We start from the raw sequence: 144,179 nt of genomic DNA on the forward strand, positions 1-144,179 counted from the left end.
CAATGGGGGTGGCAAGTCTTTTGGTATCTCCGGAGTAGCCTTAGGTAATCCTTCGGCCAGAAGGGGATACATACCTTTCATAAGGGCATTTCTTTGTCTATCGGCTTGTTCTGCTTTTACTCGTGTACCTTCTTCAATTAACAGATTTTCTCGAACTTTATTTGAATTCTCCTTACTTCTCTCTTCCTGTCTTAGTGCTTTTTCGGTACGTCTATGCGATTCTTTACGCCATAACTCAACAGCGTCTTTCTGTGACTGTCTAGCTTTCCTTTTCCATAACTCTTCTTCCACTTTCATAATGCACTCTGCATCCCAGGTCCCAGCTGCGGGCCACCTCTGACTTTCTGGTAATTCTTTGGTGTAATCCACCCATAGATCAAGAAATAATATGGCGTCTAAGCCATGTTTGTGATACATGAAGTGCCCTGGAGTGTCCCTAGGAGGAATAGGAACAGCTTCTTCGAGTACCCCTTTTCTAGTTGTGATCTGTCTTAATTTCGAAAAGAGCGGCATATTGACAACTGATCTGATACTTAATCTTGAACACACTTAATACAAAAAGCACAATAATGAACAATCATTCATACCACAATATGCAGAACGTTTTAACACATTAAACATTTAACATTTAAATGAACAACAATGATGATCGTCTGAAAAACTAATCACCAAGCATAATTCTCGACAATAACTAGATACTTCGGAATACTTGATATACTGCTAAACAGTACATATACACTGCTGAAACAGTGCAGACCGGATTTGTGTACCCAAACCCGTCTTGACCGGCACAACCTATGTGCACGTCAGAACGCCTCCCCAGCAATGGTACTCACCGGGTAGCTCGGAACGGAAGGCCTCAGAACGGAACTGAACTGGACTCGACTCGAAAAACTTCGGAAACTGCGGACATCGGACCCTCTGGACGTCGGGACTTCGAAACCTGGTGGGCCTCTGTATACCTCGGATCTTGCTCTCTCAGCTAGGCTCTGGTCGGGATACTTCGCACTTCTCACCGCCTCGTCTGGGTTGATCGCAGCCTCAGTCGCCCCCGCTTGACCGGAGGGAGATACAGGAAATCCTGCTGGTACGCGTTATTGTCCGTCCAGCTGTGGCAGGAGACCGGGCCTGCAACGCACCACCGGCGCGTGAGATGAGAAAGTGTCCCTATTCGGGCGCCAATCATGTGGTAAATAATTTAATTACCGGAACTGAATTTGGTACGGAATCTTAGAAAACATAGCTCAGTAAAATAAGAGGCAGAATCCGTGGTATAAGGGGTTCGGAACGGGCTTTATTCCAATGGACGCAATTCGAATCGGGGCCTCCAAGTTCCATCACCACGGGGGTTCAGGAAGTGAAGTACAACACTTTATTGACAAGTCATCATTTTTATAGAACGTACATTACAATGAAACAAATGCAGGAGGCGTAACAATTGATAAGGAAGATAACATCTTACATGCGTAATGAAAAGAGGCGTAATGGGGAGTAACAAAGAAACGTTATTGGTTGTGATGTCACATATAGGTGGACCTATGAAATGATTACGCAATGTCAGCAGAAATACTTGGCAGAGATGCGCGCGCAGCAGCATGACGTGTAATTGACGTGCAACTAGGGGGTGAAGGGGACTTGACATTTAGCCCTACATGTGGAGACAAGAAGTCTGGGGGGTCAAGTCAACCTAATTCCAAATCATATCTAACATCCTATGTTTAAAGAACTATGTTATCCACAAAGGAAGGACTCTTGGACAAAATCTATTCTATACTGACTGTGTGTGCGTGCACAAGCGTCTAAGTGTCTATATGAGATGCAAGGGGCAGAAACTTTTCCATGGTAACAGGGCTATGAATTACTTGCATGAAGACAGAGAGGCTAGGCCCTTTGCTCAGTAGCTGAAGGAAATGTTTACCTAAACTACTAGACAGGAATGCATCGGCTGAGGAGCGAAGCAGATAACTCGAAGGTGAAATACAGTTTTTGGCAGGCAGGCAAACCGGCCGAGGCAGGCACCGTTAGCCGCACAGGGAGTAGGACAAAGTTCATGGATACAGATGCGAGCTCAAGCTGAAGCTGTCAGAGGCAGCAAGCAAGAAAAAGGCTTGATGGCAGAATCAGGGCCTACTCGCCTGAACTGCAAAATGGAGTAACTGAGCCATATAAAGTCGGTGGCCTTTTGTACTTAGGAATCGAATATCCAGCCCATTCATGGCGGATCTGAAAGAGGACATGTTGACGGTGGACGCACATGTGTTTGCGTCTTCATAACTGGAACTGGAGGGAACATACATGTACTTGTAACATGCATATAGAACCGTTGGGGTCCAAGATAGGGGACATAACTGATCATAAAAATCCATATTTCTACAATTGCACCATCAGGATTCAGGCAAGCCGGGCCGACGAAGGCTGTGATGCCAGAAACCGGTCCCCGGAAGCTTGTTTCCTTCCCAGTATAAGAATTGGCTTGGTAGTTTGGTTTGCCCTGTTCCCATAATGCACTGGGACAGGTACAGACTAATTTGCATGTAGCCAGGTTCTGAGCTGGGATGGTGCAGTGAGCTAAAAAACGGTGATGGATTAAAACCATGATCTCTTGACTTGGTAAGAGTATTCTGCATCATTCAGAAACTCTGTCCATCACCACCCCCTTTTTTCCCAAATCGTTTTTATCCACACTCAGTGTGGGAGGGTATGCTCAGACGTGAGTCCCTTGCTCATTGCACCATCAGGATTCAGGCAAGCCGGGCCGACGAAGGCTGTGATGCCAGAAACCGGTCCCCGGAAGCTTGTTTCCTTCCCAGTATAAGAATTGGCTTGGCAGTTTGGTTTGCCCTGTTCCCATCATGCACTGGGACAGGTACAGACTAATTTGCATGTAGCCAGGTTCTGAGCTGGGATGGTGCAGTGAGCTAAAAAACGGTGATGGATTAAAACCATGATCTCTTGACTTGGTAAGAGTATTCTGCATCATTCAGAAACTCTGTCCATCACCACCCCCTTTTTTCCCAAATCGTTTTTATCCACACTCAGTGTGGGAGGGTATGCTCAGACGTGAGTCCCTTGCTCATTGCACCATCAGGATTCAGGCAAGCCGGGCCGACGAAGGCTGTGATGCCAGAAACCGGTCCCCGGAAGCTTGTTTCCTTCCCAGTATAAGAATTGGCTTGGTAGTTTGGTTTGCCCTGTTCCCATCATGCACTGGGACAGGTACAGACTAATTTGCATGTAGCCAGGTTCTGAGCTGGGATGGTGCAGTGAGCTAAAAAACGGTGATGGATTAAAACCATGATCTCTTGACTTGGTAAGAGTATTCTGCATCATTCAGAAACTCTGTCCATCACCACCCCCTTTTTTCCCAATTCCCATGGAAACTGCCATACTCGCTGACGTAGCAGCCGAGTCTCCACTGCACATGCGGCCCGCCCGTTGTCAGTGGAGACAGAACTCGGGAACGTTCGCTCCTTCCATGGACTCCGTGGAGGGTGCCACGTCCGAGGCCGGCTCCATGCGAGCTTCCGCATCTCTACCTATCACCAGCCGTCTACTGTGAATTGGTGTGGCCAGACCCGGAAACGCCGTTCCGAAGCTCGAGCGCGAGCAGGAATATTAATACCAGGCAAGGTTTAGCTGCGATCAGGAGGGGAGCAGAGCACACAGTGGGTTGAGGGCAGGGACAGGACCTTTGAAGAAGTAAGTTTACAATCTTTTTGCCTGAGGATACAGTATAAGGCACCTCCTACAAGAAATTGCCAAGAGACATTTTAATATTCCTCCTTAAATGCTTGGCAATATCTCTTCTGTTTGTTTACAGTGTTTGACTACAAGGCCTCCCTCTCATGTCCCCGTTGGTAGCAGGTGCCTTGTTAATGTGGGGTGAGTGACGCTTACCACCCCAGGCAAATATTCGAGTTCTGACACGAAGAAGATGTGAATGTTGATGAGAGTGAGAGCAACTCCACTATGGAGTTTGTAAGTGTGAATGAGATCATGTATGTGGAGCCACATTCAATCCACACATCTTATGCTTCATTGGACGAAAAATAAGATTTCTGTGTGAGAGCTACTGGTATGAAATCAACTAGACCATTATACCACATGCTTTTCTGGTGAATCTACCCTGAATGCCACTACCAAGCACCTACACATGTATATTTCTCTTTGGGGTACAACACTCTGAAGTTCCACTGCAACAGCACACCTTTTTCACTGGCTTTACAGCACAAAAGTTACTACTTGTACCTCTGTATTTGTACTTTCTTTCCACAGGTAATTCCTCTTGGAAACAGGGGAAAGTGCATTCCTTGTTCTAATTAACTTCTTTCACATGCAAGTTGCATGCTCACGTCATTCTCGTCTTCGGTGGAAGTGACTTCCTCGCTCCCACCCTGGCGAAAGCCCAGGACCTCATAAAGGTCATTAGGAAGGGCTGAAACATGTTGCTGTTCTAGGTTCATAGGACCATCACATCCTCTAGCCCTACATTTGTTTTTAACCATGCTCTCCCACACTGCTAATAAAGGATACTTTAGGAGTAGGAGAGGTATTTTATCTTTAAAGTATGCCCCCATACAAACAGTCTTCATAAGTGCTCCCTGAAACATGATGGAGCCCACCCCGGCCTTTAGGAGTTGGGGTGAACCCGATGATGAAGCATGTCACTGCTAGAGTGAGTGAGGGTTATATTAGGAAAAGGGTCTCTTACCCTCTCAACCCATATTAGTGGGTCGGCTATCAACTGGCGTACTGTCCAACCCAAAAACCAAAGGAAATGATGGACGGAGTGTTGAACATTGCAAGCACTCACCCCCAGTCAACTGATCTGGGTTTAATCCATCACCACTCTTTAGCCCACTCTGCCACCCCAGTTCAGACATGGCCATATGCAAATCAGTCTGACCCTGTGCCTCATGGGAACAGTCCAACCCGAACTGCCAAGCCATGTCTTCCCTGGACCGGAAACAAGCTTCCTAGGACCGGTTTCTGGCATTTCAGCCGTCTTCAGTCCAACCCCCCTTTTTTGCACTTTACCTCTTCTTTAGGAACCATCTTGGTTCCAGAGGGGATACTTTTTGGTTTGTTAAATAAAAGTCTATTCTGGTATTACCAGAGAAAAGTGTTTTTTTCCATAAGAAGACTCCAGTAGATTGTGAAAGGTGGTGGGTTCAAATACGTTGATGAGATTGTCAGGGTCCTCTAAGAGAGATCCAATATCGTATGGTGGGCATGTGACCGCTACAGAATTAGTTTTAAAAGGGGCAATGGTAGAGGTATAAATGCTAACTCCATTGCATCAGTTAGTGATGTGTGAGACAAGAACGCATTTTTTGAGAAGAGAGCTGCTGTTGAAGCAGAGTGATTTAGTTTATCCATATCTTGGTAACGCTGGTGAGGTGTAGTCCATGACCTTAGGTGTAGTCCATGACCTTAGGTGTAGTCCATGTACTTATGGCCAGGACAAGTCGGGGCCTTCAGAAACTGCTAGATACCATTGTTTCTTTCATGTCTGAATTGGGACTCCGCACAAATACATATAAATCTTACACTATGGTCTCTGGCTCGCCACAGAGCAGGATTCCCCCTTTTCACATTGATGGCACAATTCTTGGGCATATCCTATTTTTACATACTTGGGTGTGAGAAGTTGGCCTGATATATGCTGTCCGCTAGTTCTAGTGGGCACCTTGCATCAGTCCAAATTAACCCCTTATTGGTTATAGGTTAAAGACAACCTTTATTGAAAGCTATCCTAGTGGTAGCTATGGAGGGCAGCCTTCAGGCTAAATCTTGAAGGAATGTAAAGCAGCTTGTTTTACCAGTCTATAATCTCTTGAGTCACTAAATGAAAGATATCCACACCAGGTATATATATATAATATATGTATTAATTACTAAACACACCCTTCTAGTCTCTTTATGAGACTAGAGGTCAAAACACATAAGTTACACTTCAATAACCACGGTAAAATAGCACAAATACACGTCAGGCCCTAGGGGCGAGCCAAACCATATACTAAAATAGTGGTATAAGAACCACGACTTAACTAGACACAAGGCCTAGAGTCTGTAGAATCGCTGGGACCCCAAGGAACCACCCAAGGTAGTGACACAGGGGACCCACGGGGGCCGTGTGCAGTGTGTGAACACAGCCGCGAGCTCCCATTAGCTTCTATGGGGAAAGTCGCGGTTAGATTTTTAAAGATTAGGGACACTTAGAAATGAGTCAGGACCAAACCCTTTTTGACTTAGGAAGTTCTTGGGCTAGGACCCATGGGAGCACCGGAGTACTCGTGTTACCTCACCCACGGAAGTCCAGTGCATAGGTGTCTTTTGCTGTCGGGTCGCTTCGTCGATTTCAATGGGAGCTGGTGAAGAAGTGCTGCTGCCGTGAAGATGCGAAGTGTCCGAAGAGATCCAAGCCTGGATCGAAGATGAGAAGAACCTGAAAGCAGAGGGGACAGAGTCTGGGTCACTTGCTAGTGACCAGGAAGGCGATGAGCAGATGCCCACGGATGCCGGGTGATTTCAGGTGAAGGAGGTGAAGCTTGACTCTCCAGCCACGAGGACCAGGAGGCGTCGAGGACAACCAGGAGCTGGATTCTAGCTGTCCCACAAAGGATGTTGAGTGCTGCAGCATCGGTGCCCAGATTGGACACAACAAGCCTTGGCAACAGCAACCCACGCAGAAATGAGAAAGATGCTTCGGTGCAGACCAGTAAGGTCTGTGGGACTCACCACTTGGATGGGCATCAGGGCACGTCTGGAGCAACGAGGAAGCCCTAGGAAATGCAAAGTTACCCCCTCAGGGACCCACCAGTCAACGGACCAGGGATCGCGAAGGGACCTCAAGACAAAACACAAAATGGCGGCCCACGGGTCACTCGGCTGACAATCTTCAATGGATTCAGTGCTCGTAGTGGGGGCTACAAGTCAGCCCAAGCATGACTTCAAGAGACGTCAAGAAGTCAATGCACTTGCAGAAATGCACGGTAACCAGGAGTTCTGGTTCCACACTGCTCACGAGGGCTGTGGGTCTCAGCTTTGCTGGGGACTCGGATCGGCCTCTGAGATGTCTGGAAATCCTCTCTCTGGGCCGCAATACTTCGGAGTCCGGCGGGAGCTTCGATGATGCAGACCGGCAAATTGCTTCATTGGTGCCTGCCAAGCAGGGGAGTCCCTCCTGGACCCCAAGGAAGATTTCTTCAGTCCTCTGGTCTTGAAGGTCCAGGATTCAGCGTCAGAGTTTCGTCCAGGGTAATCTAAAGTACTAAGGACAGGGGTCCCATACTTATACTAAGGTAGGGGGTTGGACATACTCCGGGGACCCACCTATGGGAGGGTTTGGAAAGAGGGGTGGCTACACCCATTTCCTTTGTCCAGTTTCATGCCAGAGCAGGGGCTGGAAGCCCCTGAACCGGTTTGAGCTGGACTATGCACAGGGACACCAAATGTGTCCCCAGTGCAGGACTTCAAAGCACTCAGAGAGTGCTCCCACCCAGCCCCAATACACATACGCCTGTCTGGGAGGTGGTTACACCTCCCTGTGACAGGAAACCTATTGTCCAGGCCTCCCCTGCCGGAGTTTCGGTCAGCAGCATGAGGCCAGACTCGTGTCTGTGGCTGCAGCGTCCATTTTGTGATGCCAGGGCTCTATTAAGTTTCTACCGGCTATACCAGTGTTGTCATGTCTTTCCCTCTAGAAGGGTGGGATCATACTCCCACACCAGTTACTGGAGTGGGGGTATGATTCCAAGGTGTTTGACACCCAACACGACATGTTTCCGTGCAGCCAGTCCAAAGTTAGCATTTACCGTTTGGTTATAATGCACTTAAGACTATATGGTCAGGCTGCACTACAAACAGCATCAGAGAAGGGTCTCCGAATGCTGCAGAGGGGCTCTGCTCATGCAGGGGCACCCTCTCACATAAGAACCAAGCACTCTGCCTTCAGGATTGATAAGGCCTGCCATAGGAGTGACTTATAGGTTTATATGTGTGTATATATATAGTGATATAGGTAACCTATATCACAGTAAGGGGTGCATGCACCACCTTACCCAGGCTGCAGTAGCAGACCTGTGGTGTCATTTTGGGTGGCTTTCCAGGGGTGGCATAATACATGCTTCAGCCCCTGGAATGCCTCTGGGGTACCCATACCCTGGGTACATAGTATACCATATACTAGGGGCTTACAAGGGCACCTCAGATCCAATCTGTAATGTACCTAAAGTATATGGAATCATTTTAGAGAGGAAGCAGCCAGGCTGGGGCCCCTAATAGCAGGGTCCCAGCCAGACTAAAGTCGAAAAACAGTGAAACACCAGCAAAAAGTGGGGGTAAACATGTGAAGCAGATCCTACTCTCCTACATTGGGGGTCCCGTTTCACAAGAGGTCCACGTGGAAGCATTTGAGGGCAGTTAGATCAATGCAATTTGAAGCAGCTACCACCTCTTTGTTTAAATTTGCCTCCAAGTTAGTGTCTATGTCGTGAATGCGGCAGCGACAATCTACAAAGCTAGACCTGTCCCAATTGTTTCACATGGTGCAGCATTTGGGGGTACACCAATCATTCACAATTTCAAACTGGTGGAAAACATATTTTTGTGGAGATCGCTGTCTCTGTTCCTCCCACCGTGTCTGCTATTATCGCATACAAAGAACTAGGTTTGTGCTTCTTGGGAAATTAATTGAGGATGCCTCCCACTTTACGCTGGTTATGTATCTGGTCTAGGTCTTCACCGATGTCATAATCCAAAGGTCGCTTTCAACTCCACTTGCACCTCCGAACCCAGTCTGGATGCTGCCTTCATTTTCCAAAGTCCCCCGCCAGGACGTCCTCATGTTATCGCTGGCCTCAGCTTGCACATGCTGTTTTCCTCCCACCTTGTTCCACCGCCGTAAGAATACCTGACACCAGTACCTACTAGCCGGGTCCCCATTTCTGCAATTGGTTATCCCTGGCACACCAGTTCGGTATTACTGTCCTCTTTATCCATCCACCTGGATTTCCAGCATACGATACCTTGTGTGCACCCCCGGTAGTACCCTTGGTTGCACCAGACACAGCACCTATCATTTTCCTTGTAACCCGGTCCTGAAGATGAGCTGAATTGATCACAGGTCGAAACTCTGTCGAGCTCCCAGCGCAACCTTTGGCGCACTTTTAGTTTTTTAACGTGTTGATGACTTTAATTTTCGATTCCAATTTCATCGGAACTCCTTTAGTATTGCAACCATTTAAGTGATTGTATATCTTCCTTGCGCCATGTTAGCTGTTTCCTTTACCTCACTTGTCACTTGCCTTGTTCACTTATTCACTCAAGCACTACTGTGCACAAGATTCTTTGGGTTACACCCCCATTTAATGTAAATAGTGCTGATACTGTTTTATATATCCTATCTTTTTCAAATAAAGACTATTTCCTTATAACTTCAAATAACCAGTGATGTCTCCTTGTTTCTTCCTTTGCTGCATTTATTGTATAGGCTCTACATAATTGTCTGAAAGAATATTTCCTGTTGGGACGTTGTTGGATGCTTTAAACAAATAACAGCATACTTTTAAACTGCCTAAGCAGATACATGACACTGGTATAGGGAGGTAAGAATCCGCACAAGAAGTTACAATGGAACTGAGGGACACTGGCGGGAAATGCAGACGCAAATCAGACACTTGAGTGAGGAGACATGGACACAAACACTAATGCATGGAGACTTGGATCTAACGACTATGAAAGGAAGATGCAGACAGTCAATGACTGAAACATGGACACAGAGAGGAAGGAAAAGGAAATACATGCACTGTGAGAGCATAATACTAACATGGACAAGAAGAAAGAGATACAGAGACTAAGATCCACGACAACAGAAATGCGAGACATGAGCATTTGATCTGACACGGACTAGTATTGAAGAAGGCAGACTAGGGACCTGAAGTAGGGAGTCACAGATTCTGAGGCAGACAGGCACGGGTACTGGGCGAGGGAGACAGGGCCACTGGACTGAGAGCTGCACACTGGAAGTGGAACACGGCCTAGGACATGGAGGCATGGACATTGGACTGAGAGTTAGAGACCCTTGGACAGGGAGATGTTATGGAATTTATGGGAAGCTGTGTGGTCATGGAGGATGGACAAAGGAGGGTGACTGCAGTGCATCATGTGGGAATATATGACGTTACAACGCAAACAATTACAACGCGTGCTTTTACAACACGGTTTTTACATCGCAACTACCATTACATCGAATGATTTTACAACGCATGCCATTACAATGCATTTTTTAAAACTACCATTACAACGCATTCCATTACAACCCATACCATTACAACACATAATACTTTTAGGGCAACAGTAGGGTAAGTGTTGTGGTAAAAATTACTATTCCCACTCCAGTGAGTGCAACAGTAGGATAAGTGTTGGATAGTGTAGGAGTAAAAATTACTATTCCCACTCTAGTAAGTGCAACAGTAGGGAACGCGTTGGATAGTGTAGAAGTAAAAATTACTATTGCCATCTACCCCAAAACCCATACCCATCCTAAAACTAAAAAATCTCTATTACTTACATTATAATGCTTTGTAATGGCATGCGCTGTAATGGTATGTATTGTAATGGCATGCGTTGTAGTGACATGTGTTGTAATGGCATGCGATGTAAAGGCAGTTGCGTTGGAACAGCTGCATTGTAAAAGCAGTGCCATGTAATGACTGTGTTGTAATGGATGTTTCCCATCAGGTGGTCGTGCTTATGGTGAGGTGGATCAGAAAAGTGAAAAGTGTAATTCAGTGATGCTGAGGAGTAATGAGAAGTTGTGGTGTGGTCAAAGGGATGCAGTGATATCGAGAGAATGGTTCAAAAGGGGATGTGGTGATGGTAGCAGTGGATGGGTGGTTGTGGAAACCACTCTTGCAAGGACAGCTGAATGTGGAAGGTTGAGAAGAGCACCTGACTTTTCAGAAAATTAGAAGTGGGGTTAACAGCGAGGCCCGTAAGACAATGTTATCATCAGGGCCGGACTGGCCGTAGCGGGCACCGGGCAATCCCCCGGTGCGCTGCACAGGTGGGGGCCGGTTTTGGGCCCCTGGGGGCCGTTTTTGTTACTGGGCCGTTCTTGCAGCATAGCTGCAAAATCGGCCCTGTAACAAAATCGGCCGAAAACTGGCCCTGGCACAGAGCTCGGCGGCAGCACTTTGCCAGGGCCGGTTGTGGTTCCCAGTCCGGCCCTGGTTATCATTCTTGTGTAGAACTGTCCCATTCTTTAGGCAAATTGGGTCTGATTTACAGCTTGGAGGCAAGTTACCCTGTTACTAATGTGAAACCCCTATCCACCTTATTACAAGAGCATCATATCCTATTGCATAGGGGCGTAGCTTCCATTGATGCAACAGGTTCAGCGGCACCGAGGCCCAGGGGATTCAAGGGCCCACTGAACCCTGGTTATTAATTTATAATTCAAAAGCAGCCTTAGAGCCCATTCTCCTCGGTGCACTAGGGCCGATGACACCCTGGATTTGCTACTGCTTGGAATAAGGGGAACGAGTTATTAGTCGCATTAGACAGAGTATCTCACCTGCCGAACTCTGAATCAGACCAATGTCATTTCACACTGGTTCTGTTGTTCTGTGTTCTTCATGTTGTCATTTGTTTTATACAGTTAAGGAAAGGCAATGGGGTGTGCCTTTAAGCTGATCCAGGGCCATGTGTGCTGCTGGATTCTAAAGTCTGCATCTGTGTGAATGTTCCATTGGTGTCAGCTGGTGAGCTGGCTGGCGATGATAATGCTATATTTTAAAGTATATCTACAAGGGGATAGCGCCACCAGAACATCACTTTTAGCGACGGTCTGGTGGCGATATGCCCATCTCCATATTTACAAAGCGGCTCTAGGCCACTTTCAGTGCCTTATAAATATGGCCACTTTACACGCATCACTTTGCGTGAAAGGGACCTGCAGTGGGTGTTGCTGTGGGTGTTCCACAGCAACACCCATTGCATTTTGAAGCTGCCTCAGATTTCCAAGGCTTTGTAAATCTGAGGTAGCGCCCAAAACTACCACCATGCAATAGCAATCATTAGAATGGCACAACAAGAAGAAATACTTTTCTTTATCCTTATTTTTGCTTTTTCTATGTGTGGTGCAGAAAGAGCAGAACAGCATTAATGATTGTTTATGTGCAGGAAGCTGTGCCTTCCTGCACATTAACAATCATTAAATAATGACGATTTGCTACTTCTTTGTGTGCTGCAGAATGCAAATCGCCATTATTGATTGTTTATGTGCAGGAAGGGACATCTTCCTGCAAATAAAAAACAATTCCATGCAATGCAAGCACCCTTGCACTATGGTGCAAGGGTGCCTGCGTTGACTCTATGCAGCTAATTTTAGCGCCAGCACTAGGGAAAACACAGGGGTGCCGTATTGTTGTAAATACAGCGCATCCCTGCGCTTTGGAAATGCCAGCAAATTTGGCGCAAAAGTGGCCAAGGCACCCTGGGTGGCCCTGGACTTTCAAAACCGGCTTCAAACGGCCACAGCCCACCAAAAAAATCCCTGGTGGAATAAACGGCCTGTTCCGCCCTTTATAAATCAGACCGCCCTAGCTTCAACAGACCCTGGCACTGACAGACATTCCTCTGACATACCATGGAGTGACATGGCATAGCACGTTTCCCTCTAGAATTGTATACCATTATCCCCGAAGTGACCGAGAATGGAGTGATTTGCAATGACCTGATTCACAAAGGGCTTCTGCACTCATGGCAGAGGCCCCGCAGTCGCGGGAGAGTACCCGCACTCCGGGTGGAATCTTGGCAATAAGAATTCTCATTGAGGAAATTTCGCCCTGAGAGTGGAGATTCCCCGACAACTGTGGGGCCTCCGCCACCAGTGCAAGGCCCTTTGTGAATCACGCCCCAAGTTTTCTGAAACTACCAGTGAAACATGGGCGTTTACCAGTAGCGGCCCGTGCAGGGAGTGCCGTGGGGCGGTGAGGCGGGGCGGGGCAGGGGAGGGACAGGGTGGGGGGTATTAAACTCCGGCTCACGGACGACGTGAGTAATGTAAAGAAGAAAAAAAAAACGAATTTCATTGCTCGCGCTGAAACGCATTTGGCGTTTCAGCGCGCGCAATGAAATTCGTTTTATTTAGTTTTTTCTTTACATTACTCCGGTCGGCCGTGAGCCAGAGTTTACTACCCCCCACCCTAACTCTCCCCCGGCCCACCCCACCGCCCCACAGCACTCCCTGCACTGGCCGCTACTGGCGTTTACTGCATGGTTGATAACCTCTGACCTGTCTTCCTATTTTTTCTTTGCATATTTTTTAAGATAGCATGAACTCGACCAAAGGTATTGGAACGCTTAGCATCAGCACCAGATACATTACACAAGGACACATTCATTTTTGATAGGCACAGGGAGATTTAGTTTTGTGCCCAGAATCACAGGATATCGAATCGATGCCCAGACTCAAACCCGGTTCCGCAGCTCCAAAGTCGGCAACTCTGGCCGTTATGCCACAATTTTTTCCCATTGCAGCCCTACAAGCTCACAGGAATTGTGGGCTCACTGGAACATCCATTTTGTCAGTTAATACTAGCCTGGTGGCGCAGGCCACCAAAACATCGAAAAGGCTACACAGAAATGTGAAGGTTCTTTGCACCATAACCGACCGTGTGACAGAAGGATACGTAAAACAACCTTGCAATTTATTGTATCCCTGTTACTGCAGCTGTGTTTTCGTGAAACCATTTAAATACAAAAAAAAATACTTCTATCCAACTCAGTGTTAGTTATTTTAATGAGATTGGAAGGATGAACGGGCAAGTCGTCCATACAGGAAGGTGAACCTGTGAACGAGAGGTTTATGATACCTAAGAATGAACCCACTGAGCTATCTTGTCTGCATTTGTACTTTGTTTGCTTTCATAGAATGGAAGCTTTCCGGAAAACACATTAGTTTGTCCTTCATGGAGGCGTCTTGAAGAAATGTAATCGTCGTGGTGATTAGATGATAAATCTTGATGTCAGACCCCGCGCTGACTCACGGTGTGATCCGTGTCAATGTCCTCAGGCACTAATTTTATGTGGCGTCGGTTACTATGGCATGAAAGAGAAAGCAGAGAAAACAACATCAAATTCTAACAAAACGAAAACAGGGCAACACTATTTGAAAAGCAGACTACACAAGATAAAGCGAAAACATTAGACCGTCTGACAGCCTGGGGGTTGGGCAGAAGTTAAAATATAGCAAAAATCTGTGTGATGAGGCAGACAGCATAGGGAAGCAACCGTCTGACATCTGGGAGACAGATGCAGGTACCTCCAAACTGCTACCAGAGTGCTACAAAGTGCAGATAGAGCTACTCATCCTGGCATCTACTTTCTTAAATCTTGAGCTGGTTATCGGCTGAGTTTTACTGGATCCCAGATGCCCAGACGATGAACGCAGCAGTTTTCGTAAGTGGAGACACACATTCTAAACTTCGCCCAAGAGCTACAGAGAAGACTGGTTATTAGCTGGGGTACCCCTATCTAGCGGCGGCTGGGACAGGTAAACGCGGTGATGCGGGGCGGGTCGGTTCCGGGGAGGTTTGGGCGGGGTCAACAGATGACGGAATAGGCATAATTAAATACATAAATAATACCTTTTCCGTCGTCTGTTGGCTTTCCCCCTGCCGCGCCCTGCCCTGCCCTACTGGGCTTTCCTGTGCCGTCTGGAGCTGCCCCTATCCGGTCACCGAACCACAAATCCTAGTGAAAGAGACCAGGGGTGTAACTAGACTCACACTCTGCGGAGGGTTAACAATTCACCTATTAGAGGTGGGGCTAACACTTCAAACAGTGAGGCAAAGCTAACCCACGCACTTTGCCCACTCCCCAATTTCCAACATTGTATTCCTTATCATAAATAAGCCAACGTACACTCTTATCTTGTGGTGGTCATTTGTTGGCCGCAGTTTTATTAGGAATACACGTATATATATTGCATTTCTTTGCGTGCCATGCCATAAATCATTATTGGTGATATATGCGTCATGCCTTATTTGCATCTCATAACACACTGCATTTGCATAAAACATATGTACATTGCCCAATAGCAGGTCAGCCTGACAGTTCGTTGTATAGGTTATTTGCAGCTTGCATTGTCTCTTGGCCCTCACGGGGTCGTTGCTATGTTTGGCGTCGGGGGTGTAGCTTCTGTCCTGGAGTTAGGCCACAACTCGCTACCTTGCCCGTCTCTTTTTGTACCCTGCCATCCCGCTGGGGCTGGGCAGCGAGCGCCGTCTCCTTTTGCCACCCCCTTATGGTAGGCCAACTCACCCAGCCGTAAGGCATCCCAAAGTGAGTGGTCCTACACACCGCTCTTAGGCCAACTCACCCAGCCGTAAGGCATCCCAAGGTGAGTGGTCCTATTCCGGCACACCACACTCCAGTGTACCTCCGTACCAACCATTATCCCCATAGTTTCTGCCACGCCGCCAGGGAGGCTCACGTCTTCCTGCGCCTCCCCCCTTCTTTCCGTCCTAGGGTATTTCATCTACCACCTGCCAAAGACATCGCGCCCCACAGGTTGTTCCAAAACTCTCCCATGCCCTCCTCAGACAGGTGCACCCCATCTTTCGCATAGAACCCAGGCCGACCCGTGTGGATGAGCCCGTGCCTAACTGTTTCAAAGCCGTTGGTTCTGCAAAACTTGCTCACAAGCGAGGTTCAGCTTTTGCTGGTAGTTCTCAACCGCCTTTTGTGAATGAGCCCCGTGCCATTCACTTCTGCTGATCACCTCTGACTAGATGATGGCGGTGCACCCGAAAACCTTGGCTGCTTCCGATAGATCTCTCTGTATATCCTGCAGAAGATCTCTCTTCCCTCGCCTGGCCAATTTGTTCCCTCCCAGATGCACGATTAAAATATCCGGGTGCCATGCTGCCTCCGCCTGTAGTTTTGCGAGGGCCACCGGCAGCTGGTCCCATTTCATTCCAGGTTCGCCAAACCACCGTATGCAGGTGTCCACTGGCCGTCCCTCCTGCTTGTGCCCCTTCTGCCGCCACCAGGCTTGCATCCGCGTTATGAATGAGTGGCCCACCACCCACACCAAGCGTGGCCTCCGTCCTGCCGGGGTAAGGATAATATGTCACTCTGCTGCTTGGTTGGGAAAAACGCCCTTCCTCCCCCACCCCGGCAGGCTCTGTGGTTTACAGCAACTGGGGCCTTACTTAGTTCCGGTATGCCCGCGACCACCATCTTCCCACAGCCTGTATTGCGGCCTCGGTCATCCCATGCTGTGCGGCCAGCGTGGCGGCCCCAATCCTGAATGAATGGGACCCGAAACCTGACGGTGGCAGCCCAGCTTTACTGAGTGAGAGGCGCATGATCGCGGTGAACTGGAATCTGCTGGGGTGAGTGCCGTCTCTGTGTTTGAATAGGGGCCCCTCACCGGCTGGTCGCAATGTCATGAAGGCGAGCAGGCAGCATACCGCGCAGCAGTTCTGGTCCTCAATGCACCGCAGCCTCACTACCGCCCCTCTGCCGGTTTGATCTGTCTTAGATCGCCTCAGTAAGATCTCCACCCCCTTGGTTTTGGTGTGACAATGCCTGCCTGTAGGCAGTGTGTTGCTGGACCTGCCCTTGACGGTGCTACTAACTCGCTAATGCGGAAAGCCTCAAAGAAAGCGGTGGAAAATGCTGCCCTAAACAGGAGGTGCTCAAAGTCGTCCTTCGTGATGCCCTGTAGTGTTCCCAACAACGTGCCCAGCTTAGTGTAGTCTATTGGGCACCTGTTGTCCCTCCTTGTGCCTTCTGTGCGCTTCCACCCTTTCATCGCCGCCTTGATGTAGAGCATGGCCACGGGTTCCATTCCGGTCTCTAGCTTGACATAGTATGCCACGGCGGCCAAGTGTTCTTGTGTCCATGACTTAGATTTCTGGGAGTTAAATGCCCAGTGTATGAATTGCTCCACTGCCCTGCGTGTTGCCCCCATATTACCCGGAGACTGTAAGCCCCCAACCCGCATTACCGTGCCGATGTATATTTTGTATCTCCTAGCAGCTTCCGGGGTCAGAGCTTGGCTGACCAGCTCAGATAAAACTACCCCGCCAGGTCCCACAGCTGGCCCGGGCAAGGGGTCATGTCCTGCTCTGCGCAAGGTGCCAACTCCCTGAACTTCTCCATCCGTGCCCTGGAGAGGGCGTCTGCCACTTCGTTGTCCACCCCCAGTACGTGGCGTGCTCTCAGGACTATGTTGCCTTCCAGCTGCAAGGTAACCAATTTGCGCATTAATCATAGTGTATCTGGGCTCCTGGCTGTTCCATTGTTAATTACCTGCACTACCCCTTGTTATCGGACCATAGTGTCAGCTTCATATTCCGCAGTTGCTGTTTCCAGACTGTGAGTGCGACTATGATGGGAAATAGCTTCAAAAAGGTGATGTTGTTGGTTATCCCTGCCCTGTGCCAGCTGCCCGGCCACTGACCTGCACACCATTTTTTTTGCCCAGGATAGCCCCAAAACCTCTGCTGCCGGATGCGTCTGTGTACACCGCGATCTGTTTGCTAGTTACCCAGCCTTCCCTCCAGATCAATAATCCATTGAAGTCTGACAGGAATGTATCCCACATCAATAGGTCTTTCTTGACTGCAGCCCGAGCCTGACGTGGTGATGCTTATGGGTGAGCCCATTTGTCAATTGGGTCAAACTTCTGGCAAATGCCCTGCCTGCTGGGATTAGCCTGGCAGCAAAGATAAGCTTGCCTATGAGTCTCTGGAGGTCCCTCAGTGTAGCCTTCTTGCACCTGCAGAGGATCCTAATTTCTTCCCTGAAATCCTCCACCTTCTCTGGAGGGGTCCTGGACGTCCCGGTCACCGAGTCTAGCTCTATTCCCAGGAATGGGATTTTTGTCACCTGGTCAAATCTACAAAAGCACCCAGGGTGTCGCTGCACACAGCTGACCCAGCGGGGCCAGTAAAAAGGAAATCGTCCAAGTAGTGGAGCTTCCCACCCGGGGGATGCCTAGTATGGAGTGCCTATTCATCAAAGGTGCTAAACAGTTCAAAATAGGCACATGATACTGAGCATCCCATTGGCATTGCTTTGTCGAAATAGAGGTCACCCTCCCATTGGAAACCTAACAGGTGGAAGCTCGAGGGGTGAACTGGGAGTAAGCGAAAGGCAGACTCAATGTCTGACTTTGCCATGAAGGCCCCCCGGCCCATTGCCCCAACTAGGTCGATGGCATAGTCTATCATTGCGTAATTCACTGAGCAGACCTCTTTGCTGATCCCATCGTTTACTGAAGTACCATCTGGGAATGACAGGTGGTGGATTAGCCGGTATTGGCCTTGCTCTATTTTTGGGGACTACCCCTAGCGGTGAGATCACCAGATCCTTGCTCATGTGAGCAGGGAGGGGGCCCTCTATTCTACCCAAAACTCTCTCCGTCTCTATTTTTGCAGTCACTACCCCTGGGTGCTGCATCGCCAATTTTAGGTTTCTGTCGCTGCCCGGTGGGAGGGGGCCTGTGAACGGGATGGGGAAACCTTCTTCGAAACCGTGAACTAGATTCTCAGCGTCTATCTTGTTGTGGTAACTGTTGGCTAGCTTGCGCAACAGGTGCGTGTTGATGGGGGACAGTGCTAGCCTGTAACTTTGGAAACCTGTTGTCCCCCCGCGTCACCCGTGCCTGACTCACTGCTTCTTTTTATCTTTCTTGTCCCCTTTGTGATCCTTCCTACGTTTGCACCCCGCTTCCGGGTGGCCTCCTCCGCAAGAGGAGCAGGTATGCTGGAATTTGCAGGATGCCCCGTATGTACATTTATTTGTTTCAAATTTCCAGCAGATTGCCGGTGTCCTGTTGGTGTGGGGGGCTTTTCACGAGTTGAATTGTTTCGGTTTTTGAAAAGGCCTACCCCTCCCCTTGTGAAAGGACCCCCGAAAGGACTGCTCGTTTCTCTCTGCCCATGACTTGGCCTCCCTAGCCACCATCATTTTGTGAATGAAACCAGAAACATCCTCCTCGTTCCACTCCATTTCCGGGTGTGTTTGCATTTTTAGCCTGAACCCTTTATCATTCTCCAGCCAAGCATCGCCCGGGAATTGTCTCTGCACATTATGTATTATTCATAAAGCCATAGGTGAGCTGCGCAGCGTGGGAATTTCTCCACTATTACGCACGCCATTATCCGGAATGCGTCTAGCCAGTTATCGAAATTCCTCTCCTTACGGTCTTTCCTCCTTCCCCTTGTATCCTCATCCTTTTTATCACAGGTGGTCAAGTCAAGCCCCTCTAACTGTATCTCGAGTAAGGAAAATGTATCAATGAATTCCTTCCTCCAAATTCTTTCCTTGACCGCCAGTGGTATGAGGCTGGCTAGCCCTGTTGCCCTGGTGGTTAGTGATGCTGGGCCGGGTGAGGGCCGTGTATATAATTCGGGTGCCGCTGTGGGGCATATTAACAAGGACAAGCGATAATTATAGCTAAACGCGCATAACGCATTTTTAAATATCGCCGTCTATTGCTGTTTTACTTCGCCATGTTAGCGGCATATCAGCAACGCTTAGCACTTAGGCGAAGTAAAACACAGGGACAGATGGCAATAATCAGGATTACCGAGGAAAATCTAGAGATAATGTCAGAGAAGCTTGCTAATAGGGGAGTGTGGATTTCAGCTGTCAGTCCATCTCCCATTGTGAAGATAGCTAAGTAAAGTTGAAAGCAGACGCTACAATCCGTCAATAACCACAGTTAGCGTGGCTTTTCTTATCGCTGGTGCCGCATTATAAATAGTGTGATGTTGTGTTTGCATCGTCTATTATGCAGACATCGCGAGGAACGCCCACTTTGCATGTCATTAGCGATAATAATCGCTGACATGCAAAGTGGAGTAAAAACGGCTGCCAACTCAAGGAAACACGCGTTAGCGTGTCTATGATAATAGTGAGATATTTTAATCGCCACTATTCGGCTGAAAACGGCCGCTAAAGCGGCAATATTGGACTTGATAATATGGCCCGTAGTATTGGGAGGGATGGTTGCTGGGGTTGTGTTCCCTCATGCCGCTGTGGGTGATCCTATTTCGCCCCTAACCCCCATCGTGACCTGTTCCCCTAAGCGTCGCTGGCACGCCTGGCCTGGGTCTATCAGGTGCCATGGTAACCCTGAGGTCTCCTCCTCTGCTTGGGCTCCCATCACCCCTATTCGCTGCGCGCTTCCCTGCCACCCTTCTGTTTGTGCTCCTGCTGCCCCTGCCTGTAGGCCTAAACCTTGTAATTACAGTGGCACCATATTTTTCAGGCATTCTTGGACAACTGCATTGATATGCTCACCATTCGCCATTGTGTCCGTGGTCCCCCTGTCTGGTCCCACCGCCGTGCTGGCTACAGGTGGCTGGGCCTTCTTCTTAGGAGCCTTCCTTGGAGCCGCCTGCTGAGTCTGCGAGCTTGGCTGGTGCCTTCCTTGGTCTTTTGGCCGCAGGCGCGTTGAAGACCGCCTGGTGCTGGTGGCTTGGCCCTTCCCCAGCATCCTCCAACATGTGAGGTCACAGACAGTCGCTCCCGTGAACCTCTGAAGCTTCCCGGATCTTCCGCAGTAGGTCGTTCAGATCCTCCTGCTGTGTCTTTTGCTCCCCTTCTTTGCCATCCCTTGTGTTGGCCCGGTGGCTTGCTGGTGCTGGTTCCTCTCAATTGGCCTAAGGCGGGGTGCTGCCACTGCGATATGCACCAACAAAAATCTTTTGTGCCCCTTTTTATTTTCCTGTTGTAGTCGCCAAGCTAAGGATTGTGCCCGGGCACGCTTGCTGAGGCCACGTGGGTATTTTATATATGTCCTGGCGAGGTGCTGCCGTCGACTAGTGCACCAACGTTGTCACAGGCCAAGGATTGTGTCCGGGTGTCCTACACTGGGGGCTGAGATGCCCCTTCCCTGTGTGTCTCCTCGTGGCAGGCTTCGTTTGTAGTGTGGCTCCTTTAATTGCCGCCGTGCTCATCGGCGCGGGCGCGCCAGCCACTTCTCCTTCGCTCCTCACGTGATAATGAGAACGTGTTATTCTCTGTGTGAAATGCTCTTCAATGGCAATTCAGCAGAGGGCCCGTCCCACGCACCCCTGGCTCCGACGCGGTCCCGAGCCGCGCCGCTATACAAGGTGAGGAGCCTCATGGGGGAGAACAAAGGTGGTACGGTGCCTCAAACCAAGCCGGCTCTCGTCACGCCGCCCTGGGTCTTCAAGGTGAGGAGCCTCATGGGGGGGGGGGGGGGGGGGGTAACAAAGGCAATGAGGTGCCTCAACCCAAGCCGGCTCTCGTCACGCCCGCTGGGTCTTGGTCCTACTTCGGTCGATGCAGGCGCCTAAACAAACAAGCCGGAAGAGGACACCAACACCGTTCCGGATCTACTCAGGGCGTTTCTTCAATCAGCACGAGGCACGAAAGTCTTGCACAATCCGACTGCCCTGATACTGCGCATCAGTGTCCAGTACCCCCACTGGTACTCTCGTCCGAGGCTGCACTTCACTGCATACGACGAGCCCACGCCAGTCACCCAGCGCTGGGGCTGTCTCCGCTTTTCGCTCGGTCGCCGGGTTCTGCGGTGACGATTCCACGCTGCAGGAACCCGGACGCTTCTCTCTTTGCCTGGGAAAATGTACAGGGGCGGGGGCTAGGGAAGCTTTTGCTGCCGCTTCAGTTAATTCCGTTGGGCCAATTCCTCCAGGCGGTGTTGGGAGCACCGCGTAGTCGGGAACCAGGGTAGGCACCCGGTCTTCCCTTCCTCTTCTACGAGGCTTCTCTTCTCCTGATGCAGCCCGCCGATGTTCCGGCTCCGCATGATCTTCCTCAGGTCAAAGATTCTCGCTGCTGCTGCTCCCCCCACTCTGACCGATAGGAGCTTACCTGGGAGCAGCGCTTATATCCCTCTGCTAGCGCTTTCCCGCCTTGTGCCTTCCCTTCCCCTATTGGGGGGTTTGTATGATGCTCGGGCCCACATTGGCCGGGGGGGGCGGCGCCTCTGTGGTGGTCGCCGCGCTAGGCGCCGTGAACCGGTTTTGTCCGGGGGCTCGACGTGGGTTATGGCGCCGGCCCTTGAGGCCACCTTCGGGGGCGTCCTCTGCTCTATCCCTAAACACAAGAAATAGAGTGATAAATTGTGCACTGTGAGCATACTGATCAAACCTGACAGAGTAACATAAACATGTCTTAGTAGATTTGGTAATGTTTATAGTCTACTAACAAGGATCTTTAAACAAGGCAATGAGTGATTTGACAGCTAAAAAGCAGCTTTCACAGAATTCAATACAAAGCTTGTTAGAACCAGTTTTCTCCAAGTTATTGCTAGACGATGACCCTTTTTTGCCAATTTTCCAAAAATTCCTTCCGTGAAATGACAATTAGCCTATGAATTTTTTTAAATATAAACTTCAGAAAGACCCTCCTGTCTGACTGTTGACCAAAGGTATGCTTTCAATCTGCTCATCGGGACGATGCAACATATGCTTTTTTGAGTCTGCACACTGTCCCGTTGACTTTAGGGCAATAACACCGGTGCGGCTGCACTGGGCGTTGACCTGGAAGGGGGCACTGTCCTTGGTGGGGGGGGGGGGGATTACTAAATTTAGAAATGACTTACAATTTAAAAGCAGCTGCTGCAGAGTTCCTTGTGCCTCCAGTTTTCAGGCAGCATTAAAATGTCAAGATACCTTTAGATTAATGTTCCTGCTAGAGCGAGAGAGCTAGAGTTTTGTCTACTGGCAGTTTTGACTCAGCACAAAGTAATGCAGAGGGTTAATATGCCTGCTGCAAAGAACAGATCTGTATTTTATGAGGATAGCTGAGTTGATTAGTAATGCCAGCCTTTGCCAGTGCTTTAAAACAAATGAAATGCATGTGAGAGAGGGGCTATGGAGAGACGAGAGGCATGTTTGGAGGGTGGTAGTGAGGGAATCCGAGGAGGAGGTCATTGGTGGGGGGCGCCAAAAAAGACTGTTGCACCGGAGGCCGTCAGTGCTAAAGCCAATCCTGCATGTACAGGTGTGGGAATATTGAGCTTAGTGGGGTAACATACCTTACTATGTGTTAGAAAAGGTAGACGGACCGGGAGGGTCGGCCGGGGTCAGGAGGAGAGGTCTCCGGGGAGAGCCGTCTCCAGCGATCGTACAGACAAGTAACTTCCCCCCCACAGACAGATATCACACACGGATAAGGTTCAGTGTTCTTTATAAGCACTTATTTAAGGTACGGTTGAATGGTACAAGGAGGTCTGGACTCAGGGGTCCCCTCGATTAGAGTCTCGCAAGGTAGGGAAGGGGGTAGCGGGACAGTCTATTTACCAATCAGGTAGTTCGGATGAGATGATGACGAGCTCACAATCCTCGAGCTTGGTGGTTAGGTGGTACGGTCCGCGGCAGCGCCAGCAGGTCCCGGTGAGGATGGTCGATACAACGGGCCGCGGCAGCGCCAGCAGGTCCCCGGAAGATGTACGGTCCGCGGCAGCGCCAGCAGGTCCCGGTGAGGATGGTCGTTACAACGGGCCGCGGCAGCGCCAGCAGGTCCCAGGAAGATGGTCAATGTTCGGTCCGCGGCAGCGCCAGCAGGTCCCGGTGAGGATGGTCGTTACAACGGGCCGCGGCAGCGCCAGCAGGTCCCAGGAAGATGGTCAATGTTCGGTCCGCGGCAGCGCCAGCAGGTCCCGGTGAGGATGAAGGTTGCAGAAGGCCGCGGCAGCGCCAGCAGGCAGGACGATGGTTCACAAGAGCGGGCTACGGCAGCGCCAGTAGACCGTCAAGGTTGAGTTCACTCGGTGTCTCTCGACTCCAGGATACAACTGCCTTCCTGCTCCGGAGCTGCCTCAGTTATAGGGCTGGTGCCCTTTGATGTCCGGACCCTCGCACTTGGAGGTCGGAGGGTCCGGGATGAAGGTGTCCAGACACCCAGCAGGGGGTGGAGCCAGTGCCTGGGGGAGCTGGGGGCGATCGGCACCTGGCGGGGGAGAGCCCTTGACACTTCGTTCTCCCATTGACCTGCCAAGTGGTCCGTTCACCTCCTGGGTGGATGGTGGTGCCGGGATGTCGGGGCCGGCCAGGCCCGGGGTTAGGGTTGAGGTGAGGCCACGCGGCCGCGTGGTGCAGGGCCCAAGATGGCGGCTTGACCCGGCCGGGGAAGCCGGTGGGGCTGGACCCCGTGATGAGGAGGGGTCCGAGGGCAGAAGATCCGTCGGGAGACGGGGTACAGGTGCTTTTCGCGGGGGTATGCCAGGTGGGCCGGAGCTCGGGCCCTGTCGTGCGGGGAGGGAGCAAGCCGTCTGTGAGGCCTGTCCAACATGCGTCCCCCCCAGCTGAAGGCGGGGAGAGTCACCCATCTCCTTGGGGACTCTCTTCGTCGAGGCGGAAAAAGCGGGACAGGCCATCCGCGTTGGCGTGGTCTTGGCCTGGTCGGTGCTCCACGGTGAAGTCCATTCCCTGCAGGGAAATGGACCAGCGCAAGAGTTTTGGGTTCTCCCCCCGCATCTGCATCAGCCATTGCAGGGGTCGATGGTCGGTTTGTACCCGGAAGTGGGTACCGAAGAGATAGGGTCGGAGCTTTTTGAGGGCCCACACTACTGCAAATGCCTCCCTCTCGATGGTGCTCCAACGCTGTTCTCGGGCCAGGAGACGTCGACTGATGAAGGCCACCGGCTGGTCATGACCTTCGGGGTTCAACTGAGAGAGGACGGCTCCGATGCCGTGGTCGGAGGCGTCGGTCTGCACCACAAATTCCCGACTGTAATCGGGGGCCTGGAGCACAGGGGCGGTGCACAGGGCGGCCTTCAGCTTCTCGAAGGCCGCTTGACAATCAGGAGTCCAGTTGACCCGCTTCGGTTGGTTCTTGGATGTGAGACCCGTGAGGGGCCCCACGATGCTGCCGTAGTCCTTCACGAACCGCCGGTAGTAGCCGGTGAGCCCCAAGAAGGCTCGGACCTCGGTCTGGGTGACGGGGGGCTGCCAGGACTGGATGGCAGCAATCTTAAGTTGTAGTGGGGCCACCAGCCCGCTTCCCACTTGGTGTCCAAGGTAGGTCACCGACCCTTGGCCAATTTGGCACTTGCCGGCCTTAATGGTGAGGCCGGCCCGCTGGAGGGCTTGTAGGACCTCTTGGAGGTGACGGAGGTGGTCGGACCAGTGGCGGCTGTATACAGCGATATCGTCCAGGTAGGCAGCGCTGAACTCTTCGAGCCCCGCCAAGACCTGGTTCACAAGGCGTTGGAACGTGGCGGGGGCATTCTTCATGCCAAAGGGCATGACCTTGAATTGATAGTGGCCATCGGGGGTAGAGAAGGCTGACCGCTCCTGAGCCCTGGGTGTGAGGCCGATCTGCCAGTAGCCCGCCGTTAGGTCGAAGATACTAAGGTAGCGGGCGGCCCCCAGCCGGTCGATCAGTTCGTCTGCTCGGGGGATGGGATGAGCGTCGGTCCGGGTGACAGCGTTCAAGCCCCGGTAGTCGACGCAGAATCTCAGTTCAGGTGCGGTGCCGGGGGCAGCGGCCTTGGGAACTAATACAACCGGACTGGCCCAGGGACTGTCCGAGGGCTCGATGACCCCGATCGTGAGCATCTTGGCCACTTCCTCCTGTATGCAGGCCCGTACCCGATCTGGTACGCGGTAGGCCCGGTGCCGGACAGGGGGACTGTCCCCGGTGTCTACGTCGTGCAAACACCAAGGGGTGACCCCGGGGGTGAGGGAGAACAGGGCAGCGAACTGCAGCAGGAGGTCCCGACAGTCCTGGCGTTGCTCCGAAGTGAGGGCGTCAGAGAGCCGGACCCCGTCCACGGAGCCGTCCTTCTCCTGAGTCTTCAGGAGATCCGGGAGGGGCTCGGAGTCTTCTTCTGCACCACTGTCTGTAGCCATCAAGAGGCTTAGTTCTGAGCGCACAAAGTGTGGTTTGAGCCGGTTGGTGTGGAGGACCCGAAGGGGATTCCGGGAGGACCCCATGTCGATGAGGTAAGTGACGGGGCTTTTGCGCTCGACCACCTTGAAGGGCCCCGTCCACTTATCTTGCAGGGCACATGGTTCGGTGGGGGACATCACCCATACTTGCTGCCCAGGCTCGAATTCAACGGAGGAGGCATTGTGATCATACCACCTCTTCATGTCCTCCTGGCTGGCCTCGAGGTTCGCCTTGGCCATCTCCCTGAAGCGCCGGGTCTGGTTTCGTAAGGCCAGGATGTATTTGAAGACGTCTGGAGGGGTCGTTAGGGGGGCCATCTCCCAACCTTCCTTGACTAGGCTGAGGGGCCCTCGCACAGGGTGCCCGTACAGGAGTTCGAAGGGGCTAAAACCGAGGGACTTTTGGGGAACTTCCCGGTAGGCGAAGAGGAGGCACGGGAGCAGTACATCCCACTGGCGACGGAGGGGCTCTTCCAATCCCCCAATCATCCCCTTGAGAGTGCGGTTAAACCGCTCCACTAGTCCGTTCCCTTGGGGGTGATAGGGGGTCGTGAATCTGTAGGTGACCCCGCATTGTTGCCAGAGGGACTTCATGTATTTGGATATGAAATTCGTACCTCGGTCGCTGACGACTTCTCGGGGGAAGCCTACCCGGGAGAAGATCCCCATCAGGGCCCGGCCAACCACCGGAGCTGTCACTGTCCGTAGGGGCACCGCCTCGGGGTAGCGGGTGGCATGGTCCACTAGTACCAAGATGAACCTGTGTCCTTGTGCCGTGCGGGGGTCCAGAGGCCCCACAATGTCTATCCCCACCCTCTCGAACGGGGTGGTGACCACAGGGAAGGGTTGCAGAGGGGCCTTCAGCTTCCGACCACTCTTCCCGCTGGCTTGGCATGTGGGGCAAGATCGGCAGTGGTTCTGGACGTCATTCCTCATTTTCGGCCAGAAAAAGTGGGTCACCAGGCGACTGTACGTTTTGTCCTGGCCCAGGTGTCCAGCCAGGGGGACATCGTGGGCCAGGTTGAGCAGAAAGTCTCGGAAGCGGAGCGGTACCACCAGAACTCGACCGGCCCCCAGCTCGGCGATTCTTTGCTCGCTGTAGAGCAGGTCGTTATCCCAGTAGACCCAGTGAGTTCCGGTGGTGTCCCCGGCGTTTTGGGTGCTGGCTTGTTGGCGGAGTCCCTCGAGGGAGGGACAGGTCTTTTGTTCCTGGCGGAACTGTTCTTGGGTGGGCCCCCCTTCTTGACGCCACTGAGCCAGATCCGGAAGGTCCTGGTGTTGCGCGTCCTCTTCGGTAGTCGGGTCCGGGAGGTCGGACTCGCCGTTGTCCTCTACGGGGGCAACCGGGGGCGGAGGTGCTGGCCATCCGGTTTCTTCTGATCGGGGGGCGGCACGGGCGGCCATGGTTTGGGTGGTTATGCAGGCCCAGTCCGGGAGGCCCAGCATCCCCAGGTGCTCTCTTCTCTCGACGGTGGCCCACGGGGAACTCTCGAGGTCATTCCCCAGGAGGCAGTCCACGGGGGCATCGTCCCGGACCGTCACCTTCAGTAGGCCGGAGACCCCTCCCCATTCAAACGGGACGCAGGCCATCTTACACATACTCTCAGAGTTATCTGCCGAGCGGACGGGGCAGAGAATGTTCGGCAGGATCTGCTCGGGCTTCACCAGGTGACAGCGGACGGCCGTCACGCTGGCGCCGGTGTCACGCAAGGCCTCGGCTCTCTGTCCACTAATGGTCACCCACTGACCGTATTTTCTGGTGTTGGCGGGTAGGGGAGCCCGCGGGACCATGTCTCTTCCCCCTAAGCACGCCAGGACCATGGCGGCCGGTTCCCACCCTTGCTGGGCCGGCTCATACTCTTCGGGTCCCTCCGATGATTGCTCTTCCCCTAGGGCAGCGGCAGCTACCTGGCGGGGCTTGGGTGTTTGGTTTAGCGGGCAGCTCGGGTCATTGGCGTAGTGGCCTAGTCGCTGGCACCGGTGGCACGTGACGTTGGCTCGGTACCCAGGCCGCAACGGGGGGTTGCCCCGGCCGGCCGGAGGCGGGGTGCTGGCCACGGGGGTTGCTGGTAAGGCGTCTCTCCCTCGCCCCTGGCCCCCTCCTCCTCCCCGAGGACGGTGCTGGCCTTGGTTGCTTCTGTTCTGGTCGTGTGGCCCTTTCCGGCCCACTCGGGTGCTTTCCCACCGGTCAGCTTCGGCGGCGAGCTGCCGGGGGTCAGTCAGCTTACTGTCGAGTAGGTGCTGCCTGAGCTCGACGAAACAGTTGTTTGACAGGTGCTCCCATACCATAAGGTTGAAGAGTTGTTCGTAGGTGGTGACCTGACTTCCCTTGATCCAACCCTCGAAGGCCCGGCTGAAATAGTTCACGTATTCTACCCAAGTTGTACCTGGGATCCGGGTGCAATCTCTGAACCTCTGGCGGTACATCTCGGGCGTGAGGCCGTAGCGGGTGAGGAGGGCAGCCTTCATGTGGTCGTAGGACGACATTTGGTGATCGGGGAGCTGCAGCAGGGCATCGCGACCCTCGTTGATAAATCTCCCCCAAAGTCCGGCTCCCCAATCACTCCGGTCGATCCGGTGGGAGGTCATTGCGATCTCATAGGCTTTAAACCACTGTTGTATGTCGTCTTCTCGGACATACTCGCGGACAACATCCTTGGGGATATGAACTTTTTTCTCAATTGGCCCCGGGGTGTGTGGTCGCTCGGGCACCCCCAGTTCCTTATTCTGTTTGCGCAGTTCTATTTCCGCTAGTCGGCGCTCGTGCTCGAGCGTTATTTTTTTCTCTTCCAGCTCTCTCTGTCTCTGCTTCTCTTCTCGTTCCTCTCGAAGCCGCATGTGCTCGAGGTTGAGTTTCTGTTCAGCTAACTTGAGTTCCCCATCCATCTTGAGTCGTGCCATCTCCAACTCGTGTAATCTGACTCTGTCTCTTTCTCGGATCTCCTCCTGCGAGAGGCCCGTTCCCCGCTCCTCGGGAGCCGTGGCGTTCCCCTCTGGTGTGATAACGTTTTGGTCTGGTGTGACGCTGCTTTGGTCGGAGGGTCCTGCGACCCCAGTTTCTGTCCATGACTCAAGAGCGCGCTTTAGGTCATCCTTGGTACTCAGGTCGGTGGTAGCAATGCCAAGTTCTATGCAAAATTGTCTCAGTTCGCGGTGGTTGTATTCTTCTAATTTCTCCATTTGGAATTTCTCGGTGGAGCTGCTATCTTTGGTCGACATCGTGCTTATGTCGTGGGGTGAGCTACTCTCTGTACGATTACGCGTTGATTCGGATCGCGCCGCTGGCCACCAATGTTAGAAAAGGTAGACGGACCGGGAGGGTCGGCCGGGGTCAGGAGGAGAGGTCTCCGGGGAGAGCCGTCTCCAGCGATCGTACAGACAAGTAACTTCCCCCCCACAGACAGATATCACACACGGATAAGGTTCAGTGTTCTTTATAAGCACTTATTTAAGGTACGGTTGAATGGTACAAGGAGGTCTGGACTCAGGGGTCCCCTCGATTAGAGTCTCGCAAGGTAGGGAAGGGGGTAGCGGGACAGTCTATTTACCAATCAGGTAGTTCGGATGAGATGATGACGAGCTCACAATCCTCGAGCTTGGTGGTTAGGTGGTACGGTCCGCGGCAGTGCCAGCAGGTCCCGGTGAGGATGGTCGATACAACGGGCTGCGGCAGCGCCAGCAGGTCCCCGGAAGATGTACGGTCCGCGGCAGCGCCAGCAGGTCCCGGTGAGGATGGTCGTTACAACGGGCCGCGGCAGCGCCAGCAGGTCCCAGGAAGATGGTCAATGTTCGGTCCGCGGCAGCGCCAGCAGGTCCCGGTGAGGATGGTCGTTACAACGGGCCGCGGCAGCGCCAGCAGGTCCCAGGAAGATGGTCAATGTTCGGTCCGCGGCAGCGCCAGCAGGTCCCGGTGAGGATGAAGGTTGCAGAAGGCCGCGGCAGCGCCAGCAGGCAGGACGATGGTTCACAAGAGCGGGCTACGGCAGCGCCAGTAGACCGTCAAGGTTGAGTTCACTCGGTGTCTCTCGACTCCAGGATACAACTGCCTTCCTGCTCCGGAGCTGCCTCAGTTATAGGGCTGGTGCCCTTTGATGTCCGGACCCTCGCACTTGGAGGTCGGAGGGTCCGGGATGAAGGTGTCCAGACACCCAGCAGGGGGTGGAGCCAGTGCCTGGGGGAGCTGGGGGCGATCGGCACCTGGCGGGGGAGAGCCCTTGACACTTCGTTCTCCCATTGACCTGCCAAGTGGTCCGTTCACCTCCTGGGTGGATGGTGGTGCCGGGATGTCGGGGCCGGCCAGGCCCGGGGTTAGGGTTGAGGTGAGGCCACGCGGCCGCGTGGTGCAGGGCCCAAGATGGCGGCTTGACCCGGCCGGGGAAGCCGGTGGGGCTGGACCCCGTGATGAGGAGGGGTCCGAGGGCAGAAGATCCGTCGGGAGACGGGGTACAGGTGCTTTTCGCGGGGATATGCCAGGTGGGCCGGAGCTCGGGCCCTGTCGTGCGGGGAGGGAGCAAGCCGTCTGTGAGGCCTGTCCAACACTATGGAATGTCTGTCTTGCAGGTCTCAGCTCTGATTCCTAATGCATCATCCATTCTTCCTGAGATTGAATAAGTGAGTGTCAATCACATGGCAATATTAATACCTGCTAATTACTCAGCCCGGAAACCGTGCTATTGTGAACCAAAATTAAATATTTATGGTTAGCACACAAAGGCGAAAAAGGTAGTTTCCTTAAAACCACTTTGAAGCAAACGATGTTCTAGCATGCAAAGGATGCAAGTATTACTTCAAGCTGTGGAACACATCGAATGTGTGGTCAACGGGAAGTGTGCGGCAAAGAGGTCACTTTAACGGAAAACATGCCTGTTAATAGAATATGTTATAATTAGGGGTGGGCGGAATTTGCGAAAGTGACTTTTGCAAATTATCGTGAAAATGTTAAAAATCTCCGCAAACACGCGGAAATATCGCGAAGATGCGTACGTTTTTTTCCCGCCCATTCGCGGTATTTTCTGCTTGGTCGCGGCTCGCCAACTTACCCATGCGGTTGCTCGCGGGCACGGCCATCTTGTTTTCACTCTTCTCGCGGTGCATGATCGTGAGAAGAAAGAGGTGATCACGCGACCAATGACATTACTGCGGGCGCGAACTGTCGCGAGACAGCGCAAATGGCTACCAACAATCCAACATCTCGTGGAGAACGCGACCGGATCGGGAAAACTTGTCGGCGAACGTGGGGATTCAGGTAAGGCGATGGCGCACGCGCGAGAATGTATTATTTCACAGCGCGAGCAAGAAACAAATTATCGCTAAGCTGCGGAATGCGGAAATGTTGACATTTACGCGCTCTCCGCGGAACGCAAAATGTCAAATTATCGCAATTTCCGCGAGCGGAACGGAAATTTAGCCCAGGCCTAGTTATTATCACAACACCTATGCTTTTAATTCCGTTCTGAAGCCTGCAGCACATAAAGTGTCAAATCCACTAAAGTATCAATGTTATTTTTAAATCCTGTAGAGGCAACATGTATTGTAAAATGCAACATTTGCTCTGACTTTTTCCAAAATTCCTTGACAAAGAATGAGCATTTTCTCCCAAATGTCTATACTAAATATAGCAAGTAGCCTGGCCTACGTGCGGAAAAGGACAGCTTTAAATGGGTCACAAGAAGGACACCAGACAGGCAACATTGTTACCAGTTTCTTGTTGTAACACTGGGTCAAGTAGTGCACAATGTAGTGTTTTCGTTGTGCAGTGCTTTTGCATTGGTAACCTATTATACACAATATCAAAGCTATGCTGCTTTTGACAGACCCAGACTTAGTTTGACAGGAGGAAAAGGTTTCATAAGCACTTTGCTGCCAAACTGCACTAGTTTGAAAAGGAAGGGCACAGTGATGCAATGCTTAAACGAGGAGAGTGCCAGTGTACTGCCTTTCATAGACACCATCCCAGAGAAAATTCATAAAATGCATTTGTTGAAGCAAATTCTACACCTTTCTTACTGTGCACTCTGTGAAGTTGATTACAGAGGAGTTTGCTTTGGGTGACAGAGGTATGCCTTTAGTTCGGCACAAATCATACATTCAGGCGTCACATAGCAGAGCTATCTCTCAGTCTACCCATAGGTCAGGTGCCAGACACCTGAGCTTTCTTTCAGGTGACAATGCTCCAACATAATATTTTCTGCTTGATTTCTCCTAAAGTTGCCATTGGCCCTGTGTTTAGTGCTTGGGGCACCCACTAAATATACTGAAAACCTATACATTCAAGACAAGAGTTGAGCTGTTACTTCTATAGTGCAATCATTAGCGGCCCGTGCAGGGAGTGCCGTGGGGCGGTGAGGCGGGGCGGGGCAGGGGAGGGGCAGGGTGGGGGATAGTAAACTCTGGCTCACGGCCGACGTGAGTAATGTAAAGAAGAAAAAAAAACGAATTTCATTGCGTGCGCTGAAACGCATTTGGCGTTTCAGCGCGCGCAATGAAATTCGTTTTATTTATTTTTTTCTTTACATTACTCCGGTCGGCCGTGAGCCAGAGTTTACTAACGCCCACCCTGCCCCTCCCCCGGCCCACCCCACCGCCCCACAGCACTCCCCGCACTGGCCGCTACTGAGTGCAATGAACGCCCTAAGGCCGAACTGACTAACATCAGGAAACTTATGAAGATAATCAATAAAAGAGATTAATTTTAAGAGCCTTCCTAAACGTATAATAGTTCTCTATTTTGCATAGGCCAAAAAGAGTTCATTCTCAATAGAAAAAAAAAAAAAAAAAGGAAGAGCCCTCTTTAAGCTCTACCAACCAAGGCTTTCTAAATCGAGGGACTGATAGCAAGAGGGAAGATTCAAAATGAAGGGATTACTTATATTTAGAAGCAAACACATAAGCACCATGGGCCCTGTTTCATAACATGCTCTGTGGGCATAGTGGAATGCCTTATAATGGATCCTTCTGGAAACTGACTACTAGTGGAGCTTATGGCGAGCCTTGGAGAACCTCTGAAATTCATAACATTCATGCTGCCATGTTCTAGTCACTTTGAAGCTCCTAAATAGCTGAGTTAGGAATACCAACATAGCAAGCATTGACATAGTTCAATGTGGTACTGATATTAGCATTAACGCAAGGAATAAAAAGAAGGTTTTGTAGACATGGTGGGAAGTGATAACCGTTATTTCATCCCTGGTGATCTATCCCGTCACTTTAAGCAGCACAACATGGCCCCGGTTACATGTAGCACAGTACTAGTAGGGTGCAAACTCCACACAAGTAATTACCAGCACTGTGCCATAACAGTCCATCAGTGCAATTATGAGTAACATCCCAAGGAATGGGGAATTACTGTGAGGCCCTGGATTTACCAGGTAGTATTCTACATGGTAATCCTTTTTCCATGAGGTTTAACACACACATTTAGTACCTGCTCTGAGCTGGTAGTAAAAGTGTGCTGGGGAAAGAAGGGTGAAGGAAGGAGTGGAGAATGTTGGCTGCCTTGTTTGAAGTTTGGGCAGGGGTCATAGGATGGTCTGGACTGCCATGCAGGCTTTTCACACAGTGATGTTATTTGCAGAATTTTCCAGCTGGTAAAATCTGGTTTGCTGTTTTGGCACCCAGTAAATCTGGGTCCATGAACACTGGACGTCTTATAATTCTACAGAATGGAATTCCAAACAGGAATCCCACTCCGCACAATTCCCAATCGGAACCCATGTCTTTTATGGGCACCTTGTAAGCGGTTTGTTAGACTTGGCAGCTTTGGCGTGTTTTCCCCTGACGTTTTGCCTCTATCTCATGTATTTTTGATGCTGTGCTGGATTTCGTTTTTTTTGCTGGCTCAGATGCTTTGGGCACTTAGCCACTGCTGATCAGTGTCAAAGTGCAAGTGCTCTTTGTGAAAATTGTTATTATGATTGGTTCTCCTTGATTGACATATTTTGATTTGCTGGTCAGTTGCTAGTAAAGTGCACTAGGTGTGCCGAGCTGGTAAATCAAATACTACTAGTGGGTCTGCAGCACTTATTGTGCCACCCACATGAGTAGTCCTGACCTGAAAAGATGTCTCAGGCCTGCCACTGCAGTGCCTGTGCGCAATTTGCGAACTGCCATGTCGACTTGGCAAGTGCACCCACTTGCGAGGCCCTAATCTTCCCTTTTCTTACAAATAAGACACGCCTATAGTTAGGCCCAAGGTAGCCCCCTTCACAGGGTGCAGTGTATATGAAAGGTAGGACATGTACTGATGTGTGTAACATGTCCTGATAGTGAAATACTGCCAATTTCGTTTTTCACTATTGAAAGGCTAGCTGGCCCCATAGGACAGAATGGGGAATGCTTTGTAACATTTTACAAGCATATCTTCCCACAGGGATAAGATGAAGAAATAAAGTTTAGGCTCTCTGAACTCAGAATTTAATAACACATATGTTACTAAAGATGGTTTTTAAATTGTATGTTTGAAAATGCCACTTTTAGAAAGTAATTATAAGTAAAGGGTAGACCCAAATAAGTCACTGAGACCTGGGTATGTAACAGTACATTGAGAAAGAGGTCCCAGTGTGTAATCTTTACAGACAATGAACATTTCTACCAAATATAACAAAATAACTCTAATGCATAGCGGATTATTCAGTTCAATGTTTAATCACATTGAACAATCCTCAGTACTGGTTAGTCAGCATATGATTCAAGAAATATATTTACACAAGTGTCCCTCAGCAGTGGGAGAAAAAGGAGGGGAGGTAAGAGTGCATTAAGTGGGGGTCGTAAAGGTGTAAGGGAAAGGTGGTGACATCGTTATTACCACAAAATAAATTACAGCGGCAGTGGCTTGTATTTGCCACAAGGTATTGTGTACATTTTCAACATTGCCATGCTTAAAAGTCCATATAATATCACAGCTGCAAATCACTGTTGGTTAGGGCTGGCATAAAACAGAACAGAAGTCGACGTTTCAACCCCAAAATAGTGTAGGCTGTTGAGAGTCTTACAACAGGGTCTTCCTCAGGACTAGGGAAAAGGGGCACCATACACCACGCTTGCCATGAGGTGGTTAAGTAGGGTGATGACCGGTAGGCTCACAAGGACACAGAGCGGAGGATAGGCACTTGAATTAGGTGGAAGCTGCAAGAGTATTTAATTATTAATAATTATTCAGAAGGCAAGGACCCAGAGGTTCATCTATCGATTCCAATAATTCTGCAGTCCGTCTGGCGTGTCTGTCATAGCTTATCCACATCTGGCAGTGGGTTCACACCAGAAGATGCAGCCCTGGTAGCTGCTATCGGCCAGCCCCTTCCTGCTGAATGTGGCTCTGCCAGGTTAACTCTCCACAGAGGTCTTCAAATAGTGCAGGCCGATCATGTTCGTTAAACCATATCATACCATTTCAGAAATAGTTTAGGAATCGGGTTAGCTGGCCAAGTTAAGGTAAGGACCTCAGTTCACTCAGCATAAATCTGTGGCAACAGTCAGCACTGCTGTCAGAAACATATTCAGCTGAAGCTCTTCCTCTATGGTGGAGGAGCACCGCCCCACTGGCTCAGAGCTAGCAGCTGAAAAATAAAACAATATTTTATGATTGTTTTTTTTTTCAGCTTCTGGCTGAGCCAGCATGTGCAGGGAGGGGTGGGGCTAGGCCTTGGGAGGGAGGAGGAGTGGTAGGTGCACTTTAAGTGTGCAAGTCAGTTTGGCCAGCCGGGTTGGAGAAACAGCACAGACTCCAAGTGCCTGAGCGAGCATTAACACAGCCCGCTCAGGCCAATCCCCACACTGCTCTCATGATTGAGATCTAGGGCGTGTTGAATTTTAATCTATCTTTGCTTCTTGTCAGCTGGATATTATAACCATCGCAAGGTACCAGCTCCATTGAATCTGTATTTCGTTGCAATATCATGACTAGCAGATAAAGCACCAATGCACATTGTGCTTGAGGAATGTACTTCTGTGTTAATTGCAGAACCACACACGGCATTCCAAAATGGATTGTATTAGGTAAAAGTCACCAAGAGATTATGCCCTATTCTGGAAATCTCTTTTACGTCAGGTGGTAGCCTTGTCTCGTTTGTGTGGATTCATATTTCTGTGTGATTTTGTTTAGGGACCGACCCAGCAAATATGTACCTAACTGCCAAGTGCCCGTATTTCCGACCCAACATATAATTTGTGACGTATTACCCATATAACCTTGGCAAAAACTATAATATTTAACTTGTGCTCTTCTATACTAATAGACTATGGCCTCCTACAACCTTTGCAAATTTCAGTTATGCATAAGCTGCATTACAGTAGTGTATCATTTTCATAATGTTTACCTATATTTACCACTGTATGTGTTGTCTCGGTATATATAATACAGAGGTAATAATTGCTCTTGTTCTCTCCATATGTTTCTGACACATGCATTTTCACAAATTCCATAGGACCAAGAGCTTCTGCTCATGATTTTACTGTGTGTGAACCACAAAACAGGCCATGGTATTCTGGTCATGGGCATTGAGGAGTATCTTCAGCTGGAGAAATGAGCTGAAGAACAGTTGCCAGTTAGCAGTAGGTAGCTCATTAACTGCTGTTGGCTGCCCCAACTAAGGTTGTGATCAGCCTAACACAGGTATGAGGGACTGCTACTACATGTCTTTCTGACTTGAAGATAAGTTCCTTGTAGAAAGTATCTATCTACCTATGCAAAGTTTGTCATGTTTCCTCTGTTTACTTTTCTTCTGTTCACCCTTTCTAATGCCATAACCATATTCGCTATAATCATACTAGATATATTCTGTACAATTATAATAAATAATTAGGATCTCTAGATACAAGATTGTGTGTATATACTGATTTAGAGAAATAGATAGAGGTGAACACGTACAGTTTCCCTGAAAGGTCTCTAAATTGACCATGGTCCTTGAAACCCCTGTCCATTTACTCAAGGCTGCAACCTGTGTGGCCAACGAAGACCTATCGGATGTGAGCAAACTGTTGCCACACATCACAGCTGCCTATGAGGGTGCAACTGGTCAGACGTTGGCCTTTTTCTATTTTCATGTCTCCATTGAGGTTTGCGAGACCTGTGCCCAGGGCCAGACTGGGGACCCAAAGCAGCCCTGGCAATTTTAACGGACAGGCCCTCCTGCTGCTTTTGTTAGTGAGTGCCGATATAGCAGCACAGTAAGAACAAAACAGCCTCCAACACTACAAAATTAGCCTCCACCCTTCCAGCCTCCAGAAAAATGCCTGATGCCCGCTACGATCAGTCCAGCCCTGCCTGTGCCAATCCCTTAATGCAATATGTGTGCCATAGGAGGTGCCTGACACTTTCTAACACTCCAAAGTAGGAGACAAACAATGAGAAAATTGTGACGATCACTGCTGCAATCTGTACTCGACCTGTCGGACAGTCGTGTCCTCTGTGACTGCCAATTCCAGTTCAGTTAACTATAGTAAACCCACAACTTATCATCCCAGCTGAAAAGGCCAGTTCTTCAAGTGATATTTCCTCATAATTTGCATCCTAGGTAGTTACAAGTGCAAGTGACTTTAACAGAGACTGTTTCCACTACTCTAGAGCCATACAATTTTTAAATGTCCCTGATGATGACTCAACGATTGCTCAAATGGGTCCCATAATCTTGAATAAGATGGTGGGGCTAAAATCATATCTCTGTAATTGAAACTTTGCAGCATTGTTTGGTGTCTTTTTCATTTGCACTGAGCACCTTTATACACCATTACATTACTTGATATACTATATACGGACTGCTTCTTTCATCTTATCTTCATGTTTAAGCGCATCGACTTACAATTTATTATCTGGCAATTGTTTACCCCAAATTATTTCCCTATGCTTTCCTGAGAGCAGCACTTCTGTTTTACATGTGTACCCAAGTTCTTTTTACCCTTGGGTTTGCCCTGTTCCCTTTTCCTATACAAATAAGTGCACTGTTACCATTTGACCTACAGAGATACCTCAATTCCTGAAGGCCTTAGATTTATCAAGTAGGATGTTTTGTCATCACAAAAATATGTTTGCTCAGATCTACAAACTCTTTGCTTCAGTTTTCCAGTACTTTTTTTTAATGCAAACCCGATGCAAAGTGTTGTGGTGGGATTTACAATCCAACGCAAAATGCTACTTGCATTGGATTGTGACACAAAGCTGTGCAATGCACTGCTTTGCAGCACTTTGCGCAAAAATTGAGGAATACACACAAAGGAGAAATGTATTAATTTCTCTTCATTTTTCCCACTTTGAATTTGTGCTGTGTTGGACAGCACACATGCAAATTGGGAAAGACCTTAAAGCACAGTTCTTATGGCCTGTCTTGACAGCACAGCTGTTGCCAGACAATTATGTGAGTATCACCAGAGAAGGGCTTTAGCTCCACCCACATGTTGGGAGTCAGTAGTAAATGTTTTGATTGGACAGAAGATGTGTGATTACACAAAAAGTGCTTGCCTTCCACACAGCTGTGATAATTTAGCCTATTTATCCAGCAGCCTTCGTTTGAACTTTCAGAGCACTCACATGGCTGTGCAATGCTATTAAGATTTTCTTGGATAACTAGATACATTTTTTTTCTCTAGTGGCAGCATAGATACGAGGAGGGCAGTCAATAACCTACATGTTTTTTTAGGTCTGGCTTGACAGTACAACTTTCACCTGACCTTTTAACTCACACCAATATGATTCTACAGTTCTTTCCTTCCACACAAATACATATCTCTTCCTGGCTATCTACTTGTAATGCTTTACATTACCATACACCATTCCTTTAAAGCCAGAACTATTGGCATTTGCAATGCTTGTTTTGTACTATAAGTAACTCCTCCCAGCCCCAAACCTATGCTTCTCGCAGCACAGACACCCTTGCACTATGGCACAAAGGTGCCTGCATTAGCATCCAAAAGTGAGTAGATGTGGTGTTTCCAGTAATGCGTGCTAGCCACCATAAGCAATGTATATGCTTTATGAGGTCTCCAGACATTTTCAACAATGTTATAGTAGAGGGAAAACAAACCAACACTTTACACACAAAAAAAACATTGAAAAATTATTGTGCCCAAGAATTTATTTGCTAAATTCCTAATGTACCAAGATACTTACATGAAACGATTGTAATCACCAAGCTTCACTCCCATAGACTCTAAGAGGCCCATTAGGATGTAGGTCGGATCACCTCGGCCCTATTAAAGGGTTTAATATGTTGGCGGTGTCTGCTGGACACTGCCATCCATATTAGCATGGGTGGGGAAACATGCCTTTCCGTGCGGAGGCATGCGGAATCCTCTTCCGGGGCCCATTGCGGGCCCCCAGAGTATTGGAGAGGGTGGGGGGTACACAGGGGGGGTGCCTATGGTATCCCCCTGCATTGTCATGGACATGGTGGCAGGCACCGCAACCTGTCACCTTGTGCATGACAATGCACGCAGTGCATTCCCAGCATTGTGGCGTGCGGTGCTCACAGCACCGCCCGCCACAATGCTGTGAATGGAGGATGCCACCACCACGGTGGCGGTGGCATCCTAATCGTCGGAGCGGGACCGCCGCACCACTGGCGGCCGGTCCCAGCACCGCGTCCGCCCGCCATCCTAATGGGCCTCTAAGTTCTAAGGGCTTAATGTGCTAAATCAAGTTACATAACATGTATTTTATAACTAATATAGATTGACAAAGAGGGGAAACTATCAGTGCGGAAGAGAAGCAAGAAAAACAGTATGGAATTATAACATCAAACTGGCAAGAATGACAAATGAGAAAAAGTGAAGTAGAAGCAGTGTATACAGGGAGTCAGAATGTGGGACTTGGAAAAACATTTACAAAACCATTTGCGTCTGGAAATGCAAAATACACATTCAAATAGTTTGCCTTAAGAGTACAAATTCACTTTTGTAATTCACCACTTGTAAATTTGCACTTGTAAAGGGATATACCCATGAGTAATATTACCTCAATATGGTGCAATACTGCACTTGAGTGAAGTTTCTCCAGTTGGTGGGGAGTGACCATACTAGGGCATGGAGATCATGTAAAATATAGGAACACCCATAAATCCACGAGTTTGTGGATATTCACAAATTTCTCCATTATCCAATCTTACTCTGAATACTTACTCCGGTCAAAGGGTGGAGTACATCTGTTTCCAGGATTGGAATGGTAAAGGAGCACACCCAAAATTGATGGGGTGTAGGGGAAGAGGTTTTCCTTATGGGGAAAACTGCCTTCCCCTTAGACAAAAAAGATGCAGGTGTATTAATGCAAAGTTATTTTGCACGCACAATTGGTCACTGTGTACAAATATGCATGCACAGCTACTTTTGAATGAAAATGGGAAATTCAAAGTACTCTTGAAAACATTTGTTCATTTTTTGTTAAATTGTTTATCTGCATCCAAGCGTGGAAGTACAGCTATGCATGCAGGTTTATCAAGTTTTATTGAACTGTGACAAAAATGAGCAAGGTGGAGAGAGGCATCAAAATGGGTTCACAGACATAATATCGAGGTTTTTTTTTTCGACCCACAGAAATATCGAGTTGTAAATGTCGCAGGGACAGAATATCAACATCAAGAATATCAGTGACCAGAATATCGACTTGAAGGTAAGAAATATAGTTTTTGTTAATATCGAAGTTAGTAATATCATTTTCAAAAATATTGTTGTTAATAATATCAATGTTTATATTAGTGTTATGTGTTTTAGTATGTATTTTATATACCATACCCATACCATACCATTTATAAAGTGCTCGGCTACCACCAACGGCAGCGGCCCGGCGTTGAGTGGTCAGAAAGGGAGGGAAGGGGCACGCTAGGGCAATTCAAACAGCCATGTCTTCAGCGCTTTCCTAAAAATAGGTTCTGAATCTGCTTTATGCAGATGGTAAGGCATAGCATTCCAGAGAGAGTCTGTTCTCACTGCAAAGGCTCGTCCACCCATCCTGGCTCTAGAGAAGCGAGGGATATGGAGAAGCATCTGAGAGTTGGAACGCAAGGTCCTTGACTGATGGTATTGCTGAAGTCTCTGTTTCAGGTATCCTGGACCTCTATCTCTTGTGGCTCTAAAATCAAGAGACAGTGCCTTATATTCAATTCTCCTTTTCACTGGGAGCCAGTGGAGGCTCCGCAGATGAGGGGAGATGTGGTGTCGAAGGGGCACATTTCTGATGAACCTTGCTGTGGCGTTCTGGACTGTCTGCAGCCTATGGATAAGATAAGCTGGCAAAACCAAGTATAAGCTGTTAGCATAGTCCAGCTGAGATGTAATAAGGGCATGAACTATAGTGGCCCGACAGTCCATCAGAAACAGATGAAGAAATCTAGGTTTTAAGTTTCCAGAAGCATGCTCTGGAAACTTGACCTATCTGAGCTTTGGCCGACAATTTCGAGTCAAATTTTAAACCTAAATTTCTGACTGAGGAGATAGAGGTAGGAGGGGGGATTCAGCTGCGTTGGCCACCAAAGATCAGCCGGTGGTGGTAAGGGTTGGTTAAAAAACAACACCTCTGTTTTATCAGTATTCAATTTCAAGCAATTGTCCGTCATCCAGGAGGTAATCTTAGTTAGACAGTGCCTGAAGCTGTTAAGCGCAGCCTTAGCAGTGTCTTTGAAGGAAAACACAAGCTGTGTATCATCAGCGTAAGAAATAATTCTCACTCCACAGTGTTCCACTAGCGATGCCAAAGGAGCCAGATAAACATTAAATACGTTGGGGCTAAGTGACGAGCCCTGTGAGACTCTGAATACCATGGAGCAAGAGGAGGAGACATGAGGGCGCAGAAAAATATGTATGTATGTGCTACATATTTTATGTTGTTTTATATTAATTTTTAAGTATGTGTATTACATTTTTAGAAGTTAGTAAAACATTTTAAAGTAATTTTGCGTTTTAGTACCATAGCGGGTTGTGGGTTTATAGGGGAATAGGGTGGGAAGTAATTTAATTATAGTAAATTAATAATTATTAATGTTTATTTGTTGGTATTGATAATTAATTCATTGTTATTTAATTAAGGAATTGGTAATTAATTTTTTTAAATTGATTAATTTTTTATTATATTAATTGCGTGGGGAGTGGGTTGTGGGTTTATAATGGAATAGGGGGGGAGTAAATTAATTGTTAATTATTATTTTTTTGTATTGATAATTAACGGATTGTTTATTAATTATTAATATGTAATTATTTTTTATTAATTGATTAATTCATAAATATGTTAATTGTGTTAATGTCGTTTAGGAGTGGGTCGTGTGTTGTGTGTTTATATGGGAATAGGGTGTGAAGTAATTTATTATAATTAAGTAATTATTCATTTTTATTTATTGGTATTGATAATTAATGTATTGTTAATGAATTAATCATTGATAATTAATGTTTATTAAATGATTGATTGTTTATTATATTAATTGTGTTAATTTATTTTAGGAGTTGGTTGTGGGTTTTTAGGAGAATAGGGTGGGAAGTAATTTAATGTTATTAAAGTAATTATCAATTTTAATTTATTGGTATTCATAATTAATGTATTGTTAATTAATTATTAATTTGTTATTTAATTTAAAAATTATTTTATTGATAAGCATGTTAATTTTAACCCTCTGCTATCCAACACTTTCCCTACAGTTATACTCTCTGGAGTGGGAATAGTAATTTTTACCCCTACGGTATCCAACACTTTCCCTACTGTTGCACTCTCCGGAGTTGGAATAGTAATTATTATCCCTACACTATCCAACACTTTCCCTACTGTTGCACTCTCTGGAGTGGGAATAGTCATTTTTACCCCTAGAATATCCAACATTTTCCCTACTTTTGCACTTTCAGGAATGGGATTAGTCATTTTTACCACTTCGCTATCCAACCCTTTCCCTATAGTTGCACTCTCTGGAGTTGGAATAATAATTTTAACCCCTACGCTATCCAACACTTTCCCTACTCTTGCATTCTCTGGAGTGTGAATAGTAATTTTTACCCCTACGCTAGCCAACACTTTCCCTACTGTTGCACTCACTGGAGTGGGGAGAGTAATTTTTGCCCCTACGCTATCCAACACTTTCCCTACTGTTGCACTCTCTGGAGTGGCAATAGTAATTTTAACCCCTATGCTATCCAACACTTTCCCTACTGTTGCACAGATTGGAGTGGGAATAGTAATTTGTACCTCTTCGCTATCCAACACTTTCCCTACTGTTGCACTCTCTGGAGTGGGAATAGTAATTTTAACCCTTTTGCTATCCAACACTTTCCCTACTGTTGCACTGTCTGGAGTGGGAATAGTTATTTTTACCCCTACGCTATCCAACACTTTCCCTACTCTTGCACTCTCTGGAGTGTGAATAGTAATTTTTACCCCTACGCTATCCAACACTTTCCCTACTGTTGCACTCACTGGAGTGGGGAGAGTAATTTTTTCCCCGATGCTATCCAACCCTTTCCCTACTGTTGCACTCTCTGGAGTGGCAATAGTAATTTTAACCCCTATGCTATCCATTACTTTCCTTACTGTTGCACAGATTGGAGTGGGAATAGTAATTTTTACCTCTTCGCTATCCAACACTTTCCCTACTGTTGCACTGTCTGGAGTAGGAATAGTTATTTTTACCCCTATGTTATCCAACACTTTCCCTACTGTTGCATTCTCTGGAGTTGGAATAGTAATTTTGACCCCTACACTAGCCAACACCTTCCCCACTGTTGCACTCACTGGAGTGGGAAGAGTCATTTTTACCCCTACGCTATCCAACACTTTACCTACTGTTGCACTCTCTTGAGTGGGAATAGCAATTTTTCACCCCTACGCTTTCCAACACTTCCCCTACTGTTGCATTCACTGGAGTGGGAATAGTAATTGTTACCCCTTCGCTATCCAAAACTTTCCCTACTGTTGCACTCTCTGGAGTTGGAATAGTAATTTTTACCTCTTCGCTATCCAACACTTTCCCTACTGTTGCACTCTCAGGAGTGGGAATAGTAATGTTAACCCTTTCGCTATCCAACACTTTCCCTACTGTTGCACTGTCTGGAGTAGGAATAGTTATTTTTACCCCTACGTTATCCAACACTTTCCCTACTGTTGCATTCTCTGGAGTTGGAATAGTAATTTTGACCCCTACACTAGCCAACACCTTCCCTACTGTTGCACTCACTGGAGTGGGAAGAGTCATTTTTACCCCTACGCAATCCAACACTTTACCTACTGTTGCACTCTCATGAGTGGGAATAGCAATTTTTACCCCTACGCTTTCCAACACTTCCCCTACTGTTGCATTCACTGGAGTGGGAATAGTAATTGTTACCCGTTTGCTATCCAACACTTTCCCTACTGTTGCACTCTCTGGAGTTGGAATAGTAATTTCAACCCTTTCGCTATCCAACACTTTCCCTACTGTTGCACTCTCTGGAGTGGGAATAGTAATTTTTACCCCTACGCTAGCCAACACTTTCCCTACTGTTGCACTCACTGGAGTGGGAATAGTAATTTTTACCCCTACGCTAGCTAACACTTTGCCTACTGTTGCACTCCCTGGAGCGGGAATAGTAATTTTAACCCCTTCTCTAACCAACACTTTCCCTACTGTTGCACTCTCTGGAATGGGAATAGTAATTTTTACCCCTACTCTATCCCACACTTTCCCTACTGTTGCACTCTCTGGAGTGGGAATAGTAATTTTAACCCTTTCGCTATCCAACACTTTCCCTACTGTTGCACTCTCTGGAGTGGGAATAGTAATTTTTACCCCTACACTATCCAACACTTTCCCTACTGTTGCACTCTCTGGAATGGGAATAGTAATTTTTACCCCTACACTAGCCAACACTTTCCCTACTGTTGCACTCTCTGGAGTTGGAATAGTAATTTTATTCCCTCCACTATCCAATATTTTCTCTAGTCTTTTAGTTAATGTAGTGTATAATTTATTTTTAAAATAAAGTTATTTTTTAATTTGTTATATTTATTTTTTTAAATTTTTATTTATATTATTGTTGTATGTGTATATATGTGTTCATCATTTATAAAATGTTTTTTAACAATTTGAAATGTTATTAAAAAAATATTTATGAATAATATTAAGTAAGTATATATATTATATTTTATATGTATATGTTTAATTTATTTTTACAATATATCTATTAGTTATCATTTTTAAACATTTTAAAATATGTTTAACTATGCTTCTTTTAATTATATGTGTTATTTACTTTGCATTCTTTTTTTAACATTAAAAAACATTATATTTTTAACGATATTTTTGACAACGATATTGTTTTCCCGATATTTTTGTACTTACCATGATGTAGATAGGATGTCGATATTCTTGACTTCGATATTTTTATCATGATATTTTTGTACCTCGATATTGTGGTAGTCGATATTTTGTCAGTGAGTCAACAAAATGATCTTTCAGTGAGCTAATATAGGAGAAGAAGTAGAAGGTAAAGGAAGGGGGTGGAAGGAGGCATAGAAAGGGAAACAGTAAAGGTAGATGAGGGAAGGGGACAAGAGAAGGGTAAGTGAATTAGTATCAAAAGTGTGAACAAAAAAACAGCAGACGAATGGAGAGTAATAGAGACAGAGAAAGGAAAAGAGACAACAGGGAAGGGGATCATAGGGATGGAGAGGGGGAGGTTAGAAGGGCAGAAAGTGGAAAGTATAAAAGGTGGAGGGAGAGTTACATTAATTTGCTCACTCACATTGTGGACCATATAGACTGGGTACTGATGGGTAAACTAAACAGCAGTATGCATAAATGGTTCTTTTGAACAAAGAGATGTTTGTGAAGAAGTATGGGAAATCAGCTTCTGAAAGGAAGTTCATATAGAAGGAGTTAACACAGCTCGGTTAAGTCAGATAATTATATAGCTATAAACTTGCACAGGAATTCGAGCTCTGGGGACTGGTGATTGAGGATGTAAGAGACCGAGTTCAATGCCAAGAAAAGCTGTCTGCCACAGGCAGGGAGCAAGAAGGAACGTTTATTTATTTTAGGTTATTTATGGTATTTTTAGAGCATGAACCGTGGGTAAATATAACAGATCACAGGGCACCAGCATCTCATGCAACCACATTATCATAGCAAAATCTCCCAAGGTTCCTCTGTCTCTCTGTGTATGGCTCGTTAGACATTGACGGCTTGCAGCAGTGTGCGTAAATGCCACCATGTTTATACAGCCTTACCGCCCGCACCATGCCACCGCCATAATGATATAGGTAAACATTGTCCAGTGTTCTGTTTAGCGAGGGGAATGGTGGTGGAAAGTAGGCCATATTATCATCCCAGAAGAGGCAGTAAGTCAGCCCCTTATCACTGCTGGTTCAAATGTTTCCAGTCTAATTTCTTACATGTACTGGCATGGGGAGTAGATTGGGTTGCATGTGGAGAGGACTAGGCTGCATGAGGAGAGAATTGGTCTGCATGGAGAGAGGACTAGACTGCATGAGGAGAGGACTGGTCTGCATGGAGAGAGGACTAGACTGCACGAGAAGAGTATTGGTCTGCATGGAGAGAGGACTAGCGTGCATGAGGAGAGGATTGCTCTGCATGTGGAGAGGACTAGTCTGCATGAGGAGAGGATTGGTCTGCATGGAGAGAGGACTAGAGTGCATGAGGAGAGGACTGATCTGTATGGAGAGATGACTAGACTGCATAAGGAGAGGACTGGTCTGCATGGGGAGATGACTAGACTGCATGAGGAGAGGACTGCTCTGCATGGGGAGAGGACTAGACTGCATGAGGAGAGGACTGATCTGCATGGAGAGAGGACTAGACTGCATGAGGAGAGTAGTGGTCTGCATGGAAAGAGGACTAGACTGCATGAGGAGAGGACTAGTGTGCATGGGTCGAGGACTAGACTACATGAGGAGAGGACTGGTCTGCATGGGGAGATGACTAGACTGCATGAGGAGAGGATTGGTTTGCATGGAGAGAGGACTAGACTGCATGAGGAGAGGATTGGTCTGCATGGAGAGAGGACTAGACTGCATGAGGAGAGGATTGGTCTGCACGGGTAGAGGACTAGACTGCATGAGGAGAGGATTGGTCTGCATGGAGAGAGGGCTAGACTGCATGAGGAGACGTTTGGTCTTCACAGGGAGAGGATTAGACTAGACTGCATGAGGAGAGGGTTGGTCTGCATGGAGAGAGGACTAGTCTGCATGAGGAGAGAGTTGATCTGCATGGGAAGAGGACCAGGCTGCATGAGAAGAGGATTGGTTTGCTTGGATAAAGGACTAGACTGCATGAGTAGAGGGTTTGTCTGCATTGGGAGAGGACTAGGCTGCATAAGGAGAGGATTGGTCTGCATGGTGCGAGGACTAGACTGCACAAAGAGAGGATTGATCTGCATGGAGAGAGGACTGGACTGCATGAGGAGAGGGTTGGTCTACACGAGGAGAGGACTAGACTGCATGAGGAGAGAATTGATCTGCATGGTTAGAGGACCAGGCTGCATGAGGAGAGGATTGGTCTGCACAGGAAAGGACTAGACTGCATGAGTAGAGGATTGGCCTGCATGGAGAGAGGACTGGACTGCATGAGGAGAGAATTGATTTGCATGGTAAGCGGACCATGCTGCATGGGGAGAGGTTGGTCTGCATGGGAGAGGACTAGACTGCATGAGGAGAGGATTGGTCTGCATGGAGAGAGGACTAGACTGCATGAGGAGAGGGTTGGTCTACACTGGGAGAGGACTAGACTGCATGAGGAGAGAATTGATCTGCACGGGAAGAGGACCAGGCTGCATGAGGAGAGGATTGCTCTGCATGGAAAGAGGACTAGATTGCATGAGGAGAGGGTTGGTCTGAATGGGGAGGACTAGTATGCATAAGGAGAGGAGTGGTCTGCATGGAGAGAGGACTAGACTGCATAGGGAGAGGACTGATCAGCATGGGGAAATGGCTAGACTGCATGAGGAGAGGACTGGTCTGCATGAGGAGTAGACTAGGCTTCACGAGGAGATGATTGATCTGCATGAGGACAGGACTAGGCAGCATGAGGTGGAGATTGGCATGCCTGGCGAGAGGGCTAGAATGTACAAGGAGAGGACTGGTCTCCATGAGGAGAGGATTGGTCCGCATGGGGAGAGGAGTAGACTGCATGAGGAGAGGACTGGTCTGCATGAGGATAGGATTAGTCTTTATGAGAAGAGGACTGGACTGCATGGGGTGTAGATTTGACTGCCTGGGGTGTGGATTTGAATGCATGAGGTGAGGATTGCTCTGCATGGGAGTAGAATAGTCTGTGTTGGCAGTGGATTGGGGTGTATGGGATTGGACTTCATGGGGAGTAGATTGGACTGCATGGGTTGCAGACTGGAGAGGTGGAGGTGGAGAGGTGTGGCTCACTGGTTAGAGGCGGCAGATCCGCAAGCAGAGAATCGGCCAGGGACCAGGGTTCAATTCCCGACGCGGCAGGGTCGTGGACCAGGGTCAAAACGGACTCGATAATTCTCGCCTCGGTACCTACTTTAACCAGCAACACACTCGGCAACTCTGGGCATTAGCTTGCCTCATCTCCACAACGGCCCCCCACATTCGGCGGGGATGCCTGGTTTCACCTTGGAGATACCCAGGAGGGACCATCTCACAGGGATAGCCAGGACGGGTTCCCCAGCGGTCTACAGCGCCACGACGCCTCAGGGCAGCAGTGCGCTTTACAAGACACATACATTTACATTTATTTACATTTACTGGACTGCATGGGGAATTGATTGGACTGCATGAGGAGACAATTGATCTGCATGAGGAGAAAATCGATCTGCATGAGGAGATAACTGGACTGCATGAGGGTAGATTTGACTGCATGGGGAGTAAATTGTATTGCATTCAGAGAAGATTGCTCTCATGGGGAATAGAATGAAGTGCATGAGGCTTGAATTGGACTGCATGGGATTGAACTTGCTGGGTAATGGACTGGACTGCATAAGTAGATGTCTGGAGTGGACTAAATGATAAGTGGATTGGAGTGCAAGGGCAGTGAACTGGACTGCATAAGGAGAGGATTGGTCTGTATTTATAGAGGACTGCATGAGAGAGGATTAGCCTGCATGGAAAGTGGATTGGTTTGCCTGGAGCATACATAGGACTGCTTTAAGGAGTGCATGAACTGCCTGGAGAGCAGCATGTTACTGCCGCTAGAGTGGATGGAACTGCATGTTGGAAGATGTGCCTAAATTACTAGTGATAGGACTCTGAGAGGATAGGACAATGTAGATTGTAATGCAACTCCATTGGGAGAAGATGGGACAGTATGAAGGAGCTCATGCTACTGCACAGAACTTCATAAATAGTGGATGGGACTGCATGGAGAGCACACATTACAGCAAGGGGGTGTAGAGGTCTGTGAAGCGGTTAAATTAGACTGTGAGTGGTGAATGAAAGCAGCAGAGGGGAAACTATAGCAAAGGTCCCCATTTAGACTTGGGAGGAATCATCGCTGCTGCCCAGGCTAAACACTGCCACCACCCTACAACCCCCCCCCCCCATTGCCCACAATTGCAAGGACAGCCAGGTTGTAAGGAGAGGTGGCATGGAGTGGTTAGACATTGGCATGGCAGGGTAAGCACAGGCTTGCTGTTATGCCTGTTGCCCATTGTGGCCTGGCAGGAATAGCATGCTGTGGAGACATCAATGTGCTGGTGAAGCCCCCGGGATTCCCCTACTGATGCCAAATGCATGTCTGTTATTGTTGATTTCCCAGGCCTGGGGCTCAAAGGCACACTAGTAATCCCCAGAAGTAACTTCTGGTGTGCACTAGCGCCACCTTACGAAATGAAGAATCCTTGAGTTACCCTTGCCAAAGACAAGCGGTTTGCTATTTGAGTCACTAGCTCAGTGCTGGCGGTAGCCGCCAGAGCACAGGCACAAACAGCATGTGCACACCTCTCTGCATTCATGCACACAACCAGATAATTAAAGAGAAGCCCTGCCCATCTTGTGTTCACGCCTGTTCAGCTTCACACTGTTTTCCATCTCTTCCTGTAGAATTATTAGGCTGTCAGTACCGAAGCACAATGTAAACTAGTAATTACAGTCTGTAGCGTAGGTCTCAGGATGCTCTCAGTCCCTCATGCCTTCTTAGGGGTTGAGTGAAAGGTTGGTATCAGTCAACATGGTCGTTTTGTCACTGTACTGTAGATACACCTTTGTAAATACTGAGCTGGGTGCCAATAATTAAGGCTTCCAATTTTCTGTTTTTACTGACCTTTACAGATAAATACAGACAAAAAACAATCTTTTTCCTGTCTGTATTTATTTTTAAAAGCGGAAAAATGTAGAAAATTATGCTTCTTGTGAGTGACTCTTCTTGTTGTCCTTCATGAATTCAAGACCAAATTCTATGCAGATAGACAAGCAGGGTTATTAAAAACAGATGAGATTCCCTTAAATACAGGCATATGTTAACATATATTAAATACAGGCATATGTTAACATATATTTGTATATAATGCTAATATTTACCTGTTGTAGTTTTGTTTTGTTTTATTTGCCTGCTTAATTTGTAAAATGCCACAGGCACCAAAGTATGAGTGCATGTTGATCAGTTAAATAAATGTGGAAATATACCATTTTACAATTCAATGTATTCTCTAAACACAAAATACATATGGATAAATACCAATAAAATGACCAAAAAATAAATATGGATAAATACAGACACATATGTTTACAAAATAAATACCATAAAACTGGGAGCCCTACCAATAATGTACACGAGGTGCACGTGTGCCATTGTGGCACAGAGCACAGTGCCCCAAAACGCACACAGTTAGGCATTTATAGGTGACAGGTGATTTCTTCCACCACTCCTGTATGTGTACTTTTACTGTGTTGTGTCCTGTGGGCTGCTTGCATTTATTGGGTTTCTGGCATTCATGTTTTGATGTTTTGGTTGCAGGGCATGTCCACAGCCGTCTCCCACAGTTCCAGTGTTCCTGGGGCTCTATTAAATTTTTACTGTGGCCATCTGGTTCGTGCGGATTAAACACAATCCTGCACACAGGGCCCTCTGTATGATTTCTGCGGTGCATGTGTTTTTTTCCTGCTCAGAGCACCTAGGCTGTTGGCAGTAACCACATTTGTAACGCTTTCAAGTGTTTTCTGTGCAACATTTCTGAAACAAGGTACTCACAAGGCACAGGTGAATAGTTTAATCTTCACATTCTTCAAGAGAAGTTGTAATAGCAGGAGGTAGCTGCTAGCCATCTCAGTAACGTCCCCACACTCCCAAGCATTTCACACATTGCCACCAACCCTCTGCATTCCAGCAGAACCCAAGCATGACAGAATGCCATGAGAATAATCAACCAAATACAACACATCTCCCTCCTTACATTGAATAACATCGGAATTAGAACAGAAGTAGACTACAACTCGCCAAAAATAAAACCAACACAGAGACAAAGGTAAAAAAAATCAAACCAAATTGTACATTTCTAGACTTATTCATAAGTACATTTCATACCATCACATAGACCTCATGCCACTGGCTTCTGCCTGATCCTTTCCTGAGCTAGATCACTTTCTTCCTTTCTCATCTCATGAGAGGGATAATGTTTCCTTTGCATGCTCCCTTCATCTTCGCCCTTCAACCAACGATCAGCAACTTTCACCACATTCTTATAGTTCCACATGTTGTCATCACTTAACAGCAATGTGTAGGGGTACACCTTTTTTACTTGTAAAGGTGATGAAAACCTTGCCAAACCTGTCTCCTCCCTTCGCCCTTTCCTCATGCTCACCCATTGTCCTACTCCAAACTCTTTTTTAGCCCTGAGATTTTTTCCGCCCAGTTCTTTCTTAAGACACCTTGGGAAATCAGACCTCTCGCTTTCGTGCTCCACATGATCTAAATAGGTACCTTTTTCATGTAGCACTGTTGGTTGTTGTACAATATACCCACACCAGTTTCTTTACTGCAACCCTTCCCTGACTGCCTTGACCCAATGCCAACGGCAAACTCTCCTTCGAATGACTAGTTTTAAAGGAGTGTTCATTGAAGCCATAATGGTGCTGTGGAACTCGAGTTATTTTGTTTCCAGCCCATGTACGCTCTAATGCTTCACTGGCACTTGCAAAATTAAGGAATGAACCTCAATATTGTATGGGCATATCTGCTTATGCAGATATGCCCTCACCTGTGGTATAGTGCACCCTGCTTTAGGGCTGTGAGATCTGCTAGAGGGGTGACCTCCCTATGCCTTCAGGCAGTGCTGGCTGGCATGGCACCCAGGCAGGGTGCCATTTCTACTTTATCATCTTCTCCTTCACAAGGGCATGCAAGCTGCAAAGGCAGTGGCATGGTCCCAGTGAGGGGGGTCCCAGAGGACCCTCTTCAGGTCCCAGGACCTAAGTACCCAGGGTGCCACTTATCATGGACTTACAGGGGGTAGAAGTACCAATTGGGGATATGTATTTAGGGAAGAAGCACTGGCACAGGGGATCTGAATGGCAGGGACCCTGTGCGCTAGAATTGAAACCACATCAAAACGAGGCAACAAGTGCGAGCTAACCATGCAAAAAGAGGCACTTTCTCACAGAATCCATCTTCTCAACCTCAAATTGTGGATACCCCACCGTCCTCTGCGACTTGTCACTCCAACGCACGGCACTCACTCCCTTATGGTCCTCTCAACATCTTTGTCCAGTCCCAGCCACCAATATTCCAATCTCACCCTGGCGGTCATCCCAACAAGTTTGAATCATCCTTGGCAATGTAAATTTTGGACTGTGTCTTAACTCCCTAAAATTCTAGCAATGTGTATAAGACCAGTGCAATGGGCCGGTAGATGGATCAAAACTGCCTAAAACATAACTCATCAAAGACCAAAGTTATTCTGTTTAGCAATAGTCCAACATTCTGTACACCGGACTGGTGGCCTGAGGAACTCTGCACTTTACCACCGCCAACCCAGAATGTAAAAAATCTGAGTGTCTTGATAGACAACCGATTACTTTACAAAGCACAAGTGAATTGAGTCAATTCGGCTTCCTTCTTTGCTTTGCGTTAAATCAAGAAAATCGTGCAGTTCCTTTGATCTGATAAAAAACTTTTATTATTACACTAGTTCTATCTAGAATGGACTATTGCAATGGTCTGTACCAAAACATACCAAGAACATCACTGAACAAACTTCATGATTTTCAAAATGCTGTGGCTCGTTTGCTGATTAAGATATGGATCGGCCTCCCAAGTCATAAAGAAAAGGCACCGCCTCCCGGAAACTAAATGGATTGCCTTTAAACTCCTTTGTATGGCCTACAAAGCACTCCAAGGCTTTGGCCCAACTTCTCTAAAAGACATATTCAGATGGTACCTTCCAGGAAGGAATCATAGCTCCTGCTCAGCAAGAGAGCTGGTAGTGCCCACCCACAGAGTGGCTACCTGGGGAGGCAGGGTCCTAGTAAGTTGCACGGCCCAGGATTGGAATCGTTTACTGCTGAAGTTAAAAAAGGCCCTCTCTTACTGAAGTTTAGGAAAGATTTAAAGACTTGGCTCTTCGGGCACTATAAGTGTCCCAGTTTCTCCTGTCTATCATTTTATTCATTTTGAGTAGCGCCAAGACGACCCCACCGGGCATTTGTTGGCACTTTATTAATAATAAATCAAATCTAACAACACTAGTGGCTTACAACAGCGATGTGTGCTTGGATAGACAAACTAAAGAATAATATACATTCCCATCATTCCCTTTAATCACAATCACAAAAACCCAATTAGAGATTCAAATCAATATATATCTAAATCATGTGTATCAGTAAATACAATTAACAACTAACTTTCCTCGAGCAAAAATTAACTGCAGCTAATGGGTATAGTATTTGTAATGATGCATTACTAAATGAAACACAACTTACACTACCAACTAACCTTAGACTTCACAGAGTAGCATGCTACCGACCAATCCGCAAAGCATGTCAACACCTTGTCAGTGGTAGTAAGCATTATATACATCTACAATATAATACATCACATGAAGTTGTATCATGTGAAATGAGATCACAAATCTCTGACTTTTGCAATCTGTGAAACTGTAATATTTATTCATGTAGGGATGAGTTTGTCTTGTCACATAGATAGGAATGTGTGTATATTGTTACTTATTATGCCCACTGCTGACATCTGTGTTTGGCCTGCAGGTATCAGGTGCAGATACCAACAAGAAAAACTTGGGGCCATATTATCAAGATCAGCGTTAAAATTATCGCCGCTTTAGCGGCAGGAAACTGCCGCTAGAGTGGCGATAATGGGCTTGATAATATGCCCTTGTGAATTCCCATAGAAGCCCATGTTCACACCAGAATGTGGGCTTCTATGGGAATTCACAAGGGCATATTATCAAGCCCATTATTGCCGCTTTAGCGGCAGTATCCTGCCGCTAAAGCGGCGATAATTATGAAACTGATTTTGATAATATGGCCCTCAGTCTTTCATCCATCCAAGATCAATGAACTGAACAGTAGTTTATATTGGGGTGATCCTGATACAGCCAAAATATTCTATCTAAAAAACTATAAACAGATAAGATTTGGTGATTTTGTAGTTTGCAACAAAATCTCAAAATTGGGAATTTTGTAAACATTGCTCAATTTTTACAAAACCACCTGCAAAATCTTTAAAACACATTTGTAAACCGATCTTTTATTGACCCTGCACTGCCGCTCTGTGTGACTAAAAGGTGGGTGGACAGGAGAGGGGTGTTTTCATTCTCTCAGTTGTGTGTGTGTGTGTTTGTGCGTACGTGCGTGCGTTCGTGCGTGTGTGTGTGGTTGGTGTGTGTGCGTCGGCACTACAAACAGTAGCCGCTCGTGGAGGGAGTGCCAAAGGGTGGTGGGGCGGGGCGGGGGAGGGGCAGGCTGGTGGGGAGTAAACTCCGGCTCACGGCCGACTGGAGTAATGTAACTAAATAATTAAATAAAACAAATTTCATTGTGCGTGCTGAAACACCAAATGTGTTTCAGAGCGCCAATGAAATTGGTGGTATTTATTTATTTAGTTACCTTACTCCAGTCGGCCGTGAGCCACTCAGGTAGGTTCTTTATGACATCTTAGGCTTTTGGGTCACCATCACAGCAGGTAGGTTCTGCTTGACCTCCAATTCATTCTTTCCTAGCTTCCACACACCAACATTCTATTACAGCATTTACTCTCAGCATTTCTGACACCAACTGAGACACACAGAAATTATGACCTATAGGTTGCAACAAACTTCTCTTGCTTACAAACCCAAGAACAGACATTCACTCAATAACAACCTGTTAAATTCTCTAGTGCCCACACAGACACATAAAGACAACAAATCACAATCACAGAAACTCTGCTCTATGTTAAGACATGAAGTTGCCTACACTTGAGGCCAGATTTATCAAAGTGTCACCCAAGGCAGCGTTGCGTGACAGGGAAAGAGCAGAAGTGCGCTATATCTACAGAGATATGGCGCTCTCCTCCTCCTCCTCTGTCCCTAGTGCCGGCACAGAATTTTGCGGCTGAGTGCCACGTACACACCTTTGCATCAAAGTGTATGGGTATGTGCATGAGTCTAGCATAGATTTTGTACTATAAGGGTCCTCTTCCAGTACAAAATACTATGTATAGACAACTTTTAAAACGTTTCCTACATTATATTTGTGATGTACAGTGCAGCACACATGCAAAGTCAGAAAAGTAAGGACAAATGAAACCATTTCTTCTTTTGACACTTGTTTTCAAGTTGTGCTAATTTTTGATGCAAAATCCTGTATACCCAGCCGCTGCCCATGCAGGTAAGAGCGGTGGGCGGTGGGGCACGGTGAAGGGGTATTTTGACGGATGATGACGAGGGAAAGTTATTTATTTATTTAATTTTCCCTCGTCATTGTCTGTGAAACCCCCCCCCCCCCCACCCGGCCCCACCGATATGCACGGGCCACGACTGTGTATACTATTATTAGTAGATAAGGTTTTGCGTCAACAACAAAGGGTGGTTGCATAGGAACACCTATGTGCCAACAATGAAATGCCCACTTGACGCTAAGTAACGCAAAGCCATGTTTCATGCTGGTTTGCAATACTTTCAGACTACTTTCTAGCGCAAAACAAGTTTTGCCTTGGAAAGTAAATGAATACAAAAACATTTTATGCTGGTTTGCCTCACTTTTGTGACACAAACCCAATGCAACATGTTAATAAAGCTGAACCATCATGTCAAACAAAGAAGCAAGTCAACAACTAGGTTTTGACTACCATGCAGGAGGGTCCAAGGCAGTGTAGGCTTGGAATATAGAATCCCAATTATTGACAGGACATTATATTTTTACCAAAATATCGGGGAACAAAATATTGAAAGGTACGTTTCTGTACATTTCCTATACCTAACTGCACATATGCATACATTGCTAATATATACAGACCCTCCAGGATTTCGCAATTTGCCGTGAAATCGACACTTTTGTAAAAATGCAGCGATTTTTACAAAAGAGCCCGCAAAATTGAAGGATTGCGTCTGGGATAGATTCATATTGTATGCAATACCACAAAAAGACCTGCACAGTTGCTCAAAGTTGCACGCACACCGAAAAAACGTGTAGTCACGGTTCTCTCAACCTTTCTTTTCTGCCTCAGCTCCTTTCTATTACTAGACTGCTGTTCTTGGGGAAAAGTTTGTGCTTTCGGGTTCGCACATGCTCTAATTCCATTAATAGATGGTCGAAAGCTAGACACAGGAAGTATTGGTCCTCTAAATTCTGTAACTCATTTTTTTGAGTTTTGGTCTGTGGTGGCGTTGATGTAACTGGTACCCTCTATTTAATTTTTATTACCAGGAAAGGGATTCCGAGACCGTTTGGGCGGCCTGGCCATGAAATTGATAAAGCTATTAAAATACGTGTTCTTCATTTGAATGCTCTAATCCATGTTGTGTGTAAGCGGATGTGCCGAGGAGAGTGCACATTGACAGAAAGAGGAACAGTCACACATTATCTCTCATCAGTTAATGTTAGCACACCCTCCGAGCTGTAAACCCCCAGCGTTAGTATTAAAATGGCTGTTCTTATGGCTTCAAAAAGGAGCGTTCAGCACCTCCAGCCAGAAGCCGAGGTATACGAAACAGCACACCCCGCCACCTCAGATGTTCTCTTCATACTAGCGCGGGGTGGAAGGGGTGGGATAAAAGGTGGAAGCGTCTCTTGACGAGGAGCTGCACTTTTGCATTTGATATGGAAATTATCTTTTTGGCACACTTGCCTACATCGAAGCGCATCAAAAGAAGTGTCTTTGGCTATCAGTATGAAATAAATACTCTCTCTTCTCCAGGAAAGCACCTGCCACATTTCTGACAACAAAACCCAGCTACACAAGCTCCAAACCATCCAGAACACCACGGCCAGACTCGTGCTCGGAACCCCATGACACGAGCACATGACCCCACACCTTCGAGATCTCCACTGGCTCCCCATCGAGGAGAGAGTAACCTTCAACCTACTCACCCACGCCTACAAATCCCTCCACAACATCGGACCCAAATACCTCAACGATAGAGTCTCCTTCCACGTACCCAAAAAGAACCTCCACTCCTCTGACTTCGCCCTGGCAGAAACCCCAAGCAACCGTAGAACCGAAGCAGGCGAAGAGCCTTCTCCTACGTCGCAGCAAATACCTGGAATGAGCTCCCAGTCAACATCAGATGCTCCCCCACTCCGCATACCTTCAGGAGGAATATCAAGACCTGGCTTTTCGACTGATCCAGAGCTGCTCCCCCCCAGCGCCTTGAGACCCTCACGGGTGAGTAGCGCTTTAGAAACCCCTGCTTTATTGATTGATTGATGCTTGTACTTGCTCTGACTCCTGTGGCAGCTGGTGGTACCAGATGACTACTGGAAAAGAGAGCTCCCTATAGGGAAATAATGTCTGTAAATGTTTAAAAGAGAGAAGACGAAGGTTGAAAAAATAACTTTCAGTCACTTTGATGCTGTACGTTACATAGGTTTGCCTGAAGTATGTGACATCCTATATATGTCTTATATATGTGTCATGCATGCACCCAACATGGCCATATCTGTCATCATACAAGCAGCCAACCTCCAGCGTAACCACCTCCTGTGACCATAACCAGTTCTAAACAACTACTCCAGTCAAAAATAAACTTTTCCAGCATAACACACTCCTCCATCATAGCAAACACCTTCATAGACAATATATTCTCTGTCAGAAATGCTAAAACCTCAGACCTAACACCCATCCGCTTTGACATAGCCATCCCCTCTGTCTTAACCAATGACGTAAACCATTCCTCCTGCATCTATGGCTACTGTGATTAACAGCTGCTTCACTTTTACCAGTTGTACTTTTCTCATTACTTCGTCGCAGGGGTGCAATTAGGCTTGCAAGAATGTCTTAGACTCTCGGTGGAATGCCAATTTAAGTTATGATTGTTCCTGGGATCTTTATTTCCATGGGCCATATCGCTCCTGTGGAAGTCAGGGTCCTGCAAGTTCTCTGATTGGCTGCCAGCAACATGCGAAAAATGTTGCTGCCAGCCATTACAGGACTCGGGGACTTAGCATAGCAAACAAATGCTCTCAAACACTTTAAACATGCCTATATGAAAGTGGAATACTCTGCTAAAACAGTTTCCATTGATTTAAGACTGAAAAGGAATGATTGCGAGTGAAATAAAGTGCCGCAATAATGCCGCTAAATTAAAAATTTTGTGCCGCTACATTTGCAAATCTATGCCGCAATATCTTGGGGGGGTCTGATATATATGTTCAAGGTACGTCGATGTGGAATTAAGAATAGTAAATTCTTACCTGCCTCTGTGCACCTACCTTTCAATATTTTGTTATTGAGTGTTAATCCATACAATAAACTTGTCTTAAGAAAGAAAAACCAAGCAAATGTATAAATCTGTTACTCCTATGGGTATATTTTTTATTTTAGCCAAAGTATAAAAGTGTCTCTGTCTATACATCAGAAGGACATGCATACTCGCTGATTAAAGCGTAAATGTTCCATAGTCCATTCTAGACAATTAAGAAATCTAAAGGTGCACTTCCTAGGTAGCCAAAGGTATTAAAAATTACCCAGTAAAAGTGTGTGAAGAGGATAGTTGCACTGGGTAACAGGCATGATGGTGGTGGGGGTACAAGATAACATCTAATCGACTCTCAGTAGGGTGGGGTGTCACACTCTGCAAACTAACGCAGCCAGAGATGGGTAAAGACATTGCTTTCTTTTGGAAGGGGAAGGAGGTGTAATGGGGTAAGGGCTGCAAAGGATGCGTGGAGGGGAATTAATTGCTAGCATTTTTGCAAGGTAATAACTCTGTTTGCCCTATTTTATCAGAGCGTGGAATCAACAGGGTTTAAGTGTGCCGGGTCCTGCCGGTGCTCAACACTGGCAGTTCAAAAAAGCAGGGCTCTCCATTTTTGCCCACACCCTCAGGATGAAAACACATAAATCTCAACTCTGCAGCATTATCACCCTTCACTGCCTTTGATGTAACTTCAAAGAGACTCATTATAGTACATTCGCAGTGTCAGCATTTTTTAACTGAAGCATTTTCAATATACAACGAAGCCATAGTTATTGCTTATTTATCTTATGCAACTAACAACCATTTACAAAGTCAATAGTCCTGGCTTGTTATATGTGTAGTGTTACTTGTTGTATTATATATTTGGATGCAATGAAGCAGCAAAATACCAGTCGGCGGCACACTATGCTAAGCACAGAAGTGTCTTTAAGCCGCGCCCTTATCTACATTTGCCACGTCCCTATGAGAGAGGCCCCCCTCCCCCCCACACCCCAGTTTTTTCATCCCACTTAAAGTCCTGGGTATTACTGACTGCTTCCTTCTCAAGTCCCTGGACTTTGCTGAATTATGTGATGGACTTCTCTTTTGGGGGTTTCCAGTCTCTTCATTTCCTTTTTTGTGGGTGTGTTTTTTACCATATGCGAGTTCCTGTACCACAACTTAGTGCACGCGAATACCTCACTTGTTGATTTCGCAATCAAATTGCTTTTACTCCTTTTTGTGGTATTGCGTCGCAACCTGTTTCCAACACAATGACACAAATCCGACTTTCTTGGCAGGGCCCACGAGATATGAAAGGGAAGATACAGCTCAGTAGGCAGGATTGTGAATTGGAGCAGATCAGGGTAGTGCCCTTCACGCTCCTGCCTTGTAATATGATAGGTTTTATCCACTGCCACCTGTTCACAACGTCAACACTACCGTGGAGGAGATGGAACAGATGGAAAGTTAAGGACAGTACCTTAAGTCCTATCTTTACTTCCTCGTTTAACCCATTCAGTGAGGGCTAATCTTTGGTCACCTCTAACTTTTCAGAATCTGCTTAATTTGGCTCTTCTTGCAACTGTAGAAAGGCATACAGTCTGGTGTTAAATGTCTCTAGAGAGCATGCGTGGTTCCATGTAGCCCAAGAGGGCTGATTCAGTCCAGATTTTCAGGACAGCCAGATAAGATAAATTGATATTTAATTAATCTGAATAGGAATAATTTATATAGTAAGAGGTTATCCTTAAAATCTGGCATGAGACTGCCTTCCTGGTCCTACTTTTGATATCCTTGCTTTACACCACAGTGAAGAACTGTGGTTTAAAAAAGACTAACTTAAAAGTTATGATTCAAAGGTATCAGGAATCATTAGTGCAGTGTAGTCTGGGGCACATTTCTTAATTTGCACTGGTGGTTGTTGGCAGCAGTGTATTAATGGTAGGCCTGGGCGGTAAATTTCGTTCCGCTCGCGGAATTTGCGATATTTTGACATTTTCGCCTTCCGCAGAGAGCGCGAAAATGTCAAAACTTTCGCAACCTGCTGCGAAATGGAAGTATTTTTCTTGTTCGCGCTTTAAAAAAGCGTTCTCGCGCGCGAGGTCGCGACTTACCGGGTCCCTGCGTTCGCCGATGAGTTTTCCTATCCGTTCGCGCACGCCACAAGATATTGTATTGTTGGTAACCGGTCGCGCTATCCCGCGAGAGTTTGTGATCGCGAACACGTTATTGCGATCACGAACAAGAAATAAGAATCACGAGCAAGATGGCCGCGCCGATTAGCGACCGCGTGGGCAAGTTGGAGATATACTTCCCCGCGAGCACGCAAAAACACATCGCGAACGGGTGGGGCAAGCAATCTCCGCAATTTCGCGAAAGTTCCGCATGCTCAAGGAGAGTTTGCGCAATTTCGCGATAATTTGCGAACGTCAATTTCTCAAGTTCCGCCCACCCCTAATTAATGGTGCCAATAAGCCTAATGCGGGTATGGAAATGGATCCCGCAAACCACCTGATGGGTACTAAAAAAGCTATCTCTAGGGTTTAGAGTGCCCCTCCCTCCCTCTACTCTGCTGCCATTGTACTTGCTGCCCAGCACTACCTATAGCCACACGGTTGATGGCAGATACTGGGCACCAGCACCCGTTTTCGGTGTTTGGGGGTTTAGTTTTTCACCACTAAACTTTGACTCGACCTAAGATAGAAAGTGTGGGGGGGGGGGTAAACATAGAAAAACAGTGACACGTAAAGATAACAGAGATGGAAAAGAACCTGCAGCACAGACGAGAATGCATGATGGTGGAAGAAAAAGGCATGGAGTGGAATCAAGACTAGGCAACCTTGGCATTCAGAAACCCTAAAATTCGGCAATAACTGCGGCAGGATCCTATGAAAATCTTCAAGCCATTGCAGCATTTTATTTTTATTTATTTACTTGGAACAGATTATGCACTTTGGGGAAGGACCTGTGATTCTGTCATCCGCATCTTTTCTTACGATATTCGCAGGATGTCTTCCAAAGTTCTTGCGAAAGTGGCCGATTGGCAGACGGTTGACTTCCATCAATTAAAGTGTCTCTCAACTCTCACATCCGTGTCTTTTTTTTCCTTTATCGATCTTTATCTGTATACCACTAGCATGTTAAATAGTGTTACATAAATATATTTACGTGTTCAAATTGGAGCCTTACACACTTTTTAGAGGGCCTAGTTAATATGAGCAGAACTATAGCGGGTCAATACCATACATTTTTTTTTTTAGAGTTTTATATAGTGCAAACTAGACCAGGGTATCAGAGCGCTTTACACAAGCACCAGTTTCTTTACAGTTGAACACATTCACGTTTTTTCTTTTTTTTGTTAGGCACGGGAAGATTAAGGGGCATATTTATAATAACTGACGCATCCCTGCATATCAGCAGGAATGCGCCAGTTATTTTGCGCCCCAGCTCCGCCATCATGGATGCGCCGCATTTATAATGCGGCGCACCATGGGGCAAAAATGGCACAGATGCATCACGCATCTGTGCCGTAAAAGTGGCGTATTGCTGGAGTTGCGTCGCAAGCACGACGCACCTCCAGCAATGCTCTGGGGGGCCCTATCTGCACAATGCTGCGTCAATCCTTACGCCTGCTTCAAGCAGGCGCAGGGTTTTGACGCAGCATGGGCTCAAAAGTGACTGAGTGAAATCTTGTAGATTTCACTCAGCCACTTTTAGGAGGCGTTCCTGCGCCGGAACGCCGCCACCTGCCCTGGAACGCCTACATGTGGCGCAGGGCTTTACAACGTGACGCATCTCCCAGATGCGTCACGTTGTAAATACCCCGCACCATGGCGCAGGATTTGCTCCGCTGCTGCGTCACAAAAGTGACGCAACGGCGGCGTAAATGAGGCACAAGTCAAACATAAATCTGCCCCTAAGTGATTTGCTCAGAATCACAGGATGTTGAGCGTCGTTGCCGAGACTCGAACCCGGTTCCCCAGCATCGAGGTGGACTGCTCTAGCCATTGTGCTTACTGAAATATCGTACTAGTGCAAACCTGAACAATTCAGAAACAGCCATTTAAAATACAAATTTCTTTAGTTATTATTATTCTCTATAAAGCGCTATCTCGACCCTCAGCTAGTATGCCAGAGCGTTTATAAAATGTAGAAAACATACTGTAACATCCACTAAGGTGGGTAGGAGCACAGAATAGTTACGACTTTGGTGCTGGAAACCAGAGTTCGAGTCTCGAGGTCGCGTCCACATCCTGTGATTCTGGGCAAATCACATAATCTCCTCCTGCCTGAATGTGTAATGTAAATACGGTGCTCATGTAAAGCGCTCCAACACCTTCGGGTCGAGTTCGCGCTATATAAATATGCAAAAAAAAAAAAAATGCAAGGTAAATTATTGTTCGTGATTATATGAAGTAAATATTTTAACTTTTAAGAACCGTAGAAATATTTCAGTTGAACTAAATAAAATGTTCGAGAACGTATTTGCCTGTCTGACGTAAAGAAAAGTCAAAAAAAGCATGTTTACGTGGTTCTAAAAGCAGCAGGTGGCTGGTAAATGTCTCATTGGGCTAGTTTTGAATCGGGCTTGGCTACTTCCGGTGGGTTGGGTGAAGGGCCCGGCCACAGACCAGGCCTGGCATCCACCCCCTGCTGTCCACACATAAAGACCTTAAGCGGTGGTCGGTCACAGAGTGAGGGGTAACTTGGCGAGGTTTGTAACACAGGGCAGTCGGGGAATTGGTGACGTTGCATAAGAAGCCAGCTTCTCACGTACGTCACCACCCCCATGAAAGTTCTTCACGGCGTCTGCCCTCAGCACTTCCCACCCCTCAAGCCTCTCACCTGAAGATTCTATTACAGGACCGGAGGCTTCGGATTATGCTATCTCCTTCTTTACTGCGTAAAATCACAGCAGCCAATAAACATACAATTTAGTATAAACAAACCACATTGTCCATGTTACTTTGCGTCAGCCACGCCTCCTTAGCCCTCCATAAGAGCCCTGGTCACTGTCCCAGCCTCCTCTTTCTTTGCTGCTCACAGCAAGAGATAAGTACCCCTCAGACTAATTTTCAAATAGCTATCTTATTGGTTTGCCCAGGTTAGACGTAGCGCGCTGCACTTGGTGCTATAGTTGTTGTTTAGAGATAATTAGATATTATTATATGCATGGTTACTCACAGTTACAGAAGGCAGCGTTTGATTCGGCGCTTCGCGCCACATGCGGGAGCTCTGCTCCGATTTCAGGTTCCGGGATTGTGTTTGAATGTAGCACGCCCTTGGCGCGAAGTACCACACCGCTGAGCGGTGATAAACAGGACCGTCTTCGGTCTCAGCGCATCAAAGGTCGGTGCCAGGGCTTCCCTTATCGCCCGTAAGCACCTCAAGAGCCGGGTGGTTACCGGCCGACGTGTGCAGCTCACGCGACGCCCATTGGGCTATATTTTGGCTTCTTTTGGGCTCGCGTTGGGCTGCACACGCCGGCATCGTCTCCCGTATCGTTTTTACTTCGCGTTTTTCATTTCGAGTTGCATTTCAGCAGGACGCCTGACCGGCTGTAATAGGAGTCGCCCTAGGGAGTGAGCACACGCTCCTAGTACATCTTTCTTTCGGCTCTGACGCCTTATTAGGCTGAAATAATTCTGACTACAGCTTTGCTGAGGGGGCTTGGTACAAATTCAACTTCTGTGCACGTGGGCTGGCCCCCCCTTACTCCTCCATTATATATATATATCTTCTAGCAGTTGGTGTGAATTGAGTCAGTTGCTCTACCATTGTAATCATGGATGAGTGGGTACGCTATGAAGATGAGGAGGATGTCTATTATGAGGGACATCAGGAGACTGTCCTTGAAGATAATATAGTAGAGGCTCTGGACGCCTCGGTCCAATCCTCTGTGAACAGGGCCCTGGAGACTACAGTACCCTCTACTGTACAACAAGCATTGGCAGCTGCACTGATACCAATCACTAAGCAGCTAGAGAGTTTTGCCAAGCGCCACGGTTTCACTAAGGACAAGCGCAATGTGTGTCCGGATACTGAGGTGGTCAAAGTGCGCCGCTGGCCGCATGCCACAACCCTGGACTCACTTCCCCCACCTGCAGGTGGCGACCACGAGTACTCCACTGGGGGCAAGGCAAAGAGCAAGCAGAAAGCCTACGTAGACACTGATACCACTAATACCGATACCAACACTAACACAACGGACGAGGAGACCCCTCCCAGGAAGAAGGCCAAAAAGGTGGCTTCTTCACGTTCGGAGACTCCATCTAATACCCCTTTCACCTTCAATCCTAGCGAAATAGTCCACCCTTGGTCTACCGACTGGGCTCCGGCACCCGAAGTGATTGAATATTTGCATGATAATATTCGCAAAGGGTTTGATAAGGAAGTCCGAAATCGACTCAGGTCGGAATGCCCTCAGCCAGATCTACCTGATAAAGTCGCGGAAACTCCCGAGATAGACGTAAGTTTGCTTACGTTTATGAAGAAATTCGCCAGAGATCCCAAAAAAGGGATAGACCGAGCCTGGAGAGGGTGTCAAGATAAGCTCCTTGACGTTGTGGGTCCCCTCGCAAAGATACTGGAAATGGCCTTAGTGGCCAAGGAATCAGCGACTCCAGTGGATCTGGACATCCTCGCCGGGTGGACACAGAGGGCCATTTGCCTGCTCGGCAATGCCAACTGTGCCATATCGACAGAAAGACGCAAGTCCCTGCTTATGCGTATGGACACTAATCTTACCGACCTGGCAGCTGCGGAACCCGGACTTCTTGCAGAGGGTAACTTGTTTGGAGACCGGTTCGTGAAGGATGTGTCGAAGTACGTAGGGACTTTCACATCCCTTGATAAAGCTCAGAAAGGAATAAAAAGGGTGTTTACACAAGGCCTTTTCAACAGGGCCGGACGAGGTAGGGGATGCTCGTCAGGCCGTTTCTCCAATCAAGGTCCCCCCAGAGGTGATTTTGGTCGCGGAAGAGGTGAATGGGACTCTACTAGAGGCGGAACCTTCTACCCCACCCGCCGCCGCTTCAACAAGCGCAGATTCCACGGAGGTGGAAACAGAGCAGGCTTCCAAGCACAGAGTTCAGCAGGTGAGTGTGCCAGACGTGTCTCTTTTACCATTGGGGGGTCGCACTCAGTATTTCCTACACAATTGGCGCACCCTTACTCAGGATGCGTGGGTGCTTCAGACGGTTCAAGGATTCCAACTGGAATTTTACGAACCACCCTGTCAGGACACGTTCCCGAGACCTCTCCATTTTTCCCAACACGAATGCAATTTTATAGACAAAGAAATAGAAGAATTGCTGCAAAAACGCGCAATAGCTTTATGCAACAACAAGCCTCACGGTTTTTGCAGCAATATATTTCTGGTCCAGAAGAAGGGTGGTGGCCACAGACTGGTCCTGAATTTGAGGGAATTCAACCATCACCTGGTGTACTAACACTTCAAAATGGAAGGGATCCACCTTTTGACGGACCTGTTGAAACCAGGGGATTGGCTAGTCAGACTGGATCTCAAGGATGCCTACCTGTCCATTCCCAGTTTTCCTCCACACCGCCGCTTCCTGCAATTTCAATGGAAAGGTGGGTGGCTCGAGTATTTGGCCCTTCCTTTCGGGCTTTCCTCGGCTCCTTGGTGTTTCACCAAGGTGATGAAGCCGGTGGTCGCGCATTTACGGGAACAAGGGGTGCGCATGATTATTTACCTGGACGATATTCTAATCATGGCCCACAGTCCAGCGCTAGTATCGCAGCACCTTCAAATGACGATCTCTCTTTTGCAGAGCCTGGGGTTTGTAATCAATCAGGCCAAATCGGCTCTTATACCGTCAAGGATGACCGAGTTCCTGGGCTTTGTGATAGACTCCCAGAAAGCTCAATTGCATCTTACCAAAGCGAAACTCAGGGATTTTAAGAAAGAGATAGTGGCGATGTTAGCCAAGCAGAGGGTTTCACTCAGGGTCATCGCCAGAATAGTGGGGTTATTGGCATCTTCCATTCAAGCGATTTTCCCGGGACCACTGGGTTACAGGGCTTTACAGAGACTCAAAATTCAACACCTACAGAAGGGTCTGGCTTACACAGACCTGGTCCCTCTCTCGCAGGATGTAAGGGACGAGATGCAATGGTGGCTGGGCCACGTGGAAGCGTGGAACGGAAGAGCCATTTTCGTATCCCTGCCAGAGGTTGTTATTGAGTCCGACGCCAGTCGTTGGGGTTGGGGAGTGCGCTGTGGCGATATTTCTACAGGCGGAAGGTGGTCGCCCCAAGAGTTATCACTACACATAAATTGGCTGGAACTCCTATCGGGTTCTTTTGCGATTCGAACTCTGTCCCCCAAGCAAACCGCTTGCTGCATCCTTCTAAGGATGGACAATGTGTCGGCAATGAGGTACATAAACAAGTTGGGAGGAACAAAATCATCCCTGCTGGTGGAGATTGCCAAAGACTTCTGGCATTACTGCCTGAGCAACCAGATAACAGTGATAGCGGAATACATTCCAGGACAATCCAACCTCATAGCGGACTGGAATTCCAGACATCTCAGGGATTACAGCGATTGGAGATTACTGCCGAGCATATTCCAATGGCTGCAGGGAATTTGGGGCCCGTGTCAGATGGACCTATTTGCTTCCAGGCTGAATCGGCAGCTTCCCAACTTCTTCAGTTGGAGGCCGGATCCAGTAGCGAACGCAACAGATGCGTTCCTTCAGGATTGGTCGGGGACAGTGAATTATGCGTTCCCGCCTTTCCTTCTCATTCCGAGAGTGACCTCTCATATTCTCAGGCAACAGGCGGAGGTGATTTTGGTGACACCATGGTGGAGATCGCAGCCATGGTTCCCGATATTATTGGAAATGAGCTGCGATCTCCCCAGGAGGCTCCCTTGGTCGGAGTCTCTTCTCCTGGGACCTCATATCATATCAGAGCGGTTGTCGCTGATGGCATGGCGAATTTCCGGCAGCAATAGAAAATGCCGGGATTTTCGGAGACAGCTTCAGATTTCATCAGGCAAGCGTGGGCACCTTCCACCAGGAAGCGATATTCTTCAGCCTGGACAGGCTGGATGGGTTGGTGCGTGGAACGAAATCTGGATCCCGTGAGGGCAGGATTACCCAATATTGTAAATTTTCTTTCTGAGAAAGCAGCAAGTGGTTTGGCTTATCGTTCTGTAAATAATTTTAGATCGGCCATTTCGGCGGGGCATAACCCGGTGGATGGGAAATTGGTGGGTATGCACCCCATGATTTGTAAACTTCTTAAAGGTATACGAATAGCGAATCCCCCCAAACCCAAATACTCAGGTTTATGGGATGTATCTTTAATCATTTCTCTCTTCAATAGTTGGCCGGTGAATGGTCTGTTATCAAGAAAACAGTTGCTTGCGAAGTTAGCGATGCTACTATGCTTGTCAGTTTGTAGACGCTCATCGGATGTGCGGGCACTGGAGATTACAGGTAGAGTATTTACTCCGGAAGGAGTTTCTTTTACCATTACGGGCCGTACCAAGACACTTTTCAGACATATTGAGTATAATGCTTTCCCTAGCAATGAGAAATTATGTGTTGTCCAATGCTAGAAAACCTATGAGGATTGTACTCGATCATTGAGTCCTGAGGGCTCTACTCAACTTTTGCTTGCATTGCAAAAACCTTTTAAACCAGTGTCTGCTGCAACCATAGCCAGATGGCTTCGTTATATTATGAAAGAAGCTGGTGTTGATATTCAAATGTTTGGTGCACATTCTGTGCGTGGTGCCATGGCATCAAAGTCATTTATGCTAGGTTCTAGTATTCAGGACATTATGCGTTCTGCTGATTGGTCATCTGAATCAACGTTCAAGCAATTTTATTATAAGCCGGTGGGAGACATAACATCTGTTGTTTTTAATAAGCGTTAAACTAGCATAATCCGAAGCCTCCGGGGCCTGTAATAGAATCAAAAATTAGCTAGCATTCGCGCCAAGAATTTTCAATTCTATTAAGGACACAGAGGCGAGGATTATCCCACCCGGCTATGTTACAATATGATTGTTCATGCTTACCCACCCGTTGATATTGTACTGAGTTATTGGTATCACGCAGAAATTACGGGTTGTTCATGTTTGGTTTTTCCTAGGTGCAGACAAGAAGTCTGAATAAAGATGCCTTCAAGTTGAAACCTTTTCGGTGGAATTTGGTTTCCTGTTAAACTTCCATGTTGGAGGATGTTCGTGAAATATTATGGACTTAGTGGACTTCTACACAGTTCGAGCAAAGAAAGAGGAGGCTGGGACAGTGACTAGGGCTCTTATGGAGGGCTAAGGAGGCATGGCTGACGCAAAGTAACATGGACAATGTAGTTTGTTTATACTAAATTGTATGTTTATTGGCTGCTGTGATTTTACGCAGTAAAGAAGGAGATAGCATAATCCTCGCCTCCGTGTCCTTAATAGAATTGAAAACTCTTGGCGCGAATGCTAGCTCATTTTTGATTCTCGCCCACCCTTGGTTTAGTGCCTTTTGCAGAATGACTTTGGGAGATGTTGCCAGCTTTTGCTGTACTGGGTTGGGCTTCTGTGTCTTTTTAGGTCTCGCCTAGCGAAGCAGCGCATGCGCTGCTTCGCCTTCGCGAGATTATTGTTGTCAGTTTTGCTAGCGAAGGGAGACAAACCATGTGTGCGTCTGGACAGGTGATGTGCACGTGCACCGCACGGCATCTCTTTTGCTCGTGGGCCTGTCCAGGCACGCACCGCATGGCGTCTCTTTTGCTCGCGGGCTTGTTTTCACAGGCAGGTACCTGTGCATCCTGGGATATATTGTCTACAACTGCTTCTCGTATCGAGTTAATGGGCAGAACTGAACTACAGATACCATCACATTCTGGTAGGAAGCAAAGACGGATCACTTTAATTTGTAAACTATTGCTCGAGTAAGTTAGGTTTTAATGGGCTTTTGTCCATGTCTTGAAGCGAGAGCTCAATTGGAAGCCAAGCGAGTTCCGTGGAGCAACTACAAGTAAAATATAGGCCCTACAATACAAATACATTGGCCAAACCATGCATGTGCAGGCAAGTATTTTGGTTGACGGCCTGCCCTGCACGTTGCTTCCCCGGCATGCTCTGCACCTACTGTGTGTATCCTGGTTAACCCGCAGATCTCTGCTGCTTAGGGGAGGAGCAGTAGTCAGGATGGAGGAGAAGATCTCCGGCTTGAAGCCCTATCTGGAAACGTTGACCATTGGAATCATCAAGATCCTAGGTGAGAGGGGATGCCTGGCGTAGGATGGAGGTGGACTGTGGAGAGACGGGTCACTGTAGTTTAATGAAAGATACTGATCTGGTTAATTAAAGAGACTGATCTGGTAAATTTGGGGGTAAGCACCTAGAAGACACAATGATGGAAAACAGGAGCCCACACAGGTCAGAGAAGCATGTACGCATTAAGTGCAAAGGACCCTGTCATTAGAGATCTCGTTAGTCAACTGTGTAATGGATCCTTTTGATAGAAAAAAGTGCAGATTTATATGATGGCCAGGATGGAACTCCTCTACTATCTTCTTCCTTGTCACAATCATGACTTGTGAGGTGAACTCCACATCTGAGTCAGGAAACATCAGGAGTGCTGAAAATGCAAGTCTCACCATCTTTTTCTGGGCGCCATAATAGGGCTTCTGTTTCCAGTGTCTTAATGCTTTGTTTCCTGTCTCAACTGGGTTAGAGATGTCCTACTGGGCTTGGGCCACCAACAACGTCTGTAAATGCCCATTCAATTCCGGGCTTGGGAAGAGACCGATATCCACCGAGAGGGCAGCGGCAGTGGAAGCATGCATGAAAATGATCCCTAGTTACTCCAACATTAATATCGTGGCCGTAAATTCACCAACACACTGGGGGCAGTGGAAGTGACGTCACTGACCCTTTGACCATGATGAATCACAGGATGTGAAATCATATGACTGACCCTAGTGACATCACAGGAAGTGGTGTCACATGACCATAATTCCATTTTAGGAAGTGCTCCCTCAGCTAAAGTGTAACGTTATCAAAACAGCAAAATGTTATCAAAGCAAACATTATTAACTGAATGATAGATATGATATGCCAATGGTGCAACTTTGAAATGCAGTAGGCACAGCCATGATAAGCAGCCATAATATGCTACAGGTGCAACCTTTACAGGCCCAGTTGCAATCTTCAGTTGACTAGGCTCAACATGCATTTACTCAGACTCAACCATCATTTGACTGTGCTGAACCATAATTTGCTCAGCCTTGCACCTCATTTGTTCATGCTTATCCATAATTAGCCCTGGTTAAACCAACATTAACCCAGGCTCAACCACCACATGCTCAGGCTCAATCCCCTTACGCCAAATGTAAACTCAAATGTAGAGGTCTTTCCCTAAGTTCTTGATTTTTGGCATTAGATCTGCCATTTCCAGACAATTAAGCATGCCTTCCGGAGTGGGTGAAACTGCTGGCCTGTCTTGACTGGATGTGTCAGAAAAATATAGATAATAAAGGTTACCTTGTCCATGCTTTGTACTGAAAAAGGAGGATTAGTCCCAAAAGAACGGCCAAATTATTATTTGCACGTTACTATCAATTTATGTTATCATTGCTTTTAGTAAAGATCAGTGTAAATGTAATGTGAAAACACTACTCAAGGTGAAGAAAAAAGGAAACGTTAGCCAAAACTACACAACCATAAGCACAAACAATGTATCCTTAAATTCATAGAATAAACAGCTAATTTATTTAACATTTTCATGGGAATCGATCTATTGTATGTTCATTCAGCGCAGCCGGGTGCCTGGAAACCTTTTGGGAGAGCAGTATGACCCATCCAAGCTCGACATTCAACTTGACATTTGCAATACAGTTTAAATCAGATTTTAAACATTATGTCAAGATCCCTCAGCCTCCTCTTCCAGGCACGTGCACACGCACCAATGTTATAATTATGACTATGGACCCGGAGACCCCATTAGTCCTAATACCAGATGCGAGCTCACTAGTTTGGGGAGCAGGATTAGACTCAGTCATGCCCAGCCATTGGTCTTTAACACAAAGTCATCAATCCTGAACCCGGAGGGAACAAACAGCAGTCCATTGTGCTCTACGTCGTTTTTGGCTACAGATTCAACATTGCAATGCTTTGGTGAGGTCAAGTAATGTGGGAAATGTGGCAAATATAAACCACCAAGGCAGCACTCTTTCAAAGTCATTGAATGCAGTAGCATTTCAACTAGGGGCTTACAATGAAACACGTCTTGTCCCTGGTGGCAGCTCACATCAAGGGACAAGATCATGTTTTAGCACATAATTTAATCGGGCTTTTCCATCATCCCAGAATTTGTTTCATTCTCCAGCGATTTCCCAGAAGGTGTGCAGGTGGTTTAGCACCTTTTTTCGTGATCTATTTGCTTCCAGTGCACAACTGCCCATATTCTGCTCACGCACTACAGAAATAAGGACTTGGCGGACATAAATGCGAGACCTATTGCATTGCAAATGCTTGTTTAGGTCTCAGCCTGACGTCAGCCTGCTCCTGAGGATACCGATTAGGTTTACGGCGGGAGAGACCACAACTCAAAAGTTGGTGATGTAAAGACTCTCCGCACTCCCAGGAACAGATATACGAGCCATCAGACTGATTAGTGTAATAGCCATTGAGAGGACCCATATTACGGTCAGTCCTTTTTTGGCATACTTAGTGTTCCTTAGCGCGAACACTCAAAATGCCCTAACACGTGGTTATAATTTTTACCACACACTTTCACTTTCACTCACGTTAATTGAGAGGTCCTGACGAAAGCCCCATTAATTTTTTTAGTGGGTTGAAATATGTTGACCAATATTGGATAGTAATTGGCTATACATATTATCCTTTATCCACTCTCCTGTTTTTAAACATACCCCGAATCACCAAGAATAAACTAACAGGTAGAATCCGGAGGCATTTTTACATTCACTTCACTTCATCACATTTCACCTACACCTCAAAACTTGCTCCACTGTATACAGGTGTTGTAGCACAGCTGAGCAGCATTCGGCTACTCAGCTGGGACCCGATGATGAAGCATGACACCAACCAGGTTGGTGTGGGAGGGTTTTCTTAAAAAACCAATGAGGTGCCAGACATTACCGTGTCAGAAAGCCATATGATGTGGCTGTCTTAGTTAATCACTCCTTGTTGCCACCCTGTCTCCTTTTAGGCATGCCCACCGGGATTGGATCGTTTACGAGCGGATTTACACTCTTTCCTGTAAAGGACTCGAAGCACTATTTTTTTCTCATTCGTAGTGCCGTCCACACACCTGTAATGGCCACTGACAGCCTCTCCTGCTTCAGCCCCCCACCCTCGCAAAATGTGGAATTCTGCTGCATCAGCACCTTATCTCTCTGGTGTTTAGCTTTTTAAAGCAATCTATTCATGCATTCATTTGCGCATTATGATGAGATGACGAGTATATTTCGTGTGAGGCGGGGTTGGACTACAGAGGTATGTTTGGATGGTCCTAGTTAAGGGTTCAATGTATATTTGTAATACATGTTCTGGTTTGCGGACATGAACCCAGTGGTCTTCGGGGTAGTTAGCCAGGCCTTGGAAGAAACGTGGGCTCTCGTCACACAGGGAGTGCAGCGTCATCTTAGATCTTGCATGGCAAGGATGCAATGAGCTCCAGTGGGACACTCACTGCTTAGAGGTGATGTAGACACACCACAGAATGAACACAAGTGCCTTTTGTACACCCTGCATGTGCGTCTGTTGTGACTCCGCGCTTGTGCCCGGGTGCTGTGCACACGGAAGCAGGGCCGCGGGAAGCAGGGCTGAGGGAACAGAGGCGCCTGGAGGGTACTCGGCCGTTGTGTACATTATCGTGGCCCTCTGTCGGGCAGCAGCTCAGTGCTGTATTTAACGATTGGAGGAGATGAGACCCCTGATGTACACAAACTCACTGTGCATCAAGAGGCAGAGAACCAGGTCAGCAGAGCTACTCTAGAGCCAGAGAAACCAGGTCAGCAGAGCTGCTTTAGAGGGAGAGAACCAGGTCAGCAGACCTGCTTTGGAGCCATAGAACCAGGTCACCAGAGCTGCTTTAGAGCCAGAGAACCAGGTCAGCAGAGCTGCTCTAGAGCCTAAGAACCAGGTCAGCAGAGCTGCTCTACAGCCAGAGAACCAGGTCAGCCGAGCTGCCGTAGAGCCAGAGAAACCAGGTCAGCAGAGCTGCTTTAGAGGGAGAGAACCAGGTCAGCAGAGCTGCTTTAGAGCCAGAGTACCAGGTCAGCAGAGCTGCTCTAGAGCCTAAGAACCAGGTCAGCAGAGCTGCTCTAGAGCCAGAGAACCAGGTCAGCAGAGTTGCTGTAGAGCCAGAGAAACCAGGTCAGCAGAGCTGCTTTAGATGGAGATAACCAGAACAGCAGAGCTGCTCTAGAGCCTAAGAACCAGGTCAGCAGAGCTGCTTTAGAGCCAGAGAACCAGGTGAGCAGATCTGCTTTAGAGCCAGAGAACCAGGTCAGCAGAGCTTCTTTAGAGCCAGAGAACCAGGTCAGCAGAGCTGCTGTAGAGCCAGAGAAACCACGTCAGCAGAGTTGCTTTAGAGGGAGAGAACCAGGTCAGCAGAGGTGCTCTAGAGCCTCAGAACCAGGTCAGCACAGCTGCTCTAGAGCCAGAGAACAAGTTCAGCAGAGCTGCTTTAGAGGGAGAGAACCAGGTCAGCAGAGTTGCACTAGAGCCGAAGAACCAGGTCAGCACAGCTGCTCTAGAGCCAGAGAACCAGGTCAGAAGAGCTGCTTTAGAGCCAGAGAACCTGATTAGCAGAGCTGCTTTAGAGCCAGAGAACCAGGTCAGCAGAGCTGCTTTAGAGCCAGAGAACCAGGTCAGCAGAGCTGCTCTAGAGCCAGAGAACCAGGTCAGCAGAGCTGCTGTAGAGCAAGAGAAACCAGGTCAGCAGAGCTGCTTTAGAGGGAGAGAACCAGGTCAGCAGAGCTGCACTAGAGCCTAAGAACCAGCTCAGCACAGCTGCTCTAAAGCCAGAGAACCAGGTCAGAAGAGCTGCTTTAGAGCCTAAGAACCAGCTCAGCACAGCTGCTCTAAAGCCAGAGAACCAGGTCAGAAGAGCTGCTTTAGAGCCAGAGAACCAGATTAGCAGAGCTGCTTTAGAGCCAGAGAACCAGGTCGGTAGAGCTGCTTTAGAGCCAGAGAACCAGGTCAGCAGAGCTGCTCTAGAGCCTAAGAACCAGGTCAGCAGATCTGCTCTAGAGGCAGAGAACCAGGTCAGCAGAGCTGCTGTAGAGGCAGAGAAACCAGGTCAGCAGAGCTGCTTTAGAGGGTGAGAACCAGGTCAACAGAGCTGCTCTAGAGCCAGAGGACCAGGTCAGCCGAGCTGCTGTAGAGCCAGAGAAACAGGCCAGCAGAGCTGCTCTAGAGCCTAATAACCAGGTCAGCAGAGCTGCTCTAGAGCCAGAGAACCAGGTCAGAAGAGCTGCTTTAGAGCCAGAGAACCATATTAGCAGAGCTGCTTTAGAGCCAGAGAACCAGGTCAGCAGAGCTGCTTTAGAGCCAGAGAACCAGGTCAGCAGAGCTGCTGTAGAGCCAGAGAAACCAGGTCAGCAGAGCTGCTTTAGAGGGAGAGAACCAGGTCAGCAGAGCTGCACTAGAGCCAGAGTACCAGGTCAGCAGAGCTGCTCTAGAGCCTAAGAACCAGGTCAGCAGAGCCGCTCTAGAGCCAGAGAACCAGGTCAGCAGAGTTGCTGTAGAGCCAGAGAAACCAGGTCAGCAGAGCTGCTATAGATGAAGATAACCAGGTCAGAAGAGCTGCTTTAGAGCCAGAGAACCATATTAGCAGAGCTGCTTTAGAGCCAGAGAACCAGGTCAGCAGAGCTGCTTTAGAGCCAGAGAACCAGGTCAGCAGAGCTGCTGTAGAGCCAGAGAAACCAGGTCAGCAGAGCTGCTTTAGAGGGAGAGAACCAGGTCAGCAGAGCTGCACTAGAGCCAGAGTACCAGGTCAGCAGAGCTGCTCTAGAGCCTAAGAACCAGGTCAGCAGAGCCGCTCTAGAGCCAGAGAACCAGGTCAGCAGAGTTGCTTTAGAGCCTAAGAACCAGGTCAGCAGAGCTGCCTTAGAGCCAGAGAACCAGGTGAGCAGAGCTGCTGTAGAGCCAGAGAAACCACGTCAGCAGAGTTGCTTTAGAGGGAGAGAACCAGGTCAGCAGAGCTGCTCTGGAGCCTCAGAACCAGGTCAGCACAGCTGCTCTAGAGCCAGAGAACAAGGTCAGCAGAGCTGCTTTAGAGGGAGAGAACCAGGTCAGCAGAGCTGCACTAGAGCCGAAGAACCAGGTCAGCACAGCTGCTCTAGAGCCAGAGAACCAGGCCAGAAGAGCTGCTTTAGAGCCAGAGAACCTGATTAGCAGAGCTGCTCTAGAGCCAGAGAACCAGGTCAGCAGAGCTGCTGTAGAGCAAGAGAAACCAGGTCAGCAGAGCTGTTTTAGAGGGAGAGAACCAGGTCAGCAGAGCTGCACTAGAGCCTAAGAACCAGGTCAGCACAGCTGATCTAGAGCCAGAGAACCAGGTCAGAAGAGCTGCTTTAGAGCCAGAGAACCTGATTAGCAGAGCTGCTCTAGAGCCAGAGAACCAGGTCAGCAGAGCTGCTTTAGAGCCAGAGAACCAGGTCAGCAGAGCTGCTCTAGAGGCAGAGAACCAGGTCAGCAGAGCTGCTGTAGAGTCAGAGAAACCAGGACAGCAGAGCTGCTTTAGAGGGTGAGAACCAGGTCAGCAGAGCTGCTCTAGAGCCAGAGGACCAGGTCAGCCGAGCTGCTGTAGAGCCAGAGAAACAGGCCAGCAGAGCTGCTCTAGAGCCTAAGAACCAGGTCAGCAGAGCTGCTCTAGAGCCAGAGAACCAGGTCAGAAGAGCTGCTTTAGAGCCAGAGAACCAGATTAGCAGAGCTGCTTTAGAGCCAGAGAACCAGGTCAGCAGAGCTGCTTTAGAGCCAGAGAACCAGATCAGCAGAGCTGCTGTAGAGCCAGAGAACCAGGTCAGCAGAGCTGCTGTAGAGCCAGAGAAACCAGGTCAGCAGAGCTGCTTTAGAGGGAGAGAACCAGGTCAGCAGAGCTGCACTAGAGCCTAGGAACCAGGTCAGCACAGCTGCTCTAGAGCCAGAGAACCAGGTCAGAAGAGCTGCTTTAGAGCCAGAGAACCAGATTAGCAGAGCTGCTTTAGAGCCTAAGAACCAGGTCAGCACAGCTGCTCTAGAGCCAGAGAACCAGGCCAGAAGAGCTGCTTTAGAGCCAGAGAACCAGATTAGCAGAGCTGCTTTAGAGCCAGAGAACCAGGTCAGCAGAGATGCTTTAGAGCCAGAGAACCAGGTCAGCAGAGCTGCTCTAGAGGCAGAGAACCAGGTCAGCAGAGCTGCTGTAGAGTCAGAGAAACCAGGACAGCAGAGCTGCTTTAGAGGGTGAGAACCAGGTCAGCAGAGCTGCTCTAGAGCCAGAGGACCAGGTCAGCCGAGCTGCTGTAGAGCCAGAGAAACAGGCCAGCAGAGCTGCTCTAGAGCCTAAGAACCAGGTCAGCAGAGCTGCTCTAGAGCCAGAGAACCAGGTCAGAAGAGCTGCTTTAGAGCCAGAGAAGCAGATTAGCAGAGCTGCTTTAGAGCCAGAGAACCAGGTCAGCAGAGCTGCTTTAGAGCCAGAGAACCAGATCAGCAGAGCTGCTGTAGAGCCAGAGAACCAGGTCAGCAGAGCTGCTGTAGAGCCAGAGAAACCAGGTCAGCAGAGCTGCTTTAGAGGGAGAGAACCAGGTCAGCAGAGCTGCACTAGAGCCTAGGAACCAGGTCAGCACAGCTGCTCTAGAGCCAGAGAACCAGGTTAGAAGAGCTGCTTTAGAGCCAGAGAACCAGATTAGCAGAGCTGCTTTAGAGCCAAAGAACCAGGTCAGCAGAGCTGCTTTAGAGCCAGAGAACCAGGTCAGCAGAGCTGCTCTAGAGCCTAAGAACCAGGTCAGCAGAGCTGCTCTAGAGGCAGAGAACCGGGTCAGCAGAACTGCTGTAGAGTCAGAGAAACCAGGTCAGCAGAGCTGCTTTAGAGGGTGAGAACCAGGTCAGCAGAGCTGCTGTAGAGCCAGAGAAACAGGTCTGCAGAGCTGCCTCAGAGCCTAAGAACCAGGTCAGCAGAGCTGCTCTAGAGCCAGAGAACCAGGTCAGCAGAGTTGCTGTACAGTCAGAGAAACCAGGTCAGCAGAGCTGCTTTAGAGTGAGAGAACCAGGTCAGCAGAGCTGCTTTAGAGCCAGAGACCCAGGTCAGCAGGGCTGCTTTAGAGCCAGAGAACCAGGTCAGCAGAGCTGCTCTAGCTGACACTGACTGACTGACACTGACTGACATTCCCTGACAGACACTGGCTGACTGACACTGACTGACTGACACTGACTGACACTGACTGACTGACACTGACTGAAACTGACTGACACTGACTGACACACACTGACACTGACTGACTGACACTGACTGACACTGACTGACTGACACTGGCACTGACTGACACTGACTGACACTGACTGACTGACTGACACTGACTGACTGACACTGACTGACACTCACTGACTGACACTCACTGACTGACACTCACTGACACTGACTGACACTGACTGACTGACACTGCCTCACTGAAACTGACTGACACTGACTGGCATTGACTGACATGACACTGACTGATACTGACTGACTGACACGGACTGACTGACACTGACTAACATTGACTGACTGACACTGACTAACATTGACTGACTGACTGAAAATGACAGACTGACACTGACTGACTGACACTGACTGACATTGACTGACACTGGCTGACTGACATTGAATGACACTGACTGACACTGACTGACTGACAATGACTGACTGACAATGACTGACTGACTGACCGACTGACTGACACTGACTGACTGACTGACACTGACTGACTGACTGACACTGACTGACACTGACTGACTGACAATGATTGACTGACTGACACTGACTGATACTGACTGACTGACACTGACACTGACTGACACTGACTGACTGACTCTGACTGACTGACTGAGACTGACTGATACTGACTGACTGACACTGACTGACTGAGACTGACTGACCCTGACTGGCTGACACTGGCTGACACTGACTGACTGACACTGACTGACTGACACTGACTGACACTGACTGACTGACACTGTCTGACTTACGGTCACCTAATGACTGACTGACACTGACTGATTGACTGAAACTGACTGACTGACAAAGACTGACACTGACTGACTGACACTGACTGACTTACACTGACTGACTGACTGACTGACTGTCACTGACTGACACTGACTGACTGACACTGACTGACTGACTGACACTGACTGACTCACGCTGACTGACTGACACTGACTGACACTGACTGACACTGACTAACACTGACTGACACTTACTGACTGACACTGACTGACTGACACTGACTGAAACTGACTGACTGACACTGACTGACTGACACTGACTGACTGACACTGACTGACTGACACTGACTGACACTGACTGACTGAAACTGACTGACTGACTGACACTGACTGACTGACTGACACTGACTGACTGACTGACTGACTGATACTGACTGACTGACACTGACTGACACTGACTGACTGACACTGACTGACTGACACTCACTGACACTCACTGACTGACACTCACTGACTGACACTCACTGACTGACACTGACTGACACTGACTGACACTAATTGACTGACATTGACTTACTAACACTGACTGACTGAAACTGATTGACTGACACTGACCGACACTGACTGACATGACACTGACTGACACTGACTGACGGACTGACACTGATTAACATTGACTGACTGACACTGACTGACATTGACTGACTGACTGACAATGACTGACTGACACTGACTGACTGACACTGACTGACTGACACTGACTGACACTGACTGGCCCTGACTGGCACTGGCTGACTGACACTGACTGACGCTAACTGACACTGACTGACTGACAATGACTGACTGACAATGACTGACTGACACTGACTGACTGACACTGACTGACTGACACTGACTGACACTGTCTGACACTGACAATGACTGACTGACTGACACTGACCGATACTGACTGACTAACACTGACTGACACTGACTGACACTGACTGACCGACTAACTGACTGACTGACTGACACTGACTGATATTGACTGACTGACACTGACTGACTGTCACTGACTGACCCTGACTGGCTGACACTGACTGACACTGACTGACTGACACTGACTGACTGACTGACTGACTGACACTAACTGACTGACACTGACTGACTGACACTGACTGACACTGACTGACTGACACTGTCTGACTTACTGACACTGACTGACTGACACTGACTGATTGAAACTGACTGACTGACACAGACAGACACTGACTGACTGACACTGTCTGACGGACACTGACTGACTGACACTGACTGACACTCACTGACTGACACTGACTGACTGACACTGACTGACTGACACTTACTGACTGACTGACACTGACTGACACTGACTGACTGACACTGACTGACTGACACTGACTGACACTCACTGACTGACATTCACTGACTGACTGACACTGACTGACTGACTGACACTGACTGACACTAATTGACTGACACTGACTGACTAACACTGACTGACTGAAACTGACTAACTGACACTGACTGACACTGACTGACATGACACTGACTGGCACTGACTGACTGACACTGATTAACATTGACTGACTGACACTGACTGACATTGACTGACTGACTGACAATGACTGACTGACACTGACTGACTGACACTGACTGACACTGACTGTCTGACACTGACTGACACTGACTGACACTGGCTGACTGACACTGACTGACACTAACTGACACTGACTGACTGACTGACAATGACTGACTGACAATGACTGACTGACACTGACTGACCGACAGACTGACACTGACTGACTGACTGACACTGGCTGCATCTGACTGACACTGACTGACTGACACTGACTGACACTGTCTGACACTGACTGACACTGACAATGACTGACTGACTCTGACTGACTGACTGACTGACACTGACTGATATTGACTGACTGACACTGACTGACTGAGACTGACTGACCCTGACTGGCTGACACTGACTGACACTGACTGACACTGACTGACACTGACTGACTGACACTGACTGACTGACTGACACTAACTGACTGACACTGACTGACTGACACTGACTGACACTGACACTGACTGACTGACACTGTCTGACTTACTGACACTGACTGACTGACACTGACTGATTGAAACTGACTGACTGACACAGACTGACACTGACTGATCGACACTGACTGACGGACACTGACTGACTTACACTGACTGACTGACTGAATGACACAGACTGACACTGACTGACTGACACTGACTGAAACTTACTGACACTGACTGACTGACACTGACTGACTGACATTGACTGACTGACACTGACTGACCTTGAATGACTGACACTGACTGTCTGACACTGATTGACACTGACACTGACTGATACTGACTGACTGACACTGACTGAAACTGACTATCACTGACTGACTGCCACTGACTGACACTGACTGACACTGACTGACTGCCACTGACTGACTGCCACTGACTGAAACTGACTGTCACTGACTGTCACTGACTGCCACTGACTGCCACTGACTGACACTGACTGACACTGACTGACTGACACTGACTGACTGACACTGACAGTGACTGACACTGACTGACTGACACTGATTGACTGACACTGACTGACACTGACACTGACGGACTGACACTGACTGACACTGATTGACACTCACTGACTGACACTCACTGACTGACACTGATTGACACTGACTGACTGACACTGACTGACTGACACTGACTGACTGACTCTGACTGACTGACTGACACTGACTGACTGACACTGACTGACTGAAACTGACTGACTGATACTGTCTGATACTCACTGACATGACACTGACTGACACTAACACTGACTGACTGACACTGACTAACATTGACTGACTGACACTGACTAACATTGACTGACTTACTGACAATGACTGACTGACACTGACTAATACTGACTGACTGATACTGACTGACTGACACTGACTGACACTCACTGACTGACACTGACTGACACTGACTGAAACTGACTTTGAGAAGTTGGCCTGGCATATGCTGGTCACTAGTTAAAGTGGCCACCTTGCACCAGTCCAATTCGACTCTTATGGTAGATAGGTTTAATACAACCTTTTAAAGAAAGCTATCCTAGTGGTAGCTGTGGACAGCAGCCTTCAGGCTAAGTCTAAGAGGAATGTAAAGCAGCTTGTTTTACCATATAATCTCTTGAATTACCAAATGAAAGGACACCACACAGGTATATATATAAAATATATATGTATTTATTACTCGACACACTCTACTAATCTCGTTATGAGATTAGAAGTCAGGAACATATGCAAATATCAATGTTTCACAATAAGTTAAGCACAAATACGGCTGGGGCCCTAGGGGCGTACCAGACCATATACTAAAAAAGAGGTTTATGAAAGTCGACTTGCAAGGGGACAAGGCCTAGGGCCTGTAGAATCGCTAGGGCCTCACTAATCCACCCAAGGCAGGTAAGTAAAGGACCCATGGGAGACGCGTGCAGTGTGAGAACACAGCCGCGGGTTCCCTATTGATTTCAATGGAGCAAGTCACGGGTGGATTTTTAAAGTATAAGTGTACTTCTAGAGAGTCTACAAGCAAGCCACTTACAAGGTAAGTAGTTCGAGGGCCAACACCCACAGGAGCACTGGAGTGCACGAGTTACCTCACCCAGGGAAGCCGGGTGCATAGGTGTCGTTTGGTGTCGGGTCGCGTCGTCGTTTTCAATGGAAGCCGAAGAAGTTTTGCTGCTTGTGAAGACTGGAGAAGTGTCTGGTGGATGAAGAAGACCTGAAAGGAGAAGGGACAGTGTTCACAGTCACTTACCAGTGACCCGGGGCCAGGAAGATGGATGCCCACGGAAGTCGGTGATTTCAGGTGATCAAGGGTGTTTTGACTCTTCAGCCACGAGGTCCAGGAGGTGTCGACGACAACCAGGAGCTGGATTCGGAGTGTCCCTCAAAGTCTGCAGCTTACTGAGGTGTCAGCAACCAGTTTGGAGCTAAAAAGTCTTGGCAACAGCAAGTCTTGTGGAAATTGAAGAAAGTCAACGGTGCAGACCAGCAAGGCCTGAGGGACTCACCCACTGAGGGTAAGTCAGGGCAGGCCTCGAGCAAACAGAGGAGGCCTTTGGTTTGATGTGAAAGTCTTCAGGGGACCCACAAGCCAGCCAGAAAAGGACCGCGAAGATGCCTCATGAGGATTCGCTTCACAGGAGCCCACGGTCACTCGGGACAAGGTAGGCCTCTGATTTTCAAAGGAAATCCTGCTGGAGGATTGGACCACATGTGGTCCAATGCACAAGTTCGTAGAATGTCGTGAAGGGGTTGCACTCAACAATAGTGCACGGTACCCGTGTATTGCTGTTTCTCGTCACTCATGGGGTTCATTTGCCTCAGCTCTGCTGGGGACTCACAATGGCCATCGAGAAGTCAGGAAATCTATTCCTGGGCTGCAGAGACTTTGGACTCTAGCGGGAGCGGGAAAGTTTTCGACCGCTGATTCAAGTTTTTGGTGCCTGCTAAGCAGGGGAGTCACTCCTTGACTCCAAGGGAGATTCTTCAGTCTTCCAAAGGAAGTGCAACATCGAAGGGCCAGGATTCTTCTTGTAGAGCATCGTCCAGGGATATCTGATTTGCAATGGCAAGGTTTCCCTACCTTATACTAAAGGAAAGGGAGGGACTAGCTCTATGACCACTCCTATGGGAGGGTCAGGGGAGTGGCTGGTCACACCCACTTTCCTTTGTTCAGTTTCGTGCCAGAGCAGGGGCAGGTAGCCCCTGAACCGGTTGGAGCTGGCATATGCACAGAGGAGCCTACTGCTCCCCCAGTGCAGGACTTCAAAGCACTCTAAGAGTGCACCCACCCAGCCCCAATACACTAAATCCTGTCTGGAAGGTGGTGACACCTCCCTGTGACAGGATGCCTATTGTTGGGCCTCCTCCACTGCGAGTTTCAGTCAGCAGCAGGAGGGCAGCCCAGTGTCTGTGCTGGTGGCATCCATTTTGCGATGCCAGGGCTCTTTCAGATTTCTACCGCGTTACCACAATAGGTACATGTCGTCCCCTCTAGAAGGGTGGGATCATACTCCCACACCAGTTACTGGTGTGGGGGTATGGTTCCAAGTTGTTTGACACCAAACACGGCATGTTTTGATGCAGTCATTCCAAAGTTAGCATTTAACGGTAGGTTATAATGCACTTAAGAGTATATGGTTTAACCGCATCCACAAACAGCCACAGAGAATAGACTCTGCCAGCTGCAGAGGGGGCCTGCTCATGCAGAGGCACCCCCTCACATTGTAAAAAAACCAAGCACCCTGCCCTCAATATTGATAGGGCATGCCTTAGGGGTGACTGATAGGCTTATATGTGTGTGTATGGTGAGATATAAGAACCTATATCTCAGTGAGGAGTGCTAACACTACCTCACCCAGGCTGCAGTAGCAGGCCTGTGGTGTCAGATTTAGTCTGCTTCCAAGGGGTGGCATAATACATGCTTCAGCCCCTGGTAGGCCTGTGAAGTACCTATGCCCTTGGTACCTAAGGTACCATATTCTAGGGGCTCATAAGGTACCACAGTATCCAATCACTAGTGCATCTAATATGCGATCCAAGTTGTTTAGAGAGAACAGAGGGACTGGGGCCCTGATTAGCAGGGACCCAGCCAGACTATAGCCAGAAACCAGTGTAAACATCAGAAAAATAGTGGGGGCAACATAAGTGCAGATCCTACTCTCCTACACAACCCCCCCCCAACGCAGGGACTAACCTTGACCAGTTGCGTCTTCGTGTTGTAAGTGGAAATACCTTGAGAGTCCATCTGCATTGGCATGTTGGGTCCCAGGTCTATGTCCCACTGTATAGTCCATCCCCTGTAGGGAAATGGCCCACTTTAGCAGTTTGAGGGTTTCACCTTTTATCTGTTTAAGCCATAGGAGGGGCTTGTGGTCAGTCTGAACTATGAAGTGAGTGCAAAACATGTATGGCCTCAGCTTCTTCAGGGCCCACGCCACAGCAAAGGCCTCCCTCTCTATAGCTGACCAACGTTTCTCTCTAGGGGTCAGCCTTCTGCATATAAAAGCTACTGGCTGGTTTTGACCTTCAGCATTCAGTTGAGACAGTACAGCTCCCACACCCAGCTCAGAAGCATCTGTTTTGACAATGAACTTTTTGGTGTAGTCTGGACTCTGTAAGATGGGGGCAGTGCACATGGCCTGCTTCAGGTCTTCAAATGCCTTTTGACAGCTAGCTGTCCACTGAACCTTTTTTTGGCATTTTCTTTGAGGTAAGATCATTTAAGGGGGTCACTATAGATCCATATCATTTAACAAACCTCCTATAGTACCCAGTCAGGCCTAAAAAGGCTCTCACCTGTGTCTGGGTGGTTGGAGCTACACATTCCATTATGGTCTGGATTTTGCTCTCTAATGGTTGAACCTGGCCTCCACCTACAAAGTGGCCCAGGTACACAACCTGACTCTGTCCTATCTGGCACTTAGTGGCCTTGATACTGAGGCCTGCTTTTTGCAGGGCCTCCAAAACATTCTGAGGTGGAATGTCCGATGATCTTGCCAGGTGGAACTAAAGACAGCAATTTTATCTAGATAAGCTGAGCAATAAGTTTCCATACCTGTCAGAACTTTGTTCACCAACCTCTGAAAAGTGGCAGGTGCATTTTTCAAACCAAAGGGCATCACCACAAAGTGGTAGTGCCCAACAGGGGTTGAGAATGCAGTTTTGGCCTTGGCATCCTCAACTAACCTGATCTGCCAGTCACCAGCTGTTAGGTCAAATGTTCTAAGATACTTGGCTGAGGCCAAAGTATCAATTAGCTCATCTGCCCTTGGTATGGGATAGGCATCAGTCTTGGCGACTGCATTGAGGCCTCTGTTGTCTACACAAAACCTCATTTCTTTCTTCCAACCCTGGGTATGAGGTTTGGGTAATAGGACTACTGGACTAGCCCAAGGGCTATCTGAAGGCTCAATTACACCTAATTCCAACATGTTCTGGACTTCAGTCCTGATATAGTCCCTGACACGGTCAGGTTGCCTGTAGATTTTTCTCTTGACAGGCAGACTGTCTCCAGTGTCCACCTCATGGGTGCACCATGACGTCTGACTAGAAGTCAGGTTAACATATGTCTAAACTGTTGCAGAACGTGTCTGCATTCAGTTTGCTGATGATCAGTGAGGCTGCTTGCCAAAGCAACACCATCTACTGACCCTTCATCAGGGTTCTGTGAGAGCAGGTCAGGGAAAGGGTCACTCTCCTCCTCCTGTTCCTCATCAGTTGCCATGAGCAAGCCCATGTCAGCCCTGTCAACATATGGTTTCAATCTGTTGACATGGAGCACCCTAAGGGGGCTCCTGGGAGTTCCAAGATCCACCAGATAGGTGACTTCTCCCTTTTTCTCAACAATTGTATGGGGGCCACTCCACTTGTCTTGGAGAGCTGCTGGGGCCACAGGCTCCAGCACCCACACTTTCTGTCCTGGCTGGTACACAGTCAGCACAGCCTTTTGGTCATGCCAAGTTTTTTGTAGTTCTTGGCTTGCTTCCAGGTTTTTAGTTGCCTTCTTCATGTATTCGGCCATCCTGGAGCGGAGACCAAGTACATAGTCCTTCACATCCTGTTTGGGAGGTTTGAAAGGTACCTCCCAGCCCTCCTTCACCAAACATAATGGACCTCTTACAGGATGCCCAAACAGAAGTTCAAAAGGGCTGTAGCCAACCCCCTTCTGTGGAACCTCTCTGGATGCAAACAGAAGGCAGGGAAGTAAAAGGTCCCATTTTCGCCTAAGCTTTTCTGGGAGGCCTTTAATCATTCCCTTTAGGGTTTTGTTGAACCTTCCAACTAACCCATTGCATTGTGGGTGATATGGAGTAGTGAATTTATAATTGACACCACACTCCTTCCACATTGCTTTTAGATACTGTAGGCGAGTAGGATCTGCACTTATGTTGCTCCCACTTTTTGTCTGATGTTAACACTGGTTTCTGGCTATAGTCTGGCTGGGTCCCTGCTAATCAGGGCCCCAGTCTCTCTGTTCTCTCTAAACAACTTGGAGTGCATATTAGATGCACTAGTAATTGGATACTGTGGTACCTTATGAGCCCCTAGTATATGGTACCTTAGGTACCAAGGGCATAGGTACTTCACAGGCCTACCAGGGGCTGAAGCATGTATTATGCCACCCCTGGGAAACAGACTGAATCTGACACCACAGGCCTGCTACTGCAGCCTGGGTGAGGTAGTGCTAGCACTCCTCACTGAGGTATAGGTTCCCTATATCTCACCTTACACACACATATAAACCTATCAGTCACCCCTAAGGCAGGCCCTATCAATCCTGAGGGCAGGGTGCTTGGTTGTACATGTGAGGGGGTGCCTCTGCCTGAGCAGGGCCCCTCTGCAGCTGTCAGAGTCTATTCTCTGTAGCTGTTTGTGGATGCGGTTAAACCATATACTCTTAAGTGCATTATAACCTAGCGGTAAATGCTAACTTTGGGATGGCTGCATCAAAACATGTCGTGTTTGGTGTCAAACGCCTTGGAATAATACCCCCACACGAGTAACTGGTGTGGGCGTATGATCCCACCCTTCTAGAGGGATAGACATGTACTCACTGTGGAAACACTGTAGAATCATGAAGAGCCCTGGCATCACAAAATGGATGCCATCAGCACAGACACTGGGCTGCCCTCCTGCTGCTGACTGAAACTCGCAGTGGAGGAGGCCCAACAATAAGCATCCTGTCACAGGGAGGTGTAACCACCTTCCAGACAGGATTTAGTTTATTGGGGTTGGGTGGGTGCACTCTTAGAGTGCTTTGAAGTCCTGCACTGGGGGAGAAGTAGGCTCCTCTGTGCATATGCCAGCTCAAACCGGTTCAGGGGCTACCTACCCCTGCTCTGGCGTGAAACTGGACAAAGGGAAGTGGGTGTAACCACCCACTCCCCTGACCCTCCCATAGGAGTGGTCATAGAGCTAGTCCCTCCCTTTCCTTTAGTATAAGATAGGGAAACCTGGCCATTGCAAACTAGATATCCCTGGACGACGCTCTACAAGAAAAATCCTGGACCTTCGACGTTCCACTACCTTTGGAAGACTGAAGAATCTCCCTTGGAGTCAAGGAGTGACTCCCCTGCTTGGCAGTCACCAAAACTTTGAATCAACGGTTGCAAACATTCCTGCTCCCGCCGGAGTCCGAAGTCCCTGCAGCCCCGGAAGTAGATTTCCTGACTTCTCGACAGCCATTGTGAGTCCCCAGCAAACCTGAGGCGAGTGGACCCCACGAGTGATGAGGAATAGCAATACCTGTGTACCGTGCACTATTGTCAAGTGCAACCCCTTCACAACGTTCAACAAACTTGTGCATTGGACCACATGTGGTCCCATCTTCCAGCAGGATTTTCCTGGAAAATCAGAGGCCTACCTCATCCCGAGTGACCGTAGGCTCCTGTGAAGTGAATCCTCACGAGGCGTCTTTGCGATCCCTTGCCAGCTGGCTTGTGGGTCCCCTGAAGACTTCTTCATGAAACCAAAGGGCTTCCCTGGTTGCTCCAGGCCTTCCCTGACTTAACCTTGCTGGGTGAGTCCCTCAGACCTTGCTGGTCTGCACCGCTGACTTTCTTCACATTCCATGAGACTTGCTGTTGCCAAGGCTTGTTGGCTCCAATATGGGTGCCGACACCTCAGTAAGCTGCAGACTTCGTTGGACACTCCGAATCCAGCCTCTGGTCATCGTCAACACCTCCTGGACCTCGTGGCTGAAGAGTCAAGACACCCATGAATCACCTGAAATCACCCGACTACCGTGGGCATCCATCTTCCTGGCCCCGGGTCACTGGCAAGTGACTGTGAACACTGTCCCTTCTGCTTTCAGGTCTTCCTTCTTCTGAATCTAGCCTTGGATTCCACCGGGCACTTCTCCAGTCTTCACAAGCAGCAAATCTTCTTCGGCTTCCATTGAAAATGACGCCGCGACCCGGCACCAAAAGACACCTATGCACCCGGCTTCCCTGGGTGAGGTAACTCGTGCACTCCGGTGCTCCTGTGTGTGTTGGCCCTCGAAGTACTTACCTTGTAAATGGCTTGCTTGCAGACTCTTTCGAAGTACTCTAAAACTTTAAAAATCCAACCGTGACTTGCTCCATTGAAATCAATACGGAACCCGCGGCTGTGTTCTCACACTGCACGCGTCTCCCATGGGTCCTTTACCTACCTGCCTTGGGTGGATTAGTGAGGCCCCAGCAATTCTAAAGGCCCTAGGCCTTGTCCCCTTGCAAGTCGACATTCCTAAACCTCTTTTTTAGTATATGGTCTGGTACGCCCCTAGGGCCCCAGCCATATAAGAGCTTAATTTGTTGTGAAACATTGATTTGTGCATATGTTCCTGACTTCTAATCTCAAAAAGAGATTAGTAGAGTGTGTCTAGAAATAAATACATATATATTTTATATATATACCTGTGTGGTGTCCTTTCATTTGGTAATTCAAGAGATTATAAGGTAAAACAAGCTGCTTTACATTCCTCTGAGATTTAGCCTGAAGGCTGCTCTCCACAGCTACCACTAGGATAGCTTTCTTTAAAAGGTTGTCTTAAACCTATCTACCATAAGAGTAGAATTGGACTGGTGCAAGGTGGCCACTTTAACTAGTGACCAGCATATGCCAGGCCTACTTCTCACAAAAATACATGATAGCACCTCATTAAAAAGCCTTTCAGTTAATAGAAGGTTTTAAGACTTTAGTTACATTATAAATCATTTGTTGATGGTACCATACTCATTTTAAGAATTGTGGTGTGTTCTAAGGTGATTTTACCATGTGAAAAAGCCATCTGCTGGGATATCATGAATCATGTTTGAGAGAAAACTATTTTCTCATGCTTTTCCCACAGAGGTTTGGAAGGTGATCCCTAAGCTAAACTGAGAGCATATTTGCTGTAAATTCACATTATCTTTCTCAGTCATGTGAGAATGAAGTCTGACATTCTCAGTAAAACATGTAGATCCAACAAAGACAGAGACTGTCAGTTGATTCCTTTGTGTTCTACTGCAGCTTCCCAGAGTGTTCTAAAGAACAACTAGAGCGCTAACAGTACTACTTATGACAAACGTATGGCACACCTGAAGCCATCTTGATTGGAATAAAGTGGTAACTCTTAAAACATTTAATTTAAAAAGGAACAAAATGAGGGGGTTCATTTTGCCATAGAAATTATGATTAGTGCTGCAGAAAGAAAAATTAGGGCACATTTTGACTTCTCAAACCCTCTTCTATTTCATTTAATAATTCTGACCTGCAGACTGAAACATGCACTTTGAATACCAGCAGCAGGCTTCCCTGGTGAGCAGTAGCTTTACTACAGTGATCTAATGAGCAACTAGAGTGCTAACATTCAGAATTTATGGCAAATGTGTGACACATCTGAATGCCTTCTTGATGGAACCAAAGTAAAAAAGCATTGGAAATGCAATAGGTCTCGCCCTCGTTTAAGTTAAAGCAATTCTGTTTGTACTTAGGTGGCTTTTTAGCTTTGCTTGTATTAGTGTTTTTCAAACTTTCATGTACATAACATGCATATGTATAAATGCATATGCATATATATGCATATATATATGTGCATATGTGTGCGTGTAGAGAGAGGTAGAGAGGTAGAGGTGTAGAGGTAGAGGTGTAGAGTTAGAGAGGTAGAGGTAGAGAGATAGAGGTAGAGAGGTAGAGGTAGAGAGGTAGCGAGGTGAGAGTAGTAGAGAGAGAGGTAGAGAGAGGTAGAGAGTAGAGAGTGAGTAATAGAGAGTAGAGAGTGAGTAGTAGAGAGTAGTAGAGAGAGTAGCAGAGAGTGAGTAGTAGAGAGTAGTAGAGTGAGTAGTAGAGAGTGAGTAGTAGAGAGTGAGTAATAGAGAGTAGTAGAGAGTAGTAGAAAGTGAGTAGAAGAGAGTAGTAGAGAGTAGTAGATAGTAGAGAGTGAGTATTAGAGAGTGAGTAGTAGAGAGTAGTAGAGAGTGTGTAGTAGAGAGTGAGTAGCAGAGAGAGAGTAGTAGAGAGTTGTAGAGAGTGAGTAGTAGAGTGAGTAGTAGAGAGTGAGTAGTGGAGAGTAGTAGAGAGTAAGTAGTAGAGAGTGAGTAGTAGAGTGATTAGTAGAGTGAGTAGTAGAGAGTGAGAAGCAGAGTAGCAGAGAGAGAGTAGTAGAGAGTAGTAGAGAGTAGTAGAGAGTGAGTAGTAGGGAGTGAGTATTATAGATATTAGTAGAGAGTGAGTAGTAGAGAGTAGTAGAGAGTGAGTAGTAGAGAGAGAGTAGTAGAGAGTAGTAGAGAGCGAGTAGTAGAAAGTGAGTAGTATAGAGAGTAGTAGAGAGTGAGTAGTAGAGAGTGAGTAGTAGAGAGAGAGTAGTAGAGAGTAGTGGAGTAGTAGAGAGTAGTGGAGTAGTAGAGAGTGAGTAGTAGAGAGTAGTAGAGAGTGAGTAGTAGAGTGAGTAGTAGAGAGTAGTAGAGAGTGAGTAGTAGAGTGAGAGTAGTAGAGAGTGAGTAGTAGAGAGTGAGTAGTAGAGAGTAGTAGAGAGTGAGTAGTAGAGTAGTAGAGAGTAGTCAGTCAGTGTCCGTCAGTCAGTGTCAGTCAGTCAGTGTCAGTCAGTCAGTGTCAACCAGTCAGTAAGTGTCAGTCAATCAGTGTCAGTCAGTGTCAGTCAATCAGTGTCAGTCAGTCAGTGTCAGTCAATCAGTGTCAGTCAGTGTCAATCAGTCAGTGTCAGTCAGTCAGTTTCAGTCAGTCAGTGTCAGCTAGAGCAGCTCTGCTGACTTGGTTCTCTGGCTCTAGAGCAGCTCTGCTGACCTGGTCCTCTGCTCTAAAGCAACTCTGCTGACCTGGTTCTCTGGCTCTAAAGCAGCTCTGCTGGCCTGGTTCTCTGGCTCTAAAGCAGTTCTGCTGACCTGGTTCGTTCCCTCTAAAGCAGCTCTGCTGACCTGGTTTCTCTGGCTCTGGAGCAGCTCTGCTGACCTAGTTCTTAGGCTCTAGAGCAGCTCTGCTGACCTGGTTCTCTGGCTCTACAACAGCTCTGCTGACCTGGTTCTCGACCTCTAGAGCAGCTCTGCTGACCTGGGTCTCTGGTTCTAGAGCAGCTCTGCTGACCTGTTTCTTAGGTTCTAGAGCAGCTCTGCTGACCTGGTTCTCAGGCTCTAAAGCAGCTCTGCTGACCTGGTTCTCTGGTTCTAGAGCAGCTCTTCTGCCCTGGTTCTCTCCCTCTAAAGCAGCTCTGCTGACCTGGTTCTCTGCCTCTAGAACAGCTCTGCTGACCTGGTTCTTAGGCTCTAGAGAAGCTCTTGTGACCTGGTTCTCTGGCTCTAAAGCAGCTCTGCTGATCTAGTTCTCTGGCTCCAAATGCTCTGACCATCCAAATGTTTAGCGCTTTTTTGATATGTACTACTGTCAAGGTAAGATTAAGTAATCCAAACACTATCAATGCTCAAATACATTCAGCTGTGCACTATATATATAAACCTCTAACCAGCTACTTGGTAAAGTACTACCCATGCAACCTAGGAATCCTCCTATCTGTCCCATGCACTTCTCCAATCACCCATCCAGCACTATCTACGTATCCTATCACTCCGCAATACCTAAGCACTTATAAATTCAACATTTACTCTCTTTGCAGCACTGAAACTATTCTAGTTACTAGTCATGTACCTAAGGAATGACCAAGCCAGTAAAACTAATGCAGCTACAATATTCTGTGCACTATGCATGCAGACATCTAATCAGCTACATAGCATTGATATAGTCTTTTAAATACTTAGTTAGTACCTATGCAGTCTAGAAATCCTTCTGTCTGTCCCATGCACTTCTCCATTCAGCCATCCAGCACTATCTACGTATCCTATCACTCTGCCAATACCTAAGCACTAATACATTTAGCATGCACTCTCTTTGCAGCACTGAAATTACTCCAGTTATTAGTCATATACTTAAGGAATGGCCTAGCCACTAACACAAGTGCAGGTACAATATTTTGTACACTATGCATACAGACCTCTAACCAGCTACAAACTATTGATACGCTCTTCTAAATACTCAGTTAGTACCTATGCAGTCTAGGAATCCTTCTGTCTGTCCCATGCACTTTCACGTTCACCCATCCAGCACTATCTACGTATCCTATCGCTCCACCAATACCTAAGCACTTATAAATTCAGCACGCACTTTCTTTGCAACACTGAAATTACTCCAGTTATTAGTCGTATACTTAAGGAATGGCGTAGTCACTAACACAAGTGCAGGTACAATATGTTGTACACTATGCATGCACACCTCTTACCAGCTACAAACTATTGATACACTCTTCTAAATACCCAGTTAGTACCTATGCAGTGTAGGAATCCTCCTGTCTGTCCCATGCATTTCTCCAATTACTCATCCAGCACTATCTACTTATCCCATTACTCCACCAATACCTAAGTACTTATAAATTCACTATACACTCTGTTTGTAATACTGTAATTATTCTAGTTACTAGTCATGAACGTATGGAATGACCTAGCTACTAACACAAGTACAGCTATAATATTTTGTGCACTATCCAAGCAGACCTCTATCTAGCTACATACTATTGATACACTTTTCTAAATGCCCAGTTAGTACTCATGCAGTGTAGGACTCATCCAGTCTGTCCCATGCACTTCTTTAATCACATATCTACCACTATCTACTTATCCTATCACTCCACCAATACGTAAGCACTTATAAATTAAGTGTTCACTCTGTTTGCAGCACTGTCATCATTCCAGTTACTTGTGGTATTCTTATAAAATGACCTAGGCACCAACACAAGTACACATAAAATATTCTGTGCATAATCCCTACAAATCTCTAAGCAGATACATACTATTGGTCCACTCCATTAAATACTGAAGTAGTACCCATGCAGCGTAGGATACCTCCTGTCAGTCTCATGCAATTCTTCAATCACCCACCCAGCCCTATGTTCTTATTGTTATCAGTCTGCCAATACCTAAGCACTTATGGGGCAGATTTACAAGCATCCTGCGCCACCAGTACGTCACTTTTTGTAACGTAGTGATGGCGCCAGGCACTCCTTCATATTTACAAGGAGAGGAAAAGCCACCCTGCATGGTCTTTCCTCTCTTTGTAAATACGACCCCTTCATACACAGAACATTTTTATTTGAAGGGGCGTTCCATAGGTGTTGCTGTGGGTGTTCCCACGCAACACCCATAGAACAAGACACATCTCCAGATTTATGAGAAATCATGAATCTGGAGATGTGTGTGAATGCTGCGCCATCCTAGAGTTGGTGTAGCAAGACGCAACAAGGAGAATTGTTTTCATTTCTCCTCATTGTTTCCTCTTTCAATGCATACTGCATTCCACAGCATACATTGAAAGAGGAAAATGCCTTTACTGATTGTTTTTGTGCAGGAAGATGTACCTTCCTGCACAAAAACAATCTCCGCATGACACAGACATACTTGCACCATGGTGGAAGGGTGTCTGTGTCACCACATGGCTGCAGTTTGTGCAGCAGTGCAGAGGGAAGCACAGAGTTGCAACATATTCATGTACATATGTCACATCCCTGTGCTTCGGAAGTGCCACAGTGCAGTGCAGCTAAAGAGCTTGCAGTGTCACACTGCAGTACTTCCTCATAAATCTTCACCTATAAATTCACCATACACTACTAATGCATTCTTTCAGTCAATCATGCTGTATACATATATTCAACCAAACTTTCACACATTACCTTGCAATTATAGTTCTTTCTTTAACCAGATAAGGTAGTTCTGATAAGAACTTTTTTTTCCTTCTTTTATCTTTTGTATTTTTATTTTTTTTAACAATTTTGAATTTTTTTATGTGTTGTTTTCAAAAAATGAACAAAAAGGAACTAATAAAACAGGAAACTTTTAGAATTACTTATCATTCCAAAAACAATAAAAACAAAAATTAACAACGATGGTTGCGTTGCGCAGCACAAACTGCATCCACCAACTGCTCACCGAAGCATATGTTTCTTACACTTTACGCAGTGTTGCTCGAGAAAGGCGAATTCTGGCCTAATGTCCATTGCAGGTATTCCTGAGGACGCTCCAGACGTACTTGCCACAGCAGGTGAGGGGTTCAAAGCAGATCGCCTCATTTCCTACCGAGCAAGATTGAGAGGATGTGTGGTCCAGAGATGCTTGTACATAGAAGCAGTGCCACAAGAGTATTTTTTTTCACTGCCTCTTGACAGGACTCGGTCACAAATTTTGCATGTCACCTTTCTCGCATTTACTTTCTTCTCTCCAGGTGGAAAAGTGAAGAATTTCCACACAACAGATTCCGGCCTCTGTCGACGTGGTGCCACCTGCAAGAATTCTTCTTCAGAAGATAATTCCTTCTGCTGCTGTCCAGATGCCATTTTGTTTGATATTTATTGAAAAACACCAAAAAAAACAAGCAAAAAGGGTTCTTGTAGGAAAAGAGATGTCTCTCTAAAGATGTTCCAACAAGAATGATTAAAATGGGTGGGGTCCTTCAATAGTTACAGTGAGAAATGTTATGAACCAATGAAATCTTTTTTTTTGAGGTCACATGGGACCCGCGCACTCTGCGCTCACAATGCACGCACCCGACTTCGTGACAATAGATGCAAAAATAATATACGTTTATTATAAGTACAAATATATTATTTTTATGAATATCTTAGATAATCTCTTGCCCTAATATGTATATGAAAGACACATACATATCATTTTAGAACATCAAATTTTTTTGCGGGAGTCGTACACCCAGCACGCCCAAGCACGTACATGACGTCACGCGGGACCCGCCACCGCACAAATGTCTCGTACCGTAATGCAGGTCGCGGACTGGTCGCATACCAATCGCGCACATCACGTAATATTAAATGTAGATGATGTAACTGAAAAACACGCAGCCGTCACACACCGTACGTGGATCCTTCACGACTTTTCTAAAATGACGGCTAGAAAACGCGCACCCACAGTGATGTGTACGCTTTGGGTGCGCGACTCTGAAAAAAAATTTGATTTTTTTTTTTTAAAGAATATAATATCATTATATTAAAATAAAAAATTAAAACAAAAAAATTGATCAATATTTCAGTTTGAATTGTTTAAAAAATATTTGTTTTACAATTTTCAGAAAAATATATAATGTTATTTAATGAATAAAATATTTATAAATAAACAGTTAAAAAACTGTAGAAAATCAGCACAAAAAAATAGGTGTAACTACTTTCACACTTAAAAATTAGCATTTAAAAAAAACTTTGAAATTCACTGAAAAACACCATAGGTTTCAGAGACGTTATAGTTAGAAATTAGCATTTAAAAAAGCATTGAAATTCACTGCAAAAGTCATAGGTTTCAGAGACGTTATAGTTAGACATTAGCATTTAAAAAACCTTAGAAATTCACAGAAAAAAACATAGGTTTCAGGGGTGTTATAGTTAGCTGGCCATTTCACTCATACAAAACCATAGAAATTCCTCTGTTATAATTAGTTCTGCTAACTATAACTCGCGCGCCCGCAATGCACTGCTAATGATGTCACATATTGCATCATTCGTGACATGGTCAGTGACATCACTGATGACATCACTGATGACATCTCAAATGACATCACTGATGACATCATCCACGTGACAATCTGATACACCTCATCATACACTAGTATAACCTTTCATCACTCACTGTAAAATACAGAGTACCATATTTGAAACCATTGACACACCAATACCATCATAATCATCATCAAATTCTTTATTCGATTATTACATCATGAAAGAATGCTATGTCAAGATTAAAAGGAAAAAAGAAAACAAAAACCATGTGCCAAAACAAAAAAAATACCAAAAACACAAAAGCTTAAAATCCTGAAAGAGCATTTCATAACTTGGACCAGCCCGTTAAGACTCTTCTTACAATACCAGTTACTACATACCCACTCACTGATTCCTAAGTCTACACACACAACTACCCATTCAACAAGAGAATAATTTATACATGCAGTCACTAATTGATAGAACACTATCAAATGCACTTATACACATATATGGACATTGACACATCAGCAGTCATCTTAGTAGGTTATGCAGCACACAAATAAATATACTCATTCACCCAAACAACTGTTTCTACATGCACTCTTAAACCTATACACCTAGTCAATCAACCATTCACACATCTATGCATAGAGTTACACACACCTCATCCAACCACACACAAACTCAGTGTCCCATACAAATACTCACCCAACTAATCAATAACTAATATACACACTCATGTAGTTAGCGAGCAACTGATGCAGCATGTTATACAACAACAGAGACAGTGATGCACACATTCACATAGCTTAGTTACTAATCCATGTATTAAGGGAGACACTTTTAATTGCTCACTTAAACAGATAGTCAGACAGCTACTAAATCCTCCATCCAGACAGTTATATATCCACTCAATCTTCAATACAGATTGGTATATATATAATACATATTTAAATTTCAAACTAAACCACATTCACTGGATGATGTCATCAGTGATGTCATTTGAGATGTCATCAGTGATGTCATCAGTGATGTCACTGACCATGTCATGAATGATGCAATATGTGACATCATCAGCAGTGCATTGGAGGCGCATGAGTTATAGTTAGCAGAACTAACTATAACGGAGGAATTTCTATGGTTTTGTACGAGTGAAATGACCAGCTAACTATAACACCCCTAAAACCTATGTTTTTTTCTGTGAATATATATATATATATATATATATATATATATATATATATATATATATATATATATATATATATATATATATATATATAGCAGTATACATAAAGCAATACATGGAATGGAACCGCTCTTCATCAGGAATAAAATCACCAAACACATTCAACAAAGGAACCTCCGCTCGAAAATGGCACCTTGCCTCAAAATCCCAAGATATAATAAAAAAAATATGGGTGTCAAATCCTCCTCTTTTCAAGCAGGCAAACTATGGAAATCTTTACCCCATAACATAAGATCCACGGACAGCCACCTTATCTTTAGAAAACTGCTCAAGAATTGGCTCTTCCCCACATAAGCACCATACGCAAACAGAAATTTACAGCATATCCCTTTGTATATAATCATTTATTTTTACTATAGATATGTACCTATCTTTTTGTATTGCTTTGTATAAACATGTAGAATAACTATGTTAAAAAAATTAAAAATCAAATTCAAGTACAATAACACTTGAAAACCGGAGTTTATCTGGTGCATCCTTGGTCTACATGTACTTCTTCCATTGTGCATCTATGTACCTTCCATGTACTTGGATCTTTGTGTTTGTTACTTTCCTCCTGAAAAGCATTTCCAATGCACTACCCTATATCTCATGCTGTACCTCTATCAATATCTTTATTCTACATATACCTACCTCCTTTATGCATCTATATACTTTCAATGTACTTATGGATCTATATATTTATCACTTCTTCTAATTCAGCATATCCAATGCACTACCCTATTTCTCACCCTATACTTCTCTCAATATATCTTCTAACCCAACTTTCTGACTCATGTCAAACTTCTTTCTACTACTCTTTCCAATGCACTACCCTACTACTCACCTATACATCTATCAATATATCATCTACACCCACTCTCTCATTTATCCCAAACCCCATGCCACTACTATGATACCCAAAATAACCCTTTCTAGAGTCTCCCTTACTCTACCCCTCCTTGCTTCATCTGACACCTCTTTTACTATACCGATCCCCAAAATAAACCTTTCTAAACTCTTCCCTCTGACTCTTCCCCTCCACAACCCCTTTTTACCCATCCAAAAGCCTCCTCCTACTGCTATGACCTCCCCCCAAAAAAATCCTTCACTCTCCTATCCCTCCACTATCCTTGTCAATCAAAATAACAGACTAACATGTTCACTTCTCAAATGTCATATTCCACTATACTAATTCACTACTAATCCTTTATGGGTCCCATAGGAGCGTGCTACTCGCCAAAAAGTGCTTCAACACCTCATCAGAGGTAAGCAAGCATTGTATTAATGCAAACCTTTTTCCTTCTTCTATCCCTCGGCTACCTTTCTCTATCCAACTGAATAACACATCCACCACTCAAACTACTTTCATATTTTACTATACTAATTTTCAACACCAATCATTTATGGGTTCCGGAGCAGCGTGCTACTCGCCAATAAAATGCTTCAACACCCCATCAGGGTTACAAGCACTACATAAATGCAAGCCTTTTCCCTTTTCTACCCCTCCCCAACTCTTCTCAATCCAAATAACTGACTAACATATTCACCACTCAAATTACTTTCACATTTAACTATACTAATTCAACACTAATCCTTATGGGTTCCAGAGTAACGTGCTACTCACCAAAAAAAAAAGCACTTGAAACCCCATCGGGGTAGCAAGCGCTATATAAATACAAACCTCTTTCCCTCTTCTATCCTGCTGCTACCCTTCTCTATCCAAATAACTGAATAACATATCCACCACTCATATTACTTCATATTTCACCATGTTAATTTTCAACAGTAATCCTCTATGGGTTGCGGAGTAGCGTGCTACTCGCCAGAAAAGCGCTTCAACACCCCTTCAGGGGTAACAAGCGCTATATGATTGCAAACCTTTCTCCCCCTTCTATCCCTCCGTTATCCTTCTCACTCCAAATAACTAACCAATATCGACCACTCAAATTACTTTCATATTTCACCATACTAATTCACCACTAATCCTTTATGCTTTTCCAGAGTAGCGTGCTACTACCCAAAAATTTGCTATCCTTCCGAATCCAAATACCTGACTAACCTATCCACCACTTTAATTACTTTCATATTTCACTATACTAATTTAATACTAATCCTTTATGGGTCCCGGAGTAGCGTGCTACTCTCTGAAAAAGCTCTTCGACGCCTCGTCAGGCGTAGTAAATTATATATAAATGCAATTACAATACAATACTATATATATTGATTTATATATATATATGTATATTATATATATATATATATATATATATATATATATATATATATATATATTCTCTACTGGCGGTCGCCAGTAGATAGTTATAGTTAGGACCGAGTTTCCATAGGAAATCTGAAAATTCTATTTTGAATAACTTTGGCGCCGGTTATCGAATCCTCGCGAAATTTTCAAAACTAATGGGGCGCTCCGCTCAGCTCCTACCCTGAAAGTCTCGGGGTGATTCCTCAAGCGGGGGCTGAGAAAAAAGGGGGGTCCCAAAACGCATTTTCCCCATGCATTTTCCCATAGGACCTTTAGTCGAAGGTACAGCCCGAACGGCTGAACAGAATTACTTGAAATTTGGCAAAGAGGTAGTCCTCAGGTCAGGGATGTGCCTTTTGCATATATGGAGTCAATCTGTTCAGTAGTTCCTGAGAAAATTGCAGTTAAAAGTACATAAATATCTATAGGCGCGCACGGTGTGCGCACCTTAACGTGCGCGAGCGTAATTCTGATTGGTGGTTACATGTCAGTCAACGTTCGAATCGGTCGAAATCAGGAAGTGTCGGCCGCCATTTTGTGTGTTTTGTGTCTGACAGTGAAAAAGAAAGGTGGAGAACGTGAAAAGGGGGCAGGGTAGAGAGTTCCTCACCTCCTAGTCTTTGTCAGGGGGTCCCTGAAGGACCCCGAAGGGTGAAAAAAACATTTTATTTTTTTTTCAAAAAATCGCGGGGTGCGCGCACCGTGCGCGCACGGTGAAAAACCTTAAAAAAAAAATATATATATATAAATATAATAAAACATACCTAACATAGCATTTAAAAAACCTTACAAATTCACTTAAAAAACCATAGGTTTCACACACGTTATAGTTAGGAATTAGCATTTAAAAAACCTTGCAAATTCACTTAAAAACCATAGGTTTCACACATGTTATAGTTAGCTGGACATTTCACTCGTAAAAAACCAATGAAATTCCCCTGTTATAGTTAATTCAGATAACTTTAACTCGCGCGCCCGCAATCCACTGCTCATGACGTCACATATTACATCACTCATGACATGGTCAGTGGCATCACTCATGACATCACTGATGACATCATCCTTGTGATAGAGTGGCGATCGCGCAAATTATAGTTATTTGAACTAACTATAACGGGGGAATTTCATTGGTTTTTTACGAGGGAAATGTCCAGCTAACTATAACATGTGTGAAACCTATGTTTTTTTAAGTGAATATATATATATATATATATATATATTTTTACACAACGGAAGGTGCACTCAAATAACAAAGTCCAGATCGATATATGTTCCCAACAAAGTTTTTCTTGGTCTTCTTTATTTATTATAGAAAATGGACAGCCAACGCGTTTCGTTCCTATAACACAGGAACTTCTTCAGGGCTGTAATCAATATATAGAACAACATGTATAAACACCAACATATATACTTACAATACATTTGAGACACAACATGTAAAAAAGACTGATATTACCACATTGAAGACAAAACCGAAAATTTACAAAATCAACCTAACAGACAAAATATATATACAAACACATATCAATATGTTAAAAAAAAATTATGCATAGAATCTCTCTGATCTGAAATCTTCTATCCCAAAACAAAAAAACAAATTATATAAAATAACTATATATAAATGACACAAGGAGAAAGAGAGAAGAAAGAAGCAAGTAAAAGAAAATATCTCAAAGTCACAGATGCAGATACTAATATCAAACATTAAATGATAAAGAAAAAGAAAAAGAAAAAGGGGGGAAGAAACAGGTCCATTTTATGTGTACCAAAGTCAAAAAATAATAAATCTAACCACAAACTATGAATGAAATAAAGACAACCAGAATAAAACTCAAGAGAAAAAGAGTGAAAAAAGTGTGAAAAAAGCTCACCATGGAGTTGGTTACATGAAAATAAGCTCATTCCATAATCGTTGAGTCAGAGAATTCACAGATCACACTAAGGTATCGTACATTTAGTGTATAACAACACGTCTGAAACACAAATGTAAGAAACCCAATAGTATAATGAGCGCACAAAAAGCCAATGGCATCACAATTAAAGCTCAAAGTACACAGCAATAATATTTGATTAAAATATCTGTAATCACCTTGCGATACACTCACCTTCAAACATAAAGGTGAAGACAATACCACTTGGCGGTATTCAACTAATGTATTTGCGACCAGTGTCCACTCATAATAATAAGAAATCCATTGTTGGACCAAATAATCTGATGAAAAAGAGAAAGTATTCTCACCACAACTATTTATCAATGCAAAGGAAATAAAAATATAAATATTATTTAGTCATCAGAGACCAAAATGTCCGGTCTTTTGATAAAAGAAGGCGAATATGAAAGTGCATGTTAACACATAACTATTCCTCAAGGCAATACCGACGAAATTATTAGCTAATAAAAGGCAGAGAATAACCTGCCTGTAGATTTCACAGTGTGTGGTTAATGTACGTTTAATAACAATGTCATAATACCAAGGTAGCAGAATCCTCCAAGAGTACTCTTCCAGCATTTTCCAAATAAAAGGCACTACATCAAATGGAGCCAGCCAGGGGTCCCCATGTAGCGAACAAACCCGTGCACATGTATTAAAAACCCGGCAGTTTGTGGAGCCCGTTTTGGGAAGTAGCAACATAACGCATAAACGAGGGAATAAAACACAAACAAACAACCCCCGGTAGTCATAATTCAGAGACAGTCGCATTCAATACAAAACGACGCGGTCATAGGGCAAATGCGTCATTAATAACAACACAGAAGACCACGTTTCACAAGTATAACCAATCGTATCTGTGGGTCGTCCATAACAAAGAAAGTATTGCACACAATTTAAAGCGACATAGAAAGATCCTCACTTATCCTACGTCAAAGGACCGGAGTGTTTAGTACAATAACGCCCCCGTTACCGCAGATAAGATCCGGCTGAACGGACTCACCTTTAAGTTCAGCAAATATCCGACGGCATGGTAACCGGCAATGGCGCGACACAGCAAACGGGCCCGCATTTTTAGGTCGGTTTAAATATACCGGCCAAACGTGAACCTGCGTGGCCATAGAGCAGTGATATCAAAATAGTCGAGGGACAAGTCTGACATGACTAACGACGCGGCCATCTTGTAAGAGGCATTTATAGTCGACAGTCCTATAAAGATCTAACAATATTCCTCCCTATAAGAGCACAAATATTATATATGTAAATAAACAGAGTAAACGACATGGTAATCAATAAACTTTTTTTGTGTTATGATGTCAGTTGTTTGGGGAAATAATCCTTTTAGTGGTCTTTAAAATTCTCCCTAGGACTCCTTTGTTTAAACTGTGTTTATTACTATATTGAGCAGCCTCGGCTGCGAGTCCGTTGTGTTTTTTCATAAACCTTCCCTCGTTTTCTCACTACTGTCAAGCCGTTTTTAGATTTTGAAGCATTTCTGTTCCATTCTCTATCACATCTTACATCTTTCTCCTATAATGGCGGAACGTCCAGGGTTAGCATTTGACGACACAATGGCCCTCTCCATTCTGACAACTCCCAGTATTATAGACACCTTTCAAGGGGCTAATTTGACACAAGGGGATGATTGGACCAAGTTATTAACACTCAGGAAGTCCCACTCCCGGATTTATATACATGGCGCCATCATGACGGAGTATTTGAGGGGTAATTGTGCACCGACAGGATTGATAGTCACTAATGCTCCTCGTCTCTTTCTGGACGACAAGGTTTTTCTCCAGGATTGGTCTCTGATAGCTTGGCGCTGCACGCGTGATTGGCTGATTCTCATTATTAATATGGCCAAACGCGTGGCCGACACCATCCTACTTGAGATTCAGACTTTGGAATCACAGATCAAAGTGACCCTCACGGGTGCACAATTCAAAAAGCAGAATGAAGAGAACAACAAGAACAACAAAGAGTTTAAAGACTCTGTGTTATTGACAAAAATCAACAAATTTAAGAAGGACCTAGCACGCTTTTCAATGGAAAAGGTGTATCCATACACCAGTAGCGAATATGTACCTCCCCAGTTTAACAGACAAGGTAGGAGGTATGGGTCCAACTATTCTACCTCTGGCAGTGATGAACGGTCTAGTGACTCCGAAACCTCTAATCAGGGCCCATCGCAGAGGCAAGGACCTGCCCATACCAACAGGGGCCGATGGAGGAGTCAACAGGGTGGCCCACCGTCCTTTCAATTACAACCTCAATGGTGGGCACCGGGACCATATGGTTTCCCCCCTGTACCCCCACAGGGCCCTATGTTTCCTTTTCAACTGCAATATCAGCCATATCCTAACCAGTCTTTTTTAGACTTTGGCCGAAACAGGTCAAGAGGAAGACCCCGAAACCAGCGATCTCATGTACAATGGGCAGACAATCCACCGGCACGGTCCACCAGGAGCATGACAGAGGCTCAAGCAGGTCCGAGCCACGAAACGACGTAGTAATCAATCTGAGTGGTCGCACCATCAATGAGGATGAACAGGCTCTCCTTAATAAAGGTTTAGGGTTTGTCACCACTTTTCATGGTGACTTCTTCCAGATCAGACAAGAACTTGCGCAGTTCTTTCGCAAAATCCGTCTTCAATTCTTTTTCCAAGACAAACATCTGGGTTGTTTGAATGAGGTAGAAAACAATACTGGTCTCAGGAATAAATCCACGTTTAATCCTTTGCCTCATCAGGTTCCATCACAGGTTCTTACCTCTGAGCAAGCTGTAACCAACCAAGTCTGTCAAATGCGTACCAAAGAGACCAGGCAGTTTCAAAACTTGAACAAGAGAGAGCGGCAGGCCATGCAGTCTTTAGCCACGGATGAGGCCATTACGATAAAACCAGCGGACAAGGGGGGGGCCATAGTGGTAATGGACTCTTCTGCATACCGCGCTGAATGCTTGAGACAGCTGGGTAATACCCAGTTTTACAGACCTCTACGAGAAGACCCCACCACTAGATTGGCACAAGAGATAAAATCCATGGTAGAGGAAGCAGTAACAAATGGTTGGATCACCGAGCAGGAGTCAGTGTTTCTAATACAAAGCCACCCTGTTATTCCATACTTTTATACTTTACCAAAAGTACACAAAGTACAGAGACCTCCTCCGGGACGTCCCATCATCTCTGGGTTGGGATCTCTATTAGAACCATTATCCACATTTGTGGATCACTTTCTACACCCACTTGTTCTGAAAATGCCATCTCACCTTAAAGACACAAAAGACGTTCTTAATCTTATTGAGACAATTGATTTCAACACAGATAGCGATTTCCTGGTCTCTTTTGATGTGGAATCGCTTTACACCTGCCTCCCTCAAGATGAGACTTTAGCTAAGATAGAGGACTTACTCACCGACCAGGTTCCGGACTCCATCACTCCGGTGTCCTTTATCATGAATTGTGCCCGGATCGCCATGAAGGAGAATTTTTTTAGATTTGAGGAACAACTTTTTCTCCAGGTGTCTGGTACCTCTATGGGTAGTGTTTTCGCTCCCAGCTTAGCGAACCTCTACGTCCATAGTTTCGAACAGGAACACATTTTGTGCCCTCTTAACCCATACAGACATCACATACGGTGTTGGAGACGGTAAATCGATGATGTCTTTGTCGTATGAACAGGGTCGCTATCTTCCATCAATGATTTTAGAGCTTGGCTTAACACCCGCAATGCCTTTTTGAGGTTCACCTGTGAGTTTAGCAAAGAGAGTTTGCCTTTTCTTGATGTTTTGATTTTCCCGGTTGATGGAGGTCTCCGTACCGAATTGTACAAGAAACCGATGGCGAAAAATTCATTGTTGCTTTATGACAGTTTCCACCCTAAAGCTTTACGCCAGAACTTACCTTTTGGCCAGTTTTTGCGCATTAGGAGGAACTGTTCTACTACGGATAAATACTACGAACATGCTAGAGTACTGTCGAGTCAGTTGATGACTAGACACTATCCCAAGAGTTTGGTAAAACAATCTTTGAAACGTGCAGCAAACAACAACAGGGCGGCATTACTTGAACCAAACTATCCCAAAGAAACTACTGACAGACTGACTTGTGTTCACACATTTTGTAGTTTCTCAAATCAAATCAAGAAAAGTATCTTGTCAAATTGGAAGATACTCAACATTGGAACTACTACGTTACCTCGTCCCTTGTTTGCTTTCAGGCGTAGTACCAACATCAGGGATAGTCTTGTACATACCCATCCACTTGAGCACAAGAAACACCATCAAGATACACTGTGGGATTTACCGAGGGTTCGTGGGCATTTCCCTTGTGGCAATTGTGCAGCGTGTGCACACACTACACACACCACTGAAATTGACATTGGGACTCCTAAACCATGGATTTTGGTTAGTCATACGAACTGCAACAGCTACAACTTAATCTACCTCATTACGTGCCCTTGCTCACTCCGGTATGTTGGGATGACGACTCGGAGAGTGAAGGTGCACATACTGGAACACAAGAGTACCATTCGTTGCAGAAGGACTTCTACCAAACTAACTCAACATTTTGTGACGGCGGGACAGAGTCCCCAAGATCTCAAATGGACTGTGCTAGAACACCCCTTTATTCCCACTCACTTGACAGACATCTCTACCTTTCTGTTTAAAAGAGAACAACGTTGGGTTTTTAAATTGGGCACTGACAAGTCCGGTCTGAATGACGACATCCCTTGGGTATCACTATATTACCACTATTTCTTTCATAGAAACTTGTACCTTTTTCACCAACATAGACCATCTAGCTATTTATGGTGTTAGCCCTCATATGCAGTCTTTCGGTGCTTTAATATGAGTCACGTACCATAATGCAATTTTGGGTGATGGTCCTTGCGATTGGGATCTTGGTTACTTTGCACCCACTGTGTGGCTATGTTGCGCCCATTTAGTTAACTTTCTGTTGTTTCCACCACCCATTGTAGGTTTCATTCATCCTTAACCTCCTTTGAGGGAACACATGTGCTCCTTTACTCCCTGGTTTTTTCACACTCAGTGTTTTTATACCGACTATATGGATCCTGATGTTCCTATAAAGTTATCATTATTCAGTGGATTATACATTGCGTTTATTTGTTGGTACCTGCGATACCCTCTCTAACACTCGGAGGTTCTGTAATAATGACAACATGTGCATTATGGGTCGTAGTATGACTTTCCCTGGTATATTAACAATACTTTTCGCCTGCACAGCCATTGTATTCCACCTGTTCCGTCAGAATACCCTTTGCGCTCGCGCAAGAGAACGTTATCACCATCAATCCCTGGAGGCGGTGTTCTCTGTCAATACCCGCGATGGTGGTCTCCTTCGAAACTTGGAGCTGTTACAATAGTGAGGACATATATATGTGTTTTCTTAGTTATAACAATACTCCCTCCTGATATATATTTGTTTAACACTGTTTAGCAGCACTCTCTGACTGTTCTAGTGAAATCCTGCTGCGCTTGCGCATGAGATCGCCGCCATACCAAAGAGGTGGTGTTCTGATATTGCGCATGCGATGCACTATCATTGTATACCCTGTCCATTGAGCATGCGCGATCTTGACACACTGATATCCCCACCTGAGCGCGATTAGACGATGACGCCAGGGGCTACTTAAGAGCACGGCTTTAGAGTCACTTTCCCCTCCGGCAGCAGGCTCTCCTGGTCCAACGGTACCGACGGTTAGGTGAGTGTTTGGTAACCTGCCATTGATTCCGGCCAGCATGGTAGCCTATACCTCTCACGCTTGTATTTCTATAGCTGAGCACCACACTCTGTATTCCGGCCACCACCAGTTATTCCAGCGGCAGATACCCCTTATTTGACTCATGCAGTAGGATTGTTAGGTACAAGAAACTGGTTTTTCACACTTGGGTTTCTTTAGCTGAGTGCTACACGCCCCAGTCTGGCTACCACCAGTAAATCTAGCGGTGGCTAGCCCCCTTTTTAGGTCTCGGCTGCGAAGGCTGCGCTTGCGCAGTCTCGCTCCGAGATTTAATGACTTTGAGAAGAGGGGCTTGCACCCGCCCCTCTTCTCTCCTGTTCTCCATTGGCTGGCCTCTTAAATGCTGGCCAGCCACTGGAGAAGAGGTCCAGTCACTCCGTTGAAGCCCCGTCCTTTTCGGATCGGGGGGCGTGTTTTTTGCGAGAAGTCTCAGGGAGGAGACAACAGCAAAACACGCCCCCCAAATCCGAAAAGGACGTGGCGTTTCTCCGAGGCATTTTCTGCTTCGCCTCGGAGAAAGGCGGCGGGGTTAGGCTGCTGCTCTGGTCTCCCCCCCCCCGTGTTGGTATACCAATCTCAGGCCGGGGTCCTCCGCAGCCCGCGCGAGCCTCCCGAGGGACAGCCGCTAACCGTGGCAACAAAGACGTCACGGAAGTTATTGAGTGCTTTGCAGTGCGACCCTTGATTTCCTGTGTGCGCAGAAAGGGGGAGAGATGTGCGCTTGGGTTTTGCCAGTCGCGTAAAGTAACTTGCAGGCGGAGCCCTGCAAAGTGCATGTAGTAGGGCCCCCACGCTCAGGACCCGGTCAGTTCTCAGCCCACGCGCACAGTGCTAGTGTGGGTCCCCTGGATCTCTCCGTACCCAGCCTCGCACTGCGGGGCTATTGTTACGCCTCCGGGTTTGCATGCCATCGATCAGCTTGCCTCACACAGCCCTCACTGCAATTAGTGCAAATTCTGCAGCGAGGGCTGGTTAACATTTTCTCTATTTAGCAGAACGCTGTTCTGATGTAAGCGGCACTAACCGATAGTCCGTTTTTTCTATCTAGTACCCCAGACATACCTCGGAAAGCGTCGCCCATGTGGATCGTTGGCTTTGTTGGCGTGCGGACCAATGAATCACTGGGTTGTACATCCGACCAATCGCCTGCAGCCTTGGATATTCGGCCAATTCAGACCCTCCCACACACTCTCACAGAGTGCTATTCAAGGAAGCCGGGTTTCCATATTCACCTGTCTCATCATTTGCATGCCCGACAGGAGGCTTGCATCTACCCTGTGATGCCACATACGTGGATTGTACCCCCGGACACCCACTCCCGCCATTCCAAGTCATTCATAAACGGAGTCGGCAGTGACTAGCTGTGCCTCGGGCAAAGTCCGGAATTTAATTCAGTACCATGACCAGCTCAAGCTAAAGGCCAGTGCTGGGACCCGCGCTACTCTTCCTCGGCCTGTCCCAAGATCACAACGTGAGCACTGCTGATCCCAGCACTGCCTCCCCTGCAAGCATCGGCGATACGAAGCCTCTGCTGCAGGCACTGCAGAACCCAGCAGCGCCTCCCACCCAGGCACTGCAGACAGGTCCGAGCAGTGCTTTTGTTGCAAGCAGTGCTGGTGCCCCTGCACTGCGATCACTGCAGATGCCATTACTACCTTAACTGTAAGCACCGCCGCTCCAAACAGTTCATTTACAGAAAGAAATGCAGGTCTCGGCGGTGCATCTACTGCTAGCGCTGCAGACAGATCCCAGCACTGCAACCAGCGTTAACGATACAGAAAACAAGAAAGTAGTTCTATGGCAGTAGACATCCTTTGTAAGGGGCCACCGGAAACATTAATACCGAGTTCTGTAGGCCTCATCTGAATTCTTGAGTCCAGCTGATTTCCGGCAGCAACGCCAGGGTCACCATTTCATCATTGGGCCGAAGGACGAAAGGTTGTCGGCCCCTTAAGTGACCATTATGTGGCCCTTCTATTTAAATGCATTAACTCTGTTTACTATCGCCAGGTCGGCATACAGCGTCGGCTCGTTTTGAGTGATAATTTCAATCTCATAATGGCACCGGTGACTAGCTGGGACTTCTTAACCCCTTCAGTGCCACGCCCTTTCCCCCTCCTGTGCCGGGCGTTGCACTAGTGGGTGGGGTTCATGACGAGATAGTCTCGTCATGGGCACAGCGCAACCGTGCTCCATGACGAGACTATCTCGTCATGGGCACTGAAGAGGTTAAGAAGATGTTAGTTTGTATAGTAAGCATTTTGGACAGGCTTGTGATCCGCCCCTAAATCATTGGCTTTCTTCGACCATCCTTTTTCTGCTCCTACTTGCTTCTTAAATCATTAAACCGAGACCTATTGCCTTTACCAATGATTGTTTTCAGTTCACTCACCATTCATTTAACCAATGCAAAACGTCTTAATAACTAAGCTTTAGCGATTTGCTGCTGAAGTGGGTGTATTAAGCAGACTGCGTTTCCTTCCTTGGTACTTCTACTAAAAATGAATGAGGAATTTATAAAGCGCTGGAATCACCCCGGCAGGGGTATCTCCGCGCTAGCAGCGGATAGAAGCGAGGAAGTCGTGAGGGCGCTCAATCGTTAATAAGCTCCGTTTTTAATAGTTTTCTGATTTTAAGCAAGTTAGGTCACTTACGTAAGGCACAGGGGAGCGAGTTCCAGAGACGTGGGGCAACATAGAAACGAGCATTTACAATGCAACGGTCTCGGCATTGTTAAAGTTAGAGCTATTGGCATTGCTCATGACATTATTTTTGTTTATGTTTTTGTTTTTAAAACATGTAGAGAAGCAGCATTGTTATTTACAATGTCAATAGCTTAATCAGTGTGTGTGTAGGTGGCTGTGCGTGGGTGCAAATGCAATAGGTCTCGCATTTGAGAGTGATTAAGCTATTGACATTGTAAATAACAATGCCGTTTCTTTAAATGTTTTAAAAACATAAACAAAAATAATGTCATGAGCAATGCCAATAGCTCTAACTTTACCAATGCCGAGACCATTGCATTGTAAATGCTTGTTTTACTTTTGTAGTGAGATGGTTGGGCACAAAGTACTTACTCTTTAGTCCTATTAATATATGTAGGTTTGCTTATGAATGGTTACTTTTTGCTTCTTTTATCTTCATTTATGGCTTTTGGTAACTCACGATCAATATGTCAATCATTTGCCTTCTACACGGTCGTTTGTTGAGATTTTGTCAACTCTTATTGCACCATACAACAACAGAAAATACTTTGGTCTGTTGGTAGAGCGGTGCTGCCTTCCTGAGCGGTTGCCAGGTGAGAGGTGTGACCTTGTACCCAGCTGTTGCGGGTAAGATATATATCTTTTCCAATATTTTTTTCCACTGTTCACATATATGCAGATCTTGCTCTCCAGCTTGGTCTTGATTCGGCTATGATACACATTAGATCTTCCTGACGTGATATTTCTCTTGTTCCAGGTACATGCAGGTTCAACGACAGGCTGATGACTATGCATTAGCTTGATATCCTTTTTATTATAGTTTTTTCACTCTTTCTAATATTGCAGTAGCGTTGTTTACAAGGTCCTGACGAAAGCCCGATCTATCTATTGGTCTTCGAGGGCTGAAACATGTTGACCACCTAAAACACACACCGTAGCAGTTCTAAATCCATACTGCAGGTGTACTGCTTTTTAATCCTGACAGTTGGCACCCCTTTATTAAAGTTTGTCTTGGTGCCTCCTAGCCAGTTTTAGTTTATTTCACATTTTCACCTTCTTTCATTTCTTGCGCTGCACCCTTGCTCACACTTTCTGGCTCATCATATGTGGACGTAGCTAGTCCTTAATATCAGAAATAAAACATCCCTGAAATCCTCCCTCTCAGTGAGGGGGTTGTAGCCCCCAAGGGAACTAGGTTTTTCCCTTGGGAGGAGAGTCCCTATGATGAAGCATGTCACCATTGGTGAGTGAGGGAACTCGTCCTTAAAGGGATCTGCCCTTATATGTACAGTGTTTGTCTCCTTCAAGTTAGGTTCACTACCATAAAGTTTCAAACAATGCTTAGAGGTAGTTTGTAGACCCTAGGATTTTTGTGTTATGATGTCAGTTGTTTGGGAAATAATCCTTTTAGTGGTCTTTAAAATTCTCCCTAGGACTCCTTTGTTTAAACTGTGTTTATTACTAATCAATAAACTATACATCAATATTACAAAATGAGTGTAATAATTATCATAACGCAGTGTTTGCAACAAAACAAAACAGAGAATATCATAGCGGACCGTGCGGCCATTTTGGGATGGGCTTATATAGACAACGAAATTATCTGATGAGGTACTTTAAAATAGCAAAGAGGTATGAGAACTACGCATATAAGTCTCCAATGCTAGTAAGTCGGTTCCATAAGTGGGATAACATAGAAGAAGGGGGCAATAATAATTATCGAGCCATCTTTATTTAAAATGTATTAAAAAGAGCCGAGTAGGCATCCTGAAGTCCGTGTTACCATCATATATTATACGTATATATGAAGATTTGCCGCAAAATGACTGGCTACTGTGTGTGGCTAGAAACATAGTGGCATAGAGACCACACAAACCCACAGAACGGAAAAGGTTGTTTGAAGAACAAATAAAAATAAGATAGCCCATATGATATGTTTTTTTATTTTTTTTTTTTGTCCTCATGCGCCACCAAGGTTCTATATACGTGATCGATAGGTTAGCAAGCAGAGTGCTAGCTCAGTCGGCGACTGGAGGGGACCAAACGGTGAGCGAGAGCCTCGTCCCGTAGCAGTGTAGCTTGACATACCCACGATCGACATAGAATAACCTTGCAGAGGATTTTAAGGATCCACCAAAATACTGAACAAAAGTGTCCAGTCATTACTCATACCCAGACAGAGTATAGATGGCTTAATCATTGGACCTGGGGAAAAAAAAAAAAAAAAAAAAAAAAAAAACCCAGTCTCTCAATGATCCCATCTCAGGAGGTGCCAAAAAGACCTTTTCTCAGGATTCCCTATTCTGACCAAGTCAAGCTTGGAGACTTGCAGGGCGGAAGCAAACCATTCTATAGCTGAGGGAGGTGAACAGTCCCTCCACTTCTTGCATATCTCCCTTCTAGCAAGTAATATTGCATAAAAGACTAGCTTTTTCGCCGTATTGGAAACCCCCTCTAGGATTCCAAAGATCACTAACTGAGAATCCAATACTATGTTGAAATCGACAGACGTTGACAGAATCTTACAAATAGCATCCCAGAACTGCAACAAAGATGGACACTCGTAAAACATGTGGATGTCCGAGGCAGCCAGGAGGCCACATCTAGCACACTTCACCGTGTTCCCTTGAGTAAATTTGGACAGGCGAAGGGGAGAGTAGTATGCTCTGTGGATAGTATAAAGGTGGTTCCTGCGCAACCATGCCGGCTTCACGACATCCCACAACATTCTACATGATTTCACCCATACCTCTTGCAGACTGGTATTGCTTATATCTAGGCTGTCCGGTTTTAGGTTTAAACCTATAATAACTGATAAAACCCCACTGGTGGAGAAACAGCCCTCACCAGTGAAAACATATAAACACTGAAAAAACACCTGCACAACCACAAACTAAATGCCATTCAAAGAAAGGAAAGACAGAGTGAAAGAGTCATTTTTTTCTTCCTGAAGGGGCCAATACAATGTAACTTTGTTATACAAGCTAGCAGTAAGAAAGTATGGGCTAACATTATTCAGCTTGAGTTTTGTTGTTTAGGGATGCCACTAAAATATTGTTTCTTCTTCCTTTTGTTTTTTCAGTTTTGTGGTCTTTGGTCTAAAGATGCAGGGTTTAGAAGCATGTTTTAGGTCTTGATTAATTATTTTATAAACTGTAGAGGATCAGGAAACATCAAAATCATATTGGATATGTTGGCTGTGTTTGATTCTTTCACTGGTAGGTAAAATGACTGGTTTCATAAGAATCTTTCCAAATATATGTCATCACATTTACCCGCAGAGAATAGGTAAAAACCCTTAATACATCAGCCCCAAATTTTTAGTGAGTCAGTATTGATAGTAAGCGAATTGCCAATACCTCAGGCTTTAAACATTTAATGCAAGGTATAGTGACAAGAATATGTGAAAAGAGTGCTATCACCAAGCATCTGGGATAGTGGTAAAACATGACACCAGACTTTTGGAAAACACGGAACGCAATGTCACTTGGAATGCTCTGATTAAAGGTTATTTCCAAGTTCAACAAAGATTAGAGTCTGAAAACACCCGTGTCTGCCAAGTGTTCAGCATAATTGGTGTAGATGTGAAACATCTTCTTGAGAGTAGGCTAGGCGACACCTTTAGTGACTTTGGCACTGCAACATGTTCCATGTTAGAGTGCTTGCCACTTGGTAAGCAAAGCAATGGCGAAGAGCAATTCAGGAACATTTATTTTACAATGTATGAGAAATGGCTTACAGTGAAGCATAGAAATGTCCCTCACCACCAATGGCAAGTGAAGTCAATGAAACCTCACTGTGGTACTCTGTTCTAGATCCCTTCCGTAAAGGGGAATTTCTTCCACAGTTTCAAAAGTGCTGCTTCATTTTTGACAGCTTCAATATCTCTAAGTGCACAAGCGCCCAGATCAGCGCAAAAGTTGCAGAACCTGCCCTGAGAATCGCAATCTTCAAATGAACCAGTCTTGGCATGGAAAGCTATGTCAGTAGACAGAGTTAACATATTGTGTACCGGCTGGTTGAGGGTTGCACATCTCAAGTGCCAATGTTGAGAGGGCCTTTTCACAGATGTTTACATGGGAAGGAAAGAGAGAGCACACTTGACCAAAGACTCACTGAAGAAGTATTGTATGGTGTACTACAATAAGTTTAATTTGCAAAAATCTATTTGGACATCATATACACTATACTTACACTGTCTATATACCTACGCTATCAGTGCAGAAAGCAAGCAATAAAAGCAAAATATTTCATAAACACCGGAAAAACACTGCTTCTGCAGTTTTTAATGGCACAAAAATGTGTGACCACTGATAACTACTGTTTTTTAAAAGTATTGAAATCACTTGAAAACACTGAAAAAACCCCACCAGAATTTACCAAAAATAGAAACTGAAAACAGGAAAGCCTACTTATATCTGACCCCCAAAGCTCCTCAGGTAGCTGAAATTCCCCGTCTATCTCCTCCAAAATCAAATTGTACCATAAAGAGATCTCTTTCCTGGCCGGGGGTTTGTCGATCAACATATTTATGAAAGTACTATAACCGCCTAATGGGGGCTTGCTTCTCTGAGAGGGCTGTGTTATATAGGATCTATACCAACTGGCCATTTGTAGATATTTTAGCCTAGATAGGCCAGAACCAATCTTCTCCCTCAAGCAGTCCCAAGAAAGCAATTCACCCTCAACAAATAGGTCTCCCCAACACTCCAACCCTGCCTCCCTAATGGGTAGTGCAAGCTGATCACACAACCAGGCCGGGGGATCGGGGAGACCCCATAAGGGAGTCCTACCGCTATAATACCCTATTTTGGTGGCTTTTAAAACCTGGGCCCAAGTCCTTGCCATCCCCAGTAGGATCTTCAGCTTAATCTTTTTGAAGTATTTCGGATCTCCAAATTTCAAGAGGAATCCAGACTGACTAACCCCCTCTCCGTCTAACGGCCTCCCTATATTCCTTCCTCCTGAAAGCTGCTTTATTTGTGATAAGCCCTCTCAGAAATGCTTTCAGAGAGTCCCATACTATTCCAATGTCTGCCGAGTCAATATTTGCCCTTAAAAAGAGGCTCACCTCAGACTTAAGATAGAGAACGTCTTCTGAGTGGGAGAGTAAGGAGCGATCGAAGGACCAACTCCTCGCCGGCGCCCTCAATAGCGATATAAGATCCAAAGCTATAGCCGAATGGTCTGACAGGTGGATCGGAAGGTATTTAATATCTTTAACAAGATCTACTAAAGAATGACTAATTAATATGAAATCAATTCTAGATTGATGGTTGTATTTGTGATTTCTGTAGGAGACACCCTGTTTTTCCCCTACCCTTAACCTCCAAATATCTACATATCCAAACTGCTTCATAGCGTTTAACAAAACAGACCTTGATTTAGATGAAATTAGCGATCGACTATTGCAAGATTTATCCAGGGAGGGGTTCAGGACAATATTAAAATCACCCGCAAAAACCACAGGTTCTGGAAAAGACAAGAGGTGAGATAAAATTATCTCCAATGAAGACGGGTCGTCTTGATTGGGACCGTAATACCCCACCAAAGTTATCTGGGTACCCAAGATGGAAAGTGCTGCGATTACCCACCTGCCTGCAGGATCGACTTTGAAATCCAATACCTTAGCTCTGAGATATTTTTTAAAAATGATCGATACTCCTCTACAAGTCAAGGATTGCGATGTAGAAATTGCAAAGTCGATCCACTTATTACTTTTGACTACTGCGTCCATTTCATCCTGAGTCAAGTGCGTCTCCTGCAATAAAATGACCTGTGCCTCTGAGTCTCTTAGATATTGCAGTATTTTCCTAGCCCTGGGTTTAGTTCGCAGACCATTCACATTCCACGATAATATCTTTAAATTAGCCAAAGCCATGATGTTAAATAGCTGACCCTAAGAATACAAATCCTCACGTAGGTGCCCACTTTTATCTGAGCTAACTTTATAACAGACAACCATATATCCAAAGCAAGAAATAATAGAACGCTAAGATGGCGCAAGAGGAAATTTTTAATCGTTTTACCCCGTGACCCTCCCAACCCCCAACCCCACCCCCCCTCCACCCCCCCCTGGAGAACCCATGGTGTATCTAACCGGATCAAATCCAGCAGATGGCACCCAAGCCCATATGATATGTTGACTACATCTGCGCCAACATATGGCAAAAACATAGTGAGTATAGAAAACGCACTATATTAAACAACATGGGCACTCAAAAAATTGACCCTTTAAAAAATGGAAGGTGGACCGTCCGTGAGAAAAGAAAAAAGGCAGAGGAGAAAAAAGCAAGAGAGAAAGAGAGCACAGACAATCATTTGTCACATATCAATACGTGTACCATACCATTATTTTGGACACATGATCATGGAATTATAAAGTGTCTACATCGAGAAAGTTGATACTATATTCGATACATACAGAACCCTATTAAATGCAATCAGACAATATCTACTTGATATAAAGCAAGCGAGTTACATCCTAGTCAATTTGGAGGACAAAACTAACCTAGGAAGTAATGTAATTCCTTGTCAGTATTGTGACCTACGTCAGTGGCCCTCAATCTGCAGATCCACTTTGCCTCCTTTTGTCTGACCAGAAGTTCCCTATTGCCCCCTCGGTTGTTGATAGAGACATGGTCTATTCCGTGAAACCAGAACATGTCATTATTAGGGTGTGTTAACCTATAATGTTCGCTCAAGGGATATCTCCGATCTTTGTTTATAATAGCCCTACGATGCTCCTGTATTCGAGTTTTTAAAGGGCGGGTTGTGCTCCCTATGTAAATGAGGTCGCAATTAAAACCTATTACGTAGATAACATGGGTAGTGTTGCAGTTAATGAAATGCATTACATCATACTTGACACTGGTATTATAGCAAAAGTTTAGAGTTTTATTTTTCCCATGTGGACACATATTACACGTTCCACAAGTGAAAAAACCTTTGGGTTTAGTGGGCAACCACGTTTCCCTTGGATTAGTCACATAAATGGGACATAAAAAATTCCGCAGTGATCTACCTCTTCTGTATGTTATAGATGGAGCATTAGTTAGCCAACTCCTTAAGGATGGTATATCTCCAAGGAGGCTCCAGTTTTTCTTTAAGATGTTGAAGATTTTGGAGCTATTTACATTGTACTGTGTGATAAACCTAACTGGAATTTCGTTGGGCGTATCCCTTTTGTGTGATGGGCGCAATGTATCTTCTCTAGTGCGACATTTAACTTTCTCAATGGCTTTATCCACAACTTCTCTAGTGTATCCCCTCTGCAAAAACCTGGTTCTTGATTTTGAGATGTTATCAAGGTATGTGTCATCATCGCTACAATTCCTTCGTATTCTTACCATCTCCCCGTAGGGGATGTTGTTAACAACAGACCGAGCATGAGCACTATCAGCATGAAGGATCCCGTTACAAGCTGTGTCTTTTCTGTGAAGGGTACTGTGTATTTTCCCATCCTTCACAAAGAATTTTATGTCCAGAAAATCAATACTATCTTTACCAAATGCCATCGTGAATTTGACATTGTATTGATTATCATTCAGATATATCAGATATTCCTTCAACTCTTCCACAGACCCCGACCAGAGACAGATCACATCGTCGATGTACCTCCCCCAGAACACAATATAATCCGTCCAGGGGGAGGCACCTCTGCCCCAGGCATGCTCCCTCTCGAACCACCCCATAAAGAGGCAGGCGTTCGAGGGAGCAAACCTGGAGCCCATCGCAGTACCAAGGATTTGCTGGAACCAGCATCTATCAAAAAGGAAAAAGTTATTACAAAGAATAATATCAATCATCTCCATAATCATCTCATTAGAGGAAAACTGATCAGCATTCTCTTTATCCAAAAAGGACTGAATTGCCAAAAGCTCAGTGGGACAGGTCAAGAAATAAGTGATATGCATGTTCAAAATTTTTCAAGTAATGATGCACAATCTGGTGAAAAAAATCTGGAAATTGTTAATTTGTCTAATAAAATCTTTGACAAGGATGAATTGGCGGTGTTACGTAGGGGTTTGAACTTTTGTCCCACCCAAAGTGGTGATATGACCAATGTACACATAGATCTTTTTAAGTTTGTTAGAATCCTCAAATTAAAAGACCATTTTTCTCACATCTTTCCTCAGAATCCTGAGCCTTCTGTTTCTTCTCGACCCATGACACACACGGTCGCAGATATAAGGGACATTCATTGTCTTATGACACTCGATGACAATGAGGAATGCGACATGCTCTCTTTAATTAATGACTTGGATATACCACAGAACTATGCATTAGATAGTGGTTTAAAACCCAAGTCCAAATTCACACCAGTTATGAACTATCACCGTAATATATATGTTTTCTATGAGAAAGTAAGTGAGGATTTGTACAATATGGAGACCACCAAAAAGTTCACCCCTTGGATTAATCACAACATTACTGTACAAGAGAGAAAAGCCCTTGATCGTTTAAAACATGACAAGAGTATTGTCATCAGGGAGGCTGATAAGGGCGGCAATGTTGTGATTATGAACCATGATGATTATATGAATGAGATCAACCGCCAAGTTATCAATGAATCCTGCTATAAGAGAACTGTGGAAAACCCGATTGAAAAATTGACCACCATGATTAACATCAAATTGAGTGAATGGAAGGATGTTTTGCTACTCACGGAAAATGAATTTAGATATCTTAGAATGGATTGTCCCAACTTTCCATGCATATACATCATTCCAAAAATACATAAACCGAATGCATTTCCACCTGGTCATCCCATTATTTCGGGGGTGGGCTCACCCACCGAGAGGCTATCAGAATTTGTTGACCTGAGACTGCAAAAATATGTTGTTAACCTCCCGTCATATATCCGGGACAGTAAGGATATTTTGGTTAAATTCAAAGATTTTGAATGGTCGGAAGAACTACTCTTCGTTACATTTGATGTAGAAAGCTTATACACTTGTATTCGCAAAGATCTTGGGCTTTTGGCAATTCAGTCCTTTTTGGATAAAGAGAATGCTGATCAGTTTTCCTCTAATGAGATGATTATGGAGATGATTGATATTATTCTTTGTAATAACTTTTTCCTTTTTGACAGATGCTGGTTCCAGCAAATCCTTGGTACTGCGATGGGCTCCAGGTTTGCTCCCTCGTATGCCTGCCTCTTTATGGGGTGGTTCGAGAGGGAGCATGCCTGGGGCAGAGGTGCCTCCCCCTGGACGGATTATATTGTGTTCTGGGGGAGGTACATCGATGATGTGATCTGTCTCTGGTCGGGGTCTGTGGAAGAGTTGAAGGAATATCTGATATATCTGAATGCAGTGAATGCAGTGAGCTAAAAAACGGTGATGGATTAAAACCATGATCTCTTGACTTGGTAAGAGTATTCTGCATCATTCAGAAACTCTGTCCATCACCACCCCCTTTTTCCCAAATCGATTTTATCCACACTCAGTGTGGGAGGGTATGCTCAGACGTGAGTCCCTTGCTAATTGCACCATCAGGATTCAGGCAAGCCGGGCCGACGAAGGCTGTGATGCCAGAAACCGGTCCCCGGAAGCTTGTTTCCTTCCCAGTATAAGAATTGGCTTGGTAGTTTGGTTTGCCCTGTTCCCATCATACACTGGGACAGGTACAGACTAATTTGCATGTAACCAGGTTCTGAGCTGGGATGGTGCAGTGAGCTAAAAAATGGTGATGGATTAAAACCATGATCTCTTGACTTGGTAAGAGTATTCTGCATCATTCAGAAACTCTGTCCATCACCACCCCCTTTTTTTTCCCAAATCGATTTTATCCACACTCAGTGTGGGAGGGTATGGTCAGACGTGAGTCCCTTGCTCATTGCACCATCAGGATTCAGGCAAGCTGGGCCGACGAAGGCTGTGATGCCAGAAACCGGTCCCCGGAAGCTTGTTTCCTTCCCAGTATAAGAATTGGCTTGGTAGTTTGGTTTGCCCTGTTCCCATCATACACTGGGACAGGTACAGACTAATTTGCATGTAGCCAGGTTCTGAGCTGGGATGGTGCAGTGAGCTAAAAAACGGTGATGGATTAAAACCATGATCTCTTGACTTGGTAAGAGTATTCTGCATCATTCAGAAACTCTGTCCATCACCACCCCCTTTTTCCCAAATCGATTTTATCCACACTCACTGTGGGAGGGTATGCTCAGACGTGAGTCCCTTGCTCATTGCACCATCAGGATTCAGGCAAGCCGGGCTGACGAAGGCTGTGATGCCAGAAACCGGTCCCCGAAAGCTTGTTTCCTTCCCAGTAGAAGAATTGGCTTGGTAGTTTGGTTTGCCCTGTTCCCATCATACACTGGGACAGGTACAGACTAATTTGCATGTAGCCAGGTTCTGAGCTGGGATGGTGCAGTGAGCTAAAAAACGGTGATGGATTAAAACCATGATCTCTTGACTTGGTAAAAGTATTCTGCATCATTCAGAAACACTGTCCATCACCACCCCCTTTTTCCCAAATCGATTATAATCACACTCAGTGTGGGAGAGTATGCTCAGACGTGAGTCCCTTGCTCATTGCACCATCAGGATTCAGGCAAGCCGGGCCGACGAAGGCTGTGATGCCAGAAACCGGTCCCCGGAAGATTGTTTCCTTCCCAGTATAAGAATTGGCTTGGTAGTTTGGTTTGCCTTGTTCCCATCATACACTGGGACAGGTACAGACTGATTTGTATGTAGCCAGGTTCTGAGCTGGGATGGTGCAGTGAGCTAAAAAACGGTGATGGATTAAAACCATGATCTCTTGACTTGGTAAGAGTATTCTGCATCATTCAGAAACTCTGTCCATCACCACCCCCTTTTTCCCAAATCGATTTTATCCACACTCAGTGTGGGAGGGTATGCTCAGACGTGAGTCCCTTGCTCATTGCACCATCAGGATTCAGGCAAGCCGGGCCGACGAAGGCTGTGATGCCAGAAACTGGTCCCCGGAAGCTTGTTTCCTTCCCAGTATAAGAATTGGCTTGGTAGTTTGGTTTGCCCTGTTCCCATCATACACTGGGACAGGTACAGACTAATTTGCATGTAGCCAGGTTCTGAGCTGGGATGGTGCAGTGAGCAAAAAAACGGTGATGGATTAAAACCATGATCTCTTGACTTGGTAAGAGTATTCTGCATCATTCAGAAACTCTGTCCATCACCACCCCCTTTTTCCCAAATCGATTTTATCCACACTCAGTGTGGGAGGGTATGCTCAGACGTGAGTCCCTTGCTCATTGCACCATCAGGATTCAGGCAAGCCGGGCCGACGAAGGCTGTGATGCCAGAAACCGGTCCCCGGAAGCTTGTTTCCTTCCCAGTATAAGAATTGGCTTGGTAGTTTGGTTTGCCCTGTTCCCATCATACACTGGGACAGGTACAGACTAATTTGCATGTAGCCAGGTTCTGAGCTGGGATGGTGCAGTGAGCTTAAAAACGGTGATGGATTAAAACCATGATCTCTTGACTTGGTAAGAGTATTCTGCATCATTCAGAAACTCTGTCCATCACCACCCCCTTTTTCCCAAATCGATTTTATCCACACTCAGTGTGGGAGGGTATGCTCAGACGTGAGTCCCTTGCTCATTGCACCATCAGGATTCAGGCAAGCCGGGCCGACGAAGGCTGTGATGCCAGAAACCGGTCCCCGGAAGCTTGTTTCCTTCCCAGTATAAGAATTGGCTTGGTAGTTTGGTTTGCCCTGTTCCCATCATACACTGGGACAGGTACAGACTAATTTGCATGTAGCCAGGTTCTGAGCTGGGATGGTGCAGTGAGCTAAAAAACGGTGATGGATTAAAACCATGATCTCTTGACTTCGTAAGAGTATTCTGCATCATTCAGAAACTCTGTCCATCACCACCCCCTTTTTCCCAAATCGATTTTATCCACACTCAGTGTGGGAGGGTATGCTCAGACATGAGTCCCTTGCTCATTGCACCATCAGGATTCAGGCAAGCCGGGCTGACGAAGGCTGTGATGCCAGAAACCGGTCCCCGAAAGCTTGTTTCCTTCCCAGTAGAAGAATTGGCTTGGTAGTTTGGTTTGCCCTGTTCCCATCATACACTGGGACAGGTACAGACTAATTTGCATGTAGCCAGGTTCTGAGCTGGGATGGTGCAGTGAGCTAAAAAACGGTGATGGATTAAAACCATGATCTCTTGACTTGGTAAAAGTATTCTGCATCATTCAGAAACTCTGTCCATCACCACCCCCTTTTTCCCAAATCGATTTTAATCACACTCAGTGTGGGAGGGTATGCTCAGACGTGAGTCCCTTGCTCATTGCACCATCAGGATTCAGGCAAGCCGGGCCGACGAAGGCTGTGATGCCAGAAACAGGTCCCCTGAAGATTGTTTCCTTCCCAGTATAAGAATTGGCTTGGTAGTTTGGTTTGCCTTGTTCCCATCATACACTGTGACAGGTACAGACTAATTTGTATGTAGCCAGGTTCTGAGCTGGGATGGTGCAGTGAGCTAAAAAACGGTGATGGATTAAAACCATGATCTCTTGACTTGGTAAGAGTATTCTGCATCATTCAGAAACTCTGTCCATCACCACCCCCTTTTTCCCAAATCGATTTTATCCACACTCAGTGTGGGAGGGTATGCTCAGACGTGAGTCCCTTGCTCATTGCACCATCAGGATTCAGGCAAGCCGGGCCGACGAAGGCTGTGATGCCAGAAACCGGTCCCCGGAAGCTTGTTTCCTTCCCAGTATAAGAATTGGCTTGGTAGTTTGGTTTGCCCTGTTCCCATCATACACTGGGACAGGTACAGACTAATTTGCATGTAGCCAGGTTCTGAGCTGGGATGGTGCAGTGAGCAAAAAAACGGTGATGGATTAAAACCATGATCTCTTGACTTGGTAAGAGTATTCTGCATCATTCAGAAACTCTGTCCATCACCACCCCCTTTTTCCCAAATCGATTTTATCCACACTCAGTGTGGGAGGGTATGCTCAGACGTGAGTCCCTTGCTCATTGCACCATCAGGATTCAGGCAAGCCGGGCCGACGAAGGCTGTGATGCCAGAAACCGGTCCCCGGAAGCTTGTTTCCTTCCCAGTATAAGAATTGGCTTGGTAGTTTGGTTTGCCCTGTTCCCATCATACACTGGGGCAGGTACAGACTAATTTGCATGTAGCCAGGTTCTGAGCTGGGATGGTGCAGTGAGCTTAAAAACGGTGATGGATTAAAACCATGATCTCTTGACTTGGTAAGAGTATTCTGCATCATTCAGAAACTCTGTCCATCACCACCCCCTTTTTCCCAAATCGATTTTATCCACACTCAGTGTGGGAGGGTATGCTCAGACGTGAGTCCCTTGCTCATTGCACCATCAGGATTCAGGCAAGCCGGGCCGACGAAGGCTGTGATGCCAGAAACCGGTCCCCGGAAGCTTGTTTCCTTCCCAGTATAAGAATTGGCTTGGTAGTTTGGTTTGCCCTGTTCCCATCATACACTGGGACAGGTACAGACTAATTTGCATGTAGCCAGGTTCTGAGCTGGGATGGTGCAGTGAGCTAAAAAACGGTGATGGATTAAAACCATGATCTCTTGACTTGGTAAGAGTATTCTGCATCATTCAGAAACTCTGTCCATCACCACCCCCTTTTTCCCAAATCGATTTTATCCACACTCAGTGTGGGAGGGTATGCTCAGACGTGAGTCCCTTGCTCATTGCACCATCAGGATTCAGGCAAGCCGGGCCGACGAAGGCTGTGATGCCAGAAACCAGTCCCCGGAAGCTTGTTTCCTTCCCAGTATAAGAATTGGCTTGGTAGTTTGGTTTGCCCTGTTCCCATCATACACTGGGACAGGTACAGACTAATTTGCATGTAGCCAGGTTCTGAGCTGGGATGGTGCAGTGAGCTAAAAAACGGTGATGGATTAAAACCATGATCTCTTGACTTGGTAAAAGTATTCTGCATCATTCAGAAACTCTGTCCATCACCACCCCCTTTTTCCCAAATTGATTGTAATCACACTCAGTGTGGGAGGGTATGCTCAGACGTGAGTCCCTTGCTCATTGCACCATCAGGATTCAGGCAAGCCGGGCCGACGAAGGCTGTGATGCCAGAAACCGGTCCCCGGAAGATTGTTTCCTTCCCAGTATAAGAATTGGCTTGGTAGTTTGGTTTGCCTTGTTCCCATCATACACTGGGACAGGTACAGACTAATTTGTATGTAGCCAGGTTCTGAGCTGGGATGGTGCAGTGAGATTAAAAACGGTGATGGATTAAAACCATGATCTCTTGACTTGGTAAGAGTATTCTGCATCATTCAGAAACTCTGTCCATCACCACCCCCTTTTTCCCAAATCGATTTTATCCACACTCAGTGTGGGAGGGTATGCTCAGACGTGAGTCCCTTGCTCATTGCACCATCAGGATTCAGGCAAGCCGGGCCGACGAAGGCTGTGATGCCAGAAACCGGTCCCCGGAAGCTTGTTTCCTTCCCAGTATAAGAATTGGCTTGGTAGTTTGGTTTGCCCTGTTCCCATCATACACTGGGACAGGTACAGACTAATTTGCATGTAGCCAGGTTCTGAGCTGGGATGGTGCAGTGAGCAAAAAAACGGTGATGGATTAAAACCATGATCTCTTGACTTGGTAAGAGTATTCTGCATCATTCAGAAACTCTGTCCATCACCACCCCCTTTTTCCCAAATCGATTTTATCCACACTCAGTGTGGGAGGGTATGCTCAGACGTGAGTCCCTTGCTCATTGCACCATCAGGATTCAGGCAAGCCGGGCCGACGAAGGCTGTGATGCCAGAAACCGGTCCCCGGAAGCTTGTTTCCTTCCCAGTATAAGAATTGGCTTGGTAGTTTGGTTTGCCCTGTTCCCATCATACACTGGGACAGGTACAGACTAATTTGCATGTAGCCAGGTTCTGAGCTGGGATTGTGCAGTGAGCTAAAAAACGGTGATGGATTAAAACCATGATCTCTTGACTTGGTAAGAGTATTCTGCATCATTCAGAAACTCTGTCCATCACCACCCCCTTTTTCCCAAATCGATTTTATCCACACACAGTGTGGGAGGGTATGCTCAGACGTGAGTCCCTTGCTCATTGCACCATCAGGATTCAGGCAAGCCGGGCCGACGAAGGCTGTGATGCCAGAAACCGGTCCCCGGAAGCTTGTTTCCTTCCCAGTATAAGAATTGGCTTGGTAGTTTGGTTTGCCCTGTTCCCATCATACACTGGGACAGGTACAGACTAATTTGCATGTAGCCAGGTTCTGAGCTGGGATGGTGCAGTGAGCTAAAAAACGGTGATGGATTAAAACCATGATCTCTTGACTTGGTAAGAGTATTCTGCATCATTCAGAAACTCTGTCCATCACCACCCCCTTTTTCCCAAATCGATTTTATCCACACTCAGTGTGGGAGGGTATGCTCAGACTTGAGTCCCTTGCTCATTGCACCATCAGGATTCAGGCAAGCCGGGCTGACGAAGGCTGTGATGCCAGAAACCGGTCCCCGAAAGCTTGTTTCCTTCCCGGTAGAAGAATTGGCTTGGTAGTTTGGTTTGCCCTGTTCCCATCATACACTGGGACAGGTACAGACTAATTTGCATGTAGCCAGGTTCTGAGCTGGGATGGTGCAGTGAGCTAAAAAACGGTGATGGATTAAAACCATGATCTCTTGACTTGGTAAAAGTATTCTGCATCATTCAGAAACTCTGTCCATCACCACCCCCTTTTTCCCAAATCGATTTTAATCACACTCAGTGTGGGAGGGTATGCTCAGACGTGAGTCCCTTGCTCATTGCACCATCAGGATTCAGGCAAGCCGGGCCGACGAAGGCTGTGATGCCAGAAACCGGTCCCCTGAAGATTGTTTCCTTCCCAGTATAAGAATTGGCTTGGTAGTTTGGTTTGCCTTGTTCCCATCATACACTGGGACAGGTACAGACTAATTTGTATGTAGCCAGGTTCTGAGCTGGGATGGTGCAGTGAGCAAAAAAACGGTGATGGATTAAAACCATGATCTCTTGACTTGGTAAGAGTATTCTGCATCATTCAGAAACTCTGTCCATCACCACCCCCTTTTTCCCAAATCGATTTTATCCACACTCAGTGTGGGAGGGTATGCTCAGACGTGAGTCCCTTGCTCATTGCACCATCAGGATTCAGGCAAGCCGGGCCGACGAAGGCTGTGATGCCAGAAACCGGTCCCCGGAAGCTTGTTTCCTTCCCAGTATAAGAATTGGCTTGGTAGTTTGGTTTGCCCTGTTCCCATCATACACTGGGACAGGTACAGACTAATTTGCATGTAGCCAGGTTCTGAGCTGGGATGGTGCAGTGAGCTTAAAAACGTTGATGGATTAAAACCATGATCTCTTGACTTGGTAAGAGTATTCTGCATCATTCAGAAACTCTGTCCATCACCACCCCCTTTTTCCCAAATCGATTTTATCCACACTCAATGTGGGAGGGTATGCTCAGACGTGAGTCCCTTGCTCATTGCACCATCAGGATTCAGGCAAGCCGGGCCGACGAAGGCTGTGATGCCAGAAACCGGTCCCCGGAAGCTTGTTTCCTTCCCAGTATAAGAATTGGCTTGGTAGTTTGGTTTGCCCTGTTCCCATCATACACTGGGACAGGTACAGACTAATTTGCATGTAGCCAGGTTCTGAGCTGGGATGGTGCAGTGAGCTAAAAAACGGTGATGGATTAAAACCATGATCTCTTGACTTGGTAAGAGTATTCTGCATCATTCAGAAACTCTGTCCATCACCACCCCCTTTTTCCCAAATCGATTTTATCCACACTCAGTGTGGGAGGGTATGCTCAGACTTGAGTCCCTTGCTCAATGCACCATCAGGATTCAGGCAAGCCGGGCCGACGAAGGCTGTGATGCCAGAAACCGGTCCCCGGAAGCTTGTTTCCTTCCCAGTATAAGAATTGGCTTGGTAGTTTGGTTTGCCCTGTTCCCATCATACACTGGGACAGGTACAGACTAATTTGCATGTAGCCAGGTTCTGAGCTGGGATGGTGCAGTGAGCTAAAAAACGGTGATGGATTAAAACCATGATCTCTTGACTTGGTAAGAGTATTCTGCATCATTCAGAAACTCTGTCCATCACCACCCCCTTTTTCCCAAATCGATTTTATCCACACTCAGTGTGGGAGGGTATGCTCAGACGTGAGTCCCTTGCTCATTGCACCATCAGGATTCAGGCAAGCCGGGCCGACGAAGGCTGTGATGCCAGAAACCGGTCCCCGGAAGCTTGTTTCCTTCCCAGTATAAGAATTGGTTTGGTAGTTTGGTTTGCCCTGTTCCCATCATACACTGGGACAGGTACAGACTAATTTGCATGTAGCCAGGTTCTGAGCTGGGATGGTGCAGTGAGCTAAAAAACGGTGATGGATTAAAACCATGATCTCTTGACTTGGTAAAAGTATTCTGCATCATTCAGAAACTCTGTCCATCACCACCCCCTTTTTCCCAAATCGATTTTAATCACACTCAGTGTGGGAGGGTATGCTCAGACGTGAGTCCCTTGCTCATTGCACCATCAGGATTCAGGCAAGCCGGGCCGACGAAGGCTGTGATGCCAGAAACCGGTCCCCAGAAGATTGTTTCCTTCCCAGTATAAGAATTGGCTTGGTAGTTCGGTTTGCCTTGTTCCCATCATACACTGGGACAGGTACAGACTAATTTGTATGTAGCCAGGTTCTGAGCTGGGATGGTGCAGTGAGATTAAAAACGGTGATGGATTAAAACCATGATCTCTTGACTTGGTAAGAGTATTCTGCATCATTCAGAAACTCTGTCCATCACCACCCCCTTTTTCCCAAATCGATTTTATCCACACTCAGTGTGGGAGGGTATGCTCAGACGTGAGTCCCTTGCTCATTGCACCATCAGGATTCAGGCAAGCCGGGCCGACGAAGGCTGTGATGCCAGAAACCGGTCCCCGGAAGCTTGTTTCCTTCCCAGTATAAGAATTGGCTTGGTAGTTTGGTTTGCCCTGTTCCCATCATACACTGGGACAGGTACAGACTAATTTGCATGTAGCCAGGTTCTGAGCTGGGATGGTGCAGTGAGCAAAAAAACGGTGATGGATTAAAACCATGATCTCTTGACTTGGTAAGAGTATTCTGCATCATTCAGAAACTCTGTCCATCACCACCCCCTTTTTCCCAAATCGATTTTATCCACACTCAGTGTGGGAGGGTATGCTCAGACGTGAGTCCCTTGCTCATTGCACCATCAGGATTCAGGCAAGCCGGGCCGACGAAGGCTGTGATGCCAGAAACCGGTCCCCGGAAGCTTGTTTCCTTCCCAGTATAAGAATTGGCTTGGTAGTTTGGTTTGCCCTGTTCCCATCATACACTGGGACAGGTACAGACTAATTTGCATGTAGCCAGGTTCTGAGCTGGGATGGTGCAGTGAGCTAAAAAACGGTGATGGATTAAAACCATGATCTCTTGACTTGGTAAGAGTATTCTGCATCATTCAGAAACTCTGTCCATCACCACCCCCTTTTTCCCAAATCGATTTTATCCACACTCAGTGTGGGAGGGTATGCTCAGACGTGAGTCCCTTGCTCATTGCACCATCAGGATTCAGGCAAGCCGGGCCGACGAAGGCTGTGATGCCAGAAACCGGTCCCCGGAAGCTTGTTTCTTTCCCAGTATAAGAATTGGCTTGGTAGTTTGGTTTGCCCTGTTCCCATCATACACTGGGACAGGTACAGACTAATTTGCATGTAGCCAGGTTCTGAGCTGGGATGGTGCAGTGAGCTAAAAAACGGTGATGGATTAAAACCATGATCTCTTGACTTGGTAAGAGTATTCTGCATCATTCAGAAACTCTGTCCATCACCACCCCCTTTTTCCCAAATCGATTTTATCCACACTCTGTGTGGGAGGGTATGCTCAGACGTGAGTCCCTTGCTCATTGCACCATCAGGATTCAGGCAAGCCGGGCCGACGAAGGCTGTGATGCCAGAAACCGGTCCCCGGAAGCTTGTTTCCTTCCCAGTATAAGAATTGGCTTGGTAGTTTGGTTTGCCCTGTTCCCATCATACACTGGGACAGGTACAGACTAATTTGCATGTAGCCAGGTTCTGAGCTGGGATGGTGCAGTGAGCTAAAAAACGGTGATGGATTAAAACCATGATCTCTTGACTTGGTAAGAGTATTCTGCATCATTCAGAAACTCTGTCCATCACCACCCCCTTTTTTCCATATCTGAATGATAATCAATACAATGTCAAATTCACAATGGCATTTGGTAAAGATAGTATTGATTTTTTGGACATAAAATTCTTTGTGAAGGATGGGAAAATACACAGTACCCTTCACAGAAAAGACACAGCTTGTAACAGGATCCTTCATGCTGATAGTGCTCATGCTCGGTCTGTTGTTAACAACATCCCCTACGGGGAGATGGTAAGAATACGAAGGAATTGTAGCGATGATGACACATACCTTGATAACATCTCAAAATCAAGAACCAGGTTTTTGCAGAGGGGATACACTAGAGAAGTTGTGGATAAAGCCATTGAGAAAGTTAAATGTCGCACTAGAGAAGATACATTGCGCCCATCACACAAAAGGGATACGCCCAACGAAACTCCAGTTAGGTTTATCACACAGTACAATGTAAATAGCTCCAAAATCTTCAACATCTTAAAGAAAAACTGGAGCCTCCTTGGAGATATACCATCCTTAAGGAGTTGCCTAACTAATGCTCCATCTATAACATACAGAAGAGGTAGATCACTGCGGAATTTTTTATGTCCCATTTATGTGACTAATCCAAGGGAAACGTGGTTGCCCACTAAACCCAAAGGTTTTTTCCCTTGTGGAACGTGTAATATGTGTCCACATGGGAAAAATAAAACTCTAAACTTTTGCTATAATACCAGTGTCAAGTATGATATAATGCATTTCATTAACTGCAACACTACTCATTTTATCTACGTAATAGGTTGCAATTGTGACCTCATTCACATAGGGAGCACAACCCGCCCTTTAAAAACTCGAATACAGGAGCATCGTAGGGCTATTATAAACAAAGGTCGGAGATATCCCTTGAGCGAACATTATAGGTTAACACACCCTAATAATGACATGTTCTGGTTTCACGGAATAGACCATGTCCCTATCAACAACCGAGGGGGCAATAGGGAACTTCTGGTCCGACAAAAGGAGGCAAAGTGGATCTGCAGATTGAGGGCCACTGACGTAGGTCACAATACTGACAAGGAATTACATTACTTCCTAGGTTAGTTTTGTCCTCCAAATTGACTAGGATGTAACTCGCTTGCTTTATATCAAGTAGATATTGTCTGATTGCATTTAATAGGGTTCTGTATGTATCGAATATAGTATCAACTTTCTCGATGTAGACACTTTATAATTCCATGATCATGTGTCCAAAATAATGGTATGGTACACGTATTGATATGTGACAAATGATTGTCTGTGCTCTCTTTCTCTCTTGCTTTTTTCTCCTCTGCCTTTTTTCTTTTCTCACGGATGGTCCACCTTCCATTTTTTAAAGAGTCCATTTTTGGAGTGCCCATGTTGTTTAATATAGTGCGTTTTCTATACTCACTATGTTTTTGCCATATGTTGGCGCAGATGTAGTCAACATATCATATGGGCTATCTTATTTTTATTTGTTTTTCAAACAACCTTTTCCGTTCTGTAGGTTTGTGTGGTCTCTATGCCACTATGTTTCTAGCCACACACAGTAGCCAGTCACTTTGCGGCGAATCTTCATATATACGTATAATATATGATGGTAACACGGACTTCAGGATGCCTACTCGGCTCTTTTTAATACATTTTAAATAAAGATGGCTCGATAATTATTATGGCCCCCTTCTTCTATGTTATCCCACTTATGGAACCGACTTACTAGCATTGGAGACTTATATGCGTAGTTCTTATACCTCTTTGCTATTTTAAAGTACCTCATCAGATAATTTCTATATAAGCCCATCCCAAAATGGCCGCACGGTCCGCCATGATATTCTCTGTTTTGTTTTGTTGCAAACACTGCGTTATGATAATTATTACACTCATTTTGTAATATTGATGTATAGTTTATTGATTACCATGTCGTTTACTCTGTTTATTTACATATATAATATTTGTGCTCTTATAGGGAGGAATATTGTTAGATCTTTATAGGACTGTCGACTATAAATGCCTCTTACAAGATGGCCGCGTCGTTAGTCATGTCAGACTTGTCCCTCGACTATTTTGATATCACTGCTCTATGGCCACGCAGGTTCACGTTTGGCCGGTATATTTAAACCGACCTAAAAATGCGGGCCCGTTTGCTGTGTCGCGACATTGCCGGTTACCATGCCGTCGGATATTTGCTGAACTTAAAGGTGAGTCCGTTCAGTCGGATCTTATCTGCGGTAACGGGGGCGTTATTGTACTAAACACTCCGGTCCTTTGACGTAGGATAAGTGAGGATCTTTCTATGTCGCTTTAAATTGTGTGCAATACTTTCTTTGTTATGGACGACCCACAGATACGATTGGTTATACTTGTGAAACGTGGCCTTCTGTGTTGTTATTAATGACGCATTTGCCCTATGACCGCGTCGTTTTGTATTGAATGCGACTGTCTCTGAATTATGACTACCGGGGGTTGTTTGTTTGTGTTTTTTTCCCTCGTTTATGCGTTATGTTGCTACTTCCCAAAACGGGCTCCACAAACTGCCGGGTTTTTAATACATGTGCACGGGTTTGTTCGCTACATGGGGACCCCTGGCTGGCTCCATTTGATGTAGTGCCTTTTATTTGGAAAATGCTGGAAGAGTACTCTTGGAGGATTCTGCTACCTTGGTATTATGACATTGTTATTAAACGTACATTAACCACACACTGTGAAATCTACAGGCAGGTTATTCTCTGCCTTTTATTAGCTAATAATTTCGTCGGTATTGACTTGAGGAATAGTTATGTGTTAACATGCACTTTCATATTCGCCTTCTTTTATCAAAAGACAGGACATTTTGGTCTCTGATTACTAAATAAAATTTATATTTTTGTTTCCTTTGCATTGATAAATAGTTGTGGTGAGAATACTTTCTCTTTTTCATCAGATTATTTGGTCCAACAATGGATTTCTTATTATTATGAGTGGACACTGGTCGCAAATACATTAGTTGAATACCGCCAAGTGGTATTGTCTTCACCTTTATGTTTGAAGGTGAGTGTAACGCAAGGTGATTACAGATATTTTAATCAAATATTATTGCTGTGTACTTTGCGCTTTAATCGTGATGCCATTGGCTTTTTGTGCGCTCATTATACTATTGGGTTTCTTACATTTGTGTTTCAGACGTGTTGCTATACACTAAATGTGCGATACCTTACTGTGATCTGTGAATTCTCTGACTCAACGATTATGGAATGAGCTTATTTTCATGTAACCAACTCCATGGTGAGCTTTTTTCACACTTTTTTCACTCTTTTTCTCTTGAGTTTTATTCTGGTTGTCTTTATTTCATTCATAGTTTGTGGTTAGATTTATTATTTTTTGACTTTGGTACACATAAAATGGACCTGTTTCTTCCCCCCTTTTTCTTTTTCTTTTTCTTTATCATTTAATGTTTGATATTAGTATCTGCATCTGTGACTTTGAGATATTTTCTTTTACTTGCTTCTTTCTTCTCTCTTTCTCCTTGTGTCATTTATATATAGTTATTTTATATAATTTGTTTTTTTGTTTTGGGATAGAAGATTTCAGATCAGAGAGATTCTACGCATAATTTTTTTTAACATATTGATATGTGTTTGTATATATATTTTGTCTGTTAGGTTGATTTTGTAAATTTTCGGTTTTGTCTTCAATGTGGTAATTTCAGTCTTTTTCACATGTTGTGTCTCAAATGTATTGTAAGTATACATGTTGGTGTTTATACATGTTGTTCTATATATTGATTACAGCCCTGAAGAAGTTCCTGTGTTATAGGAACGAAACGCGTTGGCTGTCCATTTTCTATAATAAATAAAGAAGACCAAGAAAAACTTTGTTGGGAACATATATCGATCTGGACTTTGTTATTTGAGTGCACCTTCCGTTGTGTAAAAATTATGGTATTGTTTCGCATCTAACAACGACGGATGTTGGAAGTTGTTGCACTACGTACACAAACATAGTGTACACTACTAAGAAGAAAAACAGTTGGAATTCAAGTGCTTAACCGTGGTCTGTCTTTGGGGTTGCTTTGTTTATATATATATATATATATATATATATATATTACCTACTGGCGGTCGCCAGTAGGTAGTTATAGTTAGGACCACGTTTCCATAGGAAAACCTCAACATTCTATTTTGAATAACTTTGGCGCCGGTCGACGAATCCTCGCGAATTTCTCAAAATAGGTGGGGCGCTACGCTCCGCTCCTACCCTGAAAGTCTCGGGGGGATCCGTCAAGCGGGGGCTGAGATAAAAGGGGGGTCCCAAAACGCGTTTTTCCCATGCATTTTTCCATAGGACCTTTAGAACGAGCTACAGCCTGAACGGCTGAACAGAATTACTCAAAATTTGGCAGAGAGGTAGTCCCTAGGTCAAGGAAGTGCCTTTTGTAGGTTTGGTGTAAATCTGTTCAGTAGATTCTGAGAAAATAGCCTTTAAATCAATATATATATCTGAGCCCGCTTACGGTACGCTTACCGTACGCTTACGGTAAGCGTACGGTGGCGTGCGCGAGCGCGATTCTGATTGGCTCTTAGATCTTAGTAAACATTCGAATCGGCCGAAACCAGGAAGCGGCGGCCGCCATTTTGTCTCTCGCACTGAGTGTTGTTTATCAAACATGATGGCCAAAAACATGTTACGGGGCTGTTTTGACAACTCCCTCCCACATAGTCATGTTGAGGGAGTCCACAAACATCCCCCAAGAGCAAAAACGGTTTTATTTTTTTTTCGGCAATTTCGCGGGGTACGCTTACCGTACGCTTACCGTAAGCGTACGGTAAAAAAATAAAAATAAAAAAAACACTATCCACACTTACCCCACCCCCTGTGCTTTTGGTGGCCGAAGGCCACCAAATGTACAGGGCTTATTAATAGGTAAAAAAAACTAAATTTTGGCAACATGAAATTATAAAATTGAAATAAAAAAAACACTATCCACATTGACCCCACCCCCTGTGCTTTTGGTGGCCGAAGGCCACCAAATGTACAGGGCTTATTAAAGTTGATAAAAACCGTGCACGGAACGAACTGCGTTAAGTGGGCGCGCACGCCTCGAATGGCGTAAAGTAACTTAGCATTTAAAAAACCGTACAAATTCACTGAAAAAACCATAGGTTTCACACACGTTATAGTTAGGAATTAGCATTTAAAAAACCTTGCAAATTCACTGAAAAAACCATAGGTTTCACACATGTTATAGTTAGCGGAAATTTTACTGATAAAAAACCAGTGAAATTCCCCCGTTATAGTTAGTGCAGGCAACTATAACTCACGCGACCGCAATCCTCTGCTGATGACGTCAGATATTACATCACTGATGACATATGTGTCTTTCTGAAAAAAAAATATTTGTAATATATGTATAGCTAAAAATTAATGGAAGAAGACATGGGTAAATAAGTGTCTAAATACAGTATTAGCATCAGCAGAGGATTGCGGTCGCGTGAGTTATAGTTGCCTGCACTAACTATAACGGGGGAATTTCACTGGTTTTTTATCAGTAAAATTTCCGCTAACTATAACATGTGTGAAACCTATGGTTTTTTCAGTGAATATATATATATATATATATATATTACCTACTGGCGGTCGCCAGTAGGTAGTTATAGTTAGGACCCTGTTTCCATAGGAAAACCGCAACATTCTATTTTGAATAACTTTGGCGCCGGTCGACGAATCCTCGCGAAATTTTCAAAACTAATGGGACGCTACGCTCCGCTCCTACCCTGAAAGTCTCGGGGGGATTCGTCAAGCGGGGGCTGAGATAAAAGGGGGGTCCCAAAACGCGTTTTTCCCATGCATTTTTCCATAGGACCTTTAGACACAGCTACAGCCCGAACGGCTGAACAGAGTTCCTTGAAATTTGGCAGAGAGGTAGTCTACAGGTCAAGGAAGTGCCTTTTGTAGGTTTGGTATAAATCTGTTCAGTAGATTCTGAGAAAATAGCCTTTAAATCAATAGATATATCTGAGCCAGCTTACGGTGCGCTTACGGTGCGCTTACCGTACGCGTACGGTGACGTGCGCGAGCGCGATTCTGATTGGCTGTTAGATCTTAGTAAACATTCGAATCGGTCGAAACCAGGAAGCGGCGGCCGCCATTTTCTCTCTCGCACTCCTATGGGGTGATGAAAAACAAAGGCCAAAAACATGTAATGGGACTGTTTAGACAGCTCCTTACCACCTAGCCTTGATTAATGGGTCCCCACAGTTCCCCATTGGGCAAAAACCCTTTTTTTTTTTTTTTTATGAAAAATCGCCGATTACGCTTACAATACGCGTACGGTAAAAAAAAAAAAACAATCCACACTCTCCCCACCCCGTGTGCAAATGGTGCCCGAAGTGCACCATTTGTGCATGGCATATCAGACCTGTTGAAAATGAAAAAGCTTACCTTTCACAGCGAAGCGCATAATATGTCCTCCATGTGCGCACGGTGCGCGAAGCGCATCGTGCGTACATGGCCCATCCAGCGTAACGTGGGCAGTCGGTGCACGTAGCGCACCGCGTGCCCACCCTGCGTGCACGGCACAAACTGCGTAAAGTGGGCGCGCGGTGCGCGAAGCGCACCGCGTGCTCACTGTGCGCGCACGGTGCGCGCACGGAACGAACTGCGTTAAGTGGGCGCGCACGCCACGAATGGCGTAAAGTAACTTAGCATTTAAAAAAACGTACAAATTCACTGAAAAAACCATAGGTTTCACACACGTTATAGTTAGGAATTAGCATTTAAAAAACCTTGCAAATTCACTGAAAAAACCATAGGTTTCACACATGTTATAGTTAGCTGGACATTTTACTGATAAAAAACCAATGAAATTCCCCCGTTATAGTTAATGCAGGCAACTATAACTCACGCAACCGCAATCCTCTGCTGATGACATATGTGTCTTTATGAAAAAAAAATATTTGCAATATATGTATAGCTAAAATTTAATGGAAGAAGACATGGGCAAATAAGTGTCTAAATACAGTATTAGCATCAGCAGAGGATTGCGGTTGCGTGAGTTATAGTTGCCAGCACTAACTATAACGGGGCAATTTCACTGGTTTTTTATCAGTAAAATGTCCAGCTAACTATAACATGTGTGAAACCTATGGTTTTTTCAGTGAATATATATATATATATAGTCAAGGTACATATACCTGGACAAAAGTATAACAAACCTATACTTATTTATATATACTCACCTTTACAATATTTTGGTAGTCAGTATTTAGGTCACAATATTTTTCAAGCATGGTACTATATCCCAGTAAGAGGTGCTTTCTAATGCCCTAAAGAATGAACGGAAGGTAGACCGAAAACTGAAGAAAAGTTTTAGAATGAAATTGCTATGTTCAAGACAAAGGAGACAAGCCTTTTATTGCAAGTGCGGCATGCGTATAGGCTTGTTTTCTGCCAAGTGGAACTTTGTACATGTTTAGCTCAACGTACTTTAATCTAGGAGGTAGAAATACAGTGTTACTTAAAAGATGCCCCTGTGCTTCTGTGGAAGAAAGAATAAAAATTCAATTTGTTAATCAAAGAGCTTTCAAGTCTTACTTGCCTTCTTAGGAAACGTATATATTTTATAGTGATAGGACCCCTTTTATTTGAAGGTATTAAAAAGTGAAATACATGGATAAAGTTATCACAGAAGGTGTTTCATAAGCTGCCCTTGATTCACATAAAAAGAAGTGTTAAGTTTCCACACTGCATAAATAATTCTACCCTGCCGCATAATTTGGTCCTCCGGTGCCATATGTTACTAGTGGCCGATTGCAGTTAATGTATACAGTGCAACTGTCGTTTGTCATTGTTACTGTTTTTCTCATATATTGTTTTCCATCTTTCAGCTCACAGATACTGCCAATATAGGTTACATGTCCTTCTTTCCTTTCACCCACGAACAAGGCAAGAAAACTTCTACATTTCATGCGGCGACGCTCTCAGTAGTCCACGCATGCCCAGTAAAACCCTACGGCTCGCGCCAGAGGACAATCCATTTCATGTTCAGAGAGCTCCTACCTCCTGCCGCTTTATGGTTCGCGGCCTGTCATCACCTTAAATCAACTAGAAAAGAGCCGCACAACACCTGAGAGGCGACATAAAAGGAGGGCGTCTTTGAAGCCTGACCTATCCTCGAAAGGATCTGGCAAGAGACGCATGATAGGGGTGGGCCGGGATAGGCCAGCTGCTTCTTGGGCCACGAGAACACTTTGTACCAATGCTGGCGGTTGATCTGGGAGAGATTACCTGCATAGGGGTAATCTAACTTTTGTATTTCATGAATGCGGTGCTTAACGCTGGGTGTATCGTTCTGTTTGATGGTAAAAACACATTGTTCTGAACTGCGTCAGCAGTGGGAATCAGCAAGAACGTGGGGAGGAGGAGGGAGGGGTAAAAAAGAACGCCACTGTGTCCCCGACGGGTCTGTTTGTGTCCTGGAGAAAGCTTCGTAGTTAAATGAACCTTCTGCTGAGTCCTGTGCAGAACAAGGAGGTCCCAGGTGGCAGTCCGCCAGATGAACGGAGATCTTGGCCTCTCTGCTCCTCTGTTGAAGGACTGTCTGCCATATTGAAAGATCCCTACATCCAGGAAGGAAGCTGCACCCTGTGGTGTAGGAGGGTGTATGGACCCCAGTGCAAGCCAGGAAAATGGGATCCCAGACTATTGGTGGGTCAGTGAAATATAGAACCCCGCTGCCTTTGCTGCACCCTTGATAGCTATGCCACTGGGAGCACTGGCTTCTTTAAAGGCAAAATAATTTACATAGGGTGCGTTTGTTTTGGCCTTACTGGCAAACTATCTTCTCTTTCAAAACCAAACTCCTAAAGTGGGAGATTATTTTTGGCAAATGGAAAACAATGGCCTTGACTTGGAGAGAGTGTTCTGCCTACATATGGGGTAAATGTATGATTTTCTTGTCAAGGGTCTGCCCTGCTCTAAAAAGAACAGATGGCTACCTAGAGCCCGAAGGGCAGGGAAGCCTCCATGTCAATAGTCTTCACAGGTGGAGTCCGCTGAGCGCCTCCCGTGAAACCCTGCACTTCGCCCACCTCTACAAGTGGTAGGCGTACTGCAACTTTGAGGGTGCAGGGGCCCTTCTAATAAACATCAGGACCACGCTTTGCCAAACTCCAAAGGACGCCCCAAGCCTTTCATTCTTCAAGAATAAAATGAGAACAGCCGAGTTTGCCTATTTTAAAGTACCAGTGCACATGTTTGTGATATGAGCTTTTAATTCTGTGAGATATGATAATATCTTATTGCTTACAAGTGGCCATTCATTAGCCCAAATTGAGGGAGAGGTAAACTATCTATACCTTTTTTTTTACCCCAGTGTGTAATTTTTTAAAATGAAAATATCTTGTTAGGAGCCTGCCACCGCTACAGCTGAGTGCTGGGGTTTTCAGAATACCAAGGGTCACCAGTTATCATTTGACCCCAAGCATCTTTCACCATCACCTCTTTCTTCTTCTTTATTTTTCTCATTTATATTCCTCCCTTTGTAATTGTTTCCTATGCTTCTCCTTCTATCTTTATTTCCCTGTTCTGCCTTTCTCTGTCTCTGAGTCAAAGACAATATGAGGGAGGTGTATATATGAAGCACTCTCTAACTCTTGTTTGTAGTAGCATGCTAGATACAAATTATTTATATCTTCGCTGGCATCACAGTGTATCTAGCATGTGTGCGTGTCTGTGCGTCCATGGGTGTGTGTATCTGTGTGTGGTGTATACGAGTGTCTTCTGTATTACAGAATGGAAAGTCAGAAACATATATAACAGGTAATGTCTGCTACTTCTTTCTATCAAAAACTGATGTCCTCTCCAGTCCTCAAGTTCGGACTGAAGGATGAAGGGTCATTTCCAGCCAATTTCTGAAGTACTCTAAGAACACGGGGGCAATTCACAGAGAAAGCAGTACATATACACATGTGAAAGTACTCCTAGGAACAGGTGCAAATGTACTACTTGATGTATTTCTCCAACATTCCCAGTAGAATACATAGAAAGGTGTGCCAACTGCAGGTTTACATCCCTAATTCTGGGGATGGCAGGTGACATATTTCACAGGCTCCTTTTCCCCAACTGCATAATTTTACATGACTGAGACTTAGGCACTTGGGCACTGAAGCTTGATGTGCAAATGCACATTTTTTTCTTTTTTCCACAGAGAATATTTAGGTCTCGCCTGACCCAGCGCATGCGCTGGTCTGGCGAGACTTATTGAGAGGGCTCCAAAAAGTGCTACCAGGCCACCCTAGAGCTACAGTGCATATGCACGGGCGCGCGCGCCGCGCTTTACATCGATTACTTTCGCGGCCGCACTGCCGCTTTGATGTTTGATCGTGATCGCGATCACTTTCACTTTTGCGGCCGCACGGCCGCTTTGCATAGCCAATAGGTCTCGCTTTTGTGACCTTATAAGTATTTAGTTATGCAACTGTTGCATGGCTAAACACTTATAAGGTCCCAAAGGCGAGACCTATTGGCTATGCCAATGCTTGTTTTTTTTTGCCTTTGAAAAACCCCTTCACATACATATCCTCCAGGTCAGGAGGTAATCCATTTCCTTTCCCATTCAAGGAGAGTTATTCCTGTCCATACCTGGTGGAAAACTTCATCCATTATGAGAGTGAGGAGTGGGGTAAATGTCCACAAACATACACATTTATGGGTGTTCATAAACTTACAAAGTTAACCATGCCCTAATCTGTCTACTTCCCACCCCTCGTGTGGTAGTTACTGCTACATAGTCCTCTGCAGTCTTGGTGGAAAAAAAGGCCCTAGTAAACTCATGTATACCTTCTATGGTTCCCTTTGTGAATTCCTGGAATGCATGAAGGTGTATCGTCCCGAATATTTACAATATGACTAACATAAGCAAGAAGAAAGCTGTAGGAGTAAGTATTTGATAAACCGCGGCAATGCAGGTTCAGGTGTAGCCATTGTCAGAAAGGTCTTCTTCTGATTTGATTGGAGACCCTTGGCTGTGGTGCAAAGGTCGCTCTAACTTTTCACTACTAACCAGAGACCGTGTAGCGCGTCCAGTGACTGCAATTTTAGGGTCCTGGAACTCACTTTTACATTCGCATTCCTCCTGCATCCTCTATGTTCTTCAGTGAATCTCACAGATCTGGTGCCAGAAGCTGCTCCTTGATTGGATGTGCCTGCCACGGTTCTGGGTAGCCTTTTGTCTCGTTCTGGCTGGGAAGCCAGTGCCAAGCACAAATGATGGTGTAAAGACTGAGGCTGGATGATGTCTTAACCGGACCGGTTATGCATTATAGACCGAATCCTCCTCTCAGGATCTTCAAAGTTATTCCAAAATGGTGCAGACGGTCCTCAGTGGGGAAGAGTGTGACCAGCCGCGGCCGCTGCAGATAAGAGAGGTGTGGCTGGGTGGGGGGGATTTCGAGAGACAACAACGATAGAAAATGTATTATTTGTTTAATTTTCCATCCTGGTCGTCTCTCAAAATCCCCCCACCTGGCCCCACTGCCCCACCACTCTTACCTGTAGCGGCCACGGCTGGGTATGACCACAAGGCTCCATCTCTTTACCATCTTCACATCATCTGTTTTTAACCCTCACTTTTTTGCCCTGGCCTGCTGCTCATAGATCTTTCTGGGGCCTTTATTGCTTGAGAAAAGGTGGACTTTGAGTCTCTTGGACAGGGCTAGCTATAAGTCCAAGAGCTTGTTTCTATTATGTTCCTGACTGGAGGACAGCCAGATAAGCATAAATACAACCTACAAACGCCTATAATTATCTATAAGGAAAACAGAGGGTGGTTATCAGAATTTGCTTAGTCTTCTTTGTGATTGGGCACCTTATTTTAATGAGCAATTCTTCAGTTGTCTTGAAATACTTTGTCCACCTTGTCTTTTTAGCTCTTTCTTTATTACCAGTACTATTCCCTTTCTTTTTCATCCATATGTATTCATTCGTTGACATTCATATTTTTTAGGAGCAAGTCTGCAATATCATGTGCTAGCGCATGTGTGTCGCTTGTAAGATGCTGTTGTTAACAAAAAGTGCTTGGAGTCCACCCTGTTGCTTACAATTTGTTGGCTTGCATGGCATTCTTCTTTACAGCCTCGTAACAGGTCACTGCAGGCCCATCATAATTTCCTTTCCTTTTGTGTGGAGCAGTGACCAAGCACTGATTGATTCAACTTAATCAGTGCCCATTTGCTGCTCCTGATGTGATTGAGGTATTATTTTCTTCTTTGTAACTTCCAGTGCCCTGCAAACAGAAGGCGCGTGACTGGAGAAAACGTGCCAGCAGAACAAACAAAATTGCAAAGTTTTATTTTCTATAGTTACCTTTCTTTTATTTTGCCAATTCTTTTTTTCTTACTTTACACTTGTGTTTTGTTTTGCTCTCAATAGATGACGTTTCTCTTCTTCTATATATTCCAAAGCAACATTGTTTCTTTCTTACATGTAATTTTTGAAATTATGCAGTGCTGTACACCCCAATCCACCCCACTCCAATCCGATTCGCCCCACTCCAATCTACGCTGATCCACCCCACCTCACACCAATCCATTCAATCCAATCCACCCCACTTAATCCAATCCACCCCAGCCCAATCCTGTCCACCCCACTAGCCCCAATCCACCACATTCTAATCTACCCCCACTCCAGTCCAAAACAATCTGCCCCACTCCAGTCGATAACAATCTGTCCCACTCCAATCCAAAACAATCTGTCCCACTCCAATTCAGAAATCTAAAACAATCTGCCCCACTCCAAAACAATCGGCCCCACTCTAATCTGCCGTACTACATTCCAAAACAATCTGGCCACTCCAATCCAAAATAATCTACCCCACCCAATTGAAACCAATCTGCCCCACTCCAATCCAAAATAATATGCTCCACTACAATCCAAAACAATCTGCCCAACTCCAATCCAAAACTTTCTGCCCCACTCCAATCCAAAATATTCTGCACTCACTCCAATCCAAAACAACCTGCTCCATTCCAGTCCAAAACCATCTGCTCTAACTCCAATCCAAAACAATCTGCCCCTCTCCAATCCAAAACAATCTACCCCACTCCAATCTAAAACAGTCTGCCCCACCCCAATCCAAAATAATCTGCTCCTCTTGAATCCAAAGCAATCTGCCCCAGTCCTGGCAATCCGCCCCACTGCAGTCCAATCTGATCCACCCCACTTCAATCCAATCTGCCACACTCCAATCCTCCTAACTCCAATCCACCCCTTTCCAATCCAGTCTGCACCACTGCAATCCAATCCACCTCACCCCAATCCAATCCATCTCACCCCATCCCAATTCACCCTACTCCAGTCCGTCCCACTCCAACCCAATTCAAGGTACCTCACAGCAATCCAATCCACCCCAATCTAATATCCCCCACTCCAACCCACCCCAATCAAATCCAACCCACCCCACCCTAATACAATCCACCACACTCCAGGCCAATCCACCCCTCTCTAGTCCAATCCACCCTACTCCAATCAAACCCACCCCACCCCACTCCAATCCACCCCATTACAATACAACCCACCCCACTCCAATCCAATCTAATGCAACCCACCTCACTTCAATTCAATCCTCCCACTCAAATCCAATCTGCCCCATTCCAATCCACCCCACTCCAATCCAGTGCAACCCAATCCAGTGCAACTCAATCCACCCCACTCCAACCCACCCCACTTCAATCCACCCCACTTTAATCCACCCCAACCCAACCCACTCCAATCCACCCATCTCAATCCAATCCTCCCCAATTCAATCCACCCCACCCCAATCCAATCCGCCCAAATGTAATCCTCTCTACTCAATCCAATCTACCCCACTCAATCCAATCCACTTCACTCCACTTCAGTCTACCCAACTCCAGAACACCTCACTCCAATCCACCCCATCTAATCTACCCCACTAAATCCAGTTCACCTATCAATCCAATTCACCCCACCTCAATGCAATCCATCCCACTCTAATCCCCCCACCCCAACCTACCCTTTGCCAATCCAATACACCGCACCCCACTTCAATCCACACCACTCTTCTGCAGTACATTCCAATCCAATCCACCCCCTCCAACACACCCCACTCACCCCATTTCAATCCATCCCACTCCAATTCACCCCATCCCATACAGCTCACCCAACCCCACTCCAACCAAATCCAACCCAACCCATTCCAATCTACTCCACTATACTCCAATCCACCCCACCCCACTCGACTCCAATCCACCGCACTCTATTCCAATCACCCCACCCCACTCCAGTCCAATTCAATCCACCCCACTCCACTCAACGCAAATCCACTCCACTCTATCCCAATTCACCCCACCTCCGTTCAGTCTCCCCCCACCCCAATCCAATCCAACCAGCCCACTCCAATCCACCCACTCCAGTCCAATCCATGCACCTAGTCCATCCCACAATTCACCTTAATCCACCCCACCCCACCCCATTCCAGTCCATTCCACCACACCCCACTCCAAACCCCCTTAATCCACACTACTCCAAACCACCTTAATCTACCCCACCCACAACAAACCAATTCACCCCACCCCACTCCAATCCTCCCCACTCCACTCCAACCCACTCCACTCAACCCCACACCAGTCCAATGTACCCCACTCACATCCAGTTCACCCTACTCCATCCCACCCCAATT

The 144,179-nt window shown here is 46.1% G+C and overlaps 2 long non-coding RNA genes across 2 annotated transcripts; one reads left to right on the forward strand and one right to left on the reverse strand.

Annotated features, from left to right (window-relative positions):
- Positions 1-13,789: 13,789 nt before the first annotated feature.
- Positions 13,790-21,991, reverse strand: LOC146798052 (uncharacterized). The gene is made up of 2 exons (XR_014968594.1): positions 20,329-21,991; positions 13,790-14,106 (listed from the first exon to the last, which is right to left on the reverse strand). It is a non-coding gene; the product is annotated as an uncharacterized LOC146798052 (long non-coding RNA).
- LOC146798053 (uncharacterized) lies at positions 21,089-69,075 on the forward strand. Its single transcript, XR_014968595.1, has 3 exons — positions 21,089-21,227; positions 40,431-40,506; positions 68,796-69,075. It is a non-coding gene; the product is annotated as an uncharacterized LOC146798053 (long non-coding RNA).
- Positions 69,076-144,179: the final 75,104 nt, after the last annotated feature.

The sequence above is a fragment of the Triturus cristatus genome, chromosome 9 (genome assembly GCF_964204655.1).
Source record: "Triturus cristatus chromosome 9, aTriCri1.1, whole genome shotgun sequence".
Taxonomy (NCBI): Eukaryota; Metazoa; Chordata; class Amphibia; order Caudata; family Salamandridae; genus Triturus; species Triturus cristatus.